This window comes from Dermacentor variabilis, chromosome 4, assembly GCF_050947875.1.
Source record: "Dermacentor variabilis isolate Ectoservices chromosome 4, ASM5094787v1, whole genome shotgun sequence".
Taxonomy (NCBI): Eukaryota; Metazoa; Arthropoda; class Arachnida; order Ixodida; family Ixodidae; genus Dermacentor; species Dermacentor variabilis.
In genome coordinates, this window is record NC_134571.1 from 179,468,090 (window position 1) to 179,612,268 (window position 144,179).

General features: G+C 47.1%; 1 protein-coding gene across 1 annotated transcript; it reads left to right on the forward strand.

Annotated features, from left to right (window-relative positions):
* The first annotated feature begins 19,119 nt into the window (after positions 1 to 19,119).
* On the forward strand, positions 19,120 to 99,418 carry LOC142579975 (sialin-like). The gene is made up of 10 exons (XM_075690669.1): positions 19,120 to 21,006; positions 38,209 to 38,528; positions 79,253 to 79,519; positions 80,097 to 80,271; positions 83,823 to 83,959; positions 84,911 to 85,114; positions 87,196 to 87,334; positions 91,652 to 91,807; positions 95,491 to 95,576; positions 97,428 to 99,418. The coding sequence occupies exons 1-10, from the start codon at positions 20,964 to 20,966 to the stop codon at positions 97,647 to 97,649; spliced, it is 1,749 nt and encodes a 582-aa protein (XP_075546784.1). The 5' UTR covers positions 19,120 to 20,963; the 3' UTR covers positions 97,650 to 99,418.
* Positions 99,419 to 144,179: the final 44,761 nt, after the last annotated feature.

Genomic DNA, 144,179 nt, shown 5'->3' on the forward strand with positions numbered 1-144,179 from the left:
AAGAGTGGGCATACACAATAGAACATTCGGTAGAAAGGGAAAATCAAAAGAAGGGATAGTACTTTTGTTAACTTAGGCATCGGTAAAAGAACTATAGTGGTTTAAACAGACGAAAACTTACGCGGACCAAGACTCCATGCTAACTGCAGCTGAAAACTCATTTAAAGGAAGTGAGTGAATGTTCCAGGCTATGGAGTTTCAATGGTATAGGTGCGAGAGGGAAATAACTGTACTTGTACTCGTATGTGGGGTGTACAGATTAACTGCGTGTAACGGACAGCTTATAGCGATACTTAAGTATACTTTCCTTGACAAGCGGCAATGAGAGTTACGTATTCTGGGCCCAAATATTCACAATTCTATGTCGCCACACGACATAATCATCAGTAAAGATTGAATGAAGCTACGTTTAATGAAGAGAGTACAGAAGGAGAAACATTGCGGTGATATTCGCGGTAAATGAAGCGAGATGCCTTTTTAAACACCTTCTAGTTTTGCAGCATCACATATTCTCGTTTGGATGACCTACCTACCACCCCTCACCTTCCTTTCTCTCTGTCTTTCTCACATATCATGAGAGGGCAACAGTTGCACTATGGGAGAGTGCGGGAAGGGCAAATATTTTACAAGTCTGTAATTTTGTTTCATTAGGTGCACTAGGCCGAGTGCAATGAGTGTATCCGAGTTACTGCAGGCAATGATTAGTACGCGTTTCATCAATGAGTGCAGACCTCGAAAGGTTGTCGCTGAAGATATTTTAGATTAGAAACGCCATTCCCCAACCACCGACAACAGAAAGGGGCTGAAGTGACAAAGAAGCTATCATTAAACGAGCGTCATGCCACATATGGAAACCGCCTATATCCCGTATAAATCAATTACTGGCATAACGTTTTCCCGCCGTACGCGTTTCTGTACGAGATTACTATATCAATGGAACTGGGTCCCCGGCTTTGGGCACTGATTTCACTTCGCAACGCGCCATCTGGTGGACGAGATTAATTGAGAAGCCTATAACTGTTATCGTGTTTCTTCCATCAGACAAAAAACAAAAAAAAGAGAAACGCTTCAACATCTTCCCACAGTTTTTAACGAGGAAAGCGTGCCCATTTCGTAGTCATTTTTCGTCTTAACACGGAAGCTGGCGCCCTGTTGGACTGTTGGCGCGCTCGGTGGCTGGGCTTGCCGAGCGTGTATAGAGAACGGTCGCGCTTCCCGTTCGCGCTAATTGGCGTCGGCGGGTCTCGACCCAGATACGCTGCGCGGACACAGGAGCACGTTTCTGCAGATAAGTGAGGCTTAGAAGCCGCATATAGAAACCACTTAGGACCAAGGTGCTCGCTGTCTTCATTATCTCGATCTTAGTTCCCGACTTCAAGCAACACTGCTGCTGCTTTGTTAATGAACATGATCCTGAAGCGTTGACCAATCAACCGGTATGGTTAACTTTGTTTATGAGTGAGCGTTCAGAGAGGAAAATCAGCGAAAATACTGGCTCTCGGATGCAACACGGCGAACACTGGAGACAATAGGCTGAGACTAGAACAAAAAACAAATGCATTATTTTTTTTTTTCAGAAAACGGCCATTGCCGCTAGGCATTCATACTCGACGTATTTTTAAAAATATGGGACACTTATATAAACAAGAATTTTCGATGATAAGTTTTACCCCCGACTTAGTCAAACGCCTAAATTTGCTGCAAATCGCTCGAACGCATCACATAATGGCCCTTCTAAACACACCAAGTTGCTCCTTCAGAATCATCTTGGCTTTGGTAACAAGATATTATGGCTAACTAAATGATTCGACGTTACAGTCCATCTTCAGAGGTTTGTACGCTTGACTTTTCAGATTAGTAGTATTTTATAATCTCCGAAAGCTTTCGACCCTGGACTTCATAAACGGCCAATAATAAAAGTGAGTAGTTCGCAACATCACTAGGTAATTGGAAAGTGGATATCAGTATTAGTTAAATAACCGTGCACGTCTGTTAAACTTAGCAGCTTGGCAGCACGCAATTGAAATTTCCTTTGCTGCAACATAAGCTGCAACGCAAACATTGAATTCACTACCGGCGAGGCACTTTAGAAAATAGGTCCTAAGAAGCGCCAAATACATCTCGCGGACGATTTAATAACACTTTACGCATACCCATTGTCGTCAATAAGACTTTCTCTGAAACACGTGAGTGTTTTAGACCACTTTCACCACTTATAACTGACGCAGATGAATACATCTGCGCAAAATCGAGCCAGGAAGTTTTATCTTGAAATGTCACTCTCAGCCTCATTGTTTATTCGGATTAAAGCATTCGCTCCATGTTCTCCCTGTTGATGTTCATAGAATGTTCAGTCGCGTCTAATTGCCTCCTTTACAACGAAAATGACGTCACGAAGGCGCAAATTCGTCAAACCATCCCCTCAGTAACGTTTATTCCTTGCGCAGATTCGGGCGGCGACTGCGTATGGCGTGGCCGCGCGGACGCCATCTTGAAAGTGATCTGCGTTGGGGACAGAGTACGCCGAGTGCTGATAGCTTCGTGTGCTCTGTGTTCTCGCCACTTAGTTCACGTTGAAGCAAGAAGAAGCACGAGGGTCAAATCTCTCGCTGCTGCTGCCGCGCTTTTTCTCTCCAACGTTCTGACAGCAAGTGTGCGCGGTCATTGAGTGAGATATGTTTATGTTTTCTTGAGTGCGCATGATACGATGAATGCTAATTTTGTTAGTAATCGAATATTTACAAGCTTCTACGGCCTATAAAACTATTATCCTTGGTTCGTATAGCTGCCCACTAATTTCTTATCGCAATCAATGCTTCGCCTTTCGGGCGAAGCTGCGACTTGTGTGTGTGTGTGTGTGTGTGTGTGTGTGTGTGTGTGTGTGTGTGTGTGTGTGTGTGTGTGTGTGTGTGTGCGTGTGTGTGTGTGCGTGTGTGTGTGTGTGTGTGTGTGTGTGTGTGTGTGCGTGCTTGCGTGCGTGCGTGCGTGTGTGCGTGCGTGCGGGCGTGCGTGTTACCGTCGTGAAAATTCAATGAGGACCACGAGTATCTTTGCAGCCTTTGTGGTATTTTCTACGATGAAAGCAGTTCCCCTGCAGTGCCTTATTGTTACGCTGTACCTTACTTTGCTTATAAATGCATGTGGCTACTGCGATGTTCATTTGTTTCTTCCTGCTTCTTTTTTCCCCTCTGTGCGACGATGTTCAATACGTGCAGATTTCGGACATGTCGGTTATCAAACAACAACAAAAAACTATATCTTAGGTATAGTTGCAACTGTCCTAAAAACTTAAACATCTAGGTGTCACAGGAGGCGCATAAAACTCGCCTGCCTTTGTTTCAATGTATTTGTCATTTCACATGCCTATGTTCATGACACAGGGAAGACAATAGAAAGCCGATGAATCCCAAACTGTTAAAGGCATCGAAGAGTTCAGCACAGTCAAGTTGCGGCGCAATAAAAATGTAGGAGGACATAACTATTCCAGCAAAACCTACACTAACAAGTAATTTTGCTCAGTTTGTTCCTCAAATTTTAAAATTCTCCCACTAAGGCCTGGCTAATAATTGCATCCTCATTTTTGCACGTAAAGCCTCACGACATTTATTTTTCGCCACGATATATTTCATTTTAACTATTTACTTCAGTCACTCAGCTTTAGCCTATGTATAGTATGCGCGAACGACAACCCAGAGGAATGTCCAGGTAACGTTGAACAAAATAGGGAAGGAGAAACGAGGCGACGCGTCGCGGAGGAGGAAGGTAGAGAGAGAGGCGCTCTAGGTAGACCTCTGGCAGTTGCTACAGGTTTAGTTTGCGATACGGACGTACCGAGTTCGTCTCGTGATAACATCGTTCTCGCGCACCGTACGATATGTGTGCGTGTGAAAGCGTGCGACGGTGAGCAGACAATGGTTGTTCAATCTCGCGAGCGCAAAGGAGGAAAGTGAGGAGAGGAAGCGTGCCGTCTTCCGTCGTACGCATGGCACCGGGGAGAGGAGGGAGGGGTGTGTTGTACTTCAGCTGCGCGCGGTCGCGCGGGCTTTGTGTTGAACGCGATCTGCTTTGGGGGCGCAGTCTAAGTGGGCCGATGGCTCTTAGCTTTGCGTGCGCTGTGTTCACGCTGTGCAGTTTGCGTAGAAGTGATAGACAGCGCCAAGGTCACTTCGCTCGCTGCTGCTGCCGCGATTCCTCACGCTAGCGTTTTGACAGCAAGCGTCCGCGGTCATCGAGCGTGATGTGTTGATGTTTGCCTGCGCGTGCTGACACCCCGCTCGTTAATTTAGTTAGTAAGTGAATGTTTACAAGGGGGCGTCTTAACCTGGTGGCTGCTGCGTTTGGCGTGGCCGGGCGAGATCTGTCTTCAATACGGTCTACGATGCAGACACCCTAGGCGCAACGAGGGCCGATAGCTTCGTATGCGCTATAGCACTCTTACGCTGGCGCTGCACCCGCGTTGACGAAGTGAAACGTCACTGTCTCACTTTCTTTCCTCCTTTTGTTTTCGCCTCTGTCCACGGGCGATGTGCGCCACAGGCCTCCAATATGGTAGGGTACTTTGATGCGCGCGCCCCCGGGCAAGGCGCATCGTTGCACCCCAGCCTCCAGGATCGGTAGCGGTGGCGGCACTCCGAATGTTCGTGATAACCGATGAGCACGTTTAAGGCGGTTCGTCTTAAGCTAATTTTTCTTGCGTTAACTCTGGACAACCAAACAAGCATTCCCACCTTATTCGTTATATGCGAGAATTTGGCTGCACCGAGTTCGTCTTAACGAGAGTTCACTGCACTCCAGATTTGTTGCACTACATTAGTAAATGTCTATGCAAAGGGAACACCGGCTATAATAATTTAAAGACAGATTATGGATTGTCTAAATCAGCTTTTCTAATCGTGGGACACAATGCCGCATAATTTACTGTGTTTCTTTCCACGATTGTTTTTTTTTATTTCACTTCTTTTTGACAAAACACAATGAGGCTCCTTTCTCTCTCACCGATTATTCCGCAATGTGCTTCGAGTTTTGCCGCATCTGAGCCTCGAAGCAAATATTTGGGCCTATGGATAACCAATGAGCTTTCCTGGACGAAGCACATAGATACTGTTGTTGCGAATTCTTTGCGTAAACTGTTTTTCTTGAGGCGCTCACTGAAATCATGTACGTCTGGTGTTCGTTTACTGGCGTACAATTCCTACATTCGTCCGTTGTTGGAATATGCCGTAATTATTTGGGACCCATTCACTTTAACCAATATTAAAAAACTGGAACGTGTACAGCATAAGGTAGTTAGGTTTGTTTTTAGTTCATACGGCCGCGCGTCTGTTGGTGAGCTCGTAAGGCGCAGTGGATTACCTCCGGTGACTGTGCGCAACCGTATCTGTCGATTAAAGTTCCTCTTTCAACTTGTAAACGGCCATTATAAGGTTAACACTTCCAAGTTCTTTACTTACTCATCAGGTTATAACACGAGACGAAGGCATGCTTTATCCATAACCCCCATCAACGCACGGAATAACTGTTTCAAATATTCCTTTTTTCCTAGGACAATAACAGACTGGAATAATCTTAATTCTCATACTGTTACCCAGAATTCCTTATCAATGTTTGAAAAATGCTTGCAAATGTTATGAATTCGTGTGTGTTATCTGCTAGTGTGTTTTTTTTCTTGTATGTTATGTATTCTTCACCAATGTCTGAAAATGCCTGCATATGTGATGGATTTGTATGTGTTTACATGCTTGTATATTTCTATGTATACCCACCCTGCTATGATCTGATTTCAGATCGCAGTATTTATAAATAAATAAATAAATAAAATAAAATAAGCAACAAAAATATGGGCTGTCCTCACCATCTCAAATAATCTTTCACTAATTTCAAACACGTTTATTTTCGGCATCGTCTTTTTATCACGGGTACAAGCGTTCCCGCATGCCATTGTGGCTTATTGGATGTTCTCGCCGAGGCCACAGTACGCAGAAGCAAGAAAAATGTTCCCGACCCAACGCACATGTTGGAATATAAGGGAAGCAAAGCTTCCGCGAAGCGGTTAGCGAAATGGTATACAACTATTCATTTAGTTATTAATACCAAAGCATTATATGGACACGTGCACTTTTTTATCATTATTTATCACGCTTCACCACCTAACAAATGTTATCGCACAGCGCAGGACGCGCCTACTTGTATCGGAAGTTTCTAGAACGTTATCGATGGTTCCATCCGCTGTCTGTCACCGAACCTTGTGCGCGACGCGAATAGTCTAGAACTTTGTGGAAGACACGCGGGTACCAGCGATTACTCTGGAACATTCGACGACTGATGTATAAAAGCCGACGCCCTTGACCCGCTCATCAGATTTTCGATGATCGCCGACTGTGTTCGCCAATCCCGGCCATGGCGGCCGCATTTCGATGGAGGCGAAATGCGAAAACACCCGTGTACTTAGATTTAGGTGCACGTTAAAGAACCCCAGGTAGTCGAAATTTCCGGAGTCCCCCACTACGGCGTGCCTCATAATCAGAAAGTGGTTTTGGCACGTAAAACCCCGTAATTTAATTTTTTTTAACTGTGTTCGCCGCTATCGTTGTGCTTTCAGTGTAGCCTGTTCTTGTGGGCGCAGGTTCGCCCAATAAAAGTTAGTTTTGCCTTTCACAGTGTTGCTACTGTGTTTTTAACGTCACTACCACGTGACAATATGTCCCATTACGCAAAAATCCGGTGTCGTCGTCATCGTTGTGTCCCAGCGATTGTACCAAACACGGCGGACGACGCAAAGAGTTAAAACACGTCAGAAATGAACGACGTCACATTTCTCAGGAAGGTTCCCATACACAAAAGGAATCACTGGCTTTGAAAAGACTTCCGAAGTTTGGCCTGGGGGAGAATCGAACTCGGGCCTCCGGGCTGGTAGACGAGCACTCCTCTCCTACGTCACGGCGGTTGTTACGCATTTCTTACTTACGTAACCATGGAACAGCGGTTCTGGCTGACTAAAGGTGAGCCTAGTGCACACGTCATTGTACACGTGGCGGCACATGTCAACGGGGAGGAGGTGGCGCCCCGTCGTGAATGTATAACATGCGTGAATTCGTGGCGTTCCGAGGCGTACAAAAGGTATAGTGCTTTCGCATTTCCACACGCAAACAGGGTTAAGTGTCTCTGTCCAATTTATCGTTCTTTGCTTCTTTATGTTAGTACAATGAAAGCTCAAGGGGGCTTTAGATGGGGGGGGGGGGGGGAGAAACATTGTATCAAACATACAAACGTAAAAAAACAAAAAAAATAAACCAGCGCATTGAATTCCGTAAATGGTAAGTACAGTATTCTAGTACAATGAATAAATGTGATGCGTACAGTTGCGTTACTTTTCGTCCAGTGCTACACGTAATCTAATGCAGTGTCGCATTCTACGCACTGCAGAGTTACAGCTAAATATGTCACGCAATATTTATGTTTATCAAGTGTACACCATATGTAATCTACGCTGAAGTGCAAAGACCAAATAAGGCGGATGCGCAGTAGTGATGCGTTTGCGTAGCGAAATCGCGAGGACAAATGCGATGTTCAATGCTTCTCGAGGTTAAGAATGGCGATAAGAGTCATACGTACAGATAATTATGACCCATAGGTATGCGTAAGAATTGAATACCTCTAATGTCCCGGTGGCAGACACACACCCATACAGGGGGAGTGCCAAGAATGGGGTAGCACAAAATGTAAATTTTCTTTTCAGAGAGGTAAACAATTTGTTGAATGACATGGGCTGTTTGATTAAAATATGGGTCTGCTTCGAGAGACGTTCATGAGCCGTCGTTAATCTATGCCCGTCGTAGTCACCAAGCAGCTAGTGCATATAAGTGCGTGCCCGCAGTTTATTTTCATATGTAAAGGTTTTGTGTCATCACTTATTTTTTGATAGGCAACAACAGGCATGCGCGCTTACTGGTACCATACTTCCTTGACTAAAATTTTCGCGCTGTACAACCCTCCCCAATCAGCCCGCCATTGTACACGCTCACAGAGGCGACACACGAAAGCGGGCCAGGTAGGCAAAGCAGGCTTCTCTCTAAGGTCAGTCATGTCGCGCACCTTACATGCACGTTAAATAACCCCGTGTGGTCGAAAGTTATCCTGACAGCACAGCCCGTGTGCTGTTTTGAGGCGTTAAATCCGTTCAACCCCGTCATTCGACTTCAAGCGTTTCCACTTATCTCCTATAGCCGCCAACCTTTACGGGCTAAAAATGGTAAACAAACTCATATGTGTTCTTGTTGCCTAGTCATTCCATAGTCAGCTCAAGTGCAAGTATATGCCCAAAAACTATACGAACGCCAAAACAGACAAGATGTCAAAGCACTCGGGTCTGCATACGGTCGTCAGGCTTTCTCGCCTTTAGTCTTTGCCTCCCGCAGGGAAATTTTGTATTCTTCCTGCAAAATAAACATGTTTGATTTGATTTGATTTGATTTGAATCAACCAAAAGCACAATGATGTCGACAGCTACGATGCCCCTATCGCGGAATGCTCTCAATGAACTTCGAACCTCGTATATCACCGCAACAATGCGATGCTTTGTGTTGACGCCGAAAGCGCACTCTCTCTTTTTTTATCTCAATACAGTGCTTGTAGTAATTGCGCCGTTTTTTCCCTCTTCTTTACTGTCCGTGGTGTACAAGAGAATAGGCTCTCCCCGGTATGTTCTTGGCACCGGTGGCGATGGTAGTTTTATCTGAAAATACTCGCCTGCCGGTGAATCGAACGCGTGACGACCTTGCAGCGTGTGCTTTTTGACCTAAAGCAAACAGCCTTAACGACACGGTCGAGCCCAGACGACAAATCAGCTACCGAGAGTGCACTTCATGCATTCTGTGCTGCTATCGGAAAGCTTCTCGAATGATATCATTTCAAGCACCACTCGTTGGAGACAATACGCCTTTACCCATACACAAGCTGTATGGCCTTTGGAAAATTAAGTAATCTTTATGAGGGATATTTTTTTAGATGATACCACTCATCGACCTCACAGTTATGTGTCCTTGCACCGGCACCGGCACTGGCGAGCAAAGTACCTGGACGATGCTTAAAAAAGATGTGCGCAAGAAACATCTTCTTTTTCTTAAATTTCGTCCTTCCACGTAGTTTGGTATATGCGTTGACATCGCCGTGGTTACGAAGGCGCCGAAGTGATGTTTTGAAGCATAAATCAACAAGTGATGGCTGTATGAAAACGTGCACCGTGATGTGTTTGTACAACGTACAACTCTCCAGGACTAGGATGACTTGGCGCATTAGTTGCCTTAAAACTTCCGCAATTGATTTTCCTGAAAATAACATATTAAAAAGCGCCGGAATATTTGCCCTGTGGTGAGCAGGCATCGCTTTGCATTACGTGAGCCCAATATTGTCGTGGTATCGAATAACCCGATATCACTTAACTGCTCGAAGGCACACATTAGGCATTCAACAAGTTTATCAGGCTTTGCAAGGAATGCCTATTCAGTACCTTTGTCTAAGTGTTCAGCTCAGTCAGTCCCGTGTAGCGGCTTTCTGACCAAGGCTTTCAGCGTTCAGAATGTTGGAATAAAGCAGTGTTTGACTTGATATGACCCGACAGCATAGAAAAGCATGCGAAAAAATGTGCATTGTTGAATGATTCCGTTGTCGAACCACCACGACTTCTTTCATTTTTTCCGCTTTTCTTTGTAAGAAAACTTGCGTAATATGTTGCGAGAGGTGCCAACTGCCGTTCGAGCGCTTACGTATTGAAGCTAGCTAGAAGAGCCATTAACGGCTTTTGCTGCCAAATTTCTGAGGTTCACTTTTTTTGCTTATATTTGAACTGGCATGCATTACAGCAGTTTGCTGCTTTTACTGCTCCGTCATTCTTTGCCTACATAATGCGCAAGAGATGGAGAAGTGCCCCTGCAGCGATGAGGGGGTTTGCTTTGCCCACTTTAGCTTCACGTCGTTTCAGCTCCCGTACCCGTTCAGCATCGGCGTGCAGCTTGTACCGACTAATTGTTTTAAAGCCATAGCACTGTATGCCCTGTTACGCGAAAATCCATCAGGGTGCCCGAAAGATGGTATACCCAGAAAATGGCCGACGGCGAAAGCAGGCGCAACATGTGAAAAAGTTTCTCGGATTGACTTCAAATTTCCTAGGGAGGTTACTGCACAAAAATTAATTAATGTATTTGAAAAGAAAATTCGACACACTTCACTCTGGCTGGCAATCGAACCCGAGCTATCGGGCTGCGCGACGAGCACGCTTCCCTGACGTCACGACGGCTCCACGACTCTGGCCGACTAAGGATAAGCCTAGTGCGTGCATTCATGAGCGTGTTAATGGCGTTGCGAAATCTTCAGAACGGTATGATGCTTTCGCATTCCAACACATAAGAAATCTTGAGTGCCTCAGCCAATTTTTTTTATGAACTCGGTAGAATAACCTGGAGGGCGAGGGTGGAGGCAGCCCACCAAAGCACAAGGTAGAAGAATGTGTATTTTGGCGAGCTTGGATAACTTCGTAGTTAGTCGACGAAGCCGCGCTGACAAGACGAAACGCGAGACACGAAAGAAGTAGAGTGGACAGGCTCTGACCTTATAATGCAGTAAGAAACAATAGTGAATATTATTCAAAACGTCAGTCTTGCTTCAATGTGCTTGCTCTTGCTTCATAGGTTACTGAAGACAGGATTGCAATACCAAGGCGTTCAGTAAAGCAATGAAGGGGGCTAGTTGGTGAACGTTCATGGTTATATTGCGCTCAGTTTTACAAACACGATATTGAGGAAGGACAGGACGTGGACGGACGAAGCGCAAACTACCAACTGTTTGATACTGTTAAAGAACGCGCTTATACAAGGTATATAAGCGCGTTCTTTAACAGTATCAAACAGTTGGTAGTTTGCGCTTCGTCCGTCCACGTCCTGTCCTTCCTCAATATCGTGTTTGTAAAACTGAGCGCAATATAACCATGAACCAAGGCGTTCGAATGTAGCAAATATCTGCGCGGTGGGACGCACTGAAGCCAGTTGAAGCACGAGCCGGTGCAAGCATTGAACTGATACCAGCGCATTTGAACCTCATTGTGCCTAAACCTGACGAGCAATCGACTGCATTCTTCAGTGGCTAAAACACCCTGCGTCGACGAATAGTGCCATTGGGAATAGCGACATCTACTTCCCATAGAATGTTACCGCGTTCAAGATTATTTATTTTCAGCCAGAAAACAATGTGCCGCTAACATTTAGGTCAACAAAGGGGAATGAACGTCTGACGTCCACCTCTAAAGCAACCAAGAGCTAGCCAGTGTGTGGCATATGATACGCCTGCACTTGTCAAAAGGCAATAAACGCGTGCTCGCTAAATCGTCCGATCTTCACAGAAAGTTGCACACTCTCATTCATATGTGTAGATAATACGACTTCGAATTGGTACTATAAGTCCCACCACAAAATAGCTACACATAGTAAATGGCATCTTTAGTTGCGCACTTTGTGAGGCTTCAGATATGGGAATTATGAAGAAATCCCACGTTTCCTCCATTGGCTTGAAACAGCTCACCCTGTCCCATATATTTACATTATATAGTGGGACTGTACAAGTATATACCGATGGTTCGGTCATGCCGTCTGCCAGAATGGCCGCATTTGTCATCCCACAACTTGGAATTACTCGACTATTTCGATTAGACAACAAATCGACATCTACTGCTGCGGAACTTGCGGGAATACGGGAGACTGTCCGTTTTATGAGAACGCAGACACCTCATGAATGGACGGTATTGTGTGATACCAAATAAGCGCTACAGGCGCTAAAATTTTTTTTAAACAAAGGTCCATACTACCTGCTGGTGCTGGAAATCGCCGAACTTCATCACAGTGCCGAGTGAAGTGGTCACGTGGTCACCTTTCAATGGATGCCTAGTCATTGGCAATGAACTCGCTGATAGTGAGGCAAGATGGCCTTCTCTTCCTCTGATGAAGTACGGATTGCCTACTCACGACCTGACACCAACTCCATGATCAAGGCACTCATGCAGGACCTTACAATGGCATACAGAGCCCACGATGACAACATTCACAGACGCCTATGATCGACCCAGACGGTAAATTCTGTTTGCCCCCGAAGCATACACGGAGCAAAACGTCATTGCTACACAGGATTCGGCTCGGCGTTGCTTTCACCCGTCGCTACGCGCACCTCATCGGCCACTCGAACAACCCTGATTATGAATAGCCGAAGCACGGAGCTTTTCACTGTCGTTTAGAAGTGTTTAATGCCGCCCGATATTGTTACGTGGAGGACGAGTCAATAAGACGAGCAACTATTTACAGGTTATATTTACAGCAGCGGTTGCGGCGATGACCGGTTAGATTCACAGCGCGAGCCCAGTTAGTTCTTCCTCCTCTTTTCTCGAGTGATGGCGCCCACGCGCCTTGTTCAAACAATCAAATACCACACGCATGCAGAATAATCCCCCGGCGGCAGAAGGACGTCCCGGAGCGTCTAAATATCATCACTGGGAGGGTGATACTGCTTCAGTCGTGTAACGTGCACTATATCACTGGACTGGGAAGCAGATGGGGTGTCAGGGGCGATCTCGTAGGTGACGGGAGTCACGGCATGAAGCACTCGTTATGGGCTTGTGTAACGAGACAGCAGTTTTTCTGACAGGACGACCTGACGCGACAGAAACCATAGAGAGAGAGAGAAAGGCAAAGGAAAGGCAGGGAGGTTAAACAGAGATTTTCTCCGGTTGGCTACCCTGTACTGGGGGAGGGGCAAGGGGATACGATAGGGGAGAGAGAGAGAAGGATTTAAAAAATTAAGAAAAAAAATCCTATACACACACGTACATACACACAAATTGTTTCTGTGGGCACTGTCACGCAGGCCGCAAGGACGTTCCTAGTGTTATGCAGTGTCACCGTACAATCCTGCGTCACACAGTGTAGTCACAATCTGTCAGAGCGAGCAGTGTCTTTCAAATACCGCAGCAGCGCCTTCATAGCCGATCGCGCTGATGTTCGCGTAGGCCAGTTACCAAGGATCTTGTTTTCTGCCATTGGACGCTTGTCCAGTTTGTCTTGGGTGGCTGAGAGGACTACTTTTTGCGGGCTGAACACGAAAACCATAGAAACACCAAAGAACCAGGCGGGAAGTACACGTTTCGGTGTCGTCAGTCGCACAAACGCCTTTGACTCTCTTGGTAATTCAGAAGGCGGTCACGGGCAATTTCCCTTGCCTGGGCACAGCAGGCAATCGCGTCAGGTGCATGCATATTCACTGTTGGGTGCCGCGTGAACAGGGAGGGTTGTGTCGAGGGGCAGTGCTGGTTCTAGGCCGAACAGAAGGGAAAAACGGGAATAACGGGCTGTGTCGTGTCGCTAGGAATTATAAGCAAATGTCACAAACGGTAGAGCGAGGTCCCAGTCAGTGTGGTCTGAAGAGACATATTTCGGGAGCATGTCTGTGAGAGTGCGATGGAGACGCTCCGTGAGGCCATTTGTTTGCGCATAGTATGATGTGGATAGCTTGTGCCTCGTGGCACAGGACTGCAGAATGTCCGCGATTACTGTTATAGGAATGTCCGGCCGCGGTGTGTGAGAAGTTGTCACGGAACTCCATGTAATAAGATCACGTCGCGTAGAAGAAAATCGGCGACATTTGTGGCGCAGCTTGTAGGAAGCGCTGGGGGATGGCGTGCCGCATGGCGTAATCCATGGCCACAGCGATCCACCTGTTCCCGGAGGTAGAAAGAGGAAAAGGGTAAGACCAAGCCAACCCTAAAGAATGGTTCCGCGGGAATGTCGATTGGTTGAAGGTACCCAGCAGGGAGCGTCGATGGTGTATTGCGTCACTGGCATTTCTCACACGCAGCTACGTATCTTCGAACAGAGCGAGCAAGCCCAGGCCAAAAGAAGCGTCGGTGGATCCGGTCGTAGGTACGTGACACACCCAGGTGACTGGCAGTGGGGAGGTCGTGAAGTTCGTGGAGGACAGCCGAGGGAATGTGTTTAGGAATCACAAGGAGTAATGCAGGGCCGTCGGGGTGAACGTTGCGGCGGTACAGTAGGCCATCTTGAAGGGTGAATAAGCAAAGGAAACTGTTGGCAAGTGACGACTCCAGCTGGTCAATGATGATACGCAAGGACGGGTAACGGCGCTGCTCGTCGGCGACCTGTATCAGTGGAAAAACAGAGAGAACACAGGCGTTAGTGTCAGCATCAGATGTAGAGGTCGCGTCTTGTACTGGGTAGCGAGAGAGGAAATCTTCGTGCTGGTGTTGGCGCCCCGACTTGTAGGTAGGAATATTCTTGTAGTCGGAGGGCCCAACGACAGAGCTGGCCAGTAGGATCTTGAGCGACGAAAGCCAACAGGGCGCATGATGGTTTGTGATTACTAAGAAGGGCTTGCCATATAAATATGGGCGAAACTTTGAAACAGCCCACACGACAGCAAACATTCGCGCTCGGTAATCGAATAGTTGCGCTCTGCAGTTGTCAGGTGCCGGCTAGCGTAGGCTATAGTGTGCTCGTGTCCGAGTTGGCGTTACGATAAGGCGGTGCCGATCCCATAAGCACTGGCATCGGTTCGGACCTCTGTAGGTGCGGACTGGTCAAAGTGGGCCATGACCGGTGGATTGGTGAGAATCGTGATAAGGCGTGAAAATGCGGCAGCCTGAGGGGAACCCCACCTAAAAGGCACGTCTTTCTTCAGACGTTCAGTGAGTGGTCGAGCAATCGCTGCGAAATACTTCACGAACCGTCGGAAATAAGAACAGAGCCCCACAAAACTCCGGACGTCTTTGAGAGATTGGGGTACAGGAAAAGCCATTACTTCTCGAACCTTCTCAGGCTCGGATTGTACTCCGGAAGCATCGACGAGATGGCCTAGCACTGTAATCTTTCGGCCCCCGAAGTGGCACTTCGATGAGTTTAATTAGAGCCCAGCCTTGCGGAAGACGTCAAGGATAGCTGCGACGCGCTCAAGGTGCGCCTCAAATCTAGGACAAAACACAAGGACGTCGTCGAGATAACAAAGGCAAGTTGACCATTTGAAAGCTTGAAGCAGAAAGTCGGTCGTCCGGTCGAACGTGGCGGGGGCATTGCATAAACCAAATGGCATAACCTTGAATTGGTAAAGGCCATATGGAGTGACGAAAGAGGTCTTTTCTTGGTCTTGCTCATCGACGGAAATCTGCCAATAACCAGATCGAATGTCGATGGCCGATAAGTATTTGCCACCGTGAAGACAATCAAGAGCGTCGTCGATTCGTGGTAAAGGGTAAACCTTTTTTTAAACCTCCTATATGAACACAACAATTCGGTTTAGGTGGCGGTAATCAACGCAGAAACGCCACGTGCCATCTTTATGTTTGACGAGCGCGACCGGCGATGCCCAAGGACTTGACGTGGGCTCAACAATGCCTCTGGCGAGCATCTTGTTTACTTCCTGCTGAATAACTTGCCGCTCTGCCGTGGACACGCGACACGGTCGGCGGTGAATGGGAACAGCATCACTAGTGTTTATCCGATGCTTAATGAGGGACGTCTGACCAAGTGGTTGATTGTCAGTGTCAAATATATCGCGGTAGGAAAGCAAAATGTGGTATAGGGCTGCTGCTTGGTCAGGTGCGAGGTCCGGAGCGACCATGGGACGTAATGGGCCGTCGAGTTTCAAGGCATCCTGTGGGTTATCAGGAGGATCTGGAGACGCGTAGGCTGCAAAAGCAGTGACGTGGTCGTCTTTCACTGACCGAAGCATGGTCACCGCTATGCCTTCAGGTAAGTATGCACAGCTGGGCTAGTTGGTTGTGATTAGCATTATGAAGCATCGTTCCAGCGCACAAATGAACAAGGACGAGAAGCGAAAGACAACACGAACTCCAGGCTTCAACCGAAATTTATTCATGGAAAACAGGGCTTTATGTACACAGGGGGAGGGAGGGGGGGCTGCTAGTGCGCAGGACCACCCAAAAATATTTTCTTAGTCTAGGCAACAGTCATCAGATGTGTCAAACCAAAAGAAGAAAGGAATAAAAGCAAAAAGTGAAAAAAAGGTGAAAAAGCCATTCCCTCTCTTTTTTACATCACTCAGTACAATCTTGCTCATCTCCCGCCCTACCTAGCTGATTCGACACACCCGTTTGCCCTGAGATAATCAAGTTCTTTTTTTCCCGAGTACATCAGAAGGAGCACTGACACAGTAATCGTTTCCATTGGAGATATAAAATGCTTCAAAAATTTCCCGGTTTTTTTCCCGGTTTTCCCGATTGCGCAGATATAGCAATCAGAAAAACCGGGAAATTTTTGAAGCATTTTGTATCTCCAATGAAAACGATATTTGTATCTCCAAAGCATAAAATAATTTTTGCATATGACGCGGCACTCCTAAGCACGAGGTCACGGGTTAAAATCCCGGCCACGACGGTCGCATGTTGACGGCGGCCGAATACAAAAACGCCCATGTATCGTGCATTGAATGGACCTTAAAGATCCCCAGGTCGTTAAAATTATTCCGGAGTACCCCCTACGGTGTCACTCATAATCAAATTGTGGTTCTGACACATTAAATGCCACAATATCTTCATTCTTTAGAAATACCCTCTTGCGTACACATATCCAAAAGGATGTCACTTCAGCGGTTGAGAACGAGTTATTCATATTATACAAACATGTTTTCATAAATATTCTGCTTTTAGTGTTTGTCTTTCTCTTGCTTTTTCTCTATATGGCAATCTTACACACACATATCTTTTGCCACTTTGCTTCTTTCATCTTAATAAACATCGTTTTCAACTCCTTTATCGGCCTAAAACTTAACACTACAAGTTGCCAATCTTGCCAACTGCGCTTTGCTTTCCTACCGATAAGCGCCAGTTACTGACGTCACGTAAGCCACGTGTCGAGCCTCGAAGAAATTTCGCCGAAGGCTGAGTCACGGACTGGTCGCTCTCTTAAGCAAACCGAACCCGGCATTCGACAGCCCCCAGCTGGACTCTTGCACGTAGACAGCCAATCGCTTCGTCTTCTTGAAGAAATTATCAGACGCGTCAAGTGTGCTCAAGCCACGTGGATAACCATTGAAATGGTAGGCCCTACTGTAACGGGGAAAAACCAGTTTAATACAAAAACTTTTTTTACTTCTTAGTGCAGATATACTTTCAGCACTCTGGAAGAACGGCCTTTGCAACAACTTACTTCAGTTTAACATTTCACTTACTTCAGTGTGTTGTGCAGTCTACTAGGATATCGTCCAGCTATGCAACATAGCCCACGATGTTTCAGTCAACATAACAGCTTTACTGCAAAGTTTCAGAGTGCGTCAAGCTACGCAAAATAAAAAAATAAACATTAGAACGATTACAGTTAAGTAATGCGTAAGGGCCCATTCGGGTATTTATATTCTTCAGGGGAATGCCAAAGATGTTCACACAGGTCAATAGTTTTTAGAAAACACAAAATAGCCTTCATTTTCTCTGACGCCGCAGTCACACAATTTCTGCGTCTCCCTTCCTTTTTACCGCCGTGGTGGCTTAGCGGCTATGGTGTTGCACTGCTAAGCACGAGGTCACGGGATGGAATCCCGACCGCGGCGGCCGCATTTCGATGGGCACAAAATGCAAAAAAAAAAAACGCCGCTGTCTCATGCGTAGGGGGCACGTTAAAGATCCCCAGGTGGTCGAAATCTCGGGAGTCCCTCACTACGGCGTGCCTCATAATCATATCGTGGTTTCGCCACGTGGAATTCCAGCATTTATTCAATTAATTTAGTACATATCTATTATCTGAAATTCTCCCACAGCTTTACTAAGGCGTTGCCTTCGGGATGGCTTGGCGTAGAAAATATCCGCTCGACTCCATTCTCTTCAGGCCAACTTCAAAGTGTTTCGCTCCAAAACGCTAGTCCGTTAACGAATGCTCAGGTATTTGTGTGCATAAAGATATCCCTTTGTATGAGGGGAAAATGCAGCATTGAAGCTCTCTTTTCCTGGCTTATTCGGCTGCCGTTCTGCCCACTCAACTGTAACTGGAAAAGTTTTGGTTCTTCGCACTACCACTACATTCCTGTTGTCCACGCATTCTCGGCGTGTGCTATTGCAAACGCTCTTTCGCTTTCTCGAGTACACATAAATGGTAATCTCTTATTTCTCATGATCGATATTTAGCGTTTGTAAGACGACACCGAGGGCGTGGTGCTACGTCTAAGCATATTTGTGCACATCTGGTTTCATTTTTCTTTAGGTGCCTTGGTTGAGCTTCACGTACCTTTTGTTTGAAATAATAATTTTAAAATAGGTTTTCGAGTTTTACGCGCCCAAACGTGGCGGTGATTATGAGGCACGTCGTAGTGGTTAATTCTGAAAGAATTTGGAGCGCTGGGCCGGGTTTCGCTACAGTGAACACAATGCACAGTACACGTGTGTTTTTGTGCTCCGCCTCCCCTCGCAATGCACCCACCGTAGCCAGGATCGAACATGCGACCTTGTGCTCAGCAGCTCAACGCCCTAGCCACGCAGCTACCGCTGTGGTGGTTCAAAGATCCACCTTGTTCTCTAGACGGAATACTTTCCTCGAAAATAACGGAATTTAGACAATCTTTTGGCACTAACTTTTGATACTTCAATGTCATTTCTTTGGTACACTTCCTATGAATTCAATTTGCATCCTCTAATTTTCGCTGGTGTTTCAGATGCATAACTTATGTAAGTTGTTAGCGTCAAGTATCTCGTCTCCTCACGGGCGTACCATATCAAAAATGCAACACTCTATTTTGCTGACCCCCCCCCCATTTTGCAATACTTTCTCAATAAGGGTCTGATTGTTAGTGATTGTGGTTACATATTTCGACCTTCAAAGTAGCTGTAAAAGTATCGCAACGTGAGTATGACTTCAAGGTATGAATATATTGAAGGCAAAGTGAATGGGGAGCTCGTGTTGTGAACGCTGCTCAAGAAACGGGCCGTTCGCGCGATAGCGAACGTGCCCAAGCGCGCATATTACAGTTCGAGAGCTGGAGGCGAGACAAAAGGAGTCGAGACGATAGTGCTTCCACTTGATAGCCGTGCAGACTGGGGAAGCGGGATACGGGGCTCGTTGCACGCCACGCGAACCGCAAACAGCGACTTTCACATCTTTCAAAGTGAGTTCGCCCGCGGGTCTCGCCCATCGCAATCGCGACCCTGTGCTGGGCCCTGCCGCCTCTGTGAGCCAGCCGCAGCCACCGGACCAGACGTCGGCAGACCGGTGACGCACGTGCCGGAAAACAAGATTATCCTTATCGATCGAAAACAAGAAAGCAAAGCGATCTCCTCGCCCTCCGCCCGATTGTCTCAATGGGCGCAACTCTGGCGACTGACGAGCGCAGCGCCGATGTCTGTTATATCGTAGCGTGCCCCGACGGGCTGCCAGAACCACCCGAGGGAGTCGTCGAGTGCGTTGCGTTCTGCGTGCGGTTGCAGTGCTGTTCGATGTGACTGAATTCCAAGTTCCTACTGTTACTCTCCTGCGCTCGCTGTGCTCCGTAAGGCGCTGTCGTATTCGTCGCTACGTTTAGGTGAATCCTTCGAAGTGAATTCAAGGGTCCTAGTCCATCCAGGCCTTTAGACATCTCAGTCAGCGCTTGCAACGATACTGCGCCGTCAGACTTCCCGGATCCCCATAGTATTTTGCATAGCGAAGCGGACACGTTCCTAGACAGCGGATGTATCCCTTTGGCCGTGTGATCAAGTTCTCGCAGAGAGATTCGATATCGAAGAGCTTTGAGTCAACTGTAGCACAGTGAAGCAAAAGTAACCGAACTGCGGCCTTGCGTTAAGTTTGTCGGACGGTGAAATCTCATGCCGATTCATTTCTCAACAGTGACCTCGATCCCTTGAATAGTTATCGTTTCTTTATCGAACCCGTCGGTGCTTCCTCAGGTAGGAACGAACCACAGTGCGGACATCCATCCTACCCGGACGAAATATCATGCGAACATAGTTAAAGTGAGTTTTTCTTATTGTACCCATAGGCGCCGATAGCAGCGCTTTCGGCGAGCAAGCGAGACTCGTAGCAGCGGAAGTGCAAGGCATAAAGGCAGTTGCTTCGCACGAAGCGAAGCACCTCGGTTCAAGACGGTTCGTTCGCTCTCGAAACCGACGTCATTAGGAACCGCCATTACGGGGGACCAGAGTGAAGACGATTACAACGACGCCGACACAGGACAAGAGCCGCAGAGGGCCCCTCGCGACACTGGCGAGAACAGGGAGAGAAGTCGCAAGCGAGAAACTGGGGGGTAATCGCGACTAGAAGGACTCGACATTTGAGTCTCACTGAATCTCACAACTACTGACGGCTTGCGAATCAGGCCTTGTCGAGAGTTGACTCGCCTAGAAGCTCTGGACCTCCGGAAGGAACGCTCCAGGGACGAGGATTCTGACGTGCAGTCGGTGGTTAGCGTTGCCCAGCGAAGGCCCGCGACTGTACGCAGCTGCTGAAGGCGCTGCTAGCCGGGTCACCCTCAGGCCCCATCTTCAGGGAACTCCGAGTAACAGCAAAGGCATATCTAGCTCTGCATCTATAGTTTTCACTTGACGTTATCTTCCTTCAAGTAATTTCGAGCATCGCCTCCGTCACAGCTGACATTGTTATCGCATATCTTTGTCCAATTTGGTAAGAAATATTCTACATTCGATCGTCATCTTGGCCGCGGAGAATCGTCCTCGTTGTATCGTTTGAGGCTGTAACCACTCAGTTCACCTATAGGACAGAACACTGATCGAGCTTTCTTCGGGCGGTCAGTTGCAAAGTGCGAGCCCTGCTTCTGTTAGAACTAACCAGAAACGCAGGGGCCAAGGCTATTTTTAAATTTGTAGCCCCATTCAATACCAGACCTTGAAAGCGAGCGTTAAGAAAGGACGTCAAGTGGGTGCGGAATATTGTGCAAAGAAAGGCCACTGACTGCCGTCGAACATGGAGAAAAGGCCCATCCTCCCTCGAAGCGGCAACTCAATTCGTAAGTATTGCATAACATTATCTTGGTATAGAAAACTGTACGTATGCGTGACCATAAAAATAAAAAGAAATTCCTGTAGTGGAAATTTAAAAAATCATTTTAAGTCTATTAGAATTTATTTGCTCAAATATGCGAAAAGGTGTCCATTTTTTAAAGTCACAGTTAAAACGAGTTCGCTATCTTTCCGTTTATACACCAACTTTTCTTTTTCTTCATTTCTGTTTTATTTTAAAAAGCTAATTCTTTATGTAATTCAATTTAACAAAAAAAAGTATGATGAGACCACGGCCAGATAAGTCACCTAAGGGCCGACTATAACATTATTAACTCCAGCGACTAATAAATGCAGCAAACTTTTCGGATTCAGTTCGAGTTCAGGTTCAGATTCTGGAGGAAAAAGGAATAATGACTCGAACCAGTCCAAACTGGTTCATACACATTCATAGCGGTTTAGAATTAAGTCGAATGAAAAGTTTACAAAAGAACGTCTTTCAGCCTCACCCGTTTTTCAGCCTCCCTTGGTCCGCATATTGGAGCGAAAGACAGTTTATTTTTACTCTCCCGTGACGTGGGCCGATTTATCTCTAGTGCCTTTAATATTACGCAAGAAATTGGATACACTGTGAACGAACGCGCCAGGCGTAATGTGGCTTGTTTTCGAAGGCCACAGAGTCCAACGCCTTGAAAACACATTTAATTTCGCTTAGTTGCACATGTAACCTGCCTTACACCTGCGTACACTTGATCCGGCCGGTAAGGTTGAGGAACCGTTCAGGGACTAGTAGATTAAGTTTCGGCAACGACACAGGCCCGTGTGACAGGTGTTGCCCTTACAAAGGATGCTTTGTTCTGTATACTTGCCTCCAACAGAGTTCTTACGGCGCACCGATGCAAGTTTCATTATTTCAAAGGTGTTTAGACAGTGTCATGCGTTTCTGGCACAAGGGTTTGAATTAACGCATGTATCAGGTTACGGTCTTTTGTGCCATTTTGTAATTTGCTGCACAGTTCGTGGACATGAATTAATTTATAGCTACGCGGCACTGGCGTTCAAGAAGCACCTTTCGAGCTGGTGTTTCTCCTAATTGTCTCGTTTCGCATAGTTACGTCAACCTGCGCCGATGACCCGGGGAGGTATTCTGTAGGAGTCTACCTAGTGCACTGTCAATTTCGGCCGCTGCTGATTGGCTGGGGCGGCTAGTCTCCTCCTCGCTCGTGCAGCTGCATCCAATCAGCAGCGGCCGAAACGGACAGTCCACTAGGTTGACTCCTACAGTATATCGCCCCCCAGATCTAGCTCGAATTGCCTGTGCCTAGCAGAGCCAACTTACATCGCCCTGAAAATTCCTTGGATTGCTAAATAAAGATATCTTGTTTTTATGCAAGGTGTCCCAACTATAATGCACGAAGGCTTAGAAATATGCAAATGCTACGTAGCTGAACAGAACCAAGGTAATGCTGTTTGCCGTCGCTCGGGGATACTCAGATTATTTTTTGCACTCCGCCTAACTACATAATTAGCCTTAATTAAATAATGCACTTCTCAAATTTTATAATTGGACGAAAAGTGTCAATGAGAAAAATGCAGAGCAGCATGAAAAGGTCCCGTTACAGCTTTCTGCTGCTCAATACGTGCTGCACAAATGTGTTTTTCCGAGCGTCAAAGAATCCCGCGAATGCACTCGAAGTGCCTCGAGCGTCCAGTCGCGCGGCAACTACGCGTGTATTCGCGGGCTTCTTTCACGCACGGAAAAAACATTTATGTAGCACATACTGAGCAATAGAAAGCTGCATTGGCAGTTTTTCATGTTGCCCTACAATTTCTTAATTTACGTTTTTAATCTAATTATACTATTTCAAAAGTTGATTACCTATGAAATCAAGTTATGTAATTAGCCGGAGTGCTAAAGACAATCTGAGTATCTATATGGTCTCGACCGGGTGAGGTGGGTGTTCACCGCATGAATCAGGAAATGACGACGAAGCCGGGCATCGTGACGATGAAGAAAAAGTAGAAAAGAATGCATTCACTTCACTGGTACATGGTCGTCACCCTCACCCGAGTCTCGAGCGGCTCGGATTAACAGGGGGGCCAGGACGGCCTTAAATAACCCCTTGCGGTCTGGTGGTCGTCGCTGTCTTCTTGGGGAGCCCGTGGAAGTATTAGCGCATTTGTCAGGCTCTGTCGTCGACGGCCTCCCACCCTTCGGTTTGCCTTCTCTTCGTCCATCCCTTTGTGTCAGCTCGGGCAATGAAAGGGGTGACGTTGTTTCGGACAAGAGGACAATTATGTTGACGTGGGGACTCTCGCTTGAACGCTCCTCACACTGACAGGTTAAAGTCCAGGCCTACCGAACAGCCCTTTCTGGGACGTTGCAAATCATCCTGTCATGAGAACGTACGCCTGAGTGTCTCTCACACCCGACAAGTCGATCATACAGTATCTCAAAGCGACGGCAAACAACATTACCTTAGTTCCGTCCAGCTACGTGGCATTTCCGTATTTTTAGATCTTGGTGCATGATAGTTGGGACACCCTGTATGTGGTCTGTGCATGAAGACCATGTACATGTACATGGTCTGTAAACTGTGACATGAAGCCTATCGGGCTTCAAGGAGAACCAAAAAAAAAACGTCAGGTGTTTCATTAGTATATATTGTTCGTGAGTAGTTGGTCTACAACTGCAGTTCGGCCTACCATGTGCAGCAGCAAAACAGAGCCGCAAGTTGAAGAGAATTATCCCATCCCCTTTGTTGAGGAATACAAGCGACAACTCGTAAAGCGGCCCCATTGTTCATCCCTTAAAGGGCAGCTTTGGTTGCACAAGGATTAACGACGTAATGAGAACCGAGTGGAAATTATTTGAAATTACTTGAGCCTTGCCTGTAGCGTGGGAACCATTTCCCGTCAACGGGAGGCTTCGAGCCCTTGTCAAACGTTTCTCTTTTGACTTGCTCTCGCAGAGGGTCGACCCGACCATATGAACCGTTTTTCGAACTGATCCGGAAGGGTCCCTCGAGTATGTTGCGGTTGAGGTTTGATTCCAAGGTGTCAGAAAAGTTAAGGCTTGGTTAAGTTCCCGTTCAGCGATCACAGAGACATGGTTATGTTCAGAGATTCAAGATAACGAGATATCTCCCTGATACAATATAGTACGTCGTGATCGACAGTCTCAAGGAGGTGGCGTTACAATAATATTGAAAGAAAATATTGAGTTCAAAACAATAAGCGGTATCACAAGACAGGAAAGTGTTTGGTGTCAAATGAATATTGGAACGTCATGAGTCCTTCTCGGTACAGTTTACCGGCAGCCAAACTAACCTCTTTCATTCTTAGAGTTGATACAGAGTTACTTAGAAGCAAATAAAAAGCGCAACTGCCGGCTGCTCCAAACCGGCGACTTCAATTTACCTGCAAATTAACTGGGACACATTCGCAATAGAGTCGCGGGAACACGCACACTGCGATATGCTCCTTGATATTTCATTCACCTATGACCTTTGACTAATTGTTCGTCAAAGTACGCAAAAGTCAGGCGAAAGGCCCTCTATCCTAGATCTGGTATTCCTTGACGGGCCCTTTGACCAGTTTCAAGTGTTGTTTGAGGAGGGTATCTAAGACCATGAAGCTGTCTTCATTCAGATAGCACATAACGAAACAATGTCAAAACGTAAACAGGCGGTTACATATGTTCCCAATTTTTTCGAAGCTGATGACAAAAATATCATTGACTACTTGTCGTTTGCCCTGGACACTTCTGATTCTCAAGGTGATATCAATACCATGTGGGAATCGTTCAAGCACATTATTTTCCATTGTATTAGCAAATTCGTGATAGTTCGTAAAAGAAGCAAAACTAAATGGAACGCTTAGACTAACAGGGAAAACATCCAACTAAAACGTAGAATACGCTGCCAGAGACTTAAAGTAACAAAGGACCCCCCAAAAATAACTGAGTTGTCTGCGCAACTGCGTTCTATGATTACTGAAGCCAAAGGTAGATATTACAAAGAAACATTGACAGATTTCATGAGGTCGTCTCCAGATAAATCTTGGCGTCACGTGTCTAAAAAGGACAACGAGTCACATAGCATTGTAGTTGGCAACACTGTAGTTACTGATCCAGCAGTGATTACTTCTTCTTACAACGAATTCTTTCAGTCGGTGCTTTCTGTTCCGTCAGAATCCAGTATTGAATCCATATTCTCTCCATTGCTTGGCTCGGAAGAGATACCAGTCGTTGAAGTCTCGTATGAGGGAATTGTAGTTCTTCTACTAAGCATTGACGTCAAAAAATTGGGAGGCCCCAATGTCATACCGAACGTATTTCTGTGCGGGTATGCGGAATGGGTTGCGCATTACTTAAAATTTTTGTTTGACGTGTCACTGATGATTGACTTACGGCAAAGGTTATACTTGCGCACAAATGTGCAGATAGACAGATAATTGGAAATTATCCTCCAATATCGCTGATCTGCATTTGCTGCAAGCTCCTAGAACATGTTGTATCCAAGTCAATTTACACGTATATTGAAAATGCGAACTCATTCTTTCTCAACCAGCACGGATTCCGACAGCGCCTTTCCACAACAACACAGCTTTTTGAAACAATCCATGACTTTGCCAGCACATTAAACTATAAGAAACAGATAGATGCCACCTGTCTTAATCTGTCGAAAGCATTCGACAGAGTGCTACATGCAGAATTGATTGTGAAACTGACTGATATAGGAATTAACGTGAAAATAGTAAAATGGATAACCGCGTAACTCTGGGGTAGAACCCAATACGTAGAAGTGGAACACATTAAATAAAACCGTTGAACGGGACATCTGGTGCCCCGGAGGGGTCTGTGTTAGGTCCTGTACTATGTTTAGCATATATTAATGACATTTCTTCTGCAATTGACGAAGGTATCAGGGTGCGACTTTTCGCCGATGATTGCTTATTATACAAATAAATTATTAGCACGGAAGCTCAGCAATTATTCAGTGACGCTCTTACGGCTATAGAAAAATGGTGTGACAAATGGAAAATGAAAATAAATGAGATTAAAACTGTTGTATTGCGCATAACGAATAAAATAAATCATATTTTCGATTTTAATTACACAGTGACTTCTTCGGTGCTTTCCATGGTTCACGTTCTGAAATACTTAGGCGTATATATATCCGCGAATTTGAGCTGGTCGAACCATGGTATAAAAATATGTCAAACTGCGGAAAAGAAGCTTTGGTTCTTGCGACGGAAATTGCAGTTAGCCTCACTGTCAGTAAAACTAACAGCTTGTTTAACGTACGTTGGGCCCCCGCTAGAATATGCCAGCATAATCTGGCACCCTTATCAGTCAGCGTTAATTGAGAGACTGAAAAAAGTTCAACGTCGAGCAGCAAAGTTTATTCTATCACGTTACTCTCTCACAGATTCTGTCTCCGAAATGCTCGGTTTGCTGAACTTGCCTACGCTCGCTGAACGCAGGTGCATATCTAGGTTAAAGTTCTTTTTTTCTTCGCACTAAAAACACATTCGACATCAATGGTGAATAGTACTTGATAGCACGACCAGGTAGAACGCTACGGAAAAGCAAATATAATACTCTTCAAGTCCCTAAGACGCACATTAACGCTTACGCATTTTCCTTCTTCCCAAGAACCATTAAAGAATGGAATGGATTACCGGTGTTAACGCGAGAAAGTACCAGTGCAGAACAATTTGAGAAAAACTTAAAGCTACATTGAAAGATGTAAGCACGTATACGTGCTCATCGCTTTATTTATATTTTTTTTGGCGGGGGGGTGGGGTGGGGGGCGTAAGGTGTATGAGCTCGTTTGTTAACACTGCACTTATAGTCTTGTATTATTGATAGGTATATGTGCAGAATATTTCGCTTATGTATCTTTTTTGTTCCCTTATGTTCGCCTATTCATGTACTGCCCTATTCATGTACTGCACTATTGGCCGCAATACTGCTATTGAGCTGTTTTTGTACTATATTTATTGTTGGAATATTCATCTATTGGTACTTATTGTTGAAGTGCTGCTTTTGACCAGTGGCGTAGCTAGGTCGTCTGGCACCCGGAGCCCATAGATCTACTGTCAACCCCCCCCCCCACCCCCGCCGCCCCGGGTGTAGTCGAGGAAGGCGAGGATATCGACAATTTCCGGGTGTCTTCAGAAGTATATGACACCCCCTCCCCCCCCCCCCGTTGCTACGCCACTGCTTTTGACCCACCCTGTAACGGGCGGCAGGCCTACAATATGAGTAATTAAAAAAAATAGCACTGCACCTGCGGTTCCCGGTTCCGTTCTGGTTGTGTTCGACAATCTGCAATGCAGGTCCAGCCAAACCGAAATCGAAAAGGTAAAAAAAAGAAAAAAACAGCGGATGAATGAGCGTCACTTCACTCAGGCATATTGTGCTATAAAATATGCATAGTCAGAGCCCACTGTGTGAGAGGCACGCGGAAGTCTAGTGACAGCATGCGATACGAGAACACTCTCTATCTCTACACTGGCATGAAAAACAAAACCCTAAGAAGAATAAAACAACAAATGAAATAAATTCATTGCAGATGTATACCAATCTCACCAGCTGGTGCACCAAAGACAGCGAAGCCATATCAGCGAGCTCGAACACCACTTCGTCGGGAGTAGTAGAGGGTCTGTTTGCTGGCTGTTGTCAGCGATCAGTAATCACGGACACCTTGGTTATAGGCCGCTTTGGGGCTCTTACACGGAATGCGTTGTTGGCGGCTCTTTATTCCCGTAGCAGTGCAAATTCTTAGCTCACCCCGAAAGCGGAACTGGTTAAATAGGACGTGAGGAAAATATTATCATGAATTACAGGCTAGAAAAAAAAAAAACCACCGCAAAGAAGACCTCTTGTGTTTTAGATGTACGTAAAGCAACCCTTACTCTGCTGTCATTCGTAATTACCGCTCAAAGTAAGATCGGGATTCCGACGCAGGTTGCATTCTCGACTGATGTCAGCCTTCGCCACACAAAAACGGCAGCTTCGCTGTAAACCACTGCTCACAGCGGGTATGCACCCGCTCCCTGTGAACGCCGCCCATTATTAAGGCGAAATAATTATGTCGCATGAGGCAGAAAATCCGGCGTGATCAAGCGGTGGCACAAAAAAATCATGAGCCATTTCACTCTGTGAAGGTAGATGACCAGCGAAGCTGTTTAGCAGACGGCACAGGGGTGACATAGAATTTTTAACAAAGGTGCGAACATACTTGTTGTCCTGATCGGTGGTTATCGTGACGATAGGTATGCACTCACATTGTCGCATCACCTCTTTTATTGAACGGCTCCGTCACGTAAGACAATGAATGGCTCACAGTCATCTTAAGCAATGGTTCATACCACCGTAACTAAGAAAAAATGTCTAACGCGCCTCCCCATTACAACAGAAGAGAAATGAAATTCTACCCTGGAATGATGAGCGGCAATGGAGCCACCTGTGGAAGACGACGACAGCGCTTGGTAGTTGACTATTATGGTGATAATAATGACGACGACGATATTTTCCTCTTGTCTCAATGGGTCATATCCCCTTAAGCCCTGAGCGACATGGAGCCTGCTGTGTAAGGGGACGACGACGACGAGCGCGTTCGTGCGGTTTCGCCGAGGGGCGCCAACGAGGTAGTTAGCAGGTTGTTCGCGGACGACAGATGTGCCCTAGCCATATAGAGCTTCGCTGTGTCATAGTCGACGGCGCAGAGAATGAAAACGCATCAAAAATGCTCGGATTGACGTCACAATTCTCAGGGAGGTTCGTGTAAGCAAACTAAATGAATGTCTTTGAAAAGAAAAATTGCTAAATTTCAGTCTCGGCCTCCGGATGCGAGACGAGCATGCTTCCACGACGGTTTCACGGATCTGGTTGTCTAAAAGTAGGCCTAGTGAGTATGCGTCATTGTACACGTCATGTCACGCAGCCATCTGGCTGAGTAAAAATTTGGACGACGCTTAAACTTCTCCTTTAAGAGTGGAACGCGATAGCATTCAGAGATCCATGACTGCTTCTCACGCTCTCCGGCAACTGGCGCGTATGTAACCGTAATGTTTACCGAGAAACGCTGGCCGCGAACGCTATGCGCGAAGGCGGGCTTTGCGGTAGAAACACGGCCTCCTGTGCGGGCCGCCATGGGGCGGAGGCAAGCGCCAGCTGTAGGTATTGCAAGGAACCGGGCGCGCCACTGCATGGCCCCCGAGTAGGGTGTAGTAACGCCAAGACACCCGCGCCCCGGCGTGCGCAAATGGTGGACGCCGCGATCGGTCTGGAAATTGTGGAAACGCTGGAAAGGGGGTTTCTTTGAGTTTTCGCGTAAGAGAATTACGTTTTCTTGTATAGTCAAATTACAATCCTAGAGCTAGCATATCTTTAGGTTGTCTTTATGTCGTAGTGTACTATTTTTCCACGTATTTTAGATTGAGAAATTCAATTAGTTCTGCAAATTCCTTGCGTCACGTGGATAGCCTGGGTATGGGTGGTTCGAAAATTTTATTCTTTTTGCCGAAGCGACGTCCGATGCCGGACGCGGGAAGCCCATGCGGTACGCCGGCGCCGGATCGAGTTCCTGCGCAAGAGCTCCTAACGCTCTCGCATGAAACCTGTGGCCTGAACTCGCCGGAAAATTTTTCTTGACTATATGAAGCGAAAGCTACGGGGGCGGAGCTTCTGCACATGAATGTATTCGTTCGCTATGTCCGTGCGAGCTCGGTACCGGTTTCGATTTCTCCCAGCTCGCACAACTTTCTTGCTTCAGTGCTGCCACAGACAAATAATTCGGCGTTTATTAATGAATGATTATGCACATACTATATGTACCGCTCTCTAGGAACGCAGCCTGCGTCGGGTTCTCGGAACGGCCCGAACAACTCGGCGTTGGTTAGGTGGCGTTGGTAGAGCCATCACAGCGGTCAACTCGGTCGCTCATGTGTACCTGCCCACGGTTGCGATTTACAGATGAGTTCGCATGGTTTGCTGTGTAGACGCATGCAAACACTTGTTTTGTGTGCTTCGACAGCCTCTTTTAAAGCGAAAGCTTTACTGGCAGCGAACTTGCGATTTCGCCGTGGCCGTTCTCCGAGGAGGCACATGACGTCACACCGCGTTCCTCGTCGTTGCGTTCGCCTCCTCTCGCGTCGCCAGCTGCGTCGCATGCCTGATGACATGTCGGAGGATTGAAAAGGAGAGCTCACGTGCGCCGCAACCACAGTTGGGGCGCACGTGAGCTCTGATAAACAGGAGGAGGCCTCGAATCGACATCGGAACGAGATGAAGAGGAAACGAATCGGCCAGGAAACAGACGAACAGCGCGCCGAACGACTGGCTAAACGCCGCAACATAGCTAGACAACCAGACTAACCTGGGTTTGCAGTCAAGATTAACCAAGGCTAACCATGCTATGCCTTAGCTTTAGCTACGTATATCCTGGCATAGCCGAGCTAAGCCACTGCCATTTTTTTTTTTTTTTGCTGGAGTTGGTCAGCAGTATCTCAGGGAACTTGATTGGCGGGACAGCAAGTGACGAACACTCACAAGAAGACGTGGGCGCCATTTTGGTTTTTGAGGAATGCATAAAACGTGCGACGACTTCGGGTGTGCGAAAACTCCAAATGGCAAGCTAAAATTACAATAAAATATGACTACATGACTGGTGAATGCCATGCATTGTTTCGAATTAGGTTCTGTAAAAAAAAAAACAGAAGAACTACGTATAATCTCCCCTGGGAGTTATCTGAATGATGCATAAGCATTTCGTAGTAACGCCGTTGTGTTGAGTGCTCACGCTCAACACTGCTGGTAATCCTAGCACTGCTCAGCGGCTGCGGTCGTCTTGGCGCCATTGCGGTGAATGCGACGGCGCTGCGGCGACACGAACCGCTGCGGAGGGCGGCGCAACGTGAACTGATGAAGCAAGCAAACTACCGCAACTGGCGGCGCCAGGTGCACTGATGAAGTTCAGATCCGGAGCCACGGCTGCTACACATTTCTGGCTTACTAAAGGTGTGCCTCGTTCTTGCATGATTGCACACGTTACGTGGTCTCAGAGACGCGCTTATGCCACTGCTCGTTTGTTCGTCGTTGTCTTCTTCCACAGCTGGCTGGCTCTATCTTGAAAACGATCGTTTTGCGCGGAGGAGAGATGGAAGGACGTGCGGACAGTTTTCTCGTTGGGTAATCATACAACATTTAAAATTGTTCTCTATTTCCCACGCAAGAAAACGGGGAAAAAACCGCGGGACTACTTCCAGCCGTGGTGGAAGAGGCGTGCTTTGGTTCGGTGGCCTCATTTTTATAGCCAAGAAAAAATTGTCCGCGAGTATAGTGCGTGCGTCGCCGGGCACGTGTTGGTGCCGCCAATGAAGAGGAAGGGACGTAATCAGCGTCTTGTGGGACCTCAGTAGCAATGTAGAAGATAGCAAATGGTATAACAACGTTAATCAGTAGCAATCGTGGCTAATTTATGTGAATTAAGTTGAATTAAGGTAAATTACAGTGAAGTGAAATAAAGTTACGAGTTAGATAAAGATTACTTAAGCTGGAGTAAACTGAAGTAAGGTGAAGTAAAGTCAGTGAAGGTGAAATAAGTTGGATTAAAGTGTATTAATGTGGATTACGGTGAATAAAAGTTCGTACAACTTAGAGCGAGGTGTATGAAGGTGGATTAAGGTGGCATCACAATCAGGTAAGGATACTTAAGTGACTGTAAATTTTTCTGCTGAGGTCAGGCGCACGCGCGATACGTGAATTCGAACGCAACCACTTTGGCGCTAATTCGGTCCCAGTGCGGACGCCGGAGAGCACCGGCCACGTGCGAGAACGTAGCGTCGTCGCAATTTGGAGAAAGGGCCGCGCATTCTTTTTGGCGCCGCTCGAATTCCTGGTTCCTCTTCCGCGCCTTTATTGGTGCACCTCAGGGCCGAGCACAGGCAAAGTGGGTCGTCCGCTCCGAGCGGTGCTAGGCCATTCCGGGAACCGATGACGTTGTTCCTGCCGGCGTCATGGGACGCTCAGCGACAGTCGTGGTCAGCCACTTGGTCACCCGGGACACGGCGACGGCCATTACCACGCACCCATTAACTCTACTCTGAAAGGAGAGAGAAGGTTATGAAGAGGAAGACAGAGCGACGGAAAAGAACAAAGGAGCACGATAGAGGGCGCGCCAAAAGAAGCGGCGTTGGCCCACGTAGTGTCGCTCTCAATGGTTCACCCGTAGCTCGAGGCAAAGCGGGTGGCGTCAGTTGTGTCAGCGCTTGTCGAACAGACGTTCGCTAGAGTCCTTGCGAAAGCCTCTTTGCGTTAGCATACGTCTTCAGAAGAACCATTTGGTGCGTGTCGCACTGCCTGCAATGCTGCAAACGGCAAATTGCACCTATACGCACAAGTGTTCACACGCTGCGACCCGCGAAGGTGAGCGATGAAGCCATTACAAGATTGGTGCAAGATTGGTGCACTCACAGTGCAGACCAGCGACGACGACCCCTCTCGTATTATTTTCGAACTGCGTTATGACAACGCATAAACCGAAAGCGATAACCGTCAGGGGAAAAGGGGACAATAGAAGGAATGAGAGATGTAAAGCTTTCTGGGTTAAAACACATAGACACAGAAAGAAAGAAAACCAGACACGGACCGAGCGTAGTTTCCACAGCAATAAACCAGGTAGCCTGCGCAAACAAAAAAGACTTCTGGTGCATGTAGCTGATACTTCTGCCTTCTTATTGGACTCGTTTCTCTCACACCATTTACTTGCGCATGCACTGCGGAAAAGCAAGAACGTTGCAAGGCGCGTCCTTAGCTTTCGGCGGCAACGCTTGAGGAATGTGACCGAAGGCATGCCGTAGGCGAGCAGCGGCCGCGTTTAGTGCCGGTGGCAGAGGGAAACACGCGGACTCGCACAAAGGATAGTTTAGAAAAGCCGCGCGCGGCGTATGCGACCGGCCACCTGGGTTCGCGGAATAGCCGTGGCCTGCGTTCGGGACCTGCCGGCCTTGAGGGTCGACGACCTGCTCTGGAAATTCTCACTAGCCTGCAAACTCGGCGTCTTGCTCGCGTGGAGCTCACGGTAGGTGGGGAGGTTTCTGGGAAGTGGCCGAGACAACAAAAAAAGGCAATGTAGTCGAAACGCAGTTCCAGTGAACATGCAGGAAACGAATTTTGCTCGTTCTAAATTGGGAGCCGCGAGTGGATATTCGGTAATGCGTCCTTGGTTTGCACTTAACTCTTCCTCTCGGGTAGACAGCTGGTCTGCGTAGCGTGCAAGTTAATCATTAATTCATTGGCTAGTCGAAATTGAGGGCCGTCAGCGGATTGGCTTGAATGCGATCATTGTTTTCCGCCTAACTCTTTCGCCAGGCTTTATCAGTGCAGCATGCGCATATATTAATAGTGGATGAACCAATTGCGCATTTCAGGATCGCTTAGATCCCCGAGGTCACGCTCGTCTTGCTTTTGTCTAAACGCCGGCTATAGATCGCTTTCGTGTCGACGAAGAATACAGCCTCAAACTCGACGCAATTTCACCGCCGCGCATTGTTCCTCATCGCGGTGTTATGTGCGGACCTTCGTGTCGAAGTGGCCGCTTTGAGTGGTATTTGTCATTGCAAGTTGCTGTTATTCTAACGTATTTCGTGTGTGATCACACAGTTTTCGGGCGGTTCAAGTTTAACGGGCAATTACTAGGCTGATACGCTGTGCGATTGCGTTGATATGCAGCATTTATTTCTCCTATTCTGGATAGCGTGCCCCTCAAGTACATAGCTGAAAATTTGGGTGGCATTACAGAATAAAAAAGTGTTTGGGAATGCCCCTTTCCAGCTATCTGCGCATTTCGTACGATATTACCTTCCTGCAGGACAGTTCATTGCGGAAATTTGTATGGCAGGGCGAACGAAACAGATGTCACCAGAGGCAACAATAAACAATATTTTTATTGCTTTTGGCAACACAGCCACCGCATGCAGACATGTGAACACACACCCACCCACAAAAGAAATTATGCAGCGTGGAGGAGACTGATGCTTCTCGTACAGCCTAGTGCCGCTGCAGGTGGCCACACATACCAGTACAGCGGGTGAGCTCAATAGATATCGCCCCTTTTTTTGAAAATGGCGGAGCCCTCTCGAGAAGGACTTCTACAGTGCAGTTAAGTGGCTCTCTTCGTTTCTCCGCTTGTAACAAGTACTGACCATGAAAAGTTTCTTTAGCTATGTCGCGCCTGCTCGTGACTATTACATGATTACCATGTGGGCATGTGTACCTCGGATGAGTGCTGTATGGATCCTTGCGGCTGTGCTGACAGCTCGAATCAGAGAGGAAAGTTCTCGTCCCCATCGCTACAGTAACGAAGTATAGTGGGAACACACTTCGAAATCCACACTGGGATTTGGTCCTAGTATGGTAACTCCCCCACTTGTCACGTCAATTGATACTGCCAAGCGGTCGTTGTCCATTAATTAACACCGGCGATACCAGCTCTATTAGTATTTGACTGGTCCTGGTTTCAGGCCTCTCCGTGAGGGTCACTCTTTCAACCACTTAGCGCGAACGGAGTGCGCGCAGAATCTTTTCTCGTTGCAGTAGAAAGCGCCTTGTGCTCACCCAGCGAAATCCTCGTTCCGCGCGACGTCACTGAGATGCGCGGGAACGTTCCCTTGGGTGCAATGTAGACGCCACGCTCGACCACGCGCGGTAAGCGAAACAACTTTCCGCCCTGGCACACGGTCTGGCGAGCCGTATATTCGGGCGATGTGCGTGCGGGCTTTCTTACGCCGTATGTAACACAAACTTCAAATTTAGTTTTGCTTAGAAAACAAGAACGTGCCTTTAAAGCGATCAGCTTTCTTTGGATACTTCATGCATATTCCGCGATGTTTGTATGTCTGCGTCCAAATTTTCTTGCGGCCAACTTGCGTCGTGGAAATGTCCATAATCTTAAAGGTAGACCACCGGGCTCTTGTGTTGAGAAAGCCACGTTCGAAACCAACAGTTGGACATACTTGAGTCTCAGATTACGTGCCATAGGGAATGCGCCGAATTTCAATAAACCTCTTTGACGCCAACCTGAGTCGGTGGGTATGTGTCACGGGGTATGTGCCGCTCTTTAACGACAAAAGAAAAATATTTTTCTTTCGTGCTCGGCAGAATGGAACCCCCATCATACATGTACTCGTACAATCTTGATCGAGTATATATTCCCACACGCTCCACGTGTGGACTTCGCCGCGGCCCCGCCAGATGTCGCAGCTTGTCCGGGGAGGTGCGCAAGAGAGGAACCTACATTCACGCCTCATACACGATGCGTTTCACTAGTCAAAGCGGTGTATCGCCGCATTGTTTCAACAATATTCACGTTAACGTCAAATTTAAGCATCAGATGAGTTCTGCCGAAGTTTTATATTTTTGGTACTCGAAATTCAAATCCTGGTAGGCCAAGAAATAAAAGTTCCCAATGTAAATTTCTGTTTTATGCATAATAAGTAATTTAGCTTATCTTTACTCTTTCAATCGTAGAAAATTTTGCCTTGTAGAAGCAGTGTCCTACTCTCCAGACAATATAAGTCGTTCAAAGCATAAAGTAGACGCAGCTAAATACTCTGTTTCGGAGGCGAGGAGTGAAGGTCACAACATCCCCCCCCCCTCGCCCCGCTGGTACGACCCTCGAAAAAACCGGCTCGCCTCGGTGACAGCCGCACACTCGCTGACAGTGATCATTTTGTGACATCGCAGCTATGCAGTGGCCAGGTGCGCACATGATGAGCCTTAGTGCGAGTACGAAGCTCGACGGCACAACTTCGTCGCCAGCGAATTGAGTTGTTGACGTATGCAGGCTTGCTCATTTGTCAGAGCCCCGTTTTCAATGCCACAAAGTACGCATTTTCTGTTGATAACGCGTGGGGGCAAGAACGACCATAATACACGGAAATCTCGCTCATGGGCATTCTTTTTATTTTGCGCTATTCTTCTGCTTACAATGAAAGCAAAAGGTGGTTACCGCTGCCTTGCGGCGCGTGATAGTCAGCTTCAACTTTTCTTACAGCTCACACAGCGCTAACAATAGATTGTACGTGGTTTCTATCCCGGACGTCCTGGCAGTTTGGGATACTTGTTTAAAACCAGTAGGAACAACTTCGCCTGTTAAAAAAACACTAAAGAGGAACACTGAATCAGCTTACGCTCGCAATGTATTCTCACAAAAGTCTAATTTACTTAATTATCTGCTAATAGGTTGGATATTAGAGGAGGAAATAAGTCTCAAAGTTCTGCCGGAACCCAATCGTCGGTATGCCAGGTTATCATCATCATCATCATCATTTACTGGCCTTTAAAGACCCCTGGAAGGGGCATTACTTAAGGGGGGGGGGGGGGGCGGAACATCGAACACAACAACGTAGGTCACTGTCAAGCATTGACACAATCAGTGATCATCAGGATTTATACAGAAGAAGAAAAAAAGTACAAGAAACCTTTAAATAAGCATACACATGTATAAAAACAGCAACAGTAAACTAAACAGAGGCAAAACAGCAGCAGGCGAGAATTCTCCACATCATGTTTTCAAATAAGATGTCAGCAACTGCCGGAGCTTATATAGATCGCGTTCCATTAAAATATGGTCTGGTAATGAATTCCATTCTTCAATTGTAAGAGGCAGGAATGACTTGTTAAATGCGTTAGAGGAGCCGTGCAGATGTAGAATGCTCATGGAGTTGAAGAGACGGTGTGTTGTTCGGAGAGGTGGAAGCAGAAGAGAGTCCCGAATTTTTTTCTATCTGGGGCGTTATGGCTCAATAAAAGCTCCAAAATCTTGAAATGGCGAGTCCTTGGCTCTTTTGAATTGTCTACTATGTAAATAATCTGTCTACTATGTAATCTACTATGTAATTAATCCGTCTACTATGTAATTAACACCGTCAAAACTCATGAAGTCACGTCGTAGCAATGATTGAACTTACAAACGGCGCATCGCCAACTGCAGCTTGCTTTTACGCATTTTCCATGTATTTCCTTTGCTTATCACACCATTTCTCACAGTAAAAGTGGCATATTCTATTTTGTAGTGCACAAGGCTTAGTTACTGGTTTAGGTAAACTCCATTTACGGTCCTTTCAAAAGCACTCCTTTCTGGACCACAGTTGTGAGCGTGTGGACGACAGCATTTAATGAGTAAAATGGAGGGAGATCTGTGTATCCTGTCGTACCGCGCACTGCTTCTAGTAGAGCTGCTCGTTTATTTATTCCTTTCCGTTAGCTATTGCTTTCTAAGTTCCTGCGCATGAAATAAATTCAAAGGGCTCGAATTAGAACTTGCAGTTAAAAACTACAAATTAACGCCGAAATTTAGTACAAAACTGGTCCGAACTTGCACAATTGTCGCATGCCGAAAAGGATCCCGAATGTATACGTCATATACACCGTCGATGTCATTACAAAAAGCGTGAGAAAGTGCGCTAAACTACCTGCTGGAGTGTTTTTTCCGTATTGAAACATCGGTTAGAAGTCGACAATGTGTTCTTATGTTACCCCTGTCTTCGTCCTTGCTAGTTGTTAGTTACCTGTTAGTATGTGGTTACCTATTAGTAGGTGGTAGGTAGTTGAATACCTGGAGCCTGCGACAAAGCCGCGTTAAGCGCGCCGTTACATATCTTATTTCCTGGACTCTTCGCACAGAAGGAGACAAATACTTTCTTTTTCTGCTTCCAAATGCGTTGGTGGAGCACGGAACCCTAAGTTCAAAGCCCTTATGTTACCCGTCGTTGGTAAGGGGAAAACAAAGGGGAACCATCCGTTCGGCTAGTGGCTTCATACGAAGGCTCGTCAGCATGTTGCTCTCATGTAATTCGTCAGGTTTACCAGCAAAAGCCGAGAGTGAAGAGGCTCTAGAGCCAGTTGCGTAGCTAGATCGTCTGGCATCCGGGGCCCTTAGCTCTTCTGTCACCTCCCAACACTCCCCCCCCCCCCCGGGTGTAGTCGAGGAGGGCGAGGATATCGACCATTTTCGGGTGTCTTCAGACGTATATGTCACCCCCCGCCTACTGGCCCCGTGCACCCTCCCCCCCTCCCCCCTACGCCACTGTCTAGAGCTCAAAAGAAATGCTTCAGCGGATGTTCTGAGACTATGACTTCACATGTGTACTTGCAATCGGTCGTGTTCTCGCTCCACGTCTTCGATGTCGGTGTGCAGTGCCCTGCCGCTGGGTGCTCACGGCGTTCCTGTTCAGTGGCCTGCTGCTCGCCTACGCGTTGCGCTTCTCCCTGAGCGTCGCGCTGGTCGCCATGGTCAACCAGACGGCGAACGCGCACGACGTGGGCCCGGTGTTCGCCGTCCAGCCCACCCCCGCCGTCGTCACTATCGCAGCGCAGGAACCTGTCAGGGCACACACTAACGACACCACCGCCGCCACTGACGTCACCATCGTCGCCGCCACAGCAGCGCCACAGTACGGTCGAGTCACTGGCTTCGGCCAGTGTCCCTCACCTATCCAGCACCAAGACGTCCACAAGGTGAGTACTCGCGTCAATGTGTCGCCAGTCTAGTCGTCGGAGGGGCGACGGTCAAACGAGTGTTCTTTTCGAATGATCTTCGAGAACATTCGAGTTATCTTGTGAGAGCGCTTTCAAAGCGCTCTAATGGCCGCCTAAACAGGTAACGAAGCTGTATCACGAAGGAAAACTTGCTTAGTAGCCATATTCCGGATTCGTTGACATTATAGGGGCGTGCTTATTGTCACAATAAAGCTTTGTTACGTGGTTAAACGAGCTTTCAAGCTTCGCAGGACCCAGAACTGAACACTCTAACTCCAGCACCGTTGAGCGCTTGAACTGGTCGTGTGTTAGAATTTACAGCAGCTAGGCCCGGTGTGCGTCGATGAAGACGGGCTGCCTGAGCCGCTCGCATAGCGATACCACCTTCGCAGGTTGCTGTCTTTCGAAACTAATCACACGATAGGAACAACGGAGCTACCGGAACCTCTCCGAAGCGACCATCTCTGAAGAAAGCCAGCCGCTTGGCCGGGGAACGCTTTAGCCCAATGTGTATTCCTACAAAAATCAATGGCAGCCTTTGGCGCTGCAATCATTCATCCACGCTGTGAATGTTAGGTATGGTAAATAACCATCACAGCCATGAACTGCGCAGAACCCGATTTTTTTTACCAATAGCGGAAGGCTAATGGCATAAATTGCCTAGAATCGGAAATAATTATTTTTGTTTTTTTTTGGCCTAATCTGCGTGATCAGTGGTATACACGTCCTGTCGAGGTTTTCCATGATCGAGGTGGTAAGACACACAGGAAAGCGGGGGCTGGGCCGAAAAAAAAAAGAGAATATTTGTCCAATCGTGGAGCACTTCTGGCAAGAATGGAATAGAAACAGATTGTAATAGCTTAACGTTATACTGCTCTTCGTGTTGACGTGTAACCAATGCACAGCACAGATGTGTTCTTCCATTTCGTCCGCACGCATCTAAACGCGGCTTCCTTGGCCGGAATTTCATCCCGCTATTGAGCTCATTCCCTACACGTGCTTCGACACATTTATTGCTGCTATACCACTGGTTAACTGCACTACATTTCCATGACTGCTGCGAATGAATAATCCCTTGCAGGCATGTAGCCAGGATTTCTGTTTTTTTGGAGGGGGGGGGGGGTTACTAGTATAAATGTGAATAATGCCCACCACTCGCTATAAAAAGGCGTAAACCCGCAAAACAAAAATGAAATAAGGTGTATTTCACAGGTATGCCTGTGAGATACACCTCTCCTTTACTCGGCAAACAAGGAACCACATCAAATGGACTCGCGCAGGAAAGAAACGCAAGAAGAACACTGCCAAGAAGTAAACAAGCGAAAGTGTAAAATGAAGATGTCTAGTAGCCTTCTTTGAATTAGCTGTGGAGGAATTATTGAGAAATATATATTTGTGGAACAGTCAGAGGTCTCTTTTTTTTATCCCTCGTTTACTAATCTACCAAGTTAAGTGCCAAAACCGGCTCTTATTGTTATTTTAAAAGTTGCGTAACGATGCGTGGCCGCCAGTCCCGTACAACCGCGTAGAGCGCAGGACGCTACGGTTTTAGACGCACTGCGCCCACCGCGGAAGGTTAGGAAAACATCCACATAGGCACAGCAGAGAAGTGGCTGCGTCAGGCGGCTCCGACTGATAATTGTAGAAGCGTCATTCAAATCACACGGAACTATTCTCCACTTCCAGCGCCGTTTTCTCTACTTCCTTTTTAAATAAAAAGATGTTCGTCCATAAATATTTTCGCAAACAACGACTAAATTTCTTAATTTTCGCTTTTCATTCTTGTTTGGCTGTGGCCTCTGCTCTCTCCCTTAGTAGACCACTTAATTTCTCAACTCCTTGAGACTCCTGTTTCCCGTTTACAATTTTGTACGAGAAGTGCCGTACATTCAGGAAAAAAACAGACAAGGTAACGGGCGAAATTCATATTGCTTATGGGTTTAACGGTTACTGCAGAATTTTATGAAAGACGCTATTTCGCGCGATGTTATTTTCCACTTTATCCAACCCATATCACGTGTATATGGTTCCGAGGATCTGTCAGCGTCGCGGACCAACCGTCTCTATAATATAGAGGAAATAATGAAGCGAAAGGAAAAGTTAAAAGGAACTGGCGTTTTCTCCTGCGGCGAATAGTTCCACGAGCACACAGACTAGCTCACTGCGAATCGAATCTCTTCGCTGGTCCCTGGATCAGTCTAAACAAAGGAGGTTGAACTAACGAAGCAATAGCGATGCGCGTGGCCGTTGAATACATTGTGACAACTGAACGCATCTCGAGTTAATCGCGCGGGGGCACCGAATCCATTAGAAAACTGGCCTCCGCGCCCCGGGAGATGCCGAAACTACCACCATGCAAAAGCAGTGAAGAAGGCAGCAAAATGTAGACCGCAGAATAGCTGTCAAGTCTCAAGATTGATTTGGCTGCGCTTAACGCAGAAACGATACCTACGCCACGTGTACAATGCTGATTTTAATGCAACAACTGCACGTTTTTTCTGCATATTATCACGGCTCATAGATTATACTTCTATTGTTTAAGTATTAGATCTAAATATGAATGAGATATAACATACCTAACCTAGGTAAACTGGCACAATTAGAAATAAATGAGCACTATTATGCTACCAGACATGGAGAATATTGGAACATTGTTGCACTCCGCTTGACCTCTGGCATGGAACGTCTTTGTTATTATTTGCCACCACTGTTAAACTATTATCAATCAACTAAGTTTGAATTATTTATTTGTTCCACGGCTAAACTTAGATCTATGTTTGCAGAAGAAAACAGATTTACTTATCCTGGCATTTAATTATTTATTTATTTATTTATTTGTTTCAATGTTTTCGAATCATTGTGTTTTACTTTTGTTCTGCACTGATCAAGTGTTTACATTTGTCTATTGGCTGTTTTTCTTTGCTGATGCCCAAACGGCGCTCATTACGTGGGGCTGCGGACTCGTCAAGCCGCCTACTGGTAGCTTTTTTTTCGTTGGCCTCCATCTGTAATGCACATGGTGGAAATAAAGATGTGATTTGATTTGATTTAGGAATGTCTGTGGGGAGTGGTGGCGTGGGTGGAGAGGGGAGTATGCCGAATAACTTGAGGGGGGGGGGTAATCCCGGGCACATCTGAGACCCCCCCCGGGGGGGGTATGTGCCTGATCCTTTGCTTATACAAAGCGCGATAAACTATAACCGTCGACGGTACACTCCGTTCTGCGAAGATTATTTCGCGCTTACACGCGGAGGCGCTGAGCCGTGTTCACACGCGCGGGCAAATAGTTTGTTCAATTTCTTTCTTTTCTTGGGCGCGCGAATCGCAGTTCGTGAGTGTCCACGCAGTGCATTCATCCACGTACCACGCGCGTCTCCGAGGCTCTTCGGCCGTGGCCACTTCCTTATTCCCCAAACAAATGTGCTTTGGGCGCTCCAAAGCACGCGTGTATAGTTTTTTTTTCTCTCTGTGGGCTGTTCTGCATAGCCGCCGCTGTGTGCCAGCGCAGGCGAACGCACGCGCGGCCGTCGGAGTTGCGTGAGAACCGCCATAAAACGCGCGAACGCTTCGAAAGGCGGTGAGTCGGGAGAACGGCAGAAGGGGGAGTTTCCAGCGACCGGGCCGCTTGAATGCATGAGACGAAATTGCGCTCCGCCGCTTCGCACGCCATATGTCTTTTTTTTTGGGGGGGGGGGGAGGGGGATGCAAAGCAGTTTTCTTAGCCGAGGCCCGAGTTTTCCACCCGTGAAGACGAGCTGACCATGCGTCTACGGGGAAGAAAAATGAAGAAAGAAATGACTGGATCTACAAAGATCGCGAAAAATTGCTTCCTATTTTACCGTATCCTTGCGTTTTGAGAAAGAACCTCAACACTGGGAGGGGGGCGGGTGGGGGGGGGACGTGAAGAAAAGTACAATAAACACGCGAATGCACAGAAGTACCCTTTCAGGACCGAAAATTCCTCGTAATCCTTTGCTTGTCGCGATATATATATATATATATATATATATATATATATATATATATATATATATATATATATATATCTTCCTTCCAAAAATATGGGTTACCCAATGTCTTTTGCTGTGCAATTACTGTCATAAGCGGAACACTTGCCACATTGTACCAAGCATCTTTCCTGTCGCCAAATGCTATCAAAGATACTGCAGTAGTCCTGGTACAAGAAGTCTGTCCCTATCAGGAAAGCTTTCTGCCTGGTATCGCAAACAAACTGTGCTTATCTATAAAAGAAGCAACAGCGGGCACCGCGGACTTTATTACAAAGGCCCCGTCGTATACGCCTCGCTGACATACACCGCGTAGATGTTCAAGATGTACTACAACGTACCCTGTCTTTCCGTGTGTGAAAATATTTGAAAAATGTGTAAATCTCCGCTGCAGCTGATGCCACAGTGGACTTCTCCGGGATTAACGTTGACAACACAGGGCTCTTCCTACCCACGGCCTCTTCTCAGGATCGTTGTTTTCCTGTGTTGTTGTTGTTCTTCTTCCACTTGCAACCGGAAGCGGAACCCGAAACTCCTTTCTCGCTATTAAAGCACCACGTCCACTGGAACACAATAGCGAGCTTCTACGCGGTACATTAAAATACCAGGACAGCCGCGGTGCACAATGCTGTTCTAGAAGAATACGTCGCAAAACGAGTCAACGCCTCGCTGTCAGTGTGATCGCCTTGGTCGTTTCATTCGTTTATATTCTTTCGTTGCGGTTCTTTTTTCGGACGCTTTCCTTGCTGGTTTTTTTTTTTTTCATTTGCTTCCACTACGGTGTCGTTGAGCAGCTTTCCCATTTTCTTATCTGTTGGCTCGCCGAGCACGTTCGTGACGGTTCACTCGTTTGCTTGATACCTCGCGATCATCCCTCCCTTCTTTGCACACTCTCTCCTGCAGCCACTCGCTTCATTTTGCGTTTTCCGCTCTACACCTACTCCTATAACCGCTCCTAAATTGCCTCTCTTCTTTTTCATTGACGAACAGGTATTCTTTTCACCGTTCATCCCTTGTTTTGTTGTTTGTTTGCCCGTGTTGTCCGTGTGTCTATCTCGCCTGCTTGCTTGAAGGCATGTTCGCTAAATATAGAAACAGTGAACAGCATTGGCAATGCAGCCTGAAAGGACAAATGTGAGCGTGCCTCTGGGAACGGAACAGTGCTACGCTGTTTACCGCAGATAAACAAGAATGGACAATTTCGGAGTTCTTTTGAGTGCACGCTGCAGTTCATGAAACGGACCGATGGGAAGAGCCGACATAATGGAAAACAAAATTAATTGTCAGAAAACACGGCCCTTTTCTCCACTCACGAGCCAACACCATTGCCTCCGCTTTTTCTTTCATGTTTTTAGGGGAGATCCCTCCACTTCATCTGCTCGTATCTCTCAAGCGTGCAATGTACTATACCAACTCGCTTTCGAGCCGAGCTTATCGCTGCGTTCGCGCTCGCCGGCGAGCGGCTTTTGCACACCGTGCTGTAGCACAATGCGCATGTCATCTCTTTTCTCCGTGGAGGCTTCGTGTTATCGTCGATATGCTGCGCCGGTTGGTCCTATGGCACTCGTGAACGAGCGCGAGAGATCACTGAGGTAGATACTGCGGCTCTTTTTTTTTTCGGGGGGAAGGGGGTTGGGTGGGCCAACGTAGACCAAGGGCTTACCGTCTCGCGCTTCGTTCGTGGTAATAGCATAGCGACACGGAAAGAGTGCCAGCATAGAAGAAACTAAAGTAGGCAACAGCGTAACTGACAACTATGATAAACATAGACGCCGAGATCTCGCCAAGGTGTTTCGAAGCGGAGCCTTCCGACACACATGTTTGCAAACTGGCACAGATGAAAAACGAGAAGTGGTGAGAATATTATCAGTATAGTGGACAGGGTCAGCGACAACTGGCACGTAACCGGTCGTTCGTAAGTGCTGTGAAAAAACAACTATGAAAATGCTGTCAGCCCTTCCTTCCTCTATTTATTAATTTATTTATTTCATTCCATTTTTCTTTCTTTCGCGGACAGGTTTCGTGGTTATCAGCATCCTTCTATATTACGATGCACTACAGTCACTTTTATTATGGTATACAAAGAGCTAGTATTTGTAGAGCCACCTCGACGCAATTATCAAGCGGTAGAGCGCTCGAATGGTCAACGGCGACCCAGGAATGAAGTGCTGAGACAATGCGGCATCGTCCCTTTAGCCTTCACATGATGTCGTTTAGACTAACGCGAATAAATGTGAGCCAGCGAAGAGTTCGTTAGTGGTGTCGCCGTAAAATTCGGTCTATCAATAAAAAAAAAAATCGGAATTTCACCCGAACTCTGACGAATTTTACGCGATGACTAGGTATTAGACATGGGGCAAACAGGCTCTGTATATTTCTGGGTAGCTTAAATTACAGTAACCATTCGCAGCACGCGAGGTAGGTGTCGATGCGCAGCAGATACGGCGCTCTCGAATCCATGCCGGCCCAATCGCAACGCTGGCGCGACGAGGAGCGCGCGTGCTCGTTCGAAGGGTCGAGGAGAGCAACGACAGGAAGCAGCGTGACGTCATGCAGTTGCCCTTCGCAGGCGAACGTTCCGTGCTGCCGCTCGCTTTGCCACTTCACTCTACCACGGCTCCGAAGCTCGACACATCACATGACGTGCAACCCTTGTGGCGCGGGAAAAGCATGGAGGAAGGAAATAAACCAAGATGGTGAAAAGGAAACAATTGAATACGAGCTCGTGGCGTAGATTCTCTAAAAACACGAAACGCTTGAAAAGCGCCGCTATGCTCAAGGCCTGACTGTGGGAAACGGTAGGTGTTTTAGGAAGAGTTGCTCCTAAGAACAAACACGGGGAAAAAAACGAGGTAGACCGAAAATAGCGCAAAGTATGAACTGGGTTTTTTTTGGGTCGAATCTGCGTACATATATAGGCAGTGTTCACACGTGACTACAGAAGGAAGGGGAATGAGGAGGTGAGGGCAAATCAAGCCTGCCTCATGTAAACACAAGCTTCGCAGGAAATTGTGTTGAGCGCGATATAAGGCCACATAAGTATCACTTACACAGTCATCGCCCTTTTCTTTGATAGGAAAAGCTTCTAAAAGCTCGCGGGCTATATTATTATTTCTTTTGCCTAGAATCTTAATTTTGTTGAACAGTGGTCTACAATCTTCACATCCTTTCCATGCACCAACTCGCCCAACAAAAAGTTCTCCTAAACGAACAATCGGTGGTTGCGCTGAAATATGCTCGGTGGGTTAGCTGCACGGAGACCCCCTGCAGGTCTGCAGGTCTGCAGAACGAGCTCTGCAATCCGATACAACACTAGCGTTCACAGGCGCCTATTCAAGGAGCAATTGATGTTCACATCTAAAGGCTGTTTTACATGGCGCGATTTTCAGTCAGCGACACAGCGAATTCCGCGCTCAGTGACCGCCGCGACGTCGTGGGCTATCCGCAACTGGATTCCAACAAGTTGGTCGAACCGTCGGTGAGTCGCAGCGATCGGCGCGATGTGGGAGGGGCAATGTGGGACGAAACAAAGCGCCGTCAAAATAGGCGCTTTCCTGCTTTACCACGCGTTGGTATCTCTGTGTAGCAAAGTAGCGCGCCAGATTTAGTTACGTTTTAATAGGGCTACCGCGGGCGGGTCAATGACACGCGGGACCGGTGGGACACATCTCTCGCGCCGCTGCTATTTGGGTCGGCATGAAGCGGCCCGCCGCCTTTGCACTACGCGTGTGGTGCGTGCCCTGGGCGATGCCCGCTGGACGCCCGCTCGGGTTCGCGCCGGCGATTACTCGCACGCGTGGCGATCCGCGGAAAGGCGGAAGTCGCCCCGCCGCTCACGTTTATACTCGCGCGCTTTTTCCCGCTTGCCGGACACCGCCTGCGTGCGATAAACCTCTGATCGCGAAACAGTGATAGGCCGCGCCCCGTTAACTCTGTAATGTGTTGCGAAGTAACTAGTATCCGACCTTGACGTGTTCTTCACGTTCACTGCCGCTCTTTAGATGGCGGTGCGTTGGCGTAGAGTAGCTATAGTTACTCAAGAACATTTAAGAAGTTGTTTTTCTTTTTTGTTTTAACAATTGTTCTATTCAGTGTGATTCCGTAATTCACTACAGCTAGAGCTCGTCACGAGACGTGCGCGTTAGAAATATAAGTTTTTTTTCACGAAGAGGCAAACGAGAAACTCATCTTTCAGCATAGTTTCTGAAATCGAGGTTGGAGTAGGGAGACAGGTGCTCCTATTTCCTGTTCAATTTTATACTGGTGACTGCATGCCGGAAACGTGCATGCGGCTCCCACTTGTTTCGACAACAATATATGGATTTAAAAAAAAACACACATTTTTCTCCCGGACTAATCTAAATATATGTAAAAACTACGTTTTTCTACACACTAAGAAAAGTTTACACCCTTCGAGTCTTATCTTGCCATGCAGCAATAAACGTCATCCGTCATCTGCTTTAACGGTGCGAGCCCGGTACTTCCCAGTAACGAACGGCCTGCGCGTTATCAGCATGACATAGCGTTGCCGACAAGAAAGTACAGGGCGCGGCGTTTTCAAGAAAGGGAACGCAAGCAAGGCAGATGACGATGATGGTTGTGCGGCAGATATACACCCCAGAGGGTGTAAACTTTTCTTAGGGTGTATAGTCGACAAGACAGTAGATGCCTGCAGGAAGGACTTTGAGGAGTTTTTCGACGGTGCTGTAATTACTATCACGTAGAAAGTTTGTAAACAGGGATGAAGTGCCTCAGACAGGCTGGCCAACGTTTCGATAGGAGGACCTATCTTCGTCAAAGGCGGCCTCGTCATCCTCGGCGTGTTAGTTTTAAAGGGTTAGTGCAGTGACGTCACGTGCGGGTGTTGTCGCTGGCGGCTGGTTTTAGAGAGAGGGATTACAAGAGGAAACAAGCGGTGTCGTCCGACGTCTGTGAGCTTCATTCTCAAGACGAGGGGACAAGAGCGTGAGAGTGGGCACGCGGGGAGAAAAGAAAAGAAACAGAAGCAGAAAAAAAGGAAAAAAAAAGGAAAAAAAATGGGGGGGGGGAGACCAGGGCGGCACCAAGACAGACAAAAAAGGGGGGAGTGAAAGAAAAAGAAAGAGAAAAGTGAAATCTTTAAGAAATACGGGGGCTTGGGAGCGTGTTGGGGATGCGAAAGGTTAGGAGGTATTCAGGGGGAGTCGTTGGCGGCATGTTTTTGAGGCATTAAAACGGTCGGTCAAGCGGTCAGCGCGCGAGTAACACAAAAGACAAAAAAAAAGAGAAAGGAGAAAAACCCAGACACACACACACACACAAAAAAAAAACCATGAGTTGAAAGTGACTTGAGTAGCATAGTAGTAATACGTCGAGTAACTTTGAAATAGTTAAGGTGGCGACGAGGAGTCTGCGGTGCAATGTATGGGGTGACTGAAAGGCAGCGGCATCGTCTTTCAAGGGGCACTGCCCCACGCGCTTAACGTAGGTGTCGTTACGGCGGCATCCAGAGATGGCGATACTCTGTGTTGAGGCGCCGAAAAAGGCATATTGACTTCGGAATGTGTTGTCGAGGGGATTTCAAGAAAAAAAAGATTAAAGAAAAAAGGGGGGAGGGAAGGGGGAGGGGGAGGGGGGCTGAAACCGGTATAACAAACAGTAGGGTGACGCGCGCAGAAGGGGGCAAGTGTACATGGAAGAAGGGGATCGTGCAGTTGGTATAGACGTAAAAACCTGAAAGAGTACATTAAATTGAGTAGTAGGCAGGAAAAATTTTTTTCGGAATGGAAGAGTAGGTGAGGTTAAGAATTAAAGTTGGCTGGTGGCCTAATGTGTTTTGTGTATTGGTTGATGATATGAGAGTTTCAGATTTAAGTTACAGCTTTTAAAGATTCTAAGTTGCCGCGTGCCAAATTAATTCCTGTCGGGTGTAGGCAATTAAACTTGTGTATGAGGTATGATTCCGTATACTTCCTTTCGCGAGGGGAACGGAAATTTGTTTGTAGTATATAGAGCCTTGCTTTGTCAAACATATGTCCATGTTCATTAAAGTGGCTGGCTACTGCTTTGGGTAAATTGTGTTTTGTGTCCGCGCGGTGACCATTGAGTCTTGTATTAATTTGTTGTCCAGTCTCACCTATGTATTGTTTGCTACAAGCGGCGCATTCTAGACAGTAGACTACGTTGCTTGATGTGCAGGTGAAAGCCGAAGTTACCTTGTGTGTGTAATTCGACGCTGTACTTTTTACTGTAGTAGTAGATTGAATGTGTTTGCATGTAGAGCACCTTGTTTGGATCGGACTGCTGGTACGATCTGTTGGGAACTCGGCGCTGACGCCCGTGGTTGTACCTGGGTCGCAAGCCCCAAGGGTAGCGTTGGCCTGGCGGCCTGGGGTACAACTGCAAGCATCCGAAGGTCCCGGCAAAGCATGAGTCGACTGGTAACAACGAAACAACTTGTTTATTTTAACATCGCAAAGAGTTGGCGGTCAGGTTTGACCGAAGTAGAGAGACGGGAGAGCACTTCACTCAACAGAAGAAATCGGAGCCCCCCTCTGGCGTCCGGGGGCAGCTGTTTTTATACTCTCGCAGTTGAGGGCAAGAAGGAACCCCTCAAAAGACGAGCACGTGAATGTACAATGGGCTAATGGTGACGCACACTGTCGTAGCGATGCCGTAGCACCATGTCGTGGCGCTGCGCACGATCTCGTAGCACCTGGTCGTGGCGCTGCGCAGCACACTGTCGTGGCGCTGCCGGTCGGACACAATGACTGTAACGAGAAGATGGTCCCTGCTTTGGCATCGCCTGTTTCGGGCACAATGACTGGAACGAGATCCCTGCTTTGGCATCGCCTGTTTCGGGCCCAATAACTGGAATGAGATCCCTGCTTTGGCATCGCCTGTTTCGGGCACAATGACTGGAACGAAATCCCTAGGCGGTCGCATCGCCGCAGACGCGCCTGGAAACACCTGGCGATGAGTGTTGCGGTGACGACGATCGGGCCAAAATGTCCGCCGCCCCGCCGCCGTCGCGCCGGCAAAACCACGTGTCGCAGGCGAAACGCAACAGACCGCCCCGCCGGGGAAAGGAGATCCCGATGGACAGGGGACTGCATCCGCTGTCCGGAGGGATGTCGCTCGATGATGCTCATAACCGAAGTCGGGCGTCCCTTGACGTTTCTTGAGCGCAGCGCACAGAGAAGGCCTCGTTCTCTCGTTCAGGTTCGCACGGGACACTGCAAAGTGACTTCGGGAGAGTTCACATTTTTGTTCTCGTTCCCGGCAAGCGTTAGAACTACGCTGAAAACTCAACCGCTCAGTCAGCAAGCACGGCACAACCCTCACTAAGCCCTGCCAGGCTCTTTCCCCTTTTTATACCACTGCCTAGTTCCTTACAGTAGTCTAGCATCACTCAGAACGCGTCCACAAATTGAAAAATTGCACTAGAAAGCATATCATCACTTTGAAACACTAAACAAAAGCAATATGTTAAAAAAAAATCCTGCCTCAGGAAGAAAAACATCAGTAACAAACAATTTTGAGGCTGATTCCTACGTTAGGGGCTTCGACTTAAGCCATCGGCGTTACCGTTGAGACTCCCCTTTTTGTAACGCACCTCAAAGGAATATTGTTGTAAAGCGAGGCTCCAGCGCAGGAGGCGGCCATTTTTGGGAGAGATGGTCTGCAGCCATTGGAGAGGGCAGTGATCCGTCTCAATGATAAACCTCGAGCCGGCTAGATAGCATGACAATTTCTGAACGGCCCACACGAGACATGCACACTCTTTCTCGGTGGCGCTATACGCCTGCTCACGACTGGTCAGCTTACGACTAGCATACAGGACGGGGTGTTCTACTTCTCCATTTTCCCGTTGGCACAGTACAACGCCCATGCCTCGCTCACTAGCATCGCACTGAACAATGAACCCTTTTGTATAGTCTGGCGATCGTAGCACAGGCTGGCTTGTTAGGGCACTCTTTAGGGCGCTAAAAGCTCTTTCCTTTGTCTCGTCCCAGACGACTGTTTGAGGCTCTGTCTTTCTTAGAGCATCCGTCAGGGGAGCCGCGATATCAGAGTACCTAGGGATGTACCTCTGATAGTAGCCGGCGACACCCAAGAACGACCGAATATCGGTCTTTGTGCGCGGTTGCGGAAAGTCTCGCACAGCGGCCACTTTTATTTCAGAGGGGCGGCGACGACCCTGACCAATCACGTGACCGAGGTAGACAACCTCGGCCTGTGCTATCTGGCACTTAGGAGCCTTGACTGTCAAGCCCGCTTCGCGCAGGCGGGTTAGCACTGCCCGCAAGTGTGTCATATGCTCAGACCAGGATGCGGAGAATATCGCTACGTCGTCTAGATACGGTAAAGCGAATTCTTGCTGTCCCCGCAACACTTTATCCATGAGACTTGAAAAACAGTATGGCGCGTTCTTCAAACCAAAACTCAACACTTTAGGACGGAATGTTCCCATTGGTGAAATGAACGCCGCATACCTACTAGCCTCTTCTGTAAGTGGAACCTGCCAGTAACCCCTGACAAGATCTAGGGTGGAAATAAACTGAGCGCTACTAACTTTCTCAAGGCGCTCCTCGATGTTAGGGATCGGATAAATTTGATCCTTAGTGATGGAATTAAGCCTGCGGTAGTCGACGCAAGGACGAGGTTCCTTGCCCGGTACCTCAACTAAAATCAAAGGGGAGGTATAATCACTCTCACCTGCCTCAATAACACCGAGCTGTAGCATTTTCTTTACCTCAGCTTCCATAATATCGCTCTGGCGGGGTGACACCCGATACGCCTTGGATCGTACTGGCTCTGTGGAGGTAAGTTCTATATCATGAGTAAGTACAGAAGTCCTACCAGGCCTCTCAGAGAACAGACCTTGAAACTCTTGTAATAGCTGGTGTAGTTCGGTTTTCTGCTCAGGCGACAGCGGTGCTTTACTGATAAGGTCACTAATGACTTGACCGGTGTCTTCCCTGTTCGTCACTGAGCCTAGTCCCGGAAGCTCGACCGGAAGCTCTTCAGGAACGTTTACCATCATGCACACCACTGCTTCCCTTTGTCTATAAGGTTTGAGCAGATTACAGTGGTAAACTTGCTGTGCTTTCCGCTTTCCTGGCAGACTTACCACGTAGTTAACGTCCGATAGTTTCTGAACAATTCGCGCTGGGCCCTCCCACTGCACGTCTAGTTTGTTGTTTAGCGATGTGCGCAATATCATGACCTCATCGCCAACCTCAAAACGACGGGCCCTGGCTGTCCGATCATAATAAACCTTGGCCCTCTGCTGGGCCTTTGTCATTGCTTCACCTGACAACTCCTGTGCCCTTCTTAAGCGTTCGAGGAGCTTAAGCACGTACTCCACCACGACTGGGTCGTCGCCCCTACCTTCCCATGATTCTCGAAGCATGCGAAGCGGAGATCGAAGCGAGCGACCGTACACCAGTTCAGCTGGCGAAAACCCCGTAGCCGCATGCGGCGCGGTCCTTAAAGCAAACATCACCCCAGGCAGACACAGCTCCCAGTCAGTTTGATGTTCAAAACACAAGGCTCTCAACACGCGCTTCATGACGGAGTGGAGCTTCTCAACGGAATTCGACTGTGGGTGGTACACTGAGCTGTGTAACAGCTTTACCCCACACCTTTCGAGAAAAGTTGTCGTCAAAGCGCTAGTAAACACTGTGCCCTGATCTGATTGAATTTCTGCAGGAAAACCAACTCGCGCAAATATGGACAGTAGTGCATTAACTATCTCAACTGAGCTGAGTTCTTTAAGCGGCACTGCTTCAGGGAACTTTGTCGCTGGGCAGATCACAGTCAAAATGTGTCTGTACCCCGTGGCTGTTACCGGCAGAGGTCCCACTGTATCAATAACGAGCCGTCTAAAAGGCTCCGTAATGATAGGTACCAATTTCAACGGCGCCCTCGATTTGTCCCCTGGTTTGCCCACCCGCTGACAAGTGTCACATGTCCTCACGAAATGGTCTGCGTCCCGAAAACACCCTGGCCAATAGTACTCTTGCAAGAGACGGTCCTTAGTTTTCTTAACTCCTAGGTGTCCGGACCACGAACCCCCATGTGACAAGCGCAACAGATCCTGACGATAGCATTGAGGCACGACCAGCTGATCGAACTCCACTCCTCTGCGGTCTAGATACTTCCGGTACAGGACTCCACCTCTTTCCACAAAACGCGCAGTTTTCCTGGCGATACCTTCTTTGACATTGCAGCGCACGTTTTCCAGGCTGCCATCCTTTTTTTGCTCGGCTATCAAAGCCGTCCGGCTGACTTTTAGCAACCTATCAAGTCCGTCTGACGTAGGCGCGATGAGCAAATCAGTAGATAGCTCTTCTAACTTTCCCGCGTCGGGATTTTCCTCTCCAGTATCTGGCGCCTTCAACGCTACAGACTCAATTTTATTCTGTTCGGGCGTGCTCTGAATATCAGCTTGCTGCGCCTCTGACCCTTTTTCGTTGTTTGATAACGTCGGCCCCGCAACTACCGCCTTTGCAGCGAGCTCCCGAACCTTCGATCTGGTTAAGGCCTGAACACTAGCTTCACCAAACAAAAGCCCCTTCTCGCGCAGGAGGTGATCGGACCTGTTTGAAAATAGGTACGGGTACTGGGGTGGCAGCATAGATGACACTGCCGCCTCCGTCTCAAGCGCTCCGAAAGGTCCTTCAATAAGCACTTTTGCTACCGGCAGACACACGCTATGAGCTTCCACGGCTTGCTTGATCCACGCGCACTCGCCCGTGAACATATGGGGTTCTACGTAAGACGGGTGAACTACATCCATCGTAGCTGCGGAATCGCGAAGCACTCGGCACTCTTTCCCGTTTACGAGGAGGTCTCGCATGTAAGGCTCAAGAAGCTTCATGTTCTCGTCAGTGCTGCCTATTGAAAAAAACACAACTTTTGGTGTTGTTTCCGGACACTGCGCCGAAAAGTGACCCGGCTTCTGGCACGTATAACAAACGCCCGCTCGCCTCATCTCGAACCGCTTTCTGCGTTCGGCTTCGGCTGCCGTCTCTTTACGTTTGGTCGGATTGCTTTCACTCGCATCCTCACTACGCGTGTCCCCCTTAAATCTCATGGGCGTGAACCTTGGCCTCTCAGACTTGGAGCCAAATTCACCCTTTTGACCGTCCTTAGCTCCGCGAGCTCGACGCGTCACAAACTCCTCGGCTAGCTCAGCGGCTCTAGCCACCGTACTCACGTCTGGCCTATCCAAGACCCAGTATCGCACGTTCTCCGGTAACCGACTATAAAACTGTTCTAGCCCGAAACACTGCAGAACTTTATCGTGGTCACCAAACGCTTTCTCTTCTTTGAGCCACTCCTGCATGTTCGACATAAGCCTATACGCAAACTCTGTATATGACTCACTTTTGCCTTTCTCATTTTCCCGAAACTTCCGACGGAACGCTTCCGCAGACAGCCGGTACTTTTTTAGCAGACTCGATTTTACTTTGTCGAAATCCTCTGCTTCCTCTCTATCCAAGCGAGCGACTACGTCGGCCGCCTCGCCGGGTAACAAAGTGAGCAAGCGCTGTGGCCACGTTTCCCGAGAGAACCCCTGCTTCTCGCACGTTCGCTCAAAGTTAACCAGGAACAAACCAATGTCCTCTCCAAGCTTAAACGGCCGCATCAGGTCAGTCATTTTGAACAATACGCGTTCTCCTGCACCGTGTGCCTGACTTCCATTACGAGCGCGTTCCATCTCTATCTCGAGACGCTTCATTTCCAAAGCGTGTTGACGCTCTTCTTTTTCTTTCTCTGCTTTACGTTCACGCTCTTCTTTCTCTTTCTGTTCTTTAAGTTCGCGCTCCTGTTTCTCTTTTTGCTCTTTAAGTTCGCGCTCATGTTTCTCTTTTTGCTCTTTAAGTTCGCGCTCCTGTCTTTTTGACCTCTCCTCAATAGTCTCAAGGCATTCCGACAGCTCGTCATCCTCAGCCTCTAACTCAAGAATAGCCTTTAGCAGTTCAGGTTTTCTTAGTTTGTCTGAGACATCCAGACCCAACTCTCTTGCAAGCTCCAACAATTTCGGTTTGCGCAACGACTTCAAATCCATGGCTGCTCTGAATGCTGCTTTCTCTACTGCTTACTATTGTCTTGCCGCAAACTAACCCGGCAGCAACGACAACCACAATTACCAGCTCTGTTTCTGACACTAACAAAAAGCCTGGCAAAGCTCAGAAGAAGAAAGTCCCGCACTCACCAAACCTCGCAGGCAGGAATTCCGCGCAGTCGTTCCGCTGCAGGCAACCAGTCGTCACACAGGGCTCGTTGCACTGCTCCCGGATCGTCGTTGAGCTGCTCAGCATACAGTCAACTACATCTCTTTGCTGCTGGCCTCCGTTGTCGCGATCTCGCCGCTGGCAGACCGTTGTTTGAAGTCGTAGGCGATCTCACCGCTGGCAACCAGATGTTTGGATCGGACTGCTGGTACGATCTGTTGGGAACTCGGCGCTGACGCCCGTGGTTGTACCTGGGTCGCAAGCCCCAAGGGTAGCGTTGGCCTGGCGGCCTGGGGTACAACTGCAAGCATCCGAAGGTCCCGGCAAAGCATGAGTCGACTGGTAACAACGAAACAACTTGTTTATTTTAACATCGCAAAGAGTTGGCGGTCAGGTTTGACCGAAGTAGAGAGACGGGAGAGCACTTCACTCAACAGAAGAAATCGGAGCCCCCCTCTGGCGTCCGGGGGCAGCTGTTTTTATACTCTCGCAGTTGAGGGCAAGAAGGAACCCCTCAAAAGACGAGCACGTGAATGTACAATGGGCTAATGGTGACGCACACTGTCGTAGCGATGCCGTAGCACCATGTCGTGGCGCTGCGCACGATCTCGTAGCACCTGGTCGTGGCGCTGCGCAGCACACTGTCGTGGCGCTGCCGGTCGGACACAATGACTGTAACGAGAAGATGGTCCCTGCTTTGGCATCGCCTGTTTCGGGCACAATGACTGGAACGAGATCCCTGCTTTGGCATCGCCTGTTTCGGGCCCAATAACTGGAATGAGATCCCTGCTTTGGCATCGCCTGTTTCGGGCACAATGACTGGAACGAAATCCCTAGGCGGTCGCATCGCCGCAGACGCGCCTGGAAACACCTGGCGATGAGTGTTGCGGTGACGACGATCGGGCCAAAATGTCCGCCGCCCCGCCGCCGTCGCGCCGGCAAAACCACGTGTCGCAGGCGAAACGCAACAACCTGGGGCGGCCACAGGGATTGGTTCCCAACTTCTTCTTTTTCTGTAGTTTGGCGTGCACAAGAACATCTTTAAAATTAGTGTTGCGTCTGTAGGCCACTCTGGGAGGGTCGGGAAAAATCTTCTTAAGTTTCTGGTTGCTGGTGAGAATCGGGTAGTATTTACTTAGGATGTTATTTACGTTTGGGAGTGCGTTTGAGAATTTAGTAGTAAGAAGAGGCGTTGTTGTTCTTGTGATCCTCGGGCGGGGCTTGAGGACCTCGGCTCGATCAAGTTTGGTTGCAGCGATGTAAGCTGTTTGAAGGTCACTGTTTGGGTGGCTCCTGTTTGATAGCGTTTCTTTAAGGTGATCGAGTCTATCTATGTAGTCTTGGTTTTCAACGCAAATGCGACGTAGTCGTGTGGCTTGGCCTTTAAAGATGCCTTGTTTGCAATGTCTGGGATGGTGGCTGGTATATTCTAGGTACTGTTGTTTGTCGAAAGGTTTCCTATACAGCGTTGTCTTTAGTTCACCATTGTCAATGTATATTGTTGTGTCCAGAAAGTTTATGCGCTCAGTTGAGGATTCTGATGTGAATTTTATTGTTGGGTGAACAGAATTTAGAAAGGCTACATATTTATCTAGACTGTCTTGACCATGTCCCCAGATTATGAGTATGTCGTCTATGTATCGTAGGTATGTGTGGGGCTTGGTAGTGCAGCGCGATAGGAAATCTGTTTCTAGAATCCCCATAAATATGTTCGCGTAGGTTGGTGCAAAAGGCGTACCCATGCTTGTACCATGTATCTGTAGGTAGTAATTCTCTTCAAATTCGAAGTAGTTATGTGTGAGAACTAATTCAAGGAGAGACAGGTAGACTTCAGTAGAGTGTTGTGCACTGTGTTTAGACAGCGTTTGTTTTATCGAAGAAGCGCCATACATAAAACACCTTAGTGGGGCACAAACATCAGATATTCTACCGCTAGTATGTGATACGCCAGTTGACACCACACACTTTATTATCAATGTAGGCACAAACAACCTAAGAACACAAAGCGCCGCAGACACGATAGATTCCATGAGCGACGTAATAAGAACCATTCAAGCCGCTCGCGCAAGCGCACATATAACCATAACGACTGTCGCTCCCCGCCTACAAAACAAACACCGCCCACTAATCTACCAAACTAATGCACTCATGAAGCACAATGAGGAGATTAACAAGCTAAACTCACTAATTTTCAACTTAGAAAACGTCCATAAGAATGTTGACATCATGCACCACGCAGAAATACACGAAGCACCACACGAACACCTAGCTTGGGGCGGCTTCCACTTGAACCGCAGTGGAATAGAGCTAGTCTCCCAACACATCAAGTCCTTTATTAAGGACAAGTACAGAAAAACTCTTTTAAATTCCACCTCAAATACCACCTCCACCAACTCTGCGGAGCGTGCGACCGCGAACAACACAACTGCGACAGTCACTTCGAGAACACAGGGAATACAGACAGTGGAATGTGAAGCCAACCACTGCACAAGTGAAACAGTCAACACAAGAACAGTTGGAACACAGACAGTGGAATGTGAAAAGAACCAGAAGGCACACACAGCACCAAAAATGACATCAACCACCGTGCAAACCGACACAATGGCAACAGACAACAGAAAACCCACCACCGAAGTCTACACACAGACCCCCACACGCCTGCCTGCACACACACAAACTCAAACAGAGACCGAGATCGAATTAAGCCAGGCATACGATAACAAACCGGCCGAACAGAAAAACACCCCACGCAAATCTGCCCGCAAGAAGACAAGTAAATGACAGACATCGCAAAACAATAACTCTTCAATGCCACGAAGCACCGAATTCCTACAGGCTAGAAAACTTACCGAAAAACATGTGAGCTACACCTCCCATCTGAAAACCTACACAAGCTGCACAGAGAAAAATATAATTCCTAAAGGCCTAACACTCAAGGCCGTACCAGCTCTAGGAACACTCCCACCACACCATCGCGCAAACTGGCAAACAACATTACATAATGCCTCACTTTCACTTTTGAATATCCTCAAAGAACACTGCGAAGAGCAAATCGAAACTTTTAACCACAGACTTAGGAACATAACCCTGACACCAGATGAGAAGAGAGATTTAGAACATTACGGCGAAAAACAATCTAGAAAATTGGTTCAAAAACAAAGGAAAAAAGCAAATTTTAATCAAAAAACAACCTTCCAGCCAAACAGCCACCACTCCCAGACAAGAGGGACATCGAGCTTAGAAGTACCAGACAGGAAGGAAATTTCCACAGAACCAAACCGCTCCAATGTTATAGACATTTCTAAAACATTAAGTCAAAAAGAAATAGCCATACTCAGCAAGGGCTTAAACTTTTGCCCCACGAACAACACAATAAATGAGTTCGAGCTTCACAAGGACCTCTCAGAATTCTCCCGACGAATGCGCATCCGACACTTTTTTGCAGACACACCAGACACCGGGACGACACCACTTAGAGCCCAATCCACTTGGACTCCCGAACCAGAACAAGCCATAGAACTTGACATATACCTTAAAACTATCACTAAAGAAATTATAAGCCAATCCAAGACATCTAAGCGACCTAAAAACATAACTGCGTCGGAGAGTCATATCATTTCAAATCTGAGCTGCCGGAATGACATTGTTATTAAGGAAGCAGATAAGGGTGGAAGTATAGTTATTTGGCCAATAGAAATATACAAGCACGAGGCTTACAGACAACTAAACAACCCAGAACATTACCGCAAACTAGATAACGACCCGACATTGTCCTACACAGTGACAATTACCAACAGGCTGAAATCACTTTTGGCTGATGAATTGATAACACCATCAGAATACAAATTTCTTAAACCAAGCAACAAAACTGCCGGACGTTTTTACCTCCTTCCGAAAATTCATAAAATTCCATCCGCTGAACTATACACTGCTATTATCCCAGGCCGTCCGATAGTATCAAACAACAACACCCCGACAGAGAGTATTTCCACATTCCTTAACCACTACCTTGGTGACTTGCCAAAAGCACTTCCGTCATTTGTACAAGATACGCCCCACCTCCTGAGAATTATAGAAGACATTAATACTAAAGGCACACTACCCCAGAACACTATTCTCGCAACACTAGACGTCACGGCGCTGTACACCAACATTCCAATCCCTGATGGTTTATCTTCGATAAAACAAACGCTGTCTAAACACAGTGCACAACACTCTACTGAAGTCTACCTGTCTCTCCTTGAATTAGTTCTCACACATAACTACTTCGAATTTGAAGAGAATTACTACCTACAGATACATGGTACAAGCATGGGTACGCCTTTTGCACCAACCTACGCGAACATATTTATGGGGATTCTAGAAACAGATTTCCTATCGCGCTGCACTACCAAGCCCCACACATACCTACGATACATAGACGACATACTCATAATCTGGGGACATGGTCAAGACAGTCTAGATAAATATGTAGCCTTTCTAAATTCTGTTCACCCAACAATAAAATTCACATCAGAATCCTCAACTGAGCGCATAAACTTTCTGGACACAACAATATACATTGACAATGGTGAACTAAAGACAACGCTGTATAGGAAACCTTTCGACAAACAACAGTACCTAGAATATACCAGCCACCATCCCAGACATTGCAAACAAGGCATCTTTAAAGGCCAAGCCACACGACTACGTCGCATTTGCGTTGAAAACCAAGACTACATAGATAGACTCGATCACATTAAAGAAACGCTATCAAACAGGAGCCACCCAAACAGTGACCTTCAAACAGCTTACATCGCTGCAACCAAACTTGATCGAGCCGAGGTCCTCAAGCCCCGCCCGAGGATCACAAGAACAACAACGCCTCTTCTTACTACTAAATTCTCAAACGCACTCCCAAACGTAAATAACATCCTAAGTAAATACTACCCGATTCTCACCAGCAACCAGAAACTTAAGAAGATTTTTCCCGACCCTCCCAGAGTGGCCTACAGACGCAACACTAATTTTAAAGATGTTCTTGTGCACGCCAAACTACAGAAAAAGAAGAAGTTGGGAACCAATCCCTGTGGCCGCCCCAGGTGCTCTACATGCAAACACATTCAATCTACTACTACAGTAAAAAGTACAGCGTCGAATTACACACACAAGGTAACTTCGGCTTTCACCTGCACATCAAGCAACGTAGTCTACTGTCTAGAATGCGCCGCTTGTAGCAAACAATACATAGGTGAGACTGGACAACAAATTAATACAAGACTCAATGGTCACCGCGCGGACACAAAACACAATTTACCCAAAGCAGTAGCCAGCCACTTTAATGAACATGGACATATGTTTGACAAAGCAAGGCTCTATATACTACAAACAAATTTCCGTTCCCCTCGCGAAAGGAAGTATACGGAATCATACCTCATACACAAGTTTAATTGCCTACACCCGACAGGAATTAATTTGGCACGCGGCAACTTAGAATCTTTAAAAGCTGTAACTTAAATCTGAAACTCTCATATCATCAACCAATACACAAAACACATTAGGCCACCAGCCAACTTTAATTCTTAACCTCACCTACTCTTCCATTCCGAAAAAAATTTTTCCTGCCTACTACTCAATTTAATGTACTCTTTCAGGTTTTTACGTCTATACCAACTGCACGATCCCCTTCTTCCATGTACACTTGCCCCCTTCTGCGCGCGTCACCCTACTGTTTGTTATACCGGTTTCAGCCCCCCTCCCCCTCCCCCTTCCCTCCCCCCTTTTTTCTTTAATCTTTTTTTTTCTTGAAATCCCCTCGACAACACATTCCGAAGTCAATATGCCTTTTTCGGCGCCTCAACACAGAGTATCGCCATCTCTGGATGCCGCCGTAACGACACCTACGTTAAGCGCGTGGGGCAGTGCCCCTTGAAAGACGATGCCGCTGCCTTTCAGTCACCCCATACATTGCACCGCAGACTCCTCGTCGCCACCTTAACTATTTCAAAGTTACTCGACGTATTACTACTATGCTACTCAAGTCACTTTCAACTCATGTTTTTTTTTTTTGTGTGTGTGTGTTTGTCTGGGTTTTTCTCCTTTCTCTTTTTTTTTTGTCTTTTGTGTTACTCGCGCGCTGACCGCTTGACCGACCGTTTTAATGCCTCAAAAACATGCCGCCAACGACTCCCCCTGAGTACCTCCTAACCTTTCGCATCCCCAACACGCTCCCAAGCCCCCGTATTTCTTAAAGATTTCACTTTTCTCTTTCTTTTTCTTTCACTCCCCCCTTTTTTGTCTGTCTTGGTGCCGCCCTGGTCTCCCCCCCCCCCATTTTTTTTTCCTTTTTTTTTCCTTTTTTTCTGCTTCTGTTTCTTTTCTTTTCTCCCCGCGTGCCCACTCTCACGCTCTTGTCCCCTCGTCTTGAGAATGAAGCTCACAGACGTCGGACGACACCGCTTGTTTCCTCTTGTAATCCCTCTCTTTAAAACCAGCCGCCAGCGACAACACCCGCACGTGACGTCACTGCACTAACCCTTTAAAACTAACACGCCGAGGATGACGAGGCCGCCTTTGACGAAGATAGGTCCTCCTATCGAAACGTTGGCCAGCCTGTCTGAGGCACTTCATCCCTGTTTACAAACTTTATACCACAGTGTGCTCTTCCATCTGTCAGCCCCTTTCTTGTTTTTGAATCACGTAGAAAGGTAATCCTATTCTTCTACGTTTAAAACATCGATCATATGTTTTTCGCACAGAACAACGCACGACGTAAACAGTTAGAGAGAGCTTTCTGCTCTTGGGTGTGCACCACAAAGGTTCACGTGACAATACATCGTAGGCTGTTCGTTGTCAGCTGGGGACTGACTTTCCTCCCTTTACCACCTGGCTTAAAATATAGATCTTATACAACCGCAGCTTAGTTAACAAATAGGATCAGGAACTCAAAATTCGACCAGGGAACCCGGCTTAAAACTTGAAGCTATCACGAATTGTAGGACACTTCGTGCGTGATGATCGACTTCCAGTGCGCTGACTTTGAAGACGACAGGAGATATTTGGATTAACTGCCCTTAAAGGGACACTAAAGCGAAACAATAACTCAGTTTAGACTATTAAAGGATTGTTTGAGAACCCTGCCGGCCGCCATTTCAAAATAATAGATTCAATATAAGATGAGAAAATGAAGGTCGAAGTAGCACTATTTGAATTTCGCGCCGAAACCGCAAAGCCGCTACGTCAGTGTAACGTCAGGGATTCCAAAGTATGTTTTCGCATTTGGGCCGCGTTGGCTGAATAAAGGTTCCCGAAACTTCCTATGTTTAATATTCGGTTCCTTTAGAACACAATGTAGTCAATCTGTACCGCTATATAAGTAAGTATGCCTTAGAAAATGCCATGAAAATTCATGACGTCACAGCGACCAGGTGCGGAAACTTCAAGGAGGCGTCGCCACCCGTCTTTCGTTCTTGCGCTTTTTCTGGCTTACGAAGCGTCTTATTGTAGTAAGAGTGATGTTTTTCGTGTCGTGGAAAGGTAATTTACTGATGCAGAAGAGATCACTTTTCTCTTAAGTGTCCCTTAAAAGTAACGCATTCATGTTGAGCGCAGTTTCGTGTACCGCAATGCACGTCTTATGCAGGGAGCCTTCATTAACGTTCTTCTCTTTTTGCCAAACGGACTTCGATTACTTTTAAATAAAGTTCGTAGACATCATCTCGCTTGTGGCTTTGCCGTTGCAGCAAGGTGATCGTGGCGATGTGCATCAGCGCGTGAGTTGCTTGGACACATTAACCGCCCTTATTTGTTTCCTACAATAAAAAAAAATAATATTATTTCTGTAGAGGCATTTCCGCTACCCGTGGACAAAGTTGCTTTCGAAACACGAGAAATGGTCACAATTTGCGCGTCCCCTTCGGTGTCCATGCTGGACGCGCGTCTATATAGGACGCGCCATACTCAAACTGTAAAAAAAATTGTGATGTTGCTCTCACGGGATGTGCCCATGGCAGCACTAGTGCCATGAGTATCTCATCGTCATACACAGGGACAATGCTTCACTGCCCTGTGGCTAGCGAAACTAATAGCCGGGTCCCCGGTCAGAGGGTCTCCAATGGCAGCTGCGACATATTTTCCTCCATTTCTCAAGACGCTGGTCCGACGGCCACTCATCAACCGTGCGTGCGGGCCTAAAAGAAGAAGAAAAATATCTTCGTCTACTGTGAATCAAAAATGCACACTTCTTTATGCGCTTTCATTATCTGCTATATACTATCAGAAATAGAATTCATAATTGTCACAGCCTGTGAAACTTCGGTGGCGCAGGAAGAATTTAGAGCGCAACGTCTTAGATGAGGTGGAACATCCGCAACTATACTTCCATATACCAAGACCGCCGGCCTCAAGCTATATTTGCGGAGTCATCATCATCATCATCATCATCAGCCTGGTTACGCCCACTGCAGGGCAAAGGCCTCTCCCATACTTCTCCAACAACCCCGGTCATGTACTAATTGGGGCCATGTCGTCCCTGCAAACTTCTTAATCTCATCCGCCCACCTAACTTTCTGCCGCCCCCTTTATGCGGAGTGGTCGCTTTTAAACACCGCTAGCGTGACCTTTGCGTGCGAAATTGGTGCCGCCGTCCCAGCTGTCCTTCACTTGGCGCATCATCCAGGCGTATATAACGTAGGGCTCTGCTTTGAACAGTGCTAATGGGTGCTTGGCTGTGTTGGTTAAGGGAAGGTATAACTTTCCCTAACCAAGTGCGTAGCAGTCGCATGATACATTACCAGATTTCGCACGTTTTATTTGGAGCCCATAAAAAACGTGATATTTCTCAATACTCTGTACTCCTTCTCCATTCAAGATATTGCGTTTAGGTCAACACTTAAAAGTTGATCCTTAATGATTTGTCAAGTAATGACTTACGGTCATAGCAAAAATATGCTTTAAGTTACTGCAGACGACCGTTAGCAATACTGCGTTGCTTGTCTTCGTGCAGCGCGCAACTATTTCTTTTTTTTTTAGGCTTGTCAAAAGTTAGACGGAACACCCGTTATATGCCCTATACACTACGTGTATCTCTTCGAGCGCAGCGCCGTAAAATAAAAAAGAGCTGTCTTATCTAGGCCCCTGCTGCTTTTGCTCAGGGCTAAGTGGCTGGGCAGATATTAGCAGTAAGAAAACGTTCGAACAATAATTTCGCTTATTAAGTAGAATGTGCTAGTAGTAGTTTGTAAGGAACCTTACAAAGACTAACTTTAGGCCATATGTAATTGCGACACTAAATCTCAGGAGTAGCGAAGTTATTTCTGCTTAGCAGAAATCCTCACTAGCACCGCTTTTCAGAAATTCGACCTTGAAATGCGCAACGAAACGCCTTTGCAATCTGGTAAACAGCCCCTCCCCCCCTTCCCAAAGAATGAGTGCGTCTAGCATTTTGGGACGATCTCAAATGGAACGTTGAGGCATCCGTTAGCAGATTGCATTCACTCCTCTCTCTCCCTGTGATTATTGTTTTCCCCTTTCCCATTCCCCCGTGTAGGGTAGCCAACCGGACGTTATTCTGGTTAACCTCCCTGCCATCTACTTTTCTCTTTCCTCCCTGTTAGCAGATTTTGGGGACTGAAATCACGAAAATAGTGCTACACTTTGAGTTTCTGCTAAGAAGACATGACTTCCTCTTTCCTCGGCTTCAATTTCGCATTGACAACATATGCCCTAAAGGTACTAATTAAAAAATATTCGCATATTGTAGTTAATTAGCAAAATTAGCGTTGTAAATTTTCTTGCTGTTAATTCCCGCCTACCCGAGGAGACCATCCGCAGAAGCATCAGGAGCTTCGATATGAGCGTTTTTTGTTTGTATGTTTTTTAATTGCTCCGCCACAAGAAGGAATACCAAGCTTAACCCACTGCGCTCCGACCTCTCCCGATGCCCGTAGCGCCCGCCTCAGGTCCACGCAGAATGTGTTGTTGCAGGCACATTGGCGACGGATCGTCCCCCGGCTGTCGACTGAGCCGCCGTCCAAGTGCGCGTGCAGCTATTTCCGGATTATCAGCATTATCGCCGGAGGACCGGGTGAAGCGCCTTGCGGTCGCTGGTCTTTCTTTAGAGAAGAGACTACTCGAGTAGTCGTAAGATTTGTGCCATTGTGTGAGCAGCGGCCGTTCGTGCCAGGCGCTTGTCCTCGCCATTGCCTTGTCTGTCCAATCTCTTCGTTTCCGTTTAGTACAATGCTAGCGCAGCGCATAACGACGATGCCATTATAAAGCACATGAACACACAGATAGGGTGCCGTGCCCGCGTGTTCGTGTACCTTCTAATGGCATCGTGTGCGTGATCTACAACGGTGTTTCAAGATGACGTACACACGGCCGCGGAAGTTTACGGACAACGGGATCTCGGAAAACGTTCAATTCCCGAGCAGCTTGTAGCGGCAGCCAGTAACGCTGTATACGACGCTGTTGTTAGCATATTCTAGTACAGACTCGGAATGCAAATGCCAGGCTGCCTTGTGAGGCTGCAGAGATTTTCAGTTCTTTCTCGCATTTCATGGTCCATAATACTTTGCGCCTCGGCGTACATGCCAACAAGCCCGCAATGTGACACTAGTTGTTTTCCCTCCCATGTTTTAGATCGTACATGCATGCATGGTTTTATATTTCACTAACATGGTGAAAGACATGCATGCATGGTTTTATATTTCACTAACATGGTGAAAGTGTGTAGCCATACTTTCGTAAATTAAGAGGAAGCTTTAGCTCGAGTGCGCCTACCTAAATACATGCAAAAGAAGAATTCGTTTTTCTCGGCAACCACTGCGCCAAATTTGACGAGGTTTGTTGCATGTGAAAGAACAACTTAAGATATAGTGACTGCTGGTTTCGAATTTTCGATTTAGGTTGTCAATGTTTTCTTTAAAATTAGCAAGACCGAAAATTTTCAGAAAACGAAACTATCAAGTTTCCGACGCTCTAACTCAGCAATAAAAAGCGATGTCACAATTCAGTGAATTCCCTCTGATAGTAAATCTAAACTGGTCAAAATTTATATGTTACACACGAATCTAAAACAATTCAGTAGTATGGAAATAGAGCTTTTTCAGAACCCTTCTACACAACGTAACAGATTCACGTAAAATATAAACTGACACATCGAATTTGTCCGCTTTGAATGACTTAATGGATGCCGTTTACAGAATTACGATATCTGTTCTAGATGCAGAGCTGTTAATTTATAAACTACGTGTGTCTTTTTTTCTTAACTTTCTAATTTTCAGAAATTCCTTCCACAACATTTAGGCCTTAAATCAAAATTTCGCTTCCCACAGTCACCAGGATTTAACTTTCTATCTCAAATGCAACAAATTTCATTAAAAGTGGTCCAGGGTTTATTTCAGAAAAGCGTTTTTGCATTTTACACGTATTTGAACAGGCCCCGTCGGAGTTGATGAGCTAAAACGTCCTCTTACCGCCATGAGGTGGCAAAGCTCATTCACACCTGCAGAAATATTTAGCAAACTGCACATCTTAGAAAACAATGAGTCTCTGCTGGAATTTTATTAATGCGGTGACAAGTTATACCTTGCGTTTCGAAACGATCGCAAAACTTCTTATTCAAAGGCTCTCGTGTGTCATATGCGCCTCTGAGATGTGTGCTCAGCAGGCGTTTTACTTGTCCTAATGATGAGGATAGCAAGAGGGGCTTGTTGGTACGGCATATCTTATTTTGTTAAAGCTTGCGCTATAACAAAATGAGATACGTCATAATGACTTATATTAGTTTTTAAAGCCGGTTGCGTCATCTTTTCTGAAGACCATTTTGTGAGACATGCCTAACACAAAAAGAAAAAAGGAATTCACGGGGCACCTAGCTATCGCTACGTGTATGAATGCGAAAACATGGCGGCCGCGTTACTCGAGCGGCACGGCAGCGGAAGCGCGGCGACGTCACGTGTCCGACGCTGTTCGTCACAATGTGGGCACAACGTAAGGTCCTCGGTCCGACTCCCAACAAAGGTCGTGGGTTCGAGAGCGTTTATTAGCTCTACCTTAATTAACTGCGCCTTAATTAACTTCGCCTTCATTAGCACCAAATGTTGTGGGTTCGACTTCCAACAAAGGTCGTGGGTTGGAGTTACCTATATAACTCTGCCTTAATTAACTATACCTAACTAAGCGGTGATGGATGAGTGAGAATACGTGCGTAAATAAGCGGTACCATGCGCAAGAGATACCTGCACTTGCTCTCGCCATTCCTTTTCGTCATTGTTTTAGTATCACGAGCCGTTAATTTCTTCTTGCTTTGCTTAGGCTATGAGCAGCAGCACCCTAAAGCAATTTTTTTTTCAATGAGCAATAAAAAATACAAGCACAAACACGTCTTCTGCGGGCAACGCTTTGAACATGGATGTTAGCAACCATGTAGCCAGATTCATTGAATTCCAAACGACTTCGTTGGGTTCTTAGCGGAATTTCTTGGATTCCTAGTTACATTATATGCGCACGTTTTTCGACTTTCAAAACGGCTCAGAAAGAAGGCATCAACTTTCACCTCTGGCCGAATCGAGGCTCGCTGTAGAGGTGACAGCAAGCGACAGCAAGCTTCCAAAACACCGTTCTAGGTCGCAACCGCAGGAGTCCGGCTTCCACGTTCCTTCCTGGTCTTTGTTTGCGCTGCGAGATCGAGTGCTGTTGTTGCGCAACAGAGGAGGCCGATATCCGCAGCGCGTCCCACGTTTTCCAGCACGATTGATAAGCAAAGCAGGAGGCCGCAGCGGGCGGCCAGGCATTGGCGCAGCCAGCCAGAATAGAAAACAAAAGAAATCAGCCAGCGTCATCCCATGTGCGGACCGAGACGCGGCCGAACCGCCCGTCTGGGCGTTATCGCGATGTGCAGTCCACGATAGTGGCTGCGTTTAACGAGCGCGTGGATTGCCAGTTGTTTCTCGACGAGAGCCCTGTTTGCACTACACACACACACGTTCACGTGTGCGTATACGCACGTTTCGAGCAACAGTGTTCTTGCCTGACGACAAAGCAAGCGGACTGCCACACGGTGCTGTATCTGACGTGCACGTGAGGGTGGAAGTCCCGCGCGCCTCCGCACGTGCGGACACTTCACTTTCTCTGGTGCAGAGAGCCAACATATCCGCGGTCACGAGACCCTGGAATTCGGGTCGCGTGATGCCTGACGTAAACACGCGGTGCCGGCTCTGGCCGGACGGAACGAGCTCCGCAATTGTCTCTTTTTCTTTTTTTGCTCGCGCTGTCTTTTTTTTTCCCTCATTGACCGTGTTGGCGCCTTTGTTGTTTTGCATTGTTTGTAGCTTCGCTGAACGAGGCATAACCCTTTCCCCACCTGCCGTGTTACTATCCGACCCGTGTCGAAAGTATGTGCATCGCAACGGCCAACAGGAAATTGCGGACGCGCAACCGGACCAGGACGCGCACACTCACTTGCGCACGTCCGTCGCAAGACAGCCACCACAACGTTTCAATAACTAATTTGACTTAATACAGCAATTCTGGGACCACGTAGCAAGAGTGAATTACTTTCGCCCAAGGAAAAATCCCCGCGTAAGAGCATGCCGCTCACATCGCAATGCGGCTACCAAAGCCCACATCAGGACTGCCGATGCCTGAAAGCAGCAACCTCGTGCGTGCTAGCAGCAAGGTGTCGCAGCTGCCGAGTCAGCATGGAGTTTCGTAAAAGACTTGGCAGTGAGAATGCGAGGCCACAATTTCAAGCAATGCATCCTTGGCACATTCGTTGAATTGAATTCCGGGGTTCTACGTGCGAAAACCATGCTTTCATTATGAAACACGCCCTAGTGGAGGACTTCCGGATTAATTTTGACCACCAGGTCCTTAACGTGCCCCCAATGCACGGAACACGGTCGATTTTCGCATGTCGCCCCGATAGAAATGCGGCCGCCGTGATTTGATCCCACGACATCGTGGTTATAGCAGCGTAAGACTATATAGCCGCTAAGCCACCGCGCCTGTAAGGCACACTCGTTCACTGCCGCGAAGCTGTCGTGTTAACCGAAATTGCGATACTCAGCGGCACATTCTTTCACTTTTTATGCGAAGCATATTACTAGAGCTCAACCCAGCTCCTCAGGCGCGGCGGTGTCGCCTTCAAGGCTGACCACGTGACACCGTGACGTCACGACAGAGGATAAACGGGGCTCCAACTCGCGCCGTCGCTCGCGGCGTCGCGGCGGTATCTAAGCAGCTGCGCTTGTTTCTAGGTGGCTTTGGCTCAACTCTTGCAAGATGGGCTGGGTGGGAATCGAACCAGGGTCTCCGGAGTGTGAGACGGAGACGCTACCACTGAGCCACGAGTACGATGCTTCAAAGCGGTACAAAAGCGCCTCTAGTGAATGCGGTGTTGCCTTAGAAACGAGCTGTTTCTAAGGCTCAGGCGTGCGTCGCTTGCTCAGGCGCACATTTCGTTGCCGCGCCGAACGCTGCGTTACTCGACGCTCACCGCGCCCAATGCGGGGCGCGTAGTCGCTGCGCCGTAGCCCATTGTCTTACACCCCTTGGCGGGTCGACGGGAACGCTGTCGCGTTCCACTCTTGAAGGCGAAGCAGGGTAACGCATGAGTTGTTTCTTAGTCTAGCCGAACCAAATATAGCCAAGCAACAGCAGTTCACCAGGCTAAACAGTGGTTCAACAACTAAAATAAAGGCTAGTATGCTTCGCATCCTGGGCTTAACCTTAGCTAAGCCACAGCCATTTTTTTAATGCGTTTAGCTTTCTTGGGAAACTAATCGCAATTTCTTGTGGCTGTCTAACCATTTTCATCTGCAAGATAGTGAAGAATAATACAGCAGTAAAAAACGCACGCTGGTACGCTACCACCGTCAGGTGGTACCCGTAGTCCCGGTGGTATGAACAGTCGTCTTGCAGTGTTCCCCCATGACAGTTAGTGCTTTTAGATCTTGTCGTGAGACGCGGCGCTTTTTTTCAAAGACGCAGGCGGTGCGTGCTGTTGTTTAAAACGCTGCGCGGCGTTGCAGACTGGCCCGTGGAAGTATTGGTTGGCTCCCGCGCAGGAGTAAGGCATGACGGTAGGGGTAACGCAACCCCCATAAGAGAGTGCAACACAGTGCCAGAAATATCCACCCCTCAGCGTTCTAAACACGCTCTTGTATGGCTACAGAAGTTGCTTCTTCGTAATATTCAATGCGAGTATCATTCTTGGCGAAATTCACCGGCTTTCCGATGGGCTAACTAGTATGTATGTATGTATGTATGTATGTATGTATGTATGTATGTATGTATGTATGTATGTATGTATGTATGTATGTATGTATGTATGTATGTATGTATGTATGTATGTATGTATGTATGTATGTATGTATGTATGTATGTATGTATGTATGTATGTATGTAACCGTTTCCCCCACCAATTTGGGTCTCATGTAGTCCCTGGTCGAACGGTCAGAGCGTCAGGCTGCTGTGCTGAGGGAACCGTGTTTGAAACAGACTGCCGGAATATCTTGGGTAACTAGGTACGGGTGATACCACGCAGGCGACGCTCAACAGTTCAACCGTTACACGCCAGCTTGTGCTGCTCTGCATGCGCCGCACGCTTATATGCCGCTCTTATGTGAACTTCCTTGACACCAATTCTCATCACTGGGCATGTGCCACTGTGTAAGTGCGCGCTTATCAACGACAAAAAAAAAAAACTATTCACTCAACCCTTATCCGATGCTTTGGCGCAATCGGACCCGCGTCATACATATCAAGACAAGCCTCTTTGCGTAATATATTAACACGAGCGCCCCAGCGTGGATTTCGTGGTGGTGCCGCTGCATGATCCATCATGTCCGCAGGGAAGCGCGAAGGAGGAGCGCGGCTGCAGGCACGGCTCATATATCTAGCCTGTATGTGTGGTCGCAATACGCTGTCTCGCTACTTTGCTACGTTGCTAATCGCATCAATGTCGACGTTCGTCGTGAGATGGGTTCTACTGTAATTTATTTATTTAGATTTTTCTCCTGTGACTACAAGTACGGCTTCTGCGTCTCTCGAACAAATCGCTTTCGAATTCCGACCTCACGAGCCGTCGCTTTACAAGACTGCTAATGTATTGCTGCAGTTCTTACAGGCAACAAATCTGCACCAGTGACTCTAGCACTGACGAGTGTTGCTAACTGTTATTCTGTTCTGTGAACAGAAGTGATTGTGTGGGTGTGCTTTGTTTCTCTCTCTCGCTCTCTACATCGGGATGGTTCTTCCAGTCCTTCTTCCACGTAGGTTACTGTTAAATGCCTTTACGAGTACGTTCAATCCTCAAGGTCTGGTTAGGGGCATAGCTGCCGGGTTAATAGAAGCCAAATTGGCCATGCTATACTACGACGTTGTGTGTACAGCTGCTAAGCAATCTTACGGGAATTTCCAGCCACCTGTTATGTCTGAAAAGGACGCTAAAGAGAAAAGTTGTCTCTTTGGTATCAGTAAATTACCCTTCCCCAATACCAAAAATACCACTCTTACCGCGAGAACACGGCTGATAAGCCGGGAAAAAAAGAAAAACACGAAAAACGGGTGGCGACGCCGCCTTGAAGTTCTCGGACTACCTCACCATGACGTCATAGATACTGACAGCGCCTGCTAAGACCCAGTTAACTCTTTAGCGGTAAAGATCCATTACATTGTATCCTAGAGGAGCCTATGGCAAGTTGCGCGAACTTTTGCTCAGGTGGTGGGGCTCAAATACGAAAAAAAAATACTTTTAAATCCGTGATGTCATACTGACGTACTAGCACAGGGGTTTCGGCGCAAACTGCAAAAAACGAAATTTTTGAGGTTGATTTTTCGTCCTAATACTGGATCTATTATCGTGAAACTAGCGGCAAGAGAATTTTCAAAGGATGCTTTACCCGTCTAAAGTGATTTATTGCTTTGCTTTAGACATGTACCTTTAATATGTGGAAAAATGGAGCAGTGACTCAAATAAGATTTTTTTATTCCAAAGTATAGTGTGTAAACTAATGATGAGGCAAAAAGCTCGTTTAAACAGTTTGACTAGGCCCTATACCGACCGTGACGAGGCAGTTGTTATAACATATCGTCATTAATGTAGAACTGGAAAAGAACACAGTACCAAACTATAGTATAAAAGATGACAAAGGGTGGAGTACTTTACAAAAAAAATTTGATCATTACACAATAATGGGTACAGGTAGCAATTTCGGTAAATTAGACAAAGATAACGTAACTATCAAAGTAGCATTTGACTTTTTTATTGATATGGTCATGGCGGTACAAGATTGTGTGCTGTAAATTTCTGACCCTATGACGTGGATTCTTTTCATTTTCTAGTATATATTTTTCACATTGTTGTTTCCACTATGCGAAAAGGAGTAGCCGTGACCGTTATAAGGTGACTAAGTCTCTTTCTTTCCTTGTTTCTTTATTTCAATAACAAAAAACGGAACTGTAGAACAAAACAACAACAATAGAAGTGTCTTTCAAAGTGTTGTGGTTTTTTCCGCAGTGTTGAACGTGCGCAATGATCTTTTGTAATGCAAACAATAATGACTAATTAAGTTTTAGGACAATGCACCTAGAGTACCGAGAACAAATTAAAACTCATAAAATTCAAATACGTCAAAAAAAATATCGGTTAATGAAACTTCTCAACCTGACCTGTCCTGCCCTCCCCTCCTTTCCTCTCCACCACCCTACGCTGTCGCAATAATTGTATGCATCTATCCGTCTCGCCTGTTTGGTGCCGCCGTATCAAGCGCATGCGGCTGCAACGGAGAGAAACGACCAAGGCGCCCGCCTGTTTTTGCCGGCCAGCGATGTAGCCGGAAAAGAAACAAAAAACGACGCGCTCTCGATCGCTCGCCGGAAAGGAAGCTTTTCCTTCCTCGTTCGGAGAGGTCGCACGCGACCCGCCTTTGCGAGCCGCGCAGACCGGAAGTTGTCCGCGCAGCCGCGCGCGCTCTCTTTTCATCTTCGGCGCTCTGTGGGCTCCGATGCTGAAAAAAAGAAGGGGAGCATGCCAACACTATAACTGCAGTCAACAGGAACGACAAGAAGAGCGACGACGCCGAGGCATATACACAAAGCCCAACGTTAAGAAACAAAGGGATTTAAAAAGAAACACACACACACACACACACATATCTCCATAGCGTGCGCAAGACTTTCTGCGTCCCTCGAAAAACGTTGGCCTCTAAATGGAGGCCCCGTCCGCACAGCTGTGGAGAGCAGGAACTTCTCGTTCCTCGAAAAGTTAGCTGGCCGCACCATGCAGGGCGCGGAAGATGGCAGCCGCCCGTTGTCTGATTGGCGTTTGCGGAAGAATGCGCTAATCCAAGCTGACTCTTGAAGAAGAGAAAAAAACCCGTGTTCCGCAGATTTAGTTCTTGAAGTTTCGAAGTGTCACTGGGATCTGTTTTGACAGGCATCTCTTGTTGCTAGGCCTTCCACCGTGCATCCTGAGAGGAAAAGCAAGTGACGGGCCTCGTCATTTCAGCCTGTTGCATGTTTTGTATCTCGGAAGCCTTCAGTCGCAGTTCTAACCACAAGGAAAATTTCAACCGCGTGCATCGGTTATCGGGGAGCGCATGAAATTAAAAATGTACTTCCCGGCGCACCGGGACGTCTTACGAAGCATGTAATTAAACTGAATGTCGCTAGAATAAAACTCACGAATTGAAACTGCTCCAGTATAGCTCAGGCATCGCTGAACTTTTCGTTTGTACAAGAACCATTTGCCATTTACCGTAGGCCTTCGCGAATAAAACTATCTTAAGATTATTCGATCGCCATACCAGATTTCTTTTCACGTACGACGTTTCATACCGAAATATTCAATTGTTTGACTTTGCCCAGTCCAAGTCCTATTCAAGATAAAACCCATTTTCTCCCGCAACGATCTGTTTTCCCCCATCAGCGCTCCTTTACGCTATCTGACATTCGAATATACTCGCAGCTGCATGATATCGCGTGTAATACTATGACGCAGCCCTTGTGAACAGTCTCAAATGTTTTCTACATTTGCCAATTTCCCACTGTTGTTCTTATTCGCACACTCTCATAATGAATGTCCCATCAGCTGCGGTGAATTTTGTGACAACATTTCTTTCTCTTGATCACGCCTGTCACTATGGTAGGAAGAGCGGCTAACCCGTTAATTCATTTTAAAGCCGCCTATGTAATGTCCTCCCGAGCTTTTCGTGTACGTGAAATACAAGCGGCAGTAGCGCTTTATTCCAGGTGTTTCTGCGAAGACATTAAGTGATGTTTAAAGATCTTCCGTGGCAGATAGCCATTTCTTCTCCTTGAGCTGTTCTACTCGAAGAGGCGGACATTGGTCGCGCGCGAAATGGAAATGCATAATCTACTAATTAACAAAAAATCACTGATTAAGTTATCAACTAACAATCTTACGTTAGACATTGCAATCTGTGAATTGTAGATCGTGAAACTCCAAGGCATATCCACCTCAAATAATCCTGCGGATGACATCATATTCAAGATAAGCACCATCGGTCTTGCTGTAAAAGTGCACTTTCGTACTACTTACTTCTTTAACAAAACTCCGTTTAATGCATGGATGCAGAAAAGTAACTGGACCACCAATGTATTTCTTTGAAATGTTAGGAAATTAATATCTTGAAATTGATGTCATCCTGAGAATTTGTTCCAATTTGATCTACCTTATGAAGTCCAAGGCTACAATTTCTAAATTACAATTTGCGCTGTAAATTAAGAAGTTAATTACTTAATCAGTGAATTTTTGTTAATTAGTCGTTCATGCATTTCGATTTCTCGAAATTGGGCCTCAATGGGCCCATCTAGCTCAAGGACTATAATTGCTATATCTCCCACAAATGATTTTTACAAATGACCTAAAATCTTGGCAGAAATACACGGTACATAAGAAATGCTTCAACTCGGCTTCTGCAGCTTCGACGCAACATTTTGCCGACATGTTGAGAACGCAGGAGCAGCTTGCTTCAAAAAAGCACTTTAAAAGATTCTTCCCTTAAAATGCCGTTGGCGCGAAGAGGATGTCATGTTTATTAACACTAATGAGCACGCCGCAAGCACGCATCTCAAGATTACACTAAAACGGTTTAGTGCGCTTATATATACTATCTTCGCGGCTATCCCGTGGGTGCCGCCACGTTTGATCACGTGGTGACGCGTCCGTTGCTTGCCTCAGCTGCCTCCGTTTCATCTATTTACAATGGCTATGCATGGCGTTCAAGTGCATCTCAGTAAACCTCTGTTTCGGCGGATTTCATAGACGGAATCGTAACCAATCCGGCAACGTGACCATCACCCGTCTCACAGCAAAAGCGGCCAACGCGATTCGACTCCTCGAACTAGTCACTTCCCGGAAGGCTGGCATGAGAGAGGGGAGACTAATTAGGCTCGTCCAATCCTTCATCATCAGCCACGTCACGTACGTTGCAGCCTACCACAGATGGCTGCAACACGAACGTAACAATATCAACGTGATCATCAGAAGAGCATACAAGACGGCGCTGGGCCTGTTCGACACCACGAGCACGACCCACTTTTACAACTCGGGATACACAACGCGCTCAAAGAAATAGCCAAAGCGCAACGGACCTCTCAACTGGAGCGGCTGTCCATGGCGAAAGCCGGGAGGAAGATACTGGACGACATGGGAATAGGACGCTCGAAAGAGATGGAGATGAAGCTCCCCGTCCCCGAAGAGGGCCGACGCCAGACTAGAATCGACCCCATACCGAAGAACATGAATCCCGAGTTTAGCAAGGGAAGAAGAGCGGCGAGGGCCAAGGATATCACCGACCAGCACGACAACGACAAGCACGCGCGGTACGTGGACGCGTCCGAATACCAACGGAACGCCTTCGCAGCGGTCGTCACAGAGGCGTCAACTGGCGCCACGAGGACGGCAGCGAGCGTGAGAAGCGCCAGAGCGGAACAAGCGGAGGAGGTAGCCATCACCCTGGCTATCGCCGACGCAGACAGCCACACGGTGCTGAGTGACTCGAGACAGGCGGTGCTAAAGTTCGCTAAAGGCCAAATCTGCAGGGAAGCCGAGCTCGTACTGCGAGAAGCCAAACTACAAGACAGAAAAGTAATGCTCAAGTGGCTCCCGGCGCGCGCGGGCGACGCGGCGGAACGCAATGAGAACCACAAGGAGAGGGCACACGCAGCGGCGCGAGCGCTAACCAACCGCACCCCGGCGACAGACCGTCCGACATGGTTCGGAACCAGGGACCGCATGACGGACTACAACGAAATCACGAAGGCCTACCGCCTGGCTCGCAGGGCTCTCCCACCCCCGCACCTGAGGCTGAGTCGAGCGGAGGCGCTACTACTGAGACAGCTCCAGACCGGATCGCTACCGAGCCCGGGACTGATGCATCGCATGTACCCCGAGACATACCCGACCGATAAGTGCAGAGTTTGCCGTAGGGAGATGGCAGATTACACGCACATCTTGTGGGACTGCGTTAAAAATCCAGAAGCAAGATCAAGAACGATCCCACCGCGGCTCGAGGCAGCCGCGAAGAGCTACGACCAAGACGAACAGCTCTGGGCCGTCCAGCAGGTCCTCAGGGTGCTCTAAAGGCAGGGACCCAGCGAGCCGGCAACGGCTAGCGGAGACCCGCGTCGTACATGACGTAGGCAGTCGTCGGGGCCTACGTCATACCGCGTATCCGCCGAGGAGCGTCAGGTGATCAGTGAGCACGTGGACTACATGCTTTAGCGAGGCGTCATTCGACCTTCCAATAGCCCGCGGGCATCACCGGTGAGCCGTTCGGGGAACCAGCTGCTCCTGCTCTGCGTCACCTGCCGTCTCGGTTACGAACAGACGCTACCATCTGAACTGTTAGTAAACCCCATTACAATTTGTTTAAAAAGCGTAACTATCTAACTTTTTCTTGTTGTTCTAATTGCCAAGGTGTCAATTTGGCAGCTGGATAGAATCATAAGGCACGTCAAAATAAGGTGTTTTAAGAAGAGCATACATCCCATGTTTCCGGCAAATAGAGGAAGCCCCGCGAAATATGAAAAGTAGCAATGGAATGCGCGCAGCTGTTCGTAGGTAGCAGAGCCCTCAACAGTCTCAGTAAGAAAGCAAGCTGTTGATATGTTACTGGCAGCTGTAATAACAGCACGCGTGTTTTTTTCCGCAACGCGCCAACAGCTGAAACAGTTTTGGTCTTACGAAAGCTTATGACCAAAGAGGCTTTCAAAAGGACTTGTAGCGTCTCTCAAATAGTAGTAGTCTGCCGTTGACTCCCTTTTAGGTGAAATGATGTCATTTTCTTATTTTGTTGTTTACATGTTATTAAGTAAACTTAGCGCGTGCTTTCCCAATCTTTCAAAGTAACTGAAGTGTGATGTATTGCCTATTTCTCGTATAATACTCGTATACTTGCTGCAACGAATACAAGATATGACACACAAAGGTGTCTGGGCGCTAAAATGTCCGACTGGCCATCTGTGCGACCACAGGTCTAATCTTTGCGAAGCACAGCAATTTCTTCGTTATATCCTTAGAGAATTTCGCCAAAGGACTCTGTAATTCCATCGATGGGCACCAGCGGCGGCAGACATCTAGATGACTGATGAGGCTGAGCTCATAATAGCTAACATTCTAAAAAAAAGTATGGGCAGAAAATTCCCAGAGTCGACTCAGTTAAGATCCTAGGCCTGCTCATAGACGCGAGGAGCTGTAATGCCAGAACAATTACCCACGTTACAGCCGAAACAGAGAATATGTTGCGGCTAATTGCTAGGGTGTCCAACCGAAAGAAGGGGTTAGGTGAAGACAACCTCCTTCGGATGTACAACGCGTTCCTCATGAGCCATATTAACTATGTGGCGTCAGCTCTAGTGTGGACAAAAACGAAAAAAAGCGAAATTAAATACTCTCATGAGCAAGAGCATCAAAAAAGTGCTAGGCTTGCCTATTGCCACGAGCTCCGACAGGCTAGATCAACTCGGTATGCACAATAACATAGACGAGATCATAGAGGCACAGGTCACTGCCCAGGTGGTTAGGCTATCGTCGACCCAAGCTGGCAGGCGAATTCTCGACGAGGTTGGCATGGCTCCTAGGATAATGGAGGACCGGCGTATAACATTGACACGAGAAACGAGGGCGACCTACCTGGTGAGGCCCTTCCCGCGGAACGTACATCCTCAGCATAACGAGGGTAGACGTAGAGCCCGTGCGCGAGCCATATTGAAGAAAGTTAGAGATGACAGAGACTCCGCGCTCTTTGTCGATGCGGCGCAGTACGGGAACAGGAGAGTGTTCGCGCTGTCGGTTGTAGACGGGCGGGGGGTGCTTCGGTCCTCGGCCTCGGTCAGAGCGGCCACCGCGAGTATAGCAGAGCAAATTGCGGTTGCGCTGGCCTTGTGTGATACAGAGCGTTCCTACATTTACACCGACTCGAGAGACGCAATCAGAGCTTTCGAGTCGGGTAACCTCACACGAGAAGCGGCCTCTATTTTAGAGAAAAGGGCTTGCCCCGGTTTTCATTATATCACGTGGTTCCCCGCACACATGGGGACGAACGTTCTCGAGGGATTCCCAAACCTCAACGAGCTTGCCCACGACCGTGCGCGAGAACTCACGCGCCGCGACGGTCTGGAGGCTCCGGAGGGGCAGGAAGGGCCTCAGCAGAACGATCCACTCCTCACGTTTAATGAAATCACTAAACATTACCAACTTGGTCGGAGAATTTATCCTCTGCCTCACCCGAAGCTCAGTAGAGGTCAGTCAGCTACACTTACAATGCTGCAGACGGGATCTTTCCCGTCGCGGGGATTCCTCAGTAGGATGTACTCGGATGTGGACCCTAGTTGTCCCGACTGCACTGAAACCTTTTGCTCAATGGCTCACATGCTCTGGCGATGTCCCGCGTTGCCTAACGATTTCCTCTCCAGTGAAGCCGAATGGGAGGAGGCCATCAGAAGCACGGTACTCCGAAACCAAGCCCAGGCTATCGAGAGGGCCCAGGAAAGAGCGGAGCGTCACGGCGTTCTGTCGTTTACGTGGGCGCGGCCAGCGGCTACAATGGCCTCCCGTTAGGAGCTCCTGGTAGCTCCTCAGGATTAAATAAAGTTCGTTGTCTGTCTGTCTGTCTGTCTGTCCTCATATGCGAACTTCAAACCAGGAAATCTTCTTTTCGGGCTGGTCGTGAGCTCCCACCTAACCAAAAGGCTAGTAATCCCAATAGGTGAAGCACTCGAAGCGCTGTAATATTTTCAGCAATCAGTTATTAATTTAATCTCTGTGTAATGGCTTCAACAACGAAAGTTCCTTAACACGCGCACTTATAAATTGGTCCTGTTGCCGCATTCTGCTATGCTGTAAGGTCGAACAGAAAACTTATTCTCATGACGTGCGGAGTTCCAGAAAACTTCTTTTTTTTTTCTTTTTTAAATGCACCGTTTCCCTTCTCTTCACTCGTGCATCCTTCTTTTGCCGCAGAGGGCTGGTGAAGGCGAGTTCCCGTGGAGCCCGTGGACGCAGGGCGTTGTGCTGGGCGCCTTCTTCTACGGCTACGCGGCCACTCAGATGCCCGGCGGGTGGCTGGCCGGACGCGCCGGGGGAAAGTGGCCCTTCGGAGTCGGGCTGCTGGGCACAGCCCTGGGCTCCCTGGTGACGCCCGCCGCCGCGCGCGCCCACTCGTCCTCCTCTCACGATGCCGGGGCGTCTGCTCTGGTCGCCGTGCGGGTGCTCGAGGGACTCGGCGAGGTAAGTTGGGCGAGCGCAGTCTGCGTGAAAATTGTGCAGATCGTCAAATCTGACAGACTGTTGAAATTCCGAGCACTTCGCGAGCATATAGCCGGTAAAACGGCACAGTGATGTTCTTTTCCGCATGCTAGTAGTGCAGGCTAGAAAGCCCCCCGAATACCGTGCTGCGTTTTCCCGCTACGAAATTATCCAGCTCCCTCTCATATCCTCTTTTCCATAAAATCTGAAGCCGACTGCACGTACAGTCTCTACTTTCTTTCAAACATGCGTAGATGCTATTTGGTTGCAACTTCAAGCTTACCCTTGACTCATTTATCAGAATTTCACATATCAAAACACACACGTATTCAATAATTCACTGTGTATTATATATATATATATATATATATATATATATATATATATATATATATATATATATATATATATATATATATATATATATATATATATATATATATATGAGTGCCTATGTGTGCTGTAAGGTAATCCAGTGGAAACCATTCACAGTACAAGAGCAGTCTGGAACTGTAGCCCCGGCCCCTCGCTGACGCAGTGAATCTGACGGTGCACACAGGGCGTCACGTACCCGGCCATGTTCAGCATGGTGGCCGAGTGGGCACCTCCGCATGAGCGTGGATCTCTACTGGCCGTAGCATACGTGGGCGCCAATGTGGGTGCCATCCTGGCCATGCCCCTGACGGCCATGCTGTGCGACACCATTGGTTGGGAGGCCGCATTTTACGTGTTCGGTGAGTGCTGCACCTTGTTTCTTAGCCGTCTTCGCCGTAAACACCATTATTAGCGTGTTTTGCCTTCAGTACAATACAAAATGCTTCTGTCAACGATCTTCATTTGTCCATATCTGTTCTCTGTCAACCATCTCCGTACACCCTGTGCCTGCGAATTTCCTCGTGTCATCACACCACCTCGTTACCTGCCGTCCTCTACTGTGCTTTTCTTCCCTTTGCATGTGGGGCCAAATGGACAAAGTATACTTTTTCCCGACTGTGCCCGCCTAAGAAGCGTCAGATAACAATAACGAACCTACGATACTGAAACACTGTAGTGACGGTGAAGAACCGGACAGTAGCGAAACTATGAGCAACCAATTACTTTAACGCTTTATTGGACGAACCTCTGCCCAGAAAAACAAATTACACTAAAGGACAACCATAGGGGCGAGCACAGTCGGCGATCGTCGAAAATCTGACCTGCGATTCAGGCGCATCGGCAATTTATGCATGACTTTTCGACGAATCCAGCCTTACCATTGGTGATCGCGTGCCTTCCAGAATGTACAACAATATTCGCCTCGCGCATGCAATCTGATTACGCAAGGTTTTGCTAGAAGGTATATAACAGATAGAATCGGCAAGAACGATGGGAAATGTTCTCGGATGCATGAAGACGTGCCTTCCACTGGGGGATAGCTTCTAACATATGTTAGCAGGTGAAATGCGCTCTGAGGAAAACGTTAAGCAAGTACGCGTGTCAATATACTAGCAAAGGTGACCCGTCGATGTAAAAAAAAACTATATGTACAAGAACCTCTGCAAATTTCATCGAAGAGTCTTAACAGCAGAAAAAAATTGTTTAGGCTACGCTAGCGACTCGGTGAGAACGCTTGTATTAACTGCTTACTTTATGAATCGTAAGGACTGCTTTGAGGCAACATTGAATGTACTAGATGACGGCTGTCCGTTAACTGTCAGAAAAGTGGTTGGGCGGCGGAACGATTCAACACAAGGCGGAGCTCACAAAGCTTAATTACCTCCCTTAACGAGCAGTGGAATTGTGTCGAATTATTTACGTGTATTTTTTATGTTTGTCTGGATTCTATATTTTGTATTGTTGTTTCCTTGCATCATTTCTCTCTGATAATATGACAAACTTATTTTGTGGAGAAGCCAATCAGTTCAATTGACCTTGTGGTTGCAAGTCTAGAATTTATCTATAGGAATCTGTAGAAGTTGGCTGCTCTTCCACAAGAGTGATAGTGTCTGTTGTCTTTGTTGTTCCCTCAAGCGGTCGAAAAGCACTTATGAAAGGTTAGTCAGACCTGTACTAGAATTAGCAGTCCATAAATTATACAGGTTGTCGCTCTGACGATAAGATTTCTTAGGATTATTCCGGCCAGTCGCCCACTTCATTCCCAACTTCTTGACTTCACGACCTTCATCAAAGTTATCTTGCGCGCATTTCTTAAATACTATAGGCATCAGCTGATAACACTACTCGTCCCTCTTGTCCCAGTCGACAAGTGATAAAGTCAGCACTTTCTGTTTTCTTTATGCACGATGGGATCCTCACAGCTCAGTGTATGAAATGCTGAGTTAGAGGCTCCTGTCCTCGATGAATATTGTCGCGTTGTATTATCGTTGAAGAACCATATAGTTGTGAAAACTGTGAGTCACAAAACGAACTTCCTATTGGGTGAATTTGTCCCCGGAAAAACAAGTGATACTTAAAGCACAACTATAGCAACGAGCAAAGTCATCGATCGTCCAAAATCTAATCTCCGGCTAGAACGCCTCCGCTATTTATACATGAGTCACTGCGCAATAATTCCAGAGTAATCGCTGGTGCTCGCGCAGCTTCTAGAGCGTACACCACCGTTAGCGTAGCGCATGCTATCTGATTATAAACAAGATTATTTTGCTATAGGATCGGCGAGAACGATCGAGAAAGTTCCGATACGGGAAGGCGCGTCTTGCGCCGAAAGATAACTTACGACAATTGTTAGTCGGCGATAAGCGGTCTCCGGAAAACCATGAACAATGTGCACGTGTCAATACCTTTGGCTACATTCGTTGACATGACTTCGGAGGAGGCAACGTAAGCTCAAAGGACGGACGTCAGTAGCACAAAGAGTCTGTAACTATGCCATACCTCGTAAGATATTTGCCTTGACAAATTAGGTCACTGTGTTGCACGTTCGAAAAAGCGCTAATGACGTGATGAGCGAGTAATGGTTGTGTCGTTCTCTTCGCCGTTTGCGATTTTCGCGTTGTTCATATTAACGTACGTCTTGAACTTTTGCGCCGAGAAGGAGAGAGACAGAGGAAAGAGGAAAGGCAGGGAAGTTAACCAGAGGGGAAGATCCGGTTTGCTACCCTACCCTGGAGAAAGAGGGGAGGGGGAGGTAAAGTGATACCAAAGTAAAGATACAGAAAGAAAGGAGCACAGACACACAATCACATTTGAAGGAAAAAACCAGTCAAAAAACACAAAGGACAAGAGGAGAGGTTCACACCACAACGACTGGACTATCAACTGAGCTTTATTAGAATCGGTGTAGTCCCAGCAAGGCCAGCAGAGCATGCGCAACCGAATCACCGCTAATCACAGAGCATGAAAAGACAAGAATCGCTTCTATCGTGACCGACCTAGAAATGCAAATTCTTCTTCAAGTAAGCGCACCGAGGTCGTACTAACGCAGTCGTCACCTAATAAACTGATGTAGTACGCTTCCAGGATTTCTCGCTCTTCTTTGCTTTTGGCCTTACCAAGAATCGTTACATTGCTGAACAAAGGATAACAACCACATTCATTGCAATGGCGAGGCAAGTTTGCACCGTTATCTGCCCCAGGGAGGAGTGGTGCTCACGCAGGCGGTCATTAATACATCGACCGGTTTGGCCTATGTAAAATCTTTCGCATGTGAGAGGGAACTTATAAACAACCCCTGCAGCACATGCCGTAAAACGGTTTTCATGCTGCGTTGTGCAAACGTGGTTCCTTGCCCTGCCTCGAGAAATGCGTGAGCGCAGACCCGAAAGCTTACAAGGGGCAGAAAACACAACACTTACTCCCTGCGTGGCGGCAACCTTCTTGATGTTGTGGCTCACTTTATGGACATATGGCATAACTTCAAGTTTCCTACGTTCAGTTGCCCCACCAACTACCAGCTTCGTACGTTCCTTCTTTAGCCTCTGAAGCAGCGATTCAGCCACCGCTTTCAAAAGGGGCGGTCCTTTGTGTTTTTTGACTGGTTTTTTCCTTCAAGTATGTACCAACTGGCCCAGATTTCAACCCTTCTGCTACACAATCACAGTCGGTCCCTGTCACCGCATGCTGTCAGAAGTGGTGTTACAAAAGCGTGGGCCTGATGCGATCAGATCAAGCACGATGTAGGCAGGAAACACAGCATCGTGAGGCTTGTTTTTGTTTATGCATGACTTGTCCTCGGAAGTAAACGTCGTTCATAACCCGTCTACCGATGCGAGTGCAAAATTCCATCATTCGTAAAATCAATTCCACATTCAACTTTTCTCACAAATGGTATCGCCTCTGTGCGCAGGGCTGGTGGGATGCGCCTATTTCATGCTGTACTCGTGGCGAGTGCGCAGCACGCCTGAGGAGGACCCGTGGATCAGCGATGCCGAGTACGACTACATTGCCCTCGGACGGACAGCCAGGCCTCTGCCGCCACTGCAGGTGCGTGCTGCTGCTGCACATTCAGTGGCGGGTAGAGCTGAATGTCTTCATTCAACACATATGAGAATGCAATCCGCCAAGCACCGAAGCTTCGTCAGCATACTTGGTGGCCTGGGCTAACTGTGAATTCTCAACACACCTAGACATTGAGTGCACAGAAAAATATTTGGTCTAGCTATAGAACAGATATGAGAGAGAATGGATGTAAACATTATTTTAAGATGTATGGTACAGGTTCACAATTTTACGTCCTAGCATTTGAGGTGCTGAATCAGCTAGGCCGTTGTAGTGCGTAGTCAGGAAGGAATCGGCCACTCACTGCTCAAAGGTGTCGCAGTCCTGCGGACGGGTGCGAGTTAAGCTAGGCCCGCCTATATGGCCGGAACAATCCTTGCGCTCTGTCGTCCTCGCCTGGTATGTCTTTTTCGTGCGTGCCAGTTCAAGTCAACGCATTCCAAGTCAAAGAAACAACAGATATCCTATCTTTTAGCTGTGCGCAATCCTACAGACTGTGAGCATCGCCCGGGATAATAGCATCTACCGCAGCTCTGACGCGTGCTCTTGCTTTTGCCTGCAGTCCACAGGCAGCAAAGGTACAAGCGTGCTCTCAGCCAGCCGCTCGGTAATGAAGGGCTCTGTAAGTTTGGAAAATGGGTTTTTGCCTTCTTGAATTACGGCGGTCGCCTACGTGGAATTTGTGCAGTTACATGTACGGCTTGAGAAAGTGAATTCCACTCAACGCTACATTATACTGCTGAAGCGCCCGATCCTTTTTCCCCTTCTTTTCAGTTTGACCCCCCCAGCTATTTAATACCACATCCACTCATAAAACTTCCATGTTCTTAATCTGTGGAATCTGTACTGCAATCTGTGCTTAGGAATATGTCATATAACAGCAATGCGCTAGCTAAAGTGTTCCCACTCTACATGCACCGTCGTTCTGCAACGCAGGCCAAGGCTATGGAAGCTGGCAGCGCGGACCTACTGAACGCCAAAGACGGAACGAAATGCGACACGCCGTGGTTCCTAGTGCTGACCTCTGTGCCTCTGTGGGCGCTTACGGCGTCCCGGTTCGCCTGCCTCTGGGGACAGTTCACCGTGCTCACGAGCCTGCCCACCTACCTGTCCGCCGTACTACGCATGCCACTGGCCAAGGTGACTTCGCCATGATAGAACGACATGCGACCAACAAGTCATTCGCTTTAATCTTTATATGCCCTCCATAGGGCCCCATGTATACCTATGGAGCTTATAGTGTCATGTGTTACAGACGGATGGCCGGAAATATCTTCAAGTGAAGTAGCCCTAAAATGCCTAAACATTAAAAAAATATTGCGTGAAGGCACATTAAGACTCACGCTGCGATGCGTAAAGGGAGACTCCACTGCTGCTCTTATCTTTAATCACATGCTTGCTCCCATGCCGCACAATACAGTGACTTGCGCACTTTGGCGGGTATTATGTGACGTGCGCGAGCATTCGGCTGGCATTTCTCTGTTCGTTTGTTTACTTATACAAGCCCCCCCCCCCCAAAAAAAAACACAGATTGCCGATCATCTTCTGTGAAAGATTGCAAGCACTATACATTTAAGAAATACTAGAGAGAAAAATAAATTGAGCTGTATTAGTAAATTAGCTTCCTACACCACCAGAAAACTCCCCTCTTACCGTGTAAATAGCCTTCAGTAGGTTACAAATACGCATAACAGTGGCGTCACCTTTGGTGACACCACTTTCAGTTTCCACAGCAGCTCACAGTGACCCCACAGACTTTGACTACATCTAGTCGAGCCTAGCTCATTCTTTAGCGCAAAGATACGAACGGCATTGTATTCTAAAGGAGCCAAATAATTTAAAAAATTAAAGTTAGATTATGGGGTTTTACGTGCCAAAACCGCTTTCTGATTATGAGGCACGCCGTAGTGGAGGACTCCGGAAATTTCGACCACCTGCGGTTCTTCAACGTGCACCTAAATCTAAGTACACGGGTGTTTTCACATTTCACCCCCATCGAAGTGCGGCCGCCATGGCCGCCGAATAATTAGTAAGTTCCGAGAACTTTCACTGAGCCACGGCGACCAAAATACAAAAAATAGACTTCGAATTCCGCGTGGTCCCACGGACGTAGCGGAAATGGGGTTTAGAAATGAAATTAACAAAAAATTGAAGTTTGACCATCATTTTCTCTGGTAACAATCAACCAATTACCGTGAAATCAACAAAAATAGAATTCGGAAACAATGTTTAATGAGTCCAAACTGATTTAGATTTTTATCTTTCGTTTTCCTTTAGGATCAGCCTTACAAGTGCAGAGTTGTCAACTTGTCAACTTAGCGGTTTTTTGGGCGTGATTTAGCGGTTGTTTGCGCTGCCTAGAGGGACATATTCTTGTGGGTGGCGGCCTTCATGTAATGTCGTCTTCGTTTAGAGCGCCATTCCTAGGCGTGCGCTCCTGCGGCGCGAATCGACGTCGGCATCCCTCGTCACCGGGCGAACGACCACAGAGAAGGATGAAAGACGGCGGTAGCAAAGAGAGCGCGATGCGGAAGGGGAAGGAGGAGGGTGCAGTAGAACCACGAGGCGCAAAGCGGAGAAGGAGGCTGTGGTGAAAGCGTGAGAAGAAAAGTATTCCCGCGCAAGACGGGCTCTGCTGCAACGAAGGCTACGGTACGTGCCAGAGTAGCGCGTCAGACATATGGAAACAAAGCGCTGCATAAGCGGAGGTCTGTCTGCAGCGGCTGCTGTGATTGACGCCCACGCGTCTTCCACGCGTGGGGGACGCGTGGAAGATATGCGTCCCCCACGCGTGGGGGACGTGGAGTCGTGGAGCGTGGAGCGTGGAGTCCCTAACGCAAAATGGAGACGCAGCTCTAACGTATTTTCATTTCGCGATATATAGGCTGGTACGGACAACCTGTCTCATGCGGCACCCCGCAAGCGGAGCGAAGTGTGGCACGACTGCTTCGCTAATTGGGAGATCGCGAGAGGCCCCACGCGTAGGGGACGCGTGGGGGCCTCTCGCGATCTCCGTGATTCTGATTATTGTCTACACTTAGCGAATTTTGGGTGCTCGTATCGCGGGTTTTACAGTTTTCTAGAGTCTCGACTAGTGTGTGTGTTTGTATGTGTGTTTTCTTTATTTCTAGTTGGCAACACTGTCTGCGCAACCAAAACATTCTCTCTGTCTATTTTCTTTTTTCTTCGCTTGATACCTTGCTCACTCCTCTACTTCGCAGAGCGGCCTAATCAACGCGAACGCGGCCATGTTCGGGGCCCAAAGTGTGGGCATGCTGGCAGGGGGTTTGCTAAGCGACCGCCTGCGCAGGAAAGGGCGCCTCTCCACTACCCTTATTAGGAAACTCTTCCAGACTGCAGGTGAAGACCGTTTACCGTTCATCCTTTGCAGAACATGCACTGTTAGGCTGCCGTGACGATAAAGAATACCACACTGGGAAACATCTTCTGTTGGGAATTTACCTTTCTATTTGGTGAAGTTGCGCACAGAAAGGCCAGCGAACATCAAATCGTACCTATGGCTGCGAAGTGCAGTCGTCGAATCTGATCTCGTGGGTCATGTCAGTACGCTATTCATGCATGCATCACAGCACACTCCAGAGTGATCGCTGGTGCTCGCGTGCATTCAGATAGGAAAACATTGTTCGCTTTGAGCGCGCAATCCAAATTGACGAGTCTGTTTCGCTATAGATCCGGCTACAGCATCCAAGCACTTTGGAATGCAGCATAGGCGCGTCTTGCGCCTATGTGATTACTTCGCAACAGTGATAATACAGTAAAAAGGTGTCCCCCGCAACACACACACACACAAATAGAGAATGCACGCTGACGATGCCATCGTGTGAAATGCGGAGCCATTCCTTCCAATCCACTGACGGCGTTTCTGAAACTAACGTCATCATTTATTTTTATTTATTTATTATTATGCCCTCAAGAGCCAGATGGCGTTACAAAGGGGGCGGATGCAATGTAACTACAAAACGAAACAATAGCAGGTAGTCAAGGAAAAACATTAGTTTGCAGCTGCACCGGAAGGTGCTGGGTAACTGCAGACATGGGCGACTCTTATGACTACTGACTTTTGACCCCTCAACGCGTCAGCGCCCGACCAGCTCGTTAGAAACTACTCGCAGAAGCATGCTTCGACTCTGCGCCGAGTACTTCTTCAATTAGGCCTAGCGAAATTCCAGCGCATGATTGTCGCGCAGCACGAAGAAAGGCAACAGACCGTTTTAGCTTACGGGGCGGGACGCATGTAGTTCGCTTTCAATAACAGAGTCTGTCTGAGCATTGCTGGCACCCAAGCGACCCGCGCAAGCTGGAGCAATGCGACGCTTTTGCGCCGCCTAATCAAAAACTTCCTTATCTTGCTGCTGCTAACAAAAGTGTTCGGCTTAAAGGCGCAATAAGCTTTCAGTAGAAGTATTTAGTTATATGACATGGAACATGTGAGTCATCATTATGAGTTTTGAGAGCCCCGAATTCGTCGCCTAGCTTTCACTGTTCCGGTTTAGCAGAGCACCGCGTTGCAGCACACATCAAGATATAGCTGAACGGAAAAAAAGGCTATTCGCTTCATTGTCTACCTCCGGTGTCTATCAAACGTATTTATTTATTTATTTATCTGAAATACCTCAAAGACACCGATTAAGGGTTTCTACAAGAGGGGTGGGGGCAATTATTTGAAGAAAATGTGTTCAGTGCCTTCTTTGAATTGCTCAGTGATCAAGTGGCGTGCAATGTCGCTACGAAGACCATTCCAATCCGTTGAAGTCCGCACGAACAATGCTGATTAGCGCGCAGAAATTAGCAGTGAATTAAGGAGGAACTACTGGTTTTAAAATGTTGAGGCGACTTAGAAAGATGATGTGCTGGTGTTATGGCAGAAATTCGAAGTGCTCCATTATAAAATTTGGAAAAAAAGCAAAGACGAACTACTCTGCGACGCGATTATACATCGGGGAAGGTCAGCACGGGATTTCACGGCTGTAAAGCTTGAATGATAAGAATGCTTGACGAAGATGCATCATGCGGTGAGGTTTTGAACTGATTTTGAGGTATTTATGAGGCTATGTTGGAGAAGGTGCAATACTGGGCATGTGTATTGCAGTTCAGGCCACATTACACCTTGATAAGATAACAATCTCATTGAGGAAGGGGCTCAATGATGGTAGGGTCATTTAACATAGTGCACGGTTACCTTCGTTAGTTACGCATATTGTGGAAAGGGACCATATAATATTCAGGAGGGGTTGATGCCCAAATACTTGTAAGAGCATGCGCTGTAGACATCGTGGCTATAAATTAAATACTGTGATGCAATGTAAAAATGAAGTCTGTGAGACTAGCGATGTTTTCCTTGCATTTAGTGACATGATATGCCTTCCCAGTTTTCCACTGAGCTAAGGTCGCACTGAAGGGGGTTAGAGTCGCTGAGGTTATTATTTCAGCGATAAACTGCACAATCGTATGCAAATAGCCGGATGTCAGAGAAAGCGTCAGATAGTAGGCAGTTAGCGTGCATTTAGAAAATCCGAAGTCATGCAAGCGCTTCTTCTGACTTGTGAGTGCAAAAGCATTCACGCACGCACGTGCACAGAAGTGCACGGTGCATCCTCATTCTTCTAGGCCCTCCGCCAAGTGCAAGTTCATTGTGGAACTAAATGATTGTTAAAAGTAAAATGCGTCGGAAAAATGCGTTAAGCGCGGCTTACACTCAAGCTCCAGACATGATAGCTTCGGATTGTTATTCTAATAGGTGGCGTTGCCGCTAGCATAGAATGCATCCTTATTCTTGTAGGCCTTCCGCCTAGCGCAAGTGCATTATTGAAACAATTGAATTTCTTGAAGTAAAATGCGCCAGCAAATTTGTACAGTATGACTGCTTACAGGATATCACAACTTGATGACATGATATCATTGGATTCTAATTCGAATATACCAAAAATATAATTGTGTTACGTGGAACGTCAAACGTAAAGCCTTCCAGCTGTCGTTTTTTTTTTGTATGTGTGTGCGAGCAAAACCGCGCACGCGAACACGAAAAATCCCGACCAACTAGAGGCGAGCAGCTTTGCTCTAAAGAAAACTGAGGAACCTGGAAGGAGAGTGCAAGGCTTTCTTCGAACTTCGAACGAGCACAAGCAATAAGCGAGGCTCCCCCGAAGTTGTCGCCTAACGAGTCACGTCCCCGATTCGCGTTTTCTGAAGATGTTTACAGTTACGCTTTTCTGCCGTTCACTGCCGGTTTTCTGGGTCAAATACGTCGGATTTCAGCATGTCACAGAAATTAGCAGCGTTAGATTTTTACACGTCTGGAAACGGCACGAACACCTCACAACCTGTACGAACACCTCAGCTTCAATTATTCTATTACGATCAATCGTCTGACTTTTCCAGCTGAAGAGTTACTAACCAATCAAATTTTTATTGGTATTTCTCTAATTACTACCTCGAGCTACTTTGAAGTGTATCCTTTTGTCATAAGCGCCATCCCCAGAAAATCGTTCAGTTGTCGCATATTCCCTGTTTTAATAACATTTGAACGCACAACTTTTGAATGCATCCTGTGTTAGCAGGATGAACAACCCAGCACATGCGTGACTTCGGAGCTAGTGCACGTAAACTGGGGTTCAATTTCGTGTATGTAATATTTGAAAATACTTTAAATTTTGATGTCACTATTAAGGGGCTTCCACGTCTATAGCTGCAATTCAGCTGCTAAGTAGGCTGGACGCGTGGAGGATTTGCTTTCGCGTGTGTTAACATAAATTTAACGTTTCTATTAGGCGTGTAAGGGCAACGCATTACCTCCTGGAACTTTTTTGTGAGGTGCTCATTGATCAGTGGTTCAGGCGTTTCTCGCAAAATTGTGTGGCGCTGCGGATCTTCATTTTCGTTTTCATGTCACGAAAAGTTAAACAACATTAAAACCATTGAAAAGCACTATAATTTCTTTTATGTTTGTTTATACATTCAAAAAAGTATGTTTATACATTGCCATACATATATGTTTAGTTTTTAAGTTGTTGAGTAGCGAAACTGCGGCAACGTTTGCGCCGCTTGATGCGGCTGCCGTTTTGTTGTGTGTTCGCACATGTCAAGTGGCAAAAACACATTATTGAATAATGAATAACACTCATAACAGTATTTTCAGAGCATATGGTTTTATTTGTTCTTTCTAACCGTGAGTACGAGCACACTGTGAACGAGAGGGCATGTTCGCGCTGTTTCCGCTTCCGTTGCTCCAAGGCCATCGAGATTTCGATAGAGTTGTAGGGTGCTCCGTTGACTCAATAGACTATTGACTCGCCGGCTTTCGAAACCGCCCATGTAGCAGCTCGAACTTGACCTTTGAGTCAACTGACTATCGGTAGGAAGGCCTTCCAAACGCCCGTGTGACACGGGTATTAGCTTGAGGACACAGTTTGAGAATTGTGGGCCGATTTACGCTGCTTTTTTTCTAAGAATACACACTGAATTACGGTTTGTTCAGGGCAATTTCCTAAAGCCATAGTGCCAAAGATACCTTTATCGTTCCTTTTTTCAAAGCATTCCATATTCACTATTAGTATCATGTGATGTTTACACGAAGTTAAGCTTGTAATTTTTTGCTAGAACACTCCCCCACAAAATGTAGACATAGTGTGTTCTTATTCGACGCGATGCGTGCTGCAGCCCTGGCTGGTTCGGGTCTTCTACTGGCGCTGGTGCCATGGGCCGGGTGCAGCCATGCGCCAGTCGTCTGCCTCCTGGTGCTCGCCATGGGAGTCTATGGATTGGCCGCAGGCGGAGCCACCCCCGCACTCGTAGACATGGCGCCCGCACACGCCGGTAGGTGTACTCTTCGTGCGTCTAGCACTCAGGGTGGCAATAACCACGCTGTCTACTACGGCGCCCGCCATGTCTGTGTCCATTCCTCGACAGCGCACGGCTGATGCAGAGGTGTGAGAAGCTGTTGAGAAAAAAAAGAACGATTTTGTGCCGAAGTCAACGTACGAAAAATCAGCATTAAGCTTTAGCAGTAAAGGTGTTCAACTGGCGGCCAATTTTCCATCTTATATAATAACCAAATACCAGCTTTAATATTTCTTTTATTACATACCCGTCTGAAATATACATCAAGACAGCCCTTCCCCACCCCCTCTACACACAGACACACTTTAATTCATAATATTTTTCGTGTGGCAGCATTTCAGTGCAGTGCTACGTAGCTTGGACGATTGTAACACCTAAATCGTGCTCCCCACAATTTATATCACGAATTATGAGACTAAGGCATAAACCTTGTTTTAATGCGAAATGAACATCTTTACTGTCGTTTTATTTGGCGGCAGTGGAGGACCAGAAGTCGCGCATTTAGTTTTTGTACTGTACTAAGAGTTGGCATCCTTCCTAACAGAACATTTAGCCTATAGATAAGACATCAAATACATCTCATAAGTTAATATTTTTTAACCGCTCTTTTTTGTGTAACGATGGCGGTGTTCGTTATGAAACACTTTTTGAAGATATTTCACAAACACGTGACACACCAACAGCGCCTAAGCAGTTTGATGGCACGCCCGTCGCGGTGCACCGTTTAATCTGTCGGAAGGGGCTCGATGCAACAGCTCAGTGGGCTCAAGTGCTGAAGACGCAGTTATATGCAACAAACAACAGTTCATTAGAGACTAGCTAAGGGCAATTCTTACTGCCATGCCTGACAACAGATCTCAAAATCATTTGCCGCATGCTGTTATGTGCAGCCTGACTGCCGTAACCACAGGTAACAAGCTGATCGTCTGTCTCTGCATAGCTAGCAAACTTTTACGACTGAACAAACCAGCTTGTTGAGCGAAGCCAGGCACTGGTCACACTGGTCAATCCTTTTGAGGGCTCCCTCCAAAAGAAATCCGCCTATGTGAAACGGAATGACTCAGCTTCAATAAAAACGACCTCCGAGTCATCTGTCAGCTCTATTTAGTCTGTGCAAACATTGGCGTGGCTTGCGATAAGATATTATTCAGGCTTGAAGTCGTTGATGTGTGAAATAACGGACGTACACGCTCCAGCTTCAGGGCGCACTTCGTTTGATAGGCATTGGTTACGGGCTTCCTCAGGCGGACCATATAAAGCAGGTTTTACAGGCAATCACGCATTAGCAAATGCGAGGAAACACCTGTAAATTTCAATGTTTAACGGAGTACCTCGCCAACGATGAAAGACAATGTGGCAGTCGGCAAGCCAGGCTGTGATAGTTTTTTATTGGGAAGTACTTCACTTGCTCATTTCCTGAATGGCTGCTAGAGTCAGGCGTACTGTGTCCAAAGCCGCCTATTTTTCCATGTCTTAGCAACTGAGTACGACTGAAGGGATTCATAAGTACCACTTTCAAAAAGTACTAAGAAAGAACCACGTTAAGATTTCTTGTTCCACCTCTAGTACTTCCACCTTTCATCGGTTAGCAGATGTCCCGGTTAGCAGATGATTTGCACCACCCACCAAGGCTTTCTTTTCGGCCTTTTTTGGGAAACGGAAACGCATTTCAGCCATTCCTGATGAACTAGTTGATGAACTGGTCCACGCTCCATCAAGGTATCTTTCTCGGACGCCAGAGACCGACTGACTGTGAGAACTTGTTGCAACCCGCGTACCAGCCTGTCCGCAGGAAGCAATGGATCCCTTAAGGGTGGTGCTAAAAACCGTTGGCGGACGCGTCAACGACGACACTTTCAAGGAATGTCTCGACCTTGCACGGAGCGGCGGGCGAAGAGGACATAGAAGCACGCTATCTGTAACCCTACCACTACGCATATAGCTGCCTTCGATAACTTCGATATCACTCTTTGTCGCTTCGAATAATTAAGCGCGATGAGCACCGATCTTGTAGAGCTTTTTTTCCATTGCTTTGATTCTGTCACGCCTCCTGCAGAGGCTTCGTCTTTTAACTGGCGTCTGTGGAGCGCTGAATGCACTCTGCTGAGTACAATGAGCCTCTATATATGGCTTTCATAGATTACGAAAAGCCATTTGATTCAGTAGAGATGCCAGCAGTCATAGAGGCATTACGTAATCAAGGAGTACACACCGGTTAAATAAATATCTTGGAAAATATCTACAGCGATTCCACAGTTACCTTAATTCTACACGAGAAAAGTAGGAAGATAGCTATAGAGAAAGAGGTCAGACAAGGAGACACAATCTCTCCAATGCTATTCAACGCGTGCTTGGAAAAAGTATTCAAGCTATTAAACTGGAAAGGCTTAGGAGTAAGGATCGACAGTGAATATCTCAGCAACCTTCGGTTTGTCGATGCCATTGTTCTATTGAGCAACACTGCAGAGGAGTTACAACAAATGATTGAGTAACTTAACAGAGCGAGTGTAAAATTGGGGTTGAAGATTAATATGCAGAAAACAAAGATAATGATGAATAGCCGGGCAAGGGAACAAGAGTTCAGTATTGACTGTCAGCCTATAGAGTCCGTGAAGGAGTACGTTTACCTAGGTCGATTAACCACAGGGAATCCTGATAATGAGAAGGAAATTCGGAGACGAATAAAAATGGGTTGGATCGCATACGACAGACATTGTCAGCTCCCGACTGGAAGCTTACCATTATCATTGAAAAGGAAGGTGTACAATCAGTGCACTTTACCGGTGCTGACATATGGGGCACAGGCTTGGAGACTGACAAAGAAGCTCGAGAACAAGTTAAGAACCGCGCAAAGAGCGATGGAACAAAGAATGCTAGGCGTAACGTTAAGAGACAGAAAGGGAGCGGTTTGGATCAGAGAGAAAACGGGTATAGCCGATATTCTAATTCCCATTACGATAAGAAAATGGAGCTCTGCAGGTCATGTTATGCGCAGGTTAGATAACCAATGGACCATTAGGGTGACAGAATGGGTACCAAGGGAAGCGCAGTCGAGGACGGTAGAAAACTAGGATGGGCGATGAAATTAGGAAATTCGCGGGCGCTAGTAGGAGTCGGTTGGCGCAGGACAGGGATATAAATTGGACATAAATGATGATGGTGATGGTGGTGGTGGTGTTATGATGATGATGACGACGACGACGACAACGATGATGATGATGATGATGCTGATGATGATGATGATGCGGAGCGCTGTGAGCTGCTCGCACGTCAATGTTCTCTTGGCGTTTCTTTAATCCCAGGCCCCTTCAATTACATCTTCGGAACCAAGATATGGCAGAAATATATCAATTAAGATTTCTTCCATGTCATTGCAGATTCTGGCTCCTTCTGTCCTCTACCCCCCCCCCCCCCCCTCCCGCAGTTATATATATTTTGTACGCCTTCCCGTTCGCTCATGACGGCCACTCTAAGCTGACGAAGTCATCGTCCTTGTAGTTCCTAGCTTATGCTATTCAATTATTCATTCACTCTTAACCTCACTTGACCACGTAGTTGTGCTTTTTTGTCATTGACGCAAATCTTCACATTTAACGATCCCTTGTCGCCTATGCCGAACCACGTGCTCACGTTGTTCCCACGGTGGCGTCACGCTGCAGGTATCTTGTACGGCATCGCGGGCACCGTATCCAACGTGTCCGGGTTCCTAGCTCCCATGGTCGTTGGCGTGGTCACTTCACCAATGGTAAGCACATCATCCAGTTTCTTTGGCAGTGGCAGTTGTTAAGCTTTAGCTCGGGACCAACAGCGATTTGCCTATTCGGAAACACGTGAATTAATGCATAAATATTGTGATAAAACAAGTGCAGTACGGGTTTGAGCGCCATTTGTTCAGTTTAGATAAGGACTCCAATTTCGCCGACTGTACAAAGTAGATTCTTGATTTATGACCAGAATTATTTTTAAAAAGTTATCCATAAATATGCAACAAATTCAACCTCCAAGTTAACAACTCCGTGACTGCACCGATAAGAGGGATGACAATTATGTGAACCTATTGTTTTATATCGTCGGAAGCGGACAAATTGTTGCGTTATTGATGTGGGTTTGGCCTAAGTCCTATTTCAAAATGACGCTATTAGAGCGGTGTATTGTTTAGAAATCCCAAATGATGCAATTTGCAGTCTTATCACATCTTCTTTGGTTGGTACGCAAACAAACTTTCGAGCTTCACACGAAAAGCTTTCTATTTTTGCTTTCTACTTCTGACATTGGGTATGGTTTAACTTGTTAGAACGTTTTTAACAAGCCCCGTCAATTTAGCTACGCTGAATGCCAAGGGCAACCATTTTTGTTCCCGTGTGCACGCGCTGCCGAGGTAATTCTAACTCTAAAAATGACACCACAACAATTTTTTTTTTACCAAAGTTGCAGACTGCGTTTAAGAGACATCACAAACAACATCCAGAAATGAGTGTTCGAATGCATTAGGCACGATGAAATTTATCAGTAATGAAAGATTGCCCTTGAATCACTGCGCGATGCTCGCGCTCCTTACATGGCATGGAAGCTGCACGTTACGAAAGGGTGATCCGTGGATATGATATTGCTTCAGCCACTGTCCGTCGTCGTGGCAGAGAATAGTAACTATTTCGACCTTATTGAATAGCGGCTCGGCGTCGGCTTATAGCTGATTTACTCGGATATATTATAGTATGATCCCAAATGGAGCATCAATGCTGAACCAGCGCTAAAACTCCCGAGCTGAAAGCAACAAAGTAGTAACCAGGAAGCAAGGTGGTTGTGATACAGAGCTGAGCGAGGGAAGGGAGTAATCAAGTTTTAGTGCAACATTTTCGACAGTAGGGACGCCGCGTTTCCTTGTTATTTGACGCCCAAATACGCCGCTTCAACCGAAGGCCGTTATTTCTATTGCCCCAATGAGCTTGAAGTAATCGATAACTGCATGAATTTCGATCCCGCCAAATGTATCCAAACCAAAAGCGCGGCTATAAATATTGAGCGTTAGCCATCAAGCTCATTGGCGCAATAGAAATAACGCCTTTCGGTTGAAGCAGCGTATTTGGGCGTCAAGTAACAACGAAACGCAGCGTCCCTACCGTCGAAAATGTTGCACTAAAACTTGCTTACTCCCTTCCCTCGCTCAGCTCTGTGTTACAACCACATTGCTTCGTGGTTACTAGGAATTATGTGCCGAAGCTGTAGTTCCCTCAAACTGTAATACAGCAAAATTTCGGAATTCCCGCGAATAATCCCCTGGCCATATTATGCTGTAGTGCATTGCATTCAGACCGTTTTTTTTTTTCTGTGAAAGCGTTCCTCCAAAGGAGAAATAAGCGTTAATTAGATTGATTGATTGATTGATTGATTGATTGATTGCCTTATTGATCGAGACTAAATCTCTGAAACTAAGCTCGCCATAAATCAATCTGGTTGGTAGTTCATTCGGTTTTCATCGAGGACACCGTGCCATGCTGATGCACTGTCAAAAGCGCAGCAAAACGTACCCCTTCGGAGTACGCATGCGGTCGCCGTGCGCGCCACTGTCCAACGCGCTGTTTTACCCTGTGCGCAGCCCACTCTCGAGAACTGGGCCATGGTGTTCTACCTGACGTGCGGCATCTTCCTGCTGGGTGCGCTGGCCTTTCTGGTCTTCGGTTCGGCAGAGCTGCAGCCCTGGGCGCAGCCTTCGCCGCCCCCAGAGGCCGTCGCGACGCACGCCGAGCACCAGCACGCCGACGGCGCGCACCGCTTCGACCTCACCACCAGCTTCGCGGAGAGCTTCCACATGTTCTGAGAGAGCGTCATTGGCGCTGACGCGTGCGGGCCAGTTGCATGGTTGCACCGGGGGAAGCACCTCGCAATGTAGGCCTCGGCGCTGCCCTCCGTTCACAACAGATAGCTATCGCGTTGCGACGTCTGACTACCGCAGAATTGGATAGGCACCACCGGCGCCAAGAACACTGCCAAGACATTTTCCATTTAAGCACCTCAACAAACTTACAATTTTCTCGATGTCGACGGAGACTCGAGGTTTCATTATAGTCGAAGGCACACCTCCTGTCGATACCAACTTCCTTTCGTTCTTTTTTAGAATGGCGCACCAGCTGGAATATCCCGTGAACGGTGAAGTGACTGCAGCGTTACAGTCAAAATTTTCTTCAGGCTAAGTTCGATATTTTTATTTCTGCGCATAATATTAGCCGTCGTATCATCAGTGATTTAGCATGTCATGAGAAGGAAGTGCTGCTGTTATCCACTGCACCGTGATGAAGATAATAGATGAACTTCTGTTGATAGCTGTTACGGATGCGCGTTCTGTTTGGCACTCGACATTACCGTAAGCCACCACAATGCTGGCATCTGGGATCACTAAAGTACTGGTGCAAATTGTACTAATCGCACGCAGGCATCGAGGAGCAAATCTAATGGCCACTTCAATGTGCCGCTCGCTGTGTGCCGTGCTCCGTACCCGACGGACTCAGCGTGTGCAGAAATCCGTGTTGCATTAGGAGCGGTCATACGAGAGGCCACGAAACACGTCCTGTAGGACGTACCTACGTGTTATTATTGGTGTCTTGCAGAAGTCTTCCAGGCTAGTGGTGACGCGAAAAGCATCAGTCAATGAGCGCCCGCAGCAATACCCCGGACGACAAAACACGTGACAGTCTCGCACGCGCTACGTGCGAAGCGCACGCAGAAGTTCGACTTCGACGGCCTCCACTCGACGACAACCTTCACGTTGCGTTGACGTCAAGTGTTCGTTTCTTCCACCGACTTCTCCTTTCGTCTAACTTTAAAAACGCTATGAGAAGATCGCGCACAAAATTCGACGTGAGTCCAACCAAGGTCTCTCATCGGCCACAGTTGCATTCGAATGCCGAGATAGACTGGAGCTTTCCTCCGTATTTTAGCGCCACTGTGGAGATCAGCTCGCGGTCGTCAAGGCTTCTCGTCACCCCTCCCGCCCTCCGATGCGTTTGTCACCTCTGGCATGTCGGAACCAATCACTTCATCTACTCACTCGCTATCATCATCATACCGCGCATGCTATAATCGCCTTGGTGACTAACTGACCGCCATGCGTTGACGTTATTTATGCTGACATTGGAATCTCCTCATTGAGCTCGTTCCTTGTGCTTGTGGCGCCAGAGTCCGCCGAAAGGGGTGTCACAATCGAGCAGGGAATGTGAATCACACCAAAGTGTTGTATTAAAACAAGTCTGGCAATTTTGCAAGAAATCTGTTCTATCTGTCTCGCCTGCTAGAGCGAATAACTTTGCTGAAGCCTCTAGTGCCGCGCTTATTCCGTCACTGACCACATTCACACGCGAGCATCATGTGTCATAATCTCATATGTCACTTGTTCGCATCTGTATTCTGCGGGCCTCTGCGCACTTTTCCTTCATGTAGCAATCATCTCAACTCACTTAGTTCTCCCCACTCCAGGGGCTTATGTATTCTGTATTTCTTGTTTGTTTGTTTGTTTGTTTGTTTGTTTGTGGCGCATCTAAGCCGAACGCCAACAATCGGTATATGTGCAATAAAACGTTCATTCAAATGCTATGACCTTATTTTTTGTTTGAATTAATAACGTGGTTTCTTATATAAAGTACGAAGCATAGTGACGAGACCACACGGATTTCGCAATTTGCCAAATTTAGCCAGTCGCAGCAACCACTTCCTATGAAAAGTTACCGAACCAACGCGAAGTACAAGATAGACATAGAACAGCGAAATGCCGGAAGCGGCAATCGCAACAGGATTCTCTATTTCTGACGCGTTCAAACGTTCCTTGTGGAAGCGAGGAAAACGTGCGCGCGCGCGTCTGGGAAGCCATCTGGGGAAAACGCAGCGGGACACTCGAGAAACTCCTCACATGTCATAGAAAATGACGTTAGCTGGCGACACTGTGCAGAACGAAATGGTTGGTGATGAGCTGGGATGACGAACTGAATATATATTGAGTAATCACACATCCAAACAAAAAAAAGTCAGTACAGGAGCTGGTCCTGTTTCTTCCGCGTTTCCGCTCTTTTTATTGAATTGATATGCACCTATTCAACACGCTCATTTCCTTTTCAAATTCTAGTACTTTAAAGCCCGACATCACAAAGGTACTCTACAATAAAGTGAAAGTTTTCAGCGCATGCAGCCCGTAAGGGCTATTCCCCTCTAGAAAAAATAATTTTGATTATACCCGTCGCCGCCAGTCTCCCAGAATGAGTGCAAAAAACACGCTTCCAGCAAATCAACAGTGTTTTCTTACAAAACGTTTGTAGGCCAGGTAAGTGTGAAACGAGTGCTTTGCTACCGACAACCGTAGCTGGCAGACCTGTACCACACGTGCCGTTTGCTTCCTAAAGCGCTGAAGTAACTCCCGTGGGTCGGTAGCTTGATGGCTCAGTGGCTGGCTTCATCGAGTATGACACTTACTCTGCTGCCAATTGAATCAGAACACTTGTACCTGCACCCTACATTCTATACTGCCCACCTTATGCTAGGTTATTTCTTCCCCAGTTTCTCATCCCCAGCATATAGGTGAATATATACTGGCTAACCACTCTGCTTCTCATGAAAGAGCTTCCTGTCTGTCTCTCCCTCGGTCTGCAGAGACGAACCGTTATATGGCCGTAGGAGCGGTTTATTTGTCTCCCCGCATTATAGATGACAGTACCGACATTGCCGAAGTGAAGCATGCGGGCGCGCTTTCGATGCGGAAAGCTCAGATGTGCATCTTTCTTTAATAATGGCAAAAGCCCTGTGCGTAAACTAAGCAAGGTTGGATTTTCGCCGCTATCGTGAAGGATAGACGTGCGTGCGAGCTCAATATACGCATTGAAACAGGCGTGGGTCGCGCGTGCTCGGATGCGTGTTACATTGAGTTAGCTGTGTTGTTCTCACGTAGATATATCGTGCTTGCGGTATAGCACGGCCGTGCGAACACAAGCCGTGTTTCCCCGCAAAGCGATCTTGGCGTGTCCCAACATTTTCACTACGAACACGTCGCTCGCTGCTACACAGTGAAAAGGGACACCGGGAGCGGCGACGGTCTTGACTGCAACAGCTACAACTTCGTCGAGTCTAAGGTAATGCCGGAGTCTATAAGGGTGGGCTACACCGAAAAGAAGGGGTCAAATTAAGAAGCGCGCGCTCCATGCTGTGATGCCTCATGTAGCGGTGTAGCCACCCTGTACGGTCACCTAGAACGATCGAGACCGAGGTGCGGCCTCGCATTTTTAAGGGGTATTCGGCCATGCGAATGGCTTAAGCTTGTCGCAGCCACCGCTGTCCAGAATATCATCCTTGTCTCAAGAAACGTTACTGCTGCCACCTACACAAAGTGAGTGACGCAGCATATTAGGACGCTGCTGTAGGTTATGAGTGCGAAAATTGATGACTAGGCATTTGTGCGCTGCACGCTGTACTTTAAACGCACTGACTGACCGGCGAATGAAGACTGTTGCAATTGCTTGTTGCAGTTCACATTTGTATTAACAGATTGAAATTGAACAACAAATAATAATGAAATAAATATTATTTATGGCAGCAGAGATATATATAAACTTAGTTTACTATACGGCCTCTGCGCGCCTGTTTTTAAAGTACAATAAATTCAGTTTATGTCAAAGTCGAAGCATTAATTCCAACATAACATGGTAAATGCATTGTTGAGGATGGCAGGCAAAAAGCTGTCTGAAGGCTTGACCGGTCCTGCATCCTATACACTTGGCAAAGCACTCGTAATAAGCACAAAAATAGATAAAAGAACCCTCATAACAAAGCAATGTAAGGTTTCCAAATCAGTTTTAATAGCTAAGTGATTTCATAAAAATATCGAAGGAAAAGTATGTGACATTTCGTATCATCATCATCATCATCATCATCATCATCATAAGCCTGGTTACGCCCACTGCAGGGCAAAGGCCTCTCCCATACTTCTCCAACTACCCTGGTCATGTACTAAGCGTGTCCATGCCATCCCTGCAAACTTCTTAATCTCATCCGCCCACCTAACTTTCTGCCGCCCCCTGCTGCGCTTCCCTTCCCTTGGAATCCAGTCCGTAACCCTTCATGACCATCGGTCATCTTCCCTCCTCATTACATGTCCTGCCCATGCCCATTTCATTTTCTTGATTTCAACTAAGATGTCATTAACTCGCGTTTGTTCCCTCACCCAATCTGCTCTTTTCTTATCCCTTAACGTTACACCCATCATTCTTCTTTCCATAGCCCGTTGCGTCGTCCTCATTTTAAGTAGAACCCTTTTCGTAAGCCTCCAGGTTTCTGACCCGTACGTGAGTACTGGTAAGACACAGCTGGTTATACACTTTTCTCTTGAGGGATAATGGCTACCTGCTGTCCATGATCTGGGAAATCCTGCCAAACGCACCCCAGCCCATTCTTATTCTTCTGATTTCATATGATTTTATATGACATTTCATATAGTAACACCGAAATGTAAGAACATAGACAAGCCTTAAATTCTAGAGGGTTCGTTTTTCGAATATCAGTGTCCATTTCATTTATATAATTTAATAAGCTCGGTAAATTATTTTCAAGCATCTGTTTGCTATGATTTGTCCTATGTCTTACAATTTTCCGTATTTCTGTGCGGCGTGTGGTGTAGTCAGGTGCATTGTAATGCATGTGAAGCGGTCCTCCTGCCTATTTTGCTCTTTTGGTGCGCATCTTCAATTGTTGCTGCAAATATTATTATTAATATTATTATTAAATTATTATTTTTTATTATTATTTATTTTAGAGAAGGCATGTAGAAAAACAGTCTTGATCCGAAAACGAAGACCACACCTATACTGGCTGAGCAATTAGATAATAAATGCTACTGAAGAAAAAAAAAACTTGTGTAAGCGGTGTCGACAACACCCTGATGACGAAACACTAAAATGTCTCTATCGAGAAGCCCGGAACCAAGTTACAGCACTCATGCGCTGTTCTAAGAGGAACTACTATCGTAATAAATTTTCTTCCTCGCGTTATAAACCCGCCAAAATGTGGTCCCTGGTAAATGAGCTTAGAGGTTCTTACCCAGGTACGTATTTAGACCCGATAACAAAATGTTTCGGATTTATCAATCAAAATCTGGTGGATCGCTTTAATGATTTCTTCGGTTTGCGCTGATAATGATGAACCCAATGATCCTGTTGGTCTCCCTGGTGGTCTTAGTTCAATACTAGATTATGCATTTCTTCCACCAATAACTAAAGAAGACTTGTGTCGATTGTTGCATCGATCTAGAAAAAGCCGTGCTGTCGGATTTGATGGCATATCAGCAGAAGACATATGTTGCAACGTCAGAGTTCTGGTCGTTCCGCTTCTTTTTATCTTTAATAGAATCCTTGATACTTGCATGACACCAGATGCACTAAAGAGAGCACGCGTGATACCGATATTTAAAGGCGGAGATGCTTCGAAGCCAGAGAACTATCGCCCCATCTTTGTTCTTCCTTTCTTAGCTCAACTGTTGGAAAGACACGTGCTTGGAACGATTGAGGGGTTCGTTTTAAAACATATCATCTTATCATCTTCCCAGTATGGCTTCGTGTCTGATAGAAGCACGCATGCGCTTTTTGAAGAACTGTCGGATCTTCTATATCAAACATTCGACCTTAACCAGGTAGCCTGTGGGCTTTCTTTAGATATATCTAAGGCTTTCGATTCGGTAAGCCACAGTATTCTATGTGATAAACTACATAATTACGGTTTTCGGGGGCATTTCCATGGATATAATACAAAACTACCTGTTAAATCGGTCCCAGATTGTATGTATTGGCGACCAAAAGAGTTCTTTGCGGTTTCTTAAAGCTGAGGTTCCACAGGGTTCCGTTTTGTCTCCGCTTCTTTTTAATTTGTACGTTTGTGACTTGGCACAGGTAACAACTTCATCTACGATTTTCCAGTATGCAGATGATACGTTGCTTGTCCCTAAACACATGCAGTACGAAGCAGCTGTCTCTTTACTTCAAAGCGACATAAAGAATGTGATGAACTGGTTTAAAAAAAAACGTATAAAAGTCAGTCCTCAGAAAACTCGACTAGTATGTTTTAGAAATCCGTTAAAGGCGCTTGTCACAAGTCAACATGTCTTCTTTCACGGTTCTGATTACTGAGACTGTGTTTGTGCCCCAGTACAATATACGGATAGTATCAAGTACCTTGGAGTACACTTTGAGACTGACCTATCATGGAATATTCAAATGGCTCGAATTTGTGCGTGATTACGTAATGTTGCATGTGTCCTTTACCGTATAAGGAGTTATGCACCTACCGAGATTAAAAAAAGCGATAGCGCATGCTTTAGGCTACTCGCGTATAAGGTACGGCATTTCCTGTTTTTTTAATTGCAGCGGATTTTGGAAACAATAAATGGGCAACGTACTAAAACGCATACTAAAAAGTGTTGCGTGCAACCAAACCACAGATAACTTAATTCGAGATTTAGAAATGCCCGATTTCGAGTCTTTCTTTCGTTCAACAATTGTGATGCTTCATTTCTGGAGCAATGCTTTCCGAGAACCTGTCAATAAAAGTGTTGCTTTGCGTAGTCATCCCAGATATGTAGTTCCTCGGACAAGAACTCGTTATGGAAAAGGACAAAGAAGGTACTATATCCCCCACCTGTTTAATAACCTTTCCAGTGCTGTACTGGATCAGAAAAATTTGTCGGGATTAAAAAAGGCCCTCAAGGCAATGATAGAATAGTTTTCACATGTATAAAGTCAATTTTTTTGTAGTGTGATTTAATGAATGTAAGACTGTTTCCGCTGTTTCCACGATTTTTTTTTCTTTTTCTGTTCTCGATAGGTTGTAACTTTGTTTACATATTGTACCTTGTTTACTCAGTTTTTATGGTTGTTGTGTGCTACTTGTTTTCATTTGAACTTTAAGTGTTCTTTACTGGGCATGTTTACCTGAAAATTCTACTTGCTCAAAAACGAGCAATTAGATTAATAGCTAATATACCGTGGTGTGCTTATACGGGCCCCTACTTTGAAAGGTTTAATATCATGGCAATATCAGAGTTATCCCCATTCAATTTGACCTCTACGTATAAAAACGCTGTTTCCACTAAGAATGAGTTCTTTTTATCAAGTCTCAACCTGTCTCGTTCGATTCTATCCTACAATACACGGAACAAAATGCCATGGAGTGTACATTTCTGTCGCACAACATACGGTAAGCAGTCACTGACATATAATTTATCACATTATCTCAATATTCTGCAAAAGAACAACATCATACTTGAAGAGGCTTCACGGCATAAATTAGCCAAACTTATTCCTATGTTTGAATTGATATAGTTCGTGATTAGAACACACATATAGCTTCATGTACCTTCATTTTACTTGCATTTTATCTCGGTTTACTGTAAATGAGTTTTTTGTGCATAGAATATGTGGAGTAGTTTTTGTCTAATAAAGTCCATGTGATAGTAGAGGTGTAACTTCACGCAAATATCAGATGTAGGTATTTTTGTGGCTGTATTTCTTTTGTGTTTGTGAGTGCGCTTTTCCACTGCTGTTGTGATCAGCTGCTGGGCTCTGCACCCCAGCAGAGGGCGCAGGGTGGCTCTCAAGCTGCAAGAACGTAGCTTTCTGCCTTGCGTCCTCTCTCCTTTGTTGCTGATGTAACCTTGAGAGAGTTAATAAAATGTATTGTATAGTATTGTATTCTGATACGTTTTTCTTATTTTTTTTTAGTTTGGCATTTAGTTTGTCTGTAATAAGGTACATAATGCATTACCCTGACTGCCGGGTTTCTGTCATACAAGCCCACAGAAGGCTTCCGCAGACCTAGCAAAATTATATGTACAAATTGATTATTTGTAATAAAGATTATTATTATTATTATTATTATTATTATTATTATTATTATTATTATTATTATTATTATTATTATTATTATTATTATTATTATTATTATTATTATTAAACATGAAAACACACATACACACACAAGAGGGAAATAGGGAAGGAGCAGGCTGGCAACTGCCACCGCGAGGGGCACAGAGCTTGCGTACTCTTAGGAAGGAGAGGATAGAAAAGGAAGTTGAAAATAAGAAGAAGGGAAGTAAAGGAGAAACAGCGAGATGACAGGCCACAATGACGAAAGTAAAGTAAGGCATAGAGGGAGCAATTAGGAACAGAACATGCACACAAGAAAATAAGAAGAAATCACACGCGCCGGTCGAACTAATCATGCGAGTTCCAGGAACCAACTATCCCACCTGACAATCTTTGTAGCTCCCGCAAATTGTGCGACACGCTGGCGTACAGTAAGCATGGTAACGATGGGGCCGTGCCTGACTTAATGAGCAGCTCTGTGCATTGCAGTACATTGCACACCCACACTCACTGGATACAATGCCTACAGAGACAAGCGCGACACCACCAAAGCACCACTAACTGCCACACTTGCGTCCAAACAAATCACAGTGATCGAGCATACGCTCGACAGTTCCCATATTCCGCATGTGCTCCTAAAAATTTTACCCAGGGATCGATATTATTAAAAATTAAATTATGGCGTTTTACGTGCCAAAACCACTTTCTGATTATGAGGCACGCCGTAGTGGGGGACTCTGGAAGTTTGGACCACCTGCGGTTTTTAAAGTGCACCTAAATCTAGGTACACGGACGTTTTCGCAATTCGCCCCCATCGAAATGCGGCCGCCGTGGCCGGGGATCGATACTAAGCCAGCTTGTTTGTACCTAATATATACAGTTAACCTAAATCGCGAGGAGACAACTTCGGACATCTTTTATTCGGCCGCCAGAAAACAATACAACAAAAATTCATTATTCTGGGAGATTTCAATGCGTCCAACCCAGCCCTGGCGTACCAAACAGAAGCTACATGCTCGAAGAGTCCTGACCAAACGATGGAAGAGGCAGCGGCGCAACCGTAGGCTGAAACAAAGAATCGCCCAGCAGAAGTGGAAGAATACGCCACCAACCTCACTAATAAAGTGAGGTTGGTGGCAGAACCTCTGCCACCGCCTTACTTGCACACTAAGTACATCCAAATCGTTGTCCCTCCTCAGAGCACTACTTAACACAACGCACACAACCAACACCGTCTGAACTATCACCCACAAAGAACAAATGGATGATGGAGTCCTCCTCCAAACACTGCAACAGAGATACATTGCTGCAGTTCACCGACCAGAGTACAAAGACTATCCACTCCAGGAAACAACCAAATTAAACAGCGATATTACAGAGACAGAAGTGAGGGCAGTCCTACACATCATATAACAGAGCAGATGGCATTTATCATGCACTACTACACAATCTCGATGATGAGGTCGTATGGCAACTCAATACATAACACAAAGGCAATTGGATTAACGGAGCGCTTCCCTAGGAATGGCGACATGCCGTTAATACCGTAATTACAAACCCGGGAAAGAATTGTTTCTCCAAGATCACCGACCCATTTTGTCACTGACTTCGTGCATCGGCGAACTCTTCCAGCACGTAGTTCTTATGCACTTCCAGCCTGACCTCGAAGCGAACCAATCCTTCCCCAAATACCTTATTCTGATATTGACCAGGTCTGTCTGCGCAGGACATACTCCTACTACTTAAGGAGGATGTCGTGGATGGTCCGAGTACAGCTCAAACAAGAGCAATTTTAGCATTGGATCTCAAAGGGTAACAATGGAATCGTCTTACACGACTTCATTCTAAATGATCTTGCAAACTCCTGATGCGGAAAACGCATCTATGATTATGCCCGAGCCTTTTTATCTGACTGCACGGTAACCATTGACCTAGGCGATATTCTGTGAGGTATTATAAACCTTTCAGGCAAAGGAACTCGCCAGGGTTCAGTTCTTTCTGCCACTCCGTTTAATGTGGCGATGGCAAATCTTCAACTATTCCTCGACAAACTTTCGAACGTGTAGCAAGCCCTGCACGCCGATGATATAACATTCTCGGGGACCACAAGCTCGGACGGCGCCGTTCAAGACACATTACAGGAAGAAGTAAACAGAGTACAAGATTATGCAACAGCCGGAGGAATCATGGGCGCAGCTGATAAGTCGGAGCTCCTGCTTTTATTAAAAGAAACGCAATAAGGCCGATATTCCATCAACTATCACGTTGCATCTTGATGGCAACCTTATACGAAGGCAGACAGACTACGTGTACTAGGCCTTCACACACAGTAAAACGGGAAGGCCGCATATAACCTACACATACTCTGTCAACAAATCACCCAAGTAACGCACATGGTGAAGTACATTACAAACCGCCGTCAAGGACTCCAAGAAAAAATGTGCTCAAAATCATGCAACCCCTCGTTATTTGCAGATTAACCTACCACCTCCCCTATCATAAACAGACTCAAATCGAGACTCACCAGATGGACATCCTCCCCCATACGGCGCTAAAGGCAGTGCTGGTACTACCCGAACATGCATCCACGCAGCTCCTACTACAACTCGGGGTGCACAACACCATCCGTGAACTAATCGAAGGTCCCCTTAACAGCCACTTGCAACGTCTCCAACAAACAATAATGCAGGGGTGCCTCTTTCTATCCCGGCTAGAATACCAAACACCAAGAAAACCACAACAGGAAGACGGCACACTTCTTGCGCTTAGCATTGACACAAAATTCACGTGGCCCCGATTGCCCGCTAATTGCCCCCTTGACGGTCATAAAGGCTGGAGACAGGCATGAGTGCCAGCCCTGGCTCGACTCCTTGGCGCTGACACATCAGACACACCGGTCCTATACACCGATGTGGCCTAGCTGGCAACCACAGAAACGTGCCCCGTGTATAGTCGTACTAGATCGGAGAGACACGCTGAGGGCTTCGGCCATGCTCAACACTGCGAACAGTGACACGGCGGAAGAGGCTGCTATAGCCCTAGCCATTGTACACGCTTCAACCATACCGGCACCGGATATATGTATCACAGTGGTCACTGATTCACAGACCGCCTGCAGGACGTTGGCACCAGGGATGGTGACACCCTACGCACACGGAATCCTTACATCATTGCACCCCACAGCGTTACACAGGGTGCGTATTGTCTGGACACCTGGACACGCCTCCCTCCGTGGTAATGAACGGGCTAACGCAATAGCCCGGGAGCTCGCTAGCCGACCGCCATTCCAAGAGCTGTCCAACCAGACAATGCACAGACAAGACCACTGAACTACACTGAAACTCTACAACATTGCAGAGATAGCAGGACCCCACCACATAATTTCCTTAACCGAGGTGACGCCGTCGCGTGGCGACAGCTTCAAACTAATTAAACTCCCGGTCTTTTTTATCTTCACCTCTTCCAACCCACACAATAGTGATACTGTCCCTACTGTGTAGCAAAGCCCGCAGTATATCATTTTTGCTGCGAGTACCCACACCCTCCGGGTTACTCCCCTATTTTTTCATTTTCACCTACCTCCCGGGAGACTGCGCTGACCAGCTTAGAAACGCAAGAGCAGCGACGACTGATCCGGCGGGCACGCAGAGTGCCGCGAGCCAATGGGGCACTGAACTAGCGGCTTCAACCATACGAGGAAGTCTCCCCGCCTCATTAGAAATAAATATTCTCTCTCTCTCTCTCTCTCTGCCGGGTTTCTAATGCCGACGCTTTACTGCATGGTTCTCTCATAGCACGTAGTCACCTGTAATGTGACGAGAAACACAGCGAGTGTCCCGTAAACTGCCTATTTTTTACACTTCGCGCTTCGTAGATTTTGCCGTAGCACTGTTGCTGGAAGCGCGAGTTTTCGAAATGAAAGGTTCCTGTATGAAAGGTAAAGGAGCGATAATCACGGTGATTATGAACTTACACTATCGGCACCTAAATTCTGTGGACCAAAATGTAAGTTGGCGCGGAGCGGTAAACGGCGTCGAATAGGACTTTACGTCAGAGCAGTTTCACGTAAGTCGGTGTCAGGAAGCGGCATTAGCTTTGCAGTGAAATAAAGGTGGGACAAACTTCTTCTTCCACGAATAGTTTTCATTAATGTTATCGTTGTCATAACGAGTAAAAACTGTGATGAAGCTAGCGAGAACAGCAGTAGCATACGTCTAGGTCGCTCCTCGCTCTAGCTGGCGAAACAATGGCTGTCAGGCAGATGCCGGCGCCATCTAATTCTGCAAAGGAAGACGGGAGAACGTGGCATGTGCCCATATAAAGGAAAAGTTGCAAGCCGATTTAGCCCATATTTCAAGTCGATGAAGGACCATGCCTTCCTGGGCGAGTTGGGGCTAGACTAGGGTGCCTTGTGAACCGTATAATTTATTGACAGCCGCGCTGGAGCAAAGTTTCATCGACATCACCTAGAGGTTGAATGGGCTGCCAACGTTTATCATCAGTGATCATCAGCATCATTGTCAACCTTGTGATTGTCATTGTCAACATCATCACAATAATCATCATCGTCATCATTTTTGTCCTTAGACAGCACAATTTCGGGATCGGCCGATGAACGCGGCTAGAAACAGAGCTTACCAACAGACAAATTAGAAAAGGGAAAATAGTCGCAATTCGCCAAAGAATATATTGTCTTCTAAGAGCTTGAAGAAAAGAAGGCAAGACAAGAAAGCACATTGACACGCACAGACTACTAGCAACAATGGTATGTAATTCCTTCGCCGAGGCGAACAAAATTACTTTCAATAAACGACGTCACAGAACACTTGAAGCACCGTGACCAAACGTTGATGTAGACCAATCTTGGCACTGTACCAACATGCATCTATGACAGCACCACACGTCAATCAAATCATCGCGGACGTCACATCTGGCCGCTAACTGTAGAGATTGTGGGCTCTGTCCCTTGTTAACTGGAACGGAGATTGCCTTCAAAAGTGACAGTCAGCTAACTCGAGAATTAGCAGACGCCTACCATATCATAAAAACGCGCACCTTGTCACGCACTTGCCAGTCTGTATGAGGATAAAGTACACCTCAAATGTGGCCACTCACCGGTGTGGCGGATGCTCTTCAAAAAGGCCATCTGTGGTTGGACATTTGGCGCCCAGAGACCGCGCACATAACCTTTAAAGGATTACCTTTCTAAATGACAACTCATATAAACAATCAAGCTCAAGGTCGTGGCCCATCTCTGCTCATTAGAAAACCTGTGGGTTTCAGGTGGCACCTGGAGTAGTGGGCTTATTAGTGGGCATGTGTCACTAACCGCTAGGCTTTTCATCTACCTACATCTACACATTTCCCGGGTGGAACGTCGGGAGAGGTTGCTGTTCGACGGCCGTGGGGAGAAGAGAAGAGTGCGTCACAACAGCCAATCTAAAAGGCGCTGCACTTACCCTTATAGGCATCTTATAAATACATAGGAGCATATTTTGATGCAAAAAACGTTCTGACACCGTCGAGACGATCTTAAACATTCGGCGGCCTTCGAGAAATTACCTCCCAATACAATCTCTCTATTCCTTGAGGCTAGTGTAGGCGAAAAGCGATCAGAGGGTGGAAAGGAGAAGAAAACCACAAACGTGATGCATTCGCCAAATCACCTTCCAGAAAAAAAACCAGCCACTTCAATACTTTTAAGAGCTTTCCTCGACGCTGGCGTTATTTTTGTAGGAAAAAGCTGGGGCCGCAATGGCTTTTGCTGCCTCGTGAACACCAGTTTATTCCAGGAACAGCACTGACGAATGCGCAACCTCACTTAGAAGCTTGGTACGCCATACGTTTGCATGGCGCCCATTTCAGCGATTTAGCGCGTTCTTACAAGTTCTCACTTCACTTTGCCCCTAACACCGAGTGGCTGCCTCAAGCACGTTATCGGAACATCGAGGGGACCTGGCGAAGATCACGGAGTCGTCTTTCAAGAAATTCGCAAGCAAGGTTAAGTAAGCACTTAGCGCCTTTGGAAATGGAAGGCCTTCCATAAGTTTATTTTCTCCAAGTCTGTCCCTCTCGCTCCGTATCTCTGACGCTACAATAACACCAGCGCTTCCATTAACTGAACATAATCGCTCACGCCACAAAGTAATTGGATGAAATTTGGTTGCACTTATCGAAGCTCCGGTCAGATGGTACTGGGCCGCTTAACCTTGTTAAGACTTTCTTTCCACTCTGTACTGGATGACCATTGACTTCGCTCTTACCTTAGGTTCTTTCATCATCATCGTCTTCATCGAAAACTGACAAATCGCCAGGATAGGATAGGATGGGAATAAACTTTATTTGTCCAACGGTTACTGATTTTGGTGCCTGGGGCTAGGCTGCCAGGGGTCCATCGCGCGAGGAAAATCCTTCGATATCCTCGGCAACAACCCTGGCCCGCTGGACAGCCCACTCCTGGTCTTCGGGTGTCTCGCTGAGGAGGGGGGCTTGTCACCTCTCAGCGAGGCGCCCCGCTTCAGAGGGTTCTGCTGTTGTATTCCCCCTTCCTCTTTGTCCTCGTTCCACGTGGCGTTGGCATTCCCAAAGCACATGGGCCATATCAGCCCGTTCGCGCTCGCACCAGGGGCAGCCGGGCGACGGGTGCAGCGCGGGCCACAGGCGGTGCAGGTGGTAGGGGTTGGTGAAAGTGCCCGTCTGCAACCATCTCAGGTCGACCGCCTGGGACCTGTCTAGGCGCCCGTGGGGTTGTGGATATTTTCTTCGTTCTTTCCTATAGTGACCAAGCACCTCTTTACGTTGCCGGAAACTCCTTTACACCGCAGTCGGCGTCCGCGTGATCCCCAGCTCCGTCCGCCGCGATTTGTGTTGTATTGGTAACGACAGCGGCCGCGCCAGACGGGGTGGCCCCCGCCGTCGCCGTCACTCCTCCGCTGGTATCCCGCACAACAACGGCAGCGGCTGCCCTCTGGGTGACCGCGTCGCGGCGGGTAAGCTGCCTCGCGACGAGGTGGGCGCGCTCGTTGTGGTTGGGTGGAGTGTCGTTGCGTCTTCGGCCGTTAGCATTGTTGGTGCCATTATTGTCGTGGCTGTTGTTGCTGTTACTGCCAAGCTCCCCGACGTGCGCGGGGAACCACTTGAGGGTCTTGTTTGTAATCGTGCCGGATCCGAAGTCCCCGGCCCGGGCGTTGAGCATGCGCGCCACATCCGCGGACACCCAACCTTTGGTGTAATTCCGAATCGCTGATTTGGAGTCGCTGATGATCAGGTTATCCTCTGCACCTCCGCGGAGTACAGCGAGGGCTATGGCCATCTCTTCCGCTGCTTCGGCCGACGGCAGCCTCGCTGATGCCGTGACTCGGATCGTTCCCTTTGTACCTACGACTGCCATGGAGAAGGCGGGCTGCTGTTGCTGCTGCCGTTAATGTCGTAGTAGCAGTAGTGGTGTTGGTGCTGGTAACTGCGGTTTGTCTCGCACATTCCCTTGTAGCGGCGGTGGTGGTCGACGTTCCTCGTCGCCATCAGAGTCACCGACTGGCCACGGGTACCTGGCTGCATCGACGAAGAGGACGCCTCCTTGTTTTCCATATTTCTCGGGGATTGCTACCGCCCTGCGTATACGTCTTTGCACGTCATGCACCGGGTGCATATTCTTCGGCATGTCTTCCGTCTGTATGGCGTCCCTGATTTCCGGTAGCAGTGATTCCTTCAGTCCACGCGCCTCGTGATATCGAATCCCGAGCAAGTCTAGGATTCATCTTCCCGTTACGGTGCTCGATAGCCTCTCCAGCTGCGCGATTCTCTGCGCCTCGGCTATCTCCTCGAGCGTGTTGTGTACGCCCAAATCGAGGAGCCTGTGGGTTGGCGTGTACTGGGGTACTCCCAGGGCGGTCTTGAACGCCCTGCGGATCGCCACGTTCAGCTTGTCGGTTTCGCTGCTGCTCCAGTCGGCGTACACGGCGAAGTATACGCTATGTGGCTCAGCGCGTACGCCTGTATCAGCCTCGTAACGTTGTGTTCCTTCATTCCTTTCCTCTAGTTCGCGACCTGCTGCACGAGGTGTGTGACTGCGGCCACTTTCTTCTGCAGTCGGGCAACCAGCTCGCGGTTGGTACCGTTCTCTTCCAGCCACAGGCCGAGCACACGCAACTTGGACACCGTCGGTATTCAGGTCCCCTCCCTCATCGTGACGCGGACGCCCAAACGACGGGCGTCTAGCATGGCCTGCGGAAGGTGTCCTTTCTTGCGCGGCCTGTGGAGCAGGATCTCCGACTTGTCGGGTGAGCAGTTGAGTCCCGTGTCTTCGAGGGGCCGCTACACCTCCCGGAGGGCCCGCTGCAGTCGGTATTGCATTTCGCCGACGCTCGTGTTCTCCGTGGTCCACACCGTCACGTCATCTGCGTATATCGTATGATTGATGCCCTCTATCGCGTCAAGACGCTCCGGCAGGCCGATCATGACGAGGTTGAAAAGCATGGGGGAGAGTACGGAGCCCTGCGGCGTTCCCGCACCACCCATTCGGACCGTTCGTGGCGGGGCCCCGTCGATCTTGACTGTCGCCTCGCGCCCATTCACGAAGCTGCTGACATATCGGTGGAACCTCGCCCCGAGATCGAGTCGGCTGATCTTGTCCAGTATGGCCTTGTGCTTCACAGTGTCGAAGGCACGCTCTTGAGGTCTAGCCCGACCAGGGCGCGCATGTGCGTGCTCGGAGCGTTCATGACCTGTTCCTCGATCTGCAGCATGGCGTCCTGCGTTGAAAGTCCCTTCCGGAAACCGATGATGTGGATGCCGAAGGCGTCCTGCTTCTCGAGCAGCGTCGTCACCCTGTTAAGGCAGGCTTGCTTCATCCCCTTCCCGACGCAGGACGTGAGGGCGATCGGCCTCATGTTTCGCTAGGTGATTAGCTAAATGCTGCAGTAAACAGTTACTTACCTGACTGCATTCAGTTTCCTACGAAAAATCGCTAGAGGCAACTGTAGCGCTAGTGTCTGTGCGAGCCGCAAGCTCTGTGGTGCGGGCAACCTGACAATGCTGATGACTCCTTATATAATGGCACAAACCCACAGTAGGAGAGTGCCCACGAAGTAGGTGGTAATATGAAAAAGAAATTGTTGATTGGGTGAAAGAGACCAATAATAAATGAAATAAAACAGTGTGTAATAAGGTAGTCAGGGTAAAGTAATACGGATGGCCAAGATGGAAATGGTGGTTAGTGCATGGATTTCGCTAAACTTCGTCCTTTTCACTTCAAAGAACTTCGTGACCTTGATGCTTAATTTTCACCTATATATTCGGTTATAAGCGTCACAATTCACAGTGATTAGATATGTGCAGAGCCTTATTACCTTAAACATTAAGAAAAGTAGGACTACGTCGAAATTAACCTAATGAAAGCAGATCAAGCTTGATAAACGAAGCCCCAAGAACATCTGAAGCCACAAGCACGAAAACTATATGCTATAAACTAGCCTATAGTTCACAGACTTGTAAATGTCTAGCCGTCATTTAAGTATATGAACAATCGTAGCGCCAAATTTACAAACGTTAGTCGGAAACTCTATGCCTCATTCCGGCCATTTTGCTCATGCTCTATGGAAGAAGAACAAGAAGAAGATCATCGAGGTCCAGCGGCAGCCATTTCACCTGGCCGAGGTCAAACTGTGCGGCCCTCTTTCTACATCTCGAGTTCAGCCTTTGCATGTTAACAAGGTAAATAGAATGCGGTGACTATTTTGCCGCTGGTAACCTCGTTAACCTCACGTCATAGGCCCTGGCTTTGTCCCGAGTTGTGCTTTAGCGCACTAGTTTATGCAGCTATAGGCCTCGCTGGGAATATAAACTGTAAAGCAATTCTCCTGTTATTTCGTAGTATCCATAACACGGAGTGCAGCAGCAGTGCCGCAGGCGGCCTGTGCACGCAGGCCCTCTGCCTTTAATTACTGTAGCCCTTCTCGCCCGGTAGCCTTGAGGGTTCCCCTCCTCAGTCAGCTCGCGCCTATAGCCGATCGTCCTTTTCTTGGTGGCCATCGCGAGCGACCGCTATAGTGTCGAGTAGATTTTAGTTTTGTGGTGCAAAAGTAAGTCTGGCACAGCACAATTTAGCATCACGTGCAACGGCCACAAGTTCTTGATAACTTTGGAACGCATGTAAGCTTGGCACTTCTGAAACTACTTAGTCTGCGTTTCCCTTAAGTGTTTTGTATTGCAGGCAGCATAAAAATTACGCGGTTTAAAATGCCGGAAATTTCACCTTTCCGTTTTCTAGATTTTTATTGCACAATGCGTTTCTTGCTTGGGGCTTGCAAAATGCGCTCCTTGACTTGTTCTGGAACGCAAGTTCAAGTTGCATATATTCTGAGAACGCTTAGGTGCACGTCAGGCGATTCTGGTACTATGTTACTTCCAAAGTAATTTCTGGTGCTAAAGGAATCAAATGATGGTCGCATTCAAAGGCGAATATAAAAAGGATTTCATTGCTAAGTGATTTTGCCCTTGGCTAGCCTCTTTCGCTAATACCAGGGATGTTCTATATTTTCCTTCCGGTCACGAAACTTCCCCGAAAGGTTTATATATGGACCGGAGGTGGCACCAGAGGCGCTGGTGTAAGTAGAAAGGGGAATGGCCGGGCTACATGATCATGCAAATCTTTCACGAAGAGAGGCGCCTCTGCAACATTTATTTCAGCTTGTTTCCAGAGTAAACGTGAAGTGACAAGTTTTCGCAAAATAATTTAATTTGTGACGCGTTTGTACTGATATTACAGACGGCCCCCTCTGTAATTTCCGGCTTTCCTTGCACAAGCCGTTTGAGTCAGTTGTCTATATTTGCGCTTTTTCTAGTTAGTTATATAGTTTAGTTATATTTGGTTAGCTTGTTTAGTAAGTTAGCTATTAGTTGATTCATTAGTATAATTAGTTAATTACATTCCGTTAGTAAATATGGTTAGGTTATTAGTTACATAACTTAGTCAGTTGCTTAGCTTTGTTAGTGATAGGTTAATTAGTTTTATTTGTTCAAATAACTATACTTCTAGTTTGCTAGTCGGGTAATTGGTTCAGTTACTTTGTTACTTATTTATTTAGGTTATCATTTAGTAATATTATTTACTTTATTCGGTTATTTTTCTCAAGGTAGTTTGATACATGATTTGTTATTGAGTGTAGTTAGTTAATGTAGCTATTAAATTAGTTGGAAATTTAGGTTAGTTTAGCAATCACTTTGATTATTAGTTAGTTATGTAACTACTTTTAGTTTGGTTGCTTTATTTTAGTTATAGTTGCGTAAATCAGTTATTAATAGGTATTTTTAGTCAGATGGGTTAGTTATTCCTTAGCTTAGGTTAGGTTAGTTATTCCCTTAGTTGTAAGTTTGGTTAGTTAAGATAGTTGTTATTTGATTAGCTTAGCTAGTTTAGTTGGCCTATTAGCTTAGTCAGTTATTAGCTGGATCATCAGTTAATTAGTTCAGTTAGCTTTGTTCTGTGTTTACTTGCGTTAGTTAAGTTCACTGTTAGTGAGTTTAGTCGATTTATTAGCTAGTTTAATTAGCTGTCGTATAATATATATAGTTTTATTTAGTTAAATACTACGTGTACCTTTTTAATTAGTGTGCTCTGTAAGGTTACTTCTGCCCTTGTAACTTGAACACACGCAGGAACACAAGAAATGGTAGGCATTGTCACTATCATGAAGCATGCTGTTTCTTTACGGAGAGAGATGGACAGTGCAATAACTGAAACAAGAGCGGCTAAAAGCAGCAACGCAAGCATTTTACGCGTAATTACATAAAAGGGTGGCGTGAAATTGTTCTGTCACCAGTTAACGGTGGAGAGGTTCAAACTGTGCCTTTTCAATTACGAAATGGGCCACCTTTACGAATGCAGGTGAGGCTGGAAATTAAAAACGCCATTGTATTTGTTTTTAAATCATTCACGTTTAAATGTTTAAACACTGAGCAAAATCCGGGCGGCGATTTGCACGTTGTCACGACAATATTCGCACGCGAATAATGGTAGTGGACCCCTGCGCAACAGCAGTCGCACGCGCTGAACGCCTGTGGCGTCCGTCTGGCACATGAAGGAAAGAAAAAGATAGGAGGAAGCATCACGCGAAGTAATTGAAACCAAGAGTGCCGTTCCGACACGTGACCATAGATAAAAGCAAAATGTGGCCAGAGATAGAAGCAGAGCAGCCAAGCAGCTAGCGACCGAGCGCGCATCGATTAAAACTAGCCATAGAATAAGGAACCAATTACCGGGTACCAAACGTCTCGACAAATCTCGATTCCGTGATCTCGACGCAACAGGTCACGTGTTGGGCCGGCGGTGAGCAATGTACTGAGAAAATGGGCTGGCGTCACGGAGGGTTCCCTTGCCAAGGCTGGCTGCGTGACGTGTTGCTCTATCCTATCTTTTTCCTTCCTCCATGGTCGGGCGTCTGCTCCGATGACCTTCAACTTGCGGCAGCGACGCCGTGCGTCCACTGTGGGCGTTTTATGAAGCGCTCATGCGGCATTGCGCTGAGTTTCGTGACCAGATGAATGTGTTGAAGGGGCGTGCTAATATGTCCAGCATGAGGACTAGCGGGAATTCGCGCTTCACACAACTCTAGGGAAAGAGCTTTTTGTGAATGTCAAGCATTGACAGACAGACAGACGGACAGACAGACAGACAGACAGACAGACAGACAGACAGACAGACAGACAGACAGACAGACAGACAGACAGACAGACAGACAGACAGACAGACAGACAGACAGACAGACAAGAGAGAACAGGAAACACAGACTAAAAGACAAACAGCACTGCCCAGAAATCACGGGACAGCCAGACAGGAGAGGACAGGACAGACAGGACAGAACAGAAGAGAAATGATAGACAGAGGAGCAGAGAGACACAGTACAGGAAAGAAAATACAGACTACAAAACAGACAGGACCGAACAGAACAGAAATGACAGACAGCCCGACAAAAGAGGACAGGACCGACAGGACAGGCTGGATGGATGGATGTGGATCGATGGATGGATGGATGGATGGATGGATGGATGGATGGATGGATGGATGGATGGATGGATGGATGGATGGATGGATATGGGGGTAACATTTAAGAACTAGGTCGATGTAATTTTGTGCGGTTTCACGATTGTGACACGTCAGCGTGTGGGTGTCTATGATCCACTCAAGACGGAAGTGTGTGGGGACAGTGTCCGTGCATGTGCCTGTCGTGAGAGGGCAGGTAGCCGTCTGGTAAGACTTTTCCGTGAGATTGGAGTACTGTTTGTGTAATAAATGGCAGCGTGTGTAGTATTAGTTGTGGTACGTCAGAAAGCTAGAAATGGCCGTTTATTTAGCACCGAGGCCATGTCAGTGTTAATGATGACACTGTATAGGTCATATCTGTGAAAATGGACCACAAGAATGTAGTTGCTCCATACGGCACCACATGCGAGTCGTGCTAAGAAGCGTAATCGTCGACTGCAATTTACGTTTCCCTTTCCCACAGATGAAGCGCGTGGCGGCCGTGATTCGACGAGGCGGTAAGTCCTGCAGGCTTTAATATTGGCACCGATGCTTTCCTTTTAAGCCTTGTTCGTCGTTCTTGTAAGGCTTCTATATTCTGCGTTGACTGTGACACAGACGGGAGGTCGGAATACTCGGGTCGTGGAAATAGAAATAAAAATTACGAAAATTTTCATACAGGAAGAACTTGTAAAAGTTGTATGTAAATTTTCACTGTGAGCGTGACTATGGTTGCTATAACGTAAAGCTATTCCAAACTTTTCTATTCCAATTCTACAATCAGCCCTCCGCGATTGGTCAAAAGCTTTTTGGACCACCCCCACTTTGCCTGTCTATGACGCGACATCACGAAAATGGTGGCAGCTCCCCATTTGATATGACGTGTACACAGTGATTATCCATGATTGGACCGAACAAAAGAAAGAAAAGTTATTTCTGATTCGACGCCGTTTCGCCATTAACCCTCGGGTATCGGTAAAAAATTTTCGGTCTGCGCCCACTTCACCTACTTGGCACGCTGCGTCATAAAACCGCAAAAACTCATGGCGTCAAGGTGACGTGTACGCGTTGAAGATGCATTAATATACCGGACAAAAAAATAATTTTTTCTGAATAGCCGCAGGCTGCCCTGTTCCCAAAGGAATAAAAGATGGCTGCCGCCGATCACTCACGCACTGGCTACTTGCACCTGCCGGAGAGCATGGGTTTATTTGCTTACAATAACCCTTTTTGCGTGGCCGTGTAACGTTTTCAAGCACTTTCGGCACGTTTACGACCTCGCTCTGCCAACTCTTCTTTGCTGAGGACCGTTTTGAGCGGCATTTTTAACCTTCTGTTGCATGCCGCCGCAATTTTCGACCAGTCATCTCAAGCCAAGTAACGGAAAGCGGACCAATCGCTGACGCCGGCACCACCCTCTGCATGCGGTTATCAATTTTCAGTGCCCTGGCTCGGCCCCATCGAATCCTTCTCCCCTTGAGCGTGCTCCTCGCCTCTTGTCAGCCAATTAGATAAGACAAGCCACTCACTGTAGGCAATGATATTCGTTTTTAAAGCAAAAAGAAGTGACCTCCTATAAACAAGGAGGGCGTTTGATTGGTCTGTTCAGAAAACCCAGAAAACCCTGCGGATCCCCGCCCGATGCTTGCGTCGGCGGTTACGCAAGTTTGACGTCAGGAGATTGGAATAAAAACATACTGGAATACTTCTACGTTATAGGGCCCTATACTAGAATAGCACATTTAACTTTGTGCATGTAAGAGAAGCTATTTTCCTTAAAGTAGTGACAGAAAAGGCGCAGTCTTAGATGCCTTCGTTATTTTTGAATAAGTGTTAACGCAGCCTCGCAGTTATGAGAAATCGCGCCGCGAAAGTACACTACACATCAAGGCAAGGCACGAAGTACCATTTTTCAGCATGTACGGCATGTGTTATACTTGCTGAAGCATGGTACTTCGCGCCGCAGCCATACCAGTTGTCTCTGCGAGGACTTCAGGCAATTTTTAAGAACCGCCTGTGGTAGCGAAATTCTGGTCCTTGAGCTGATGTACTCGAGGAGGCGGGTATTGCACGAGAAATGGAAATGTGTAATCGGCTAATTAACGAAAAAACACGAATTAACTGTAACTTATAATTTTACAGCATGCATTGCAATTTGCGAATTGCAGCTGGTGGGACCGCAATGCATACTCATTTGAATAGAATTTTCTAGATGGCACCATCTACGAGATATGCGTCATCAAACGTACGTTGACAAGGCACAATTATCCAACTTACTTTTTTAAAAAAGCCCCATTTTATGCACAGAAGCACAAATATAACTGTAATGCCAATGTATTTGCTCGTAAAGTTAGGGAATTATTATCCAGAAACTGGTGTCATTCTGAAAATTCGTTATAAGCGGATCCACCTTCTTAACTCTTGGTTACGATTTGTAAATTGCAACATTTGCCGTAAGATAATTATATAAGCCTAATTATTGAATCTGTGCTGGTCATTCAGTTCTGCTCTTCAACTTTTTTGTTAAAACAACGTTCCTTTTTTAGCAATCCTGCTCAAGGATTAGAATCGTGCTATTTGCCACGCGTGATTTTTAGATTGCTCCACATCTTTGCAGAAACATCCCTCATATAATGAATGCTATACTTTGCTTCGGCTGCCTTCTTTAGAACTCACATTACTTTAGGACTCATTTTCACTCACCGTCATATCAGATTGCAAATATTCAGTGTACATTGCAGTACATGATGCAATATACTTAGTTAGTATAAACTACAATAATTCGAATCGCCGTAAAAATGTTTCTATGTAGACGTTCTGTCAATAAGCTAGGAATTCAGTCTGTTCAGCAATTTTGAATCACCGCTATATTCAAAATGTCGCTGTACTTGTCGATACCAGGCTGGGAACAGTTCATGGTAATATTTGTAGTAAGTGTAACATCTTAACAAAGGCGCATGGCAAATAATCGGAATTGTCGACCTATAATATCTTTGTTCAGCTATAAAGCGGTTTATTACCTGAATTGTGTCTCATATCATGAAGAGCCAACAAACAAAGACACCAAGGAAAACATGCGGGTAATTACTTGTACTTACTAAGTGAATTCAAGAAATGATAAATTAATGGCAATGAAAGTAGATGAAAAAACAACTTGCCGCAGATGGGGAACGATCCCACGTCGTCGAGTTACGCGTGCGATGCACAATGCGAAAAAGAAAAAGGTTGAAATCGGCTACATTTTTATGAAACTTATCCAAAGCGTTTTAAAACACGCTTAGAGCGCATCTCTATTTCTCCCCTGTTTGCATGATGAAGGCGGCAAGCTAGGATCTCTAGCCAGACGGATCCGATGTCGTTGCCCCCAACCGGGTGTCCCGTCGGTGCGAGCCAGAAAATGCGCCGCCGACGGCACCCTCATCGCAGCAACATTCATGGCGCTGTTCCTCCAGGTAGTGTGTCAAGAACGAAGACAAGTGTGGCTGATAACGATGCGAGATTACCACCGAGCTGCTCTCACCTCAGCGTGTCAGCTGCACGTTGAACGAATGTGCTCTCGGAAATCACGCATGCTCGTGACTCGCTGGCGCGACTGTGAGCAACTGTTTGAAACCGTTTGGCAAGCGTCGCGAAGGAAGTGCCCTAGTAGTGATTATAGATTTCCTTATAGCTGGTGTTGCAAACACTCACGACCCGAGACCGATGCCTAAACCTGGCATCGGAACCAGCGTAAAGTTGGTAAGAAACAACATCAGCAATAGCCCGGTCTTTCATGGGCGCCGTTACGTGCGGTGTACGGGTTGCTTGGTGCGATCATACAATGTTTCCTACAAAATTTACGGAAGGACTATTCCGGTGACTATGTCTACAGAAATCGCAAGCGTGGCCGTTCGGGCAGCAGGGTAACAGTGGCCACTGCAGTCACTTGCTCAAGCTTCGTCCTCCTGGCTTCAAACGGCTTTGTAACCTTGTAAATCGATCATTTTCAACAAAATATAGCGTGTGAATTGCAGCAAATTGCTGACTATGCGTGTGTGCTGAAACTTATTGTCATCACGTGTTTAGAAAAAAAAATTTGATTCCTTCGTGATTTCGACGGATCAGGCGTGATAAATAAGACCACGAAAGAATCTGAGGCCTCAAGCACCCAGATTAGACAAATCCATGTACCACCCATCGTCTACATGATACAGCTGAGCGATCATGCTGCCAGAATTGGTGGCTATAGGCCGCTCTTCCACATACAGTCTTGGGCTCAGCAAGAACAGCTGACCGATATCCTTGGCTGCGTGGTGCGCAGGACGCGAAGCACGTGTTCTGCATCGCACTGATGACGTGCCTGTGGATACTGGACACGCTGCCGTTGGCGGTGACAGCCTCGCTGCCGCTCGTGGTTCAGCCTCTGCTCGGCCTCGCTGACTACGACCAGGTGGCCTTCTGGTTCCTGAGTGTGAGTTCGCGATACTTCCGGCACTTTCGAGTATGCCGGTGGGGCTTGCGAGAACATGTAAGCACAGAGAAGTTCCAGGTTCCACAGGACTTTATGCTTCGCATAAAAAAAAACTAATGGTACATATTGGAAATTAGGTCCTAGTTCCACGGCCACCACGGGTATCACGTCGCTGCGCCTACTCGGACGACTCTGCGCCAGTTGCGCTCTTGCATGTGTGTATATATATATATATATATATATATATATATATATATATATATATATATATATATATATATATACGAGAAGAAAGAGAGTTAACCGAGGGGCCCGATTTTTATTATTCATATCATAAGAAGCCAACAAACACTGACACCAAAGACAACATAGGAGAAATTACTTGTGCTTAATAAAATGGAATAATGAAACGATGAATTAATGCGAAGGTTGTGGGTTCGGTTCCCACCTGCGGCAAGTTGTTTTTTCATTCACTTTAATTCTCATTAATTCATCGTTTCATTATTCCATGTTATTAAGCACAAGTAATTTCTCCTATGTTGTCCTTGGTGTCAGTGTTTGTTGGCTTCTTAAGATATGACCATATATATATATATATATATATATATATATATATATATATATATATATATATATATATCTGAGGGTTCCACAGGAAACAGGAATATGTTGTTCAGCTTTCACCATGTCGACCTTGCTAAGAATGGCGCAACCGTAAAATCGGGAATGTGAGATACCGGGTACGGTCCCGGCTGAGTGGTCTTTCTGGGAGCACGGCAATCGCCGCAGGAACTCCAGTCACCGGTCTTCTTGAGCCCCACATGGTGTGGCGAGGCCCAAGGACTGGAGGAGGGACGAATGAAGCCAAGGTCAAGCATGTGCTCAAACTCCTTTTTGGCGACAGTTACACGATCCGATGAGTCCGAGCAAACACGGGAGGGCCAGTCATGACGATATATATATATATATATATCTTCACGACTGGCCCTCCCTTGTTTGCTCGGACTCATCGGATCGTGTAGCTGTCGCCAAAAAGGAGTTTGAGTAAATATATATATATATATATATATATATATATATATATATATATATATATATATATATATATATATATATATATATATATATATATAAACCGCGGCCCTCAGTCCCGATCAGCTGCGAAGCAACTGACCACGGCGGCGGTCAGACCTGCGACGCAGCAGAGGGTGCTAAGAATCACTGGCTCCGGACAGGCCGCCATGGGAATATGAACCTGGCAACGTTTAACGCTAGAATGTTATCTAGTGAGGCGAGTCTAGCGGTGCTATTGGAGGAATTAGAAGGAAGTAAATGGGATATAATATGGCTCAGTGAAGTTAGGAGGCCGAAAGAAGCCTATACAGTGCTAAAAAGCGGACACGCCCTGTGCTACCGGGGCTTAGCGGAGAGAAGAGAACTAGGAGTCGGATTCCTGATTAATAAGAATATAGCTGGTAACATACAGGAATTATATGCCATTAACGAGAGGGTGGCAGGTCTTGTTGTGAAACTTAATAAGAGGTACAAAATGAAGATTGTACAGGTCTATGCCTCTACATCCAGTCATGATGACCAGGAAGTAGAAAGCTTCTATGAAGACGTGGAATCGGCGATGGGTAGAGTGAAAACTAAATACACTATACTAATGGGCGACTTTAATGCCAAGGTAAGCAAGAAGCAGGCTGGGGACAAGGCAGTGGGGGAATATGGCATTGGCACTAGGAATAGCAGGGGAGAGTTATTAGTAGAGTTTGCGGAACAGAATATTATGAGGATAATGAATACCTTCTACCGCAAGCGGGACAGCCGAAAGTGGACCTGGAGGAGCCCGAACGGCGAGACTAGAAATGAAATAGACTTCATACTCTGCGCTATCCCTGGCATCATACAAGATGTGGACGTGCTCGGCAAGGTGCGCTGCAGTGACCACAGGATGGTAAGAACTCGAATTAGCCTAGACATGTGGAGGGAACGGAAGAAACTGGTACACAAGAAGCCAATCAATGAGTTAGCGGTAAGAGGGAAAATAGAGGAATTCCAGATCAAGCTACAGAACAGGTATTCGGCTTTAACATTTAACTTTAACCAAATACACTCAAATGATGGGCGACTTCAATGCCAAGGTAGGCAAGAAGTAGGCTGGAGACAAGGCAGTGGGGGAATATGGCATAGGCACTAGGAATAGCAGGGGAGATTTATTAGTACACTTTGCAGAACAGAATAAGATGCGGATAATGAATACCTTCTTCCGCAAGCGGGATAGCCGTAAGAGGACGTGGAGGGGCCCGAATGACGAGACTAGATATGAAATAGACCTTGTACCGTGCGCTAACCCTGGCATCATACAAGATGTGGATGTGCTTGGCAAGGTGCGCTGCAGTGACCATAGGATGGTAACAACTCGAATTAGCCAAGACTTGAGGAGGGAAGGGAAGAAACTGGTGCATAAGAAGCCGATCAATGAGTTAGCGGTAAGAGAGAAAATAGGGGAATTCCAGATCAAGCTACAGAACAGGTATTCGGTTTTAACATAGGAAGAGGACCTTATCGTTGAAGCAATGAATGACAATTTTATGGGCATCCTCAAGGAGTCTGCAATACAAATCGGTGGCAACTCCGTTAGACAGGAAACCAGCAAACTATCGCCGGAGACGAAAGATCTGATCAAGAAACGCCAATGTATGAAAGCATTTAACCCTACGGCTAGAATAGAACTGGCAGAGATTTCGAAGTTAATCAACAAGCGTAAGACAGCTGACATAAGGAAGTATAATATGGATAGAATTGAACATGCTCTCAGGAACGGAGGAAGCCTAAAAACAGTGAAGAAGAAAGTAGGAATTGGCAAGAATCAGATGTATGCGTTAAGAGACAAAGCCGGCAATATCATTAGTAATATGGATGAGATAGTTCAAGTGGCTGAGGATTTCTATAGATTTTTATACAGTACCAGTGGCACCCTCGACGATAATGGAAGAGAAATTAGTCCAGAGGAATTCGAAATCCCAAAGGTAACGCCGGAAGAAGTAAAGAAAGCCTTGGGAGGTATGCAAAGGGGGAAGGCAGCTGGGGAGGATCAGGTAACAACAGATTTGCTGAAGGATGGTGGACAGATTGTTCTAGAGAAACTGGCCGCCCTGTATACGCAATGCCTCATGACCTCGAGAGTACCGGAATCTTGGAAGAACGCTAACATATTCCTAATTCATAAGAAAGGGGACACCAAAGATTTGACAAAATATAGACCGATCAGCTTACTGTCCGTTGCCTACAAACTATTTACTAAGGTAATCGCAAATAGAATCAGGAACACCTTAGACTTCTGTCAAGCAAAGGACCAGGCAGGATTCCGTAAAGGCTACTCAACAATAGATCATATTCACACTATCAATCAGATGATAGAGAAATGTGCGGAATATAACCAACCCTTATATATAGCTTTCATTGATTACGAGAAAGCGTTTGATTCTGTCGAAACCTCAGCAGTCATGGAGGCATTACGGAATCAGGGTGTAGACGAGCCGTATGTAAAAATGCTGAAAGATATCTATAGCGGCTCCACAGCCACCGTAGTCCTCCATAAAGCAAGCGACAAAATCCCAATAAAGAAAGGCGTCAGGCAGGGAGATACGATATCTCCAATGCTATTCACAGCGTGTTTACAGGAGGTACTCAGATACCTGGATTGGGAAGAATTGGGGATAAAAGTTAATGGAGAATACCTTAGTAACTTGCGATTCGCTGATGATATTGCCTTGCTTAGTAACTCAGGGGACCAATTGCAATGCATGCTCACTGACCTGGAGAGGCAAAGCAGAAGAGTTGGTCTAAAAATTAATCTGCAGAAAACTAAAGTAATGCTTAACAGTCTCGGAAGAGAACAGCAATTTACAATAGGCAGCGAGGCACTGGAAGTCGTAAGGAAATACATCTACTTAGGGCAGGTAGTGACGGCGGATCCGGATCATGAGACGGAAACAATCAGACGAATAAGAATGGGCTGGGGTGCGTTTGGCAGGCATTCTCAGATCATGAACAGCAGGTTGCCATTATCCCTCAAGAGAAAAGTATATAATAGCTGTGTCTTACTCACCTACGGGGCAGAACCCTGGAGGCTTACGAAAAGGGTTCTACTCAAATTGAGGACGACGCAACGAGCTATGGAAAGAAGAATGATAGGTGTAGCGTTAAGGGATAAGAAAAGAGCAGATTGGGTGAGGGAACAAACGCGAGTTAATGACATCTTAGTTGAAATCAAGAAAAAGAAATGGGCATGGGCAGGACATGTAACGAGGAGGGAAAATAACCGATGGTCATTAAGGGTTAGGGACTGGATCCCAAGGGAAGGGAAGCGTAGCAGAGGGCGGCAGAAAGTTAGATGGGCGGATGAGATTAAGAAGTTTGCAGGCATGGCATGGCCACAATTAGTACATGACCGGGGTCGTTGGAGAAGTATGGGAGAGGCCTTTGCCCTGCAGTGGACGTAACCAGGCTGATGATATATATATATATATATATACACCGCAATAATACTACACAGGAAGTGGGTTAAGAAACACGCAAAATATACGGGAAGGGAAGATGAAGACAAGGGTTTCATTGTCTTCCCTTCCTATGTGCCTTGTCTTTTCGTTGCACTAATTTTCATCAGAAATGCAAAACCACTAGCTAACAATCGGTTCCGTTAGAGCGCAGTTCTTAGGCGGCTGTCCCTGGGTTGAGCATCGACGCTCCTCGGTGTAACCGCGCGAGCGCGCTCGTGCCTCTGCACTGCTCGCGCGTTCCTCATCGACTTCTTTCGCAGCTGGCTCCGATTCCATTCGTCGTGACAGCGTTCTCATACTGACCTTCGCGCTCGTGCCACAGCTCGCGCCGCTCATCATGCCAGCTTTCCTAAACGACTCCCCCTCCTGCGAAGGCGTTGAGGCTACTGGTCGCTTCCAGTCGGTGCGGTGATTTCGGTCTCAAATTCTTTGCCTCAATGCATCGCGAAGTGAAAACACATATATAGCTGCGCTGAAATATCGCATCAAGGAGGGTAGCTGTGGGTGAAGAAAAATCAGAGAGGCGCTGGTGCCTGGTGTCCACAAACAACATTTTTAGCACAGCCCGCTCAATCAGGCGGAAGCCTGATTCCGCCAATTTCGCGCACCGTCAGCGTACTGGGTGTGCACTCGTCGTGTTTTGTGACCGGGCCATTGTTGCACGTAGTAGTGCGCTAAAGAGTCCCTCTTCTAGCGAAGAAGTCGTGACCTGGACGAATGGCGAAGCACGGATGGCGGTGGTGCAAAACGCACGCGGTGAATAGGACTGGCCTGGTCGGGAGGGAATTTGCCAGCAGAAGTGGCAAAAGCGTCAGAGTCCCAGTGACAGCCTTCAGACGGTCGACGGGGACCGTATCTTCCCGCCCCTTGATGAGCAGTAGAAAGAGTTTAGGTGCTCGCTTGAGTCTTTGAGCGGACCATCAGGGCGCACAGCGTCGTGGCGCACATATACGTGAAGTTCTCAAGGCCAGGGTTGACGTATACACGCCGGCAAAAGCGTCGTTGTAGGGGAGCAACGACACTACGCATAGCGCTGCGTAGATGGTAGACATAGTCGTAAACGTCAGCAGGTATGGTCGAAGAATTCGCCAAGGACTCGTACAATGGTGCCAAACGTAAGCTTTGCTGCCCTGGTGAAAGAGTAACGGCGAAGAGTCGTGCGGATGCCAAGCATAGCGAAAGGAAGGAGCTCGATCTATGATGAAGGAAAAAATCGAACGCATAAGTGAATCTTTCAGTAGTTGGCGAAAACTTTCGACGATCTCATTGTGTATCGGGTGGTAAGTGGTAGTCTTGATGTGACTGACGCCGAGTAGCCAAGATAGATTGGCAAACAATGTTGAATCGCATTGGAGACCGCGGTCAGTCGTAATCTTCGAAGGAACACCGTAGCGGCTAATCCAGAGTGTGGTGAGTGCCCGAGCTATCGACTCCGTCGTTATGTCCAGGAAGCGCATCACTTCAGGCCATCTGGTGAATCTGTCAATGCAGGTTAGCAGATAGCGATGGGTAGCGGAGGGATGGAAAGGGGGCCGATGGATAGGGGGACTTGCAGATGGCTGAAGCGGGCATCCGGGGACGGTAATGTGCTAATAGGAGTCGCAGTGTGGCGATGCACTTTAGACTGTCGGCAATTGAGGCAGGCGAGTGAACAGCGGCGAATGCCGACGTTGAGTGCCAGCATAATCCAAAGAATGGAGGGCATCAAAGACGACCTGGCGGTATGGGCGAGGCACCTAAGGACGAGGACGTCCTGTCGACGTATCACAAACTAGTGGCACGGCGCAGTGAGGAAGTAAGATGTCTTCAAACACCAGACAGCTACCGCGCGTTCGAAGCAGCTGCAGCTCGTCGTCGGGACTCTGGGCGGTAGCCAGGGCCGTGAAGTAGATGACCGGTTGGCCGTGGTCCGTTGCATGGATGGCGGAGCCAGAAAGTGTGTCGGCAACGCCATTGGATTTTTCGCTGAGTTGACGAACGTCGCTGATATATTCAGAAACGTAGGCGAACTGCCTGATTTCGCGGGGCACGTAGGAGGCGCTGCTGGACACTAGGACGGAAGTAAGTGGTTTATGGTCGGTAAGGACATTGGAAGGACCGTCCCTCGAGAAAATGTTGAAAATTCTTCACGGCCAAATAGATGACGAGGAGCTCTCGGCCCAACGTGCTGTAGCGGCGCTCAGGAGGCATAAGCGGCTTGTAAAAGAATGCGATGGGCTGCCAAGCACCAGTAATGAACGGCTGGAAGACAGCACCGACAGCTGTGTCTGATGCGTCAACCATGACAGATGTCGGGGCGTTGCATGTGAGGTGGACGAGGAGCGTCGCACTGACAATGGCTTCTTTGATGCCTCTAAACGCGCGGTCAACGTTGTCGTTCTAGGCCACGGGTGTATTCGGTGTCTTGATGCCCGAGAGAAGGTCGTGGAGAGGCTGTACTATATTGGTGCAGCGAGGAATGAAGCTTCGGTAATAGTTGGCGAGGCCACGAAATTCGCGCAGCTGCCTGGTAGTGAATGCCTGAGGAAATTCGCGGATGGCTGTGACGCGGGTCGGGAGTGAACAAAAGCAGTGTGCGTTGACGTGATGGCCAAGGAAATCTAGCTCCGTAAAGCCGAACTCGCTCTTCGGAGCGTTAACGACAAGACCGAACTTGCTATGTCTTTCGAGCACTTGACGTAGATGGAGCTAATGAGCCTCGGCGGTGGTGCTGTAGACGAAGCTGCCTTCAAGATAGGCAAAGAAGCACGTCAAGCAACGTAATACCTGGTCAACGAAACGTTGAAAGGTCTCTGCCGCATTACGAAGACCGAAAGGTATGCGCAGATATTCGAACAGGCCGAACGGCTTTATAATGGCGGTCTTAAGAATATCTGAGGGTTCCACAGGAATATGGTGGTAAGCTTTCACCATGCCGACCTTGCTAAGGATAGTGCAGCCGTACAGTGGCAATGTAAAATCGTGAATGTAAGATATTGGGTACCTTCCCGGCTGAGTGGTCTTGTTGGGAGCACGGCAATCGCCACAGGAGCGCCAGTCACCGGTTTTCTTGAGCCCCACATGGAGTGGCGAGGCCCAAGGACTGGAGAAGGGACGAATGAAGCCAAGGTCAAGCATGTGCTCAAGCTCCTTTTTGGCGACAGCTAGACGATCCGGCGCGAGGCGATGAGTCTGAGCAAACACGGGAGGGCCAGTCGTGACGATATCAAGTATGATGCTGTGAGCGACCGAGGGCGGAAAAGAAATTATGGGGTTTTACGTGCCAAAACCACTTTCTGATTATGAGGCACGCCGTAGTGAAGGACTCCGGAAATTTCGACCACCTGGGGTTCTTTAACGTGCACCTAAATCTAAGTACACGGGTGTTTTCGCATTTCGCCCCCATCGAAATGCGGCCGCCGTGGCCGGGATTCGATCCCGCGACCTCGTGCTCAGCAGCCTAGCACCATAGCCACTGAGCAACCACGGCGGGTCGAGGGCGGAAAGGAGGGGGTCGGAAGACGTCTGGAAACTCGGCAATGACGACTGACCAAGAGTCGGGAACGGCCATGTGCGCCTAGAGAGTGAAGCGCGACAGGAACCACCTTGGACGGTTAAGCTCATCTCGGAATCCAAGATGTCGCTGTGCAGCATGTCGACGACGAGCTTGTTGTGTCAGAGAAAGTCGACTCTTATGATGGGCTGGTGCACGGCCACGATGACAAAGATCCAGTGAAAGTTACGTCCGAAGCCGATATCAAGAGTCACCGACATTGAGCCGTAGTTCCGGATGGTCGATCCATTGGCCGCGGTGAGAGGAGGCGAGTTGGGAGGACGGCGGCGCTCAGCCAACGTAGCAGGAAGGACGACAATCTCGGCGCCATTATCGACGAGATAGCGGACTTTTGTGACACGGCCGGTGACGTGGAAAAGGCGACTGGACCTGGAGGCGCAAGCAGTGGTTGCCGTCAGTGTTGCGCCCCACTGTTCCCGCATAGGAGCAAGGCCGGTGGTCCCGGTTTGTTACCAGCAAAGCGTAACGGGAGTAGGAGAACTGCTTCCAGAGTGACCGGGGCTGCGGCGGTGAGGTCGTCACGAAGAACGCGGCTGGCGTGTTCAGATGGCCGCGACCTTAACTGTTAGTAGCACTACTTGCCGTGTAAGCTCCTCGTTAGCTTCGAGGAGACGCGCATAGCTGTCGCCAGCGGCTGTGCCGTGGGACGGAGGGTCAGGGCGCGATGAACTTTGGCCGCGGAGGGAAAATCGACATCCATAATCCTGTCAGCCAACTGAGTAAGAGATTCCAGCGTAGAGAACGAAGGCGTGGTCAGGATCATGCGCACCTGCGGTGGAAGGAAATCCAGGAAAAGTTCCCGGAGAAGTGCGCGGTCGGTTGAAGGAACCAAGTCTCCAGCCAAGGCTTGCATGCGACGCAATAAGTCGGTAGGTTTGCGATTGCCGAGCTCCTCCAATGTAAGAAGTTGCTGTAATCAATTGCGCTCCGTTTAAGTGGTGCGCTGCATGAGCGTCGCCTTACGGTGGTCATAGGAACGGTCGACGGGCAGGTAGCGTAGAACATCGCGAACAATCGCAGAAGTAGTAGGTGCAAGCGCTCCATCGACGTGGTCGAATATGGTCAACTGTCAGTTGAGGTAGTTGAGATGGAACAAGGATTCGATGTTAAGGAACCAAAGTTCCGAATCCGACGACAAGAACTCCGGAAGCTTGAGAGCGGAGACCTCGAGATTGCGGGGTAGTGGCGTTTGACGGGAGTACTTGATCGGGAGAATCCGAGGCCATGACTGACTGGGTTGAAGGTGGACTGCGAAGACAGCGGGGCTCGAGCTCGTTGCGGCTGTAGGCCCAGCGAAGCGGCTGATGCACCTGGCTCTCAGAGCGATGACGCGAAGTCTGGAGTCACCAATTTGTGGGTGGAGAAAAACCAGACAGACGCTGGTGCCTGGTGTGAACAAGTTATATTTTTAACACAGCACGGCTCGTGCACCGTCAGCGTGCTGGATCTGTCCTCGTCGTGTTTTGTGACCGCAACATTGTTACACGTAGTAGTGCGCCACATAGTAGTAGCCGGACATTCTTGAAAAATGGCTCTATGGTTGTATTTCACGATCAGCCATTCCATTTATAGCTGTTTTCCTCTTGCGTAATTGGCCGGGTCACCACCGTGCATCACAGCAACCAGCCATAATGGTCAGAATAAAGTAATTGAAAGTAAAGTAAAACTTTACAGAATACGGGAGACTTCACAGCTAATAAACATACATGTATGCTCAATATGTCAGCTATCGACACTCGGTATTTCACCGAACCAGTTTTGAGCTCAGTCAGTCGGGAGGGAGGTCAGGCTAGAATGTCTATTTTGTGGTTCTAAGTTCTCACGTCAACACGTGGCCATCCTTTGGCCCTCCCTCGAAATCAGTTGCTGTCTGATGCAGAGGTCAACAAACGTGCTTAATAACAAATCAACCGGGAGACGCTGCCCGTCTTGACCATCTCCCTCGTTTCACGACTTCATTTCCTCGGTGGCGCAGCCCCGATTCCTGTGGCTACTGTGCCTGCACCTGGCCGTCAGTGTGGTGGACACGTCAGCGCTGACCCTGAGGGCTGCCAGCCGCGTCGTCGAGCTGTTCGGAGGGAGCTTCCGCAACCTGCTAGCCGTCATCGTGCTGTTCACCTTCGAGGTAATATACATAACTAGGGGCGCGCGAATAGGGATTTTTTGAGACCGAATCGAATGCAATTCGAGTAGGGCCCTAAGCGAATCGAATCGCATCTAATATCTAATATTTTTCGATTTCTTTAATAATGAATAGCCGTTATCACAATTAATATAAAGTGATGTTCGTATCCGAGTATTCTTAAGATTAGCAAGTTTCTGTCATTACATAATACGTTATGAAGCGCTGTTTATTAAAGGCACAAATGGACGATCAGAAACAACACGTAGTTTCTTCGCGTGCACAGTTCTCTTCAGAGAGTGCAACTGATTGCTATACAGCCTGAAAAGTAAGGCAACCTAAATGACGAAGCGTGCTCCACTACGCAAGTTACCATGTAGTATGTCTATACTATGCCCGCGTGGGTTAAAATTAACCGCACGTTTGGTCCAGGTTTAGGTTCATTTGGGTGCACTTGGATATATTCGAAAAATATTCGAAAAATATTCGCACATAAGAATAGTGACTATTCGATTCGTTATTTGAAAGTTTAGAACATTCGCACGCCCGTATACATAACTGAACTGACAGCAATACTAATAGTTAGGGATATGCGAATATGCAAAATATTTCGTATGAATCAAAGTGTAATTGCTATTTAAGTCGTGATCAATTTTAAAATACTGCATTCGAGATATCAAATATTCAATTTTTTTTCGACCCGCCGTAGTTGCTTAGAGGCTATGGTATTGGGCTGCTAAGCACGAGGCCGCGAGGCCGAATCCAGGCCACGGTGGCCGCATTTTGAAGGGGGCGAAATGCGGAAACACTCGTGTACCCGAGATTTAGGTGCACGCTAAAAAACTCCAGGTGGTCCGTACTTGTGAAGTCCCCCACCACGGCGGGACTCATAATCGGTTCGTGGTTTTGGGACGTATAAAGCCCCATAATTTAATTAAATCTATATTTTTTCGAATACAATGCCGAATAACACATAAGAGTCTACAGGGATGAAGTTGGTGCAAGTAGAGACTGTTTCGAACGATTTGGATATAGGCACCTTTCGCAGACCAGTGTGCTGCAGTGGAACCAGATGGCGCTTTCGGCGGCGCACCGCTTGTTGCCTCAGCGAAAACGCACTAATACAAAACCATTACCTCTTCTGCCCTGCTACTGTGCAATTAGCTGTCGGAAACGCAACTGAGTGTTCGCTAACGCGTTTGGCTCCATTCATGTTACAAAATAGGGAGCGGTAGAGGGAAGATATCTGTGGTAGTTCGCTACAAAAAATAGACACTGGCATATCCAGGAACGGCATGAATCTGTGCGGCCCGCTGCTACATAAAGACTGCCTGTGGCCGGCCCTTGGCGATTCACGGCTTTGCTCCGGAATAAAAAACATAACTGATTCGTGAGCGCTCTATCGCTAACCTCCAAAGAATGGACTGCAAACTCGGAGCATCGTGAAGTGCGAGTACAGCTCGTTGCACAGTGACAAATTGAGTAGCAGCACACTTCCTGGCATAGCAAGTTTCTCGCACGTTATCTACACGCATCTATCCGAACGCACATGCAAACTTACGCCCACTCTAGAGCCAATGTATCAAGAATACGTGAACGGGTGCACTCTTGAACCAATGCGCCGAAACATGTGTAAGCAGCGACTGCACTGACAACACACGAGTGTTCGAAGCTTGACGTTTCGTCACGGTCCACAGAGTAAGCGAGTGACTAGCGATATCCCTTTACTACAAGCTACTACACTGTACACAGGATCTATATTCCAAGGCTTGTGCGCAGCAGGAAGAAATCTATCGCAACTAAGCACACCCGCGAGCGATCAGGCACAATCTAAACTGGCAGATTGTGACCGCACCGAGGAACGTAGTACTGAGTCAGAAACATGACAAGGCACCGGTTCAGTGTGCTTGCCAAATGACACACGAAGAACAAAACACGCTGATCCTGCTTTAATTCACAATTGGAAAGTATGGACAGCTTAAGATACATTTGTAGCCCCGCTTTCAGTACAAAAAACGCATACGCTGCTCGCGCTGCTTCAAGAAAGCATAATGAGTTCCGAGATCGCTTACACATCATCTGAAGCTGGGGCCAGGGCTTCTTGCCGTCCACTCAGTCACCCTCTACAATATCCGCCGAATCAGAGATTTCCCTAGCCGCACGGGCGTCATACACATCCATCGTAAACAAGAAGGTAATAAAGGCAGCTGAGACAAAGTATGGACGCATCCCCACGTGATCAAATATGGCGGCGTCCACGGGATCCCCGTGGAAAGGGTCTATAGGAGCATCACAAGTTTTGTGCAGTGCCCTAGTCTTTGAGCGAGTCCATGCAGCTAGTAAGTGCTGTTCAATAAGTTATGCTCAAGGATGATCTGCCTTTAGGCAGGCTACAAAAATGTAGTTTGGTTTAGGCCGAGTGAGTTCATCATCATCATCATAATAATAATCATCATCATCATCAGCCTGGTTACGCCCACTGCAGGGCAAAGGCCTCTCCCATACTTCTCCAACTACCCCGGTCATGTACTAATTGTGGCCATGTTGTCCCTGCAAACTTCTTAATCTCATCCGCCCACCTAACTTTCTGTCGCCCTCTGCTACGCTTCCCTTCCCTTGGAATCCATTCTGTAACTCTTAATGACCATCGGTTATCATCCCTCCTCATTACGTGTCCTGCCCAATGCCCTCCCGCCCATTTCTTTTTCTTGATTTCAACTAAGATATCATTAACTCGCGTTTGTTCCCTCACCCAATCTGCTCTTTTCTTATCCCTTAACGTTACACCCACCATTCCTTTCCATAACTCGCTGCGTCGTCCTCAATTTAAGTAGAACCCTCTTCGTAAGCATCCAGGTTGCTGCCCCGTACGAGAGTACTGGTAAGACACAGCTGTTATATAACATATACAGCTGCTATATACACGCACGCACGCACGCACGCACGCACACACACACACACACACACACACACACACACACACACACACACACACACACACACACACACACACACACACACACACACACACACACACACACACACACACACACACACACACACACACACACACACACTAAATCAAACCACTAAATGTTAAACCACTAAATCATCAACACATATGTTATCTCACCGTGGTATTTACCATGTTAAGGGAATGCTATGGGATAGCTCGTTGTTGGCTTGATGATTTACCATAGTCTCCTTGCTCCCTCCCTCTGTGCCCGGACCTCACGTATTTCACGCTAGATTTGATATCGGTTGAGTTCTGAGTTCTTCAAGGCAACGGCATAAATTCGTTGTTCGCAAAACATTCATAATCAATGTTCTAGGTCGCTTGCATGCGTCAGTTACTGCAAATGTCAATTAGTGACTTTATTTGGGGCCCTTTATTTTAGACAAATATAAACAAAATGCATTGTTTAGTTCTCCGAGTACATCGCTGAAACCAAGTCGGAATGTGTTATGACGCCTGAAAATAGGGAGGGAAAAACGACGGCTTAGAAATTGTTTGCAACGCTTCTAAGACCAGTAACGTAAAATTTTTTCCCACACTGCAGTTACCATGTCCGCCATACTTCCTGCACAATATCGAGACCTGGCGTAACCAACAGCTATGTCGGGACATTGAGTTGAGTAGAGTAGCTGATAACGGCCATATCACACACTCTAACACATGAATAAGATTTTTTTTACAAAAGTTGTGTTTGATCTAAGCGCATTTAACTTCGCACAGTTTTCATAGCGTACTACCAATTTTCAATAAATTGTTTCTTGATGGTTTTTACAGTTCTGCCAAGGGAGCGGGCTCAATCGTTCCTGCTTCGTTAGACACGCTTGTGACACACTAGTGTTCTCGCATACGTAATTTATTGGAAAGCGCCAATTACCCATCTATTTTGAACCTCACCTGCGCACCACTCACTAACTTGTTCTTACAGTCACCAAACATAAGGAAGCGGCCTCCTTTAGTTCAGTGAAGGCACCAGACGAAACTAGTGTATGGTAAACTAATGGTTCAATAGTTATTCGAATCGCTTCTAAATTATCCAGAAACGTTAAATCTACACGACACATTGCACTTAAAATGCTGGCTATACCTTCGAAGTATAAAATATCTGAGACGTGGAGTTTTCTTGGGACATTGGAAACCTAGCTAGTAGCAACAGCGTGATACTTTTGAACGCTTGCTTGCAATTTCTTTAACGCTGTACTTGATCAACACGCATTTACCACCGGCCATGAACTTGGCGGATTGTTCCCCTTATGTTCGTAAATTCGACCTCAATTGTAGCTGCAGTTATGTCAGCGCGGGTAAGAATGTTTTACACCTTTCGTAAAACAGATTAATAACACTGTGGACCACTTGCAAACATATTGTGCTGGAAAATGTGCATTTAACCCACTCATTTGGAACATATTGCCTACACATTGACCGTACCATGGCCATAATTTTCGCCAGATATAAACAAGGTGCCTTGTTTAGCTCATCGAGGTCACTGGAGGAACAAACAATGAATCTCGCATGACGTAAAAAGCACATAGAAAAGCGGGGGCTTAGTAATTATCTGCAACACTTATATTTAAAGCAGGAAAATGAGAGTTTCGCAACGCACTGGGCCTAAAATTATCCCTATTTTCACGGGAGTTCAATCGTCTTTAGCACTGTTGTTTAGGAGTCTGGGAAACATTGCGATTAGCAACAGTATGACACCCTGGAACGCATCAATGAGTAACTTTCTACGAAGGCTGTAATGAACCTACATGGATAAGCATATCTTGCTGGTCGCTCAGAACACTGTTGCGTACTTTGAATAAACATATACATTGTGCCCTGCATATTTTACTGAGGCTACCGGGGGAGAAAACTAACTGACATGTATACCGCACAAAAATTGGGAAAAAGCGACTATTCAGTCACTGCTTTCAGAGCACGTAAGTAATCTACAAAGTTTCAGTACACGTCACCAAAAAGTGGCCTTCATTTTTTTTTTAATACGAGATACCTGCTGTTTATTCACCTGCCTGAAAACACGTATTAGTGTAGCTCTTATGAAATCGTCAAAGCCAGAAGTGACACGTGCCTTTAGAAAAAAAAATCAAGTCAGTGTTCTATTGGCATTGAAATGCCTCTGTACGTTAGACCAAGGTCATTTTCACGAACATATCTAGGATAAATCGCGATAGCACAATGAAATTAGACAGTTACACCTGCAAGAGTTTGATTTGATTTTTGATGATAAGGTACTGAGACTGCAACGCTATGTAGGCTATCTCTGGATAGAGATAAGTAGTTCCAGCATTTGATAATCCAATGATTTCATGCCCTAAGGCACTCAATCGTTGGGCGCAACTGATTTTGATACTTTATCCGAACCTCCCCTTCGCTAGCAGTTTAAATTTAGCAAGCTGTTTCTAATACGGATAGGGCAGCCCCGAAGAAGTGGGCGTGATGCAACTTGCGCAAGTTGACGCTTGTTGGGGCGGGAACTGCCCAGCGCGACGCCTGTATGGCGAATCCCGCGCATCGTCCGCTATAGGGCGTTCCCATTGGGCATTCCAATAAAGCGCAAAAGGCAATCCTCGCTTTCCAAGTAGATGATGCGTAGTAAACAAAAGCATTACTTATGTGGCGACTCTGCGTTTCCCTTATGACTTCTGTCCCTCTCTCTCGCTCGCTGTTTATTCAGAAAAGAAATTGCTCTTCAGCTGTACATTCGTTGGACTTTCCAGTATGCAGCCGAAAGTGGCCGCTTTCAAAAGTGGGGGAGGGGCAAATGACATGCTTTGCCTCGCCCCCCATACACGTCTGACAAGGGGGGGGAAGAGCTCCCCTTGCCCCCCACGCCCGTAGACACGTCTATGAATGCGATAGCGTTAAGGGCCCCGTGTGGCAGAAAATCTGGCGTCGGCGTCCAGTGGCGGCTTCCCCGTGAGCGAAAATTCCCGTATATATTTAGGTATATGTATATGACATGCGCTATATGCGGGTTATATTGCAACGCCATCACTAAAGTCGCTCACACGCTGTCTTACATTCTCGACAAAATTAAATTGTATACCGCGGAATTTTGTGACTGAAAACCCTCAAACAAATGTCATGAAACAAAACACCGACAGCGCTTGACTCTTACGTTAAATCTTCTCCGACTGAAATATTAAAAGTGCGAAACAAGAGAAACCTCAAAATGATTTTGGTTTTTCGGCGTGGTTATGCAATGCCTACGGGATCAGCCCACGCAAGAGGCCGTGTTTCTGCAGGAAAGCTCGCCTTCGTTCATAGCATTCGCCGCCAGCGTTGAAGCTGCTCTTGCTGGGAAGCGTGAGAAGCAGCCAGGGATTTTTGAAGGCTATCGCGTTTCACCCTTAAAGGCCAATCATTAAGCGTCTTCAAATATTTACTCAGAACTGTCGCTCACGCACAGCTGACAATTGGCCCCGCCACTAATTGCAACATCATCGGTTTACTAGTCTTTAAGACCACATTGTTGTAACTGTCAGCTGCTTCTTTTTTTTCGAGTATTTCTTAATATCTTCAAGTGCACTTAAAGCGCCTGCACCAATGTTCAGAAAGTTTGCCGCCACCTGAGCTCTTTATTTGAATTCCTTCTTGAATATAATAACATGCAAAAAATTATGGAGTTTTACGTGCCAAAACGACTTTCTGATTATGAGGAACGCCGTAGTGGAGGACTCCGGAAACTTTGACCACCTGGAATTCTTTAACGTGCCCCTAAATTTAAGTACACGGGTGTTTTCGCATTTCGCCTCCATCGAAATGCGGCCGCCGTGGCCGGGATTTGATCCCACGACCTCGTGCTCAGAAGCCAAACACCATAGCCACTGAGCAACCACGGCGGGTAAGCATGTGAAGTATAGGTATACAGAATATTCCGTTGTGGCTAGCTTCGCGCTAATAAGAATTCATGCAAGGGTCCACAAACCAAGGGTTGTATTCTGCGACAGTCACTTTCGGCGATACCTTGGCCACTCCGCCATCTGCGCGCGCTGATCGGCTGTTTGAGCAAAAGCGGACAAGCTGACCGAGCGCTACAACACGCGAGTTTGCTCAACCAGGCATTCAGCGCGGGCTTGACGGCGATAGGATCGCCGACGCGACACTGTCGCCGAAAGTCATCGTTTCACAATACGTCCCCATGTCAACTGTGGAAAATCTTCATGCATGCGTGTACGTCGGCCTCGGCGTTTTCTAGGTGTTGTAGAACAGTACAATAAACTTTTATACTGGCGGTGTGCGAATATTTCAAACTTTCGGATGACGCATTGAATAGTGTCTTGTTGGGCTCTGACATTGAATCGAATCGTCACTATTCGTGAATACGAAAAGTTTTCGAATAACTTTCGAATACTTCGAAGCGGCCATTGAGCGCAATTAAAGATGGAAAACAAGCAAAATTACAATAAATTTCATCCCCTTGGGCATAGTACGCGTATTGACATTGAAGACGATAACTTTGCCGTAGTGGAGCTCACTATACGTCGGTTAGGGAGTTTTAGTGCTCCTTGAAGGGTGTATGCGAACTGCTTAGGTGTTCCTAATGTTCCATGTTTATTAACGATGGATGTATCATAACCTCGAATTAATAACGTAAAAGTAGCCTAGAACTGCTTATCGCATTAACACATCCACATATACAGGGTGTCCCAGCTAACTTTAGCCAAACTTAAAAATACGCAGATGCCACGTAGCTGGACAGAGAAAAGGTAAAGTTGTTTCCCGTCGCTAGGAGATACTCAAATTCGTATTCATTCCGCGTAATTAGATAAAGTCTTAATTAATTATTCAACTTCTCTAATATTATAATTAAATAAAAAGTGTAAATGAGAAAAATGTAGCGCCACATCAAAAACTACCGATACAGCCTTTTGTTCCTCAAGACGTGCTACATAAAAGTGTTTTTTTCGAGCGTGTACGAAGCCCGCGAATGAACGCAGAATTGCCGCGCGACATGCCGTTCGCGGCAGTTTACGGTGTCCACGCATTTACGGGTGTTTGCATTGTGGCAAACGTCCCACTAACTTCTTTGTGGCATCGAGACGTAACACTGGTCCCACATCTACAGTGACCCATGTCTGCCTGAAGCAGGTTCGCTAAAGAGCGGCACGCTTGTACACATTGGCGCATACTCGGTGACCCAGGTTTTTCAGGTGATTGGTTTCGAATCCTGTTACCTCAGGACCACAGCCCGTTGCCCTACTTACTAGATCGCAGACTGCCCAGCGACCCACGTATGCGAGAAAACGGTTAGAGACAAACATATATGATACAAGAATAGATAGATAGATAGATAGATAGATAGATAGATAGATAGATAGATAGATAGATAGATAGATAGATAGATAGATAGATAGATAGATAGATAGATAGATAGATAGATAGATAGATAGATAGATAGATAGATAGATAGATAGATAGATAGATAGATAGATTCCGTAATGTACGTGAAGTACCAATAGAATACTAAGGCATTAAAATACTGAAGACCTGTGTAACCCTGCAGAATCGCAACTCAATTTCCAGCGAAGCTGTCTCTTTCCAGCCGTTGCAATAAAAAATACCAGCTGCCTGTAATTAATTTATATATTTAAAACGTTCACCGACGTATGCGATGCTCCTTAATGCGAAACTTCAGAGCGCAGCTTTATACGTGGTAATATTTCGCGACATATTGGCTGGCGCAGACAATCAGTCTCGTGCGACACGTTGCAAACAGAGCGAAGTGTGGAACGGCCTCGCTTATCGGGAGATCATGAGAGGCAGCGCGTGGGTGACGGGTGGGTGCGGTTCACAGCAGCCGCCGCGGACAGACCTCCGCTCATGCAGTGCTTTGTTTCCACATTTGGTATCGGTGGCGCCATCAGTGAACGGACGACGCGTGCTACTCTGGCGCCATCTCGTCGTCATTGACGCCGCAGAGCCCGCTTTGCGCGGCACTACGCTTTTCTTCTCACGCATTCCCCATACCGTCCTCCTCCGCTTTCCTCCTCGCGCTCTCTTTGCTATCGCCGTCTTGTACCGCCGCTGCCCTCCACGTTCGCTCTTTCATCCTGCGCTGTGCTCTTTCGCTAGGTTACGAGGGACGCCGAAGTCGACGCTCGCCGCAGGAATGGCGCCTAAGAGTTGCGCTCTAAAACGTTGCTCCTGTATGACTGCTCTGATTGTAACCTTCCTAGATATTGTCACCTCGTAGTGACAGTGAGTAACACAGTAGGAAAACTATGAATAACGAAACGAACCATTTACTAGGCGAACATGTGTCCGCGAAAGCCAGTGAAACTCAAAGCACAAATTATAGTGGCGAGCACAGTCAGGGTTCGTCAAATATGATCAGCGGGTAAGCCGGTCGGCTTCTATACATGACCCGTAGAATGTTCCAGCGCAGTTGCTGGTGCCCGCGTGTCTTCTAGAAAGTGCTACACAATTCGCGTCGCGCATGCGATCAGGTTACACAATGTTTGGTGGCAACAGACAACGGATAGAATCATCCCCAACATTTGAGAACCTTCCGATACATACAGGCGGATCGTGCGCCGTGGGATAACGTTTAACTTTTGTTAGTCGGTGAAAAAGTGGTCACCGGGAGATGGCGAGAGGCAGCGCATGGGTGAGGCGTGGGTGAGATTCACAGCAGCTGCCGCAGACAGACATCTGCTCATGCAGCGCTTTGTTTCCATATAGAGGACGCGCTCTACTCTGAAGCCATATATTAGCCATCGTCGCAGTACAGCCATTCTTGCGCGGCACTACGCTTTTCTTGTCACGCTTTCGTTCCACCAACAACGAGAGGGGCCCATCGTCGCGGGGAAGTCGTACCACCAGTGTCAGCGGCGACGATATCCAACGGAGCGTCACATCCAGCCTTACTCGTAGCCGCTCGCCATCGCACCTTGCAGTAGCAGTGATCCCCATAACACACCCTGCTACCACGGACTGGCCTGAGCGGCTGACGTCGCGGACGTACGTAGCCGTGCACACCACAGTAGTTTATCAAGGCAACCGAGAAATCTACTTCTAACCTCGCTTAATGGAAAAATAAGCGAAAGAACGGGAGAGGGTCAGTAAGTATTCGCAACACTTCTAATATTGCCAGGAAAGTTTTGCCACGCATTGCGCTTAACACGGCCCCCATTTCCAGATAACCTTAGTGACAAATATAGTCATCTCGGAGCATAGCTCATAACGGCTGGTGTTGGGCTGCTAAGCACGGGGTCGCGAGACCGTATCCCGGTGACGACGGCCGCATTTCAGCGAGGGCTAAATGCGAAAACAGCAGTGTACATAGATTTAGTTGCACGTTAAAGAACTCCAGATGGTCCAAATTATTACGGCATGCCACTACGGCGTGCCCCTAATTAGATTTAATATTTAACTCATAACGGCAGTAGGACACTTTCGGATAATTGTTCAAATGTTCAGCAAAGGTACTTATTTGACACACATTCAGTTTCACACAAATGTTTGCCATAGCCTGTTCCCCATTTTCGCTAAATTTACCATTGGTGCCGTGTATCGTTTTGCTCGTCAAAATGGCTAAATTTTGCGCTTTCGTAATACAGTTACAACAGAACGGAGTGCATGCATACATAATTCATTGCAATATCCCCAATAGGCCCACCCACTTTAAAACTTCGCCTACATATTACCCATTACCTGGCTCTTATTTTCACTGAACACTTTGCTTGTACGCTTTGGTTCCACTAACAAAGAGAGGGGCCGCTCTTTTAGTTCACCG

Excerpts from the sequence above, each read along its gene's own strand:
- LOC142579975 (XM_075690669.1), top strand. The coding sequence starts at position 20,964 with ATGGAGAAAAGGCCCATCCTCCCTCGAAGCGGCAACTCAATTC. Across the intron at positions 80,272-83,822 it reads GGCCGCATTTTACGTGTTCG|GGCTGGTGGGATGCGCCTAT; the intron begins GTGAGTGCTGCA and ends CTCTGTGCGCAG. Across the intron at positions 87,335-91,651 it reads GAAACTCTTCCAGACTGCAG|CCCTGGCTGGTTCGGGTCTT; the intron begins GTGAAGACCGTT and ends TGCGTGCTGCAG.